The sequence below is a fragment of the Mercurialis annua genome, linkage group LG8, assembly GCF_937616625.2.
Source record: "Mercurialis annua linkage group LG8, ddMerAnnu1.2, whole genome shotgun sequence".
Lineage (NCBI taxonomy): Eukaryota > Viridiplantae > Streptophyta > Magnoliopsida > Malpighiales > Euphorbiaceae > Mercurialis > Mercurialis annua.
This window is the reverse complement of record NC_065577.1, coordinates 7,340,113-7,482,922: the sequence shown is the minus strand read 5'-3', so window position 1 is coordinate 7,482,922 and position 142,810 is coordinate 7,340,113. Positions and strand designations below refer to the sequence as shown.

The window sequence follows — 142,810 nt, the reverse complement described above, 5'->3', positions numbered from 1 at the left end:
TGGCTGGCAGAAAAACCCATAGAAGAAATGGCTTTCACTCACTCTCCGTTCTGGGTACATGCACTGGGTTTGCCACCTATTCAGATTAACGACAAGAATGCACTCTTGATTGGGAGCTTGTTCAAGGAGCTTTCGTCTGTTGCCGATAGAAGGGGTGCAAACCATTCCTTCCGGGGAACGCTGCGTCTGCAAGTCCTTGTTGATGTCACCAAACCTCTCGAACGAGGGTTTTACAAACCTTTGGGTGATGGTCAGGTGAAATGGATTGAGTTCCACTATGAAAGGATGACTGATATCTGTTATAACTGTGGTTTATGGGACACTGGGCATCCTCTTGCAAGACCACTGTGGCTTTGGTCGATACAGAGGGAGGGGACCAGGGTTTTGGTCCATGGATGCGTGTGGGTTTTGTTCGTCGGCCAAGTATGTCTAGTGCACAACCAGCAGGGGAATTCGCCATTAATATGGGATCCAGTGTAATGGGAACTTCAAAATCTACAGGCAGTAGGATGAGGGAGGTGTCAAGTGCAATGATGCAGCGGCCAGACAGAATTAGGACGGACCAACCTCCGGTGTGTATTGGTGCTTTGACTGGTGCTAGGGTTCCGGGGGCGAGTTCATTGGATAAAGGGAAAGGAAAATTGGTTTTGAACCAATGGGTTGATAGAGACAACTTCAAGCTGTGTCAGAAGATAAACAGAAAGTAAGTTCAACAGGCTTGTCATAGGATAAGGGAAAATAGGCTTTGGTGGAGTACGAGGTTAGGGGTCAACATAGGAGAGGAAGTACCACTTTACAGGGGACTAGAGCCGTCCTAGGTTCAAGGAGCAGCCTTTCTGATGAGAGAATCAAGGGGAGAGAACACACACCTCTAGTTGGGGACCCGAATGCCTCTGGGCCTCTCTTATCTAGGCCCATTAATTTGCAACACCACCCAGGTATCTTGAAGGCCTGTGCTTGGTAGGAACTGAGCAAGATAACAGACCTAACCTTCTTAAACCCCCTCACTTATAAAAAGATTCAGCTGGACCCATTCATTATGGGCTCAGATCAACAACTTCAGTTAGGACCATCTCTAGGGGGCTTACTTTGTAGTACACAGATATTGGAAGAGCTTGGTATGCTGCATATGTTTATCTCTCTACCTAAACCTGACTTACCCCAAACCTCTCTCATCAAACCTCTTGGAACAACTGACTCTCCCTCCATCTTTGATGTGTCCACTATTCCTCAGGCCCCGACTCTGGCCAACTCGGTGTGGAATTGTAGACATAATTTACTTCTGGAAGCAAATCAGGATGACAGCCTTGCTAATCTTCCTGACCCCAACACCCTCTCACTAATGAGCTCGATATTGAGGGATTGTTTGCTACTGAACCGACTGAATTTCCCATCAGCTCCAATCAAGTTCTCGGGGACCTCACTGCTGTTATCGACATCCCTCCCACTCAGACCACTGTTGAGCAACATGTCCCTGCTAACCCAGCGCCTCCTCGAAGGAAGTGGAAACATCAGGCCAGAAGGGGGCAACCCAGCATTGTAATAGCCAATCCAGAAATGCCTACCCATGGGACAATGAAAAGTGAAGGATGCACCTTTGCCCAAGAAAATGTGTGTTATCCCTACATCCAAAATGGTGGTGGGTGCCAGCCTCACTAGACCCCAAATTGATAAATGAGGGATATCTTTTGGAACTGTCAGGGTGTGGGGAACCCCCTGACAGCCCACAATCTAAAGGGTATTCTTAACTCCCATTCCCCGGATGTGGTGTTTTTGTCGGATACCAAGAACAAATCAACTTTAGTCTAGAAATTCCTTCGCAAGTGTGGACTCCGTAATTTTGAAGTTGTTGAACCCCGGAGTACCTCGGATGGGTTAGCTTTAGCTTGGCCCCTGATTGTAATGTTAGTATTGTTAGTTGTGATGATTTCTTATTTCATTATAATATCGTCAATAGGGATGACAATGTTATCTGCATTTTATTGGAGTTTATGTTAGTTTTTCGTATATGGAGCGTGCATCTCAATTATGTTTTCTTAAGGCGTATGTTAATAATTTATCAGGGTGTGTTATCATAGGAGGGGATTATAATTGTGTGCATAACAGTAGTGAAAAACAGGGAGGCTCCATTTTTAATGCGTCAAGAGGTGATGAACTTGCCAGTTTCATGGCTGAGACGAACTTACAGGACGCTGGTTTTGTAGGACACCCTTACACCTGGAATAATATGAGGCTGGGCAACAATAACATTCTGATGCACTTGGATCGTATCTTAACTTCGACAGACTGGTGGACGCGCTATCCTACGGGTGTAGTCACTCACCTCCAGGAGTTAGGCTCAGGCCATCGGCCGATACTCTTAGATTCCAGCCCTCAGATGATTAAAGGACGGTCTAAGTTCGTTTATGATAGAAGATGGGTTGGCAATGAAGTAAGCAAAAAAGATTATAGATACTTCTTGGGGCAGGAATGAGGGGGAAGCTGAGACCTCTACCAGACGAGAACCGGCTAGCTTATGGGCTGTTCACAACAAACTTAAAATGTGTCGCAAAGAGCTGTCTACTTGGTCCAGATCGAAGAAGATGAATGCTAGATGTGACATCACTGAACTGAACCAGGATCTTGCCACACTTCACCAACAAGGTTTATGAGGCTGAGATTAAAGCTGTTGAAGCCAATTTAGCAAGGGAGGTTGATACAGAGGAGCTCTTTTGGCAACAGAATGCGAGGGTCAACTGGTTGAAGTGGGGCGACAGAAAGACAGCTTATTTCCACGCTACTGTGATTCAGAGACGACGTAAAAACAATATCAAGCAGCTCCTAGACAAAAATGGAGTATCTTGTAGCGACCAAGCCCGGATCGCGGGTATCGCCGTGAAGCACTTCACTGGCATCTACTCTTCTTCCAGCCCGTCGGGCATAAGGGAAGCCTTTTCTAATATCCACAAGAGAGTGGATCGGAACATGAATCTCAGCCTGACTAGGCCGGTCTCTGATGAAGAAATTAGAAGGGCAATTTTTGATTTGCAACCCAACAAGGCCCCAGGCCAGGATGGTATCACAACTCTATTTTTCAATCAAATTGGCAGACGGTTAACTCGAATGTGTGCTCGCCGGTGAAGAGTTTTTTTGCTGGTGAGAGGCTTCCAACGAACTTAAATCATACCACAATAACTCTTATCCCAAAAATAACAAATCCGAGAACGATGTCGGATCTCCGACCAATTAGTCTATGCCCGATGTTTTACAAGGTTATAGCTAAGATATTAACTGCTTGTCTCTAGATATTCATGCCAGTGAACATCAAAGTGCCTTCGTGAAGGGGCGAAATATTTCCGACAATATCCTCCTAGCCCATGAACTCACCCATCATCTCAAGACTCGGAAAGGAGATACTAAGTTCGAATTAGCTCTCAAACTCGACATGAGTAAAGCCAATGAGCGGATTGAGAGGGTTTTTTTTAAACGAATTCTGACGAAGATGGGTTTTCATCATATTTGGATCAAATGGATTATGCGGTGTATTACTTCGGCTACGTACTCCCTCAATCTTAATGGTTCATCTTACGGATTTATCAAACCTTCGCGAGGATTACGACAAGGTGATCCCCTCTCACCTTTTCTATTCCTGCTTGTTTCCGAAAGTTTCTCGTCCTTACTGTCTCAAGCGGAAGCTAATCATGATATTAAGGGGGTTCGTACTTCACGAAGAAGCCCGAGCATCTCCCATCTCCTATTTGCGGACGACGCCCTTCTCTCATTCAAGCTTCGGAAAGACAAGCTGACTGCATCTCGGCAGTTATGAGAGCGTACTGCAAAGCGTCAGGCCAGGAAGTGAACCTTTCAAAATCCAAGATCATGTTTAGTCGCAATACTCCTCCAGAATTGCGTGTTCACTTGGCCATAATTTTCCATGTCAGCAACACGGGGATTCAAGACAGATACTTAGGCTTACCATCGCTTGTTTCTAAGTCTAAAATGGATACCTTCAAGGAAATCATTTGGAAGGTTAAAGAAAAAGTAGCCGGTTGGAAAGGGAACCTGTTATCACATGGAGGTCGCGAGGTGCTTATCAAGAGCATAGCCACGGCAGTGCTGGTATACACGATGTCTTGCTTTCTTCTACCGAGTGGGCTGCATAAAGAAATAAATAAAATCATCTCCAATTTTTGGTGGGGGAAGAAAAATGGGGAGAGGCATATGCATTGGGTTTTTTGGAAGCGGATGTGTCAAGCTAAGGAGGCCGGGGGATTGGGATTTCGTGATTTGGAGCATTTCAACCGAGCGCTTTTAGCAAAACAAGGATGGCAGTTAATCGACAAACCAGAAGCGTTAATTTCAAGAGTCCTCAAAGGAAAATATTTTCCACATACAACATTCTTAGAAGCTAAGCCTCACTCTAATGGTTCTTGAGCATGGAAAAGCATTCTTAAAAGGAAGCTACTTTTGGAGGAAGTTGTACGTTGGCAGCTTCGTTCTGGGAACAACATTCTGATTCAAAGAGATCCATGGCTACCGACGGCACACCCCTTTGCCATTTCCCCTCTAACAACACTACCTCATCATATTCACATGCCCTGTGACTTAATGGAAGGCAGTCGACAAGAGTGGAATGTTCCTTTGGTTCGATCCATCTTCCAACCCACGGATGCAGCGGTAATCCTTAGTTTGCCCATAAGTGTTACTGGTTAAGTGGACAAGCAAATTTGGCATCACTCTAGGAATGGCGTCTTCTCTGTGAAATCAGCATATCATGCTTCTTTCGACACCAACGTTTCTAGTGTTTCGAGAGATAGGAATTCGCAAAACTTCGACTGGAAACGTTTCTGGAAAATCCGGGTGAATATTAAATGCTTCCTTTGGAAAGCTTTGAACAATAGGTTAGCTTCTAATGCTAATATTCATACAAGAATTCAAACCAACTCAGGCTTGTGTCCTAGATGCAACTGTCCAGAGACAACAACCCATTTGTTTTTTCACTGCCCTTTTGTTGAGGTCGTTTGGCTGGACTGGTCGTTAGGCGCTTCTCTTGAGAATATGAAAGAGCTGAACTTCAAGGGTTCCTGGGTTGAATTGCTTCGAAGTATCTCTGCTAAGATGGATGCCACAACTGCAACAGATAGGGCTGTCTGGACTTTACGGAGTATTTGGTTGGCCAGGAATGCTTTAGTTTTCAGACAAGAAGACTCTGATCCACCAATAATTATTGCTGCAGCCTTGGCTCTGCATGAAGAATTCACAGCTTCATCTGGAGACGGTCGCAGGCCTGATGGTTCTAACCGGAACCGAGTAGTGCCAACAGCTCCATCTCAATGGACTGCTCCACCGGCAGATGCTTCAAAAATCAACTTTGATGGGGCCTTCATGGCAAACAACAAAATAGGGGCAGGGGCATGTGTTGCACGAAATCACAGTGGCAGTGTCATTAGCTCAATAGCTCGAAGAGTGGACAATGTAGCCTCTCCGTTGGTTGTGGAAGCTGTAGCGTTGCGGGAATCTATAACTCTTGCTCTTAGATTGCAATTACCGAACCCAATTTTTGAAGGCGATGCGAAAGTGCTTATTGATGCTATGATCAATGGCTCTAGAGTGGATGTTAACTGTGATGTCATTCTATAGGATTGTCGTATTTTGTTTTCGAGGCTCCCGTCTTTTTCTTTTGCTTTTGTTAAGTGTGATTGTAATTGGGTGGAACATAAAGTTGCCAAAAAAAACCCTTAAAAATAGACAATTTTGTAATAACCTGCTAGCGTAAATGGTGTGGTTAGAGTCGAGACTTTTGTAAGTCGTTTCCTTTATTAATGAAGGTTACATGTCTTCCGGCAGAAAAAAAAATTCAAATAGCTGATGTGTTTATGAAACCTCTTTCTCCAGCGTATCATCATTTTATGGTTGACAAATTTATGGCAATAATTTGTGTGACTAATTTAGAAATTACTTACAACTTTGTGTTTCCAAGTAAGTTATTCTTTTTAATATGTAATTATATATTTTATTTAAAATAGTTAGCCAATAGTCAATGGCGTTAGCTGTAAATATTTGTTGCGTGAATTGGGATTCCCACAAATTCATTTTCAACTTGAGGGGGTCATGTTCATAATTTACACCGCTCATTATAAAATGAACGGTGTAGATTAAAAAAGTACAATTTTAATCAAATTAATCTACACCGTTCATTTAATAATGAACAGTGTAGATCGTGAACATGACCCTTCAAGTTCATTTTGAACTTGAGAGAATCCCAATCCCGCTTGCGTAAGTACACTATTTTATTATTTAAGGTAAAAGATCTTCAGAGAAAATGCATTCAACCATTTTACTCAGAAATTGTTAATAGACAGACTTCTAATTCATATGCTATCTATATATCCAATAAGGATAAAAATAGAAAAATTAATATAACAAAATTCACTATTTTATTAATTTTTGTGTTTGTACAAACGATCTATTATTTAACGGGGAATAATAAATAAAAAAATCGGCAACTATTTCATAAAAATACATATAATTCAATTGTCATTAAAATATTTAACTTAAATTTTTTTTTGAGAGAAACTTTAGATATTTAAATAACATAACAATTGAGAAAATTTCTTTTGAAACAAAAATAAAAAAATCAGATACAAATTAAGATTTAGATATTAATTTGAAACATCTAACTAATTTTAAGTACCTTCTAAATATTTGACCTTTTGGTGCATTTGAAAAAAAAAACCATCGATAAGTTTTTATAGAAGATCAAGGCCGAAATATATAAATCTTTTAATCAACGTTGACTAATTTTTAAAATAATAAAAATTAAAATGGTTTAAAGATACAATATTACCTTAGCTTCAAAGTTATCATCAAGAAGAATATTGTCTGACTTGATGTCACGGTGTATAATTCTTGGCTTACCTGAATATGCATATACATGTAACAAAAATTAAATTAAATTCTTAGAAAATGATATATAAAAATTGATTTTTTTTATTCTGGTTCGATTTTGAATATAAAAAAATTTAGTTAAGTTTTAATATAAACCAACCGAAATAACTAAACCAAAATCAACAAACTAACTGATTTAATTTGGTTCGATATTTTCTTTTAATTTGTTTGATTCAATTCAGTTTAAAAAAAAAATTGCTTCGATTCAGTACAGTTTTTATAATAAAAATTTAGTTCCACTCAGTTTTAGACATAAAAAAGTTAGTTAAGTTCTAATGTAAACTGAACTAAAAATAACCGAAGCAAAAACTAACTGAACTGGCCAGTTCGATTTGATTTAAAAAATGATTTTAAAAATTTCAGTCCAATTCAATGTTGAGAAAATGAAAAGTTCTGGTTGATTTTGGTTTTAGAAAAAAAAAAGAGTCCAGTTATGTTCAGTTTAATAACATAAAAGTTTCGGTATTTTGGTTCGGTTTGATTTTAAAAATTAAATTATTTATATAGTTACTTTCAATGTAAATCAAACCAAAAAAACTGACCAAACCGACCAGTGTGCTTTGATTTGGTTTGGTTTTGAAAAAAATGAATTTTTATATTAAGTTTGCTTTGATATTATAAATTGGTTTTTGATACAGTTCAATTTTGAACGTTAAAATTTTAGTCAAGTTCAAATCTAAAGCGAACTAAAAAATCGACCAAACCGACTTGTTTAGTTTGGTTTGAGAAATTTATTTATCTAAAATTTTGATTCATTTCGATTTTGTCACAATAAAAAAAAATGGTTCAACAAGGTTCAATTTTTAATATTATTAGGTTCATTTTGATTATTTTCAAACTTACTTTTTAAATATACCTTTACAAAAAAATTAATTTTTATTTAAATATTATTAAGATTTCAGTTTCTTTTAATTATCCAAACAAAAGATCTAAACTTCATGAATTTAAAATTTTAATTCAGGTATCAAAAAGGATTCCAAAATGACCTTAAATGTTAATATAATATACTCACAGTGTTCATGTAAATATTCTAATCCTTTGCCAGAGCCTATGGCAATTCTCATTCTTTTTGCCCATTTCATGGTTGATCTCCCCTGTCCTGAATCAGTAGCTTCTCATTCAGTAAACCACAGTTCATTATAAAAAATCTGAATGGTTTTAAAACTTTATCAGACATTTCAATTTGGTATAAAAATTTGATTTGTATTAAATACTATCAAAATTTATATATTTCTTCAAGACAATGGTATCTCATTATTAAAATATATTGTCATATTATTAAAATTTATATATTTATTTAAGACATGACGATGAAATGATTTATTAAAATACATTGTCATATTTTCGATCATACGGCGTCACGTGGCGATGCATTTTATACACCAGCATATGAATATATGCTGTTACCATGCCCAGTCCCCCTTCCCCCTCCCTCCCCTTTTAAATTTATTAAAATTAGCATAAAAAATCAAATTGTATTACAATTTGGTCCCTAACTTTTAAAAATTGTCTCTCCATATTTAACGTATATTGCAATTTTCCTTCTAGTGTAGAATTTCTAACTCCGTCACTGCCGATTGCTACATGAAAGTATAATACGTACCGTGCAAATGAACCCTTAACGAGTTATTTTTAATGAACTCGTAAACAAGCAACCGTTGTTCTCCATCAATGCAGTATCCGATGAGCTCGACGAGATGCCTGTGGTGGACACGGCTTATGAACTCAACCTCCGCCGCAAACTCTTCGTCCCCTTGTCCACTCCCAGCTTTAAGTTTCTTCACTGCGACCACTTCATCGTGTAAGATTCCTTTATAAACTTTTCCAAATCCGCCTTCGCCTAGTAAGTTATTCTCGGAGAAACCATTTGTTGCTCTCTCTAGTTCTTCATAAGAAATATCCCTCGGCCGATAGCTTTTAAGCTTCTTTATGACTGTGGGTGGAGGTACATGGAGCTCAGCCGGAATAGTCTCCGGTAACTTCTTTACGTTTTGACATGCATGTTCAGGTTGACCAGATTCAGGATCAGTTTCTGTTAAGGAATAGAAATGAAACAATAAGACATGGTAAAACAATAACTATTATATCAATTACTTTATAAAGAACAAGTAGTATAATATAATTTGAAGAAGTTGATAGTTATTAAATTTTAATTATCCTAACGTAAAATATTTAAGAAATATTAATTATCAAACTAATAGTAATATTCATAACATATATACTCCATATACATGAAAGATTTTTTAATTATAACACCAATTCAATCAACATATTTATTCATCCAACTATTGTTTTTCAAATGTACACCATAGAATAAGGGTGGAGATTTTTGCACTCCACCAATTCATAATTGCACTCCATTTTCATATTTATTAATTATATATGAGTTTCTTGTCCTTTGTCAAAAATCATTTAAATTTTCATCATATCATGCTCTATAACTTTCATCTGTTTATGCTCTATAATTTATCAGTATTAACAATTCCTAGTTTTACTATCATTATATTTCTTAGGGTTGAGTTATCGTAAAAGTGTTTGGTGACTAAATTTTAATTGCAGACAATTATTTCTTTCATTTTTTAATTTATTTTTTGATATTATTTAATTATTTATTCTAAAATAGGTTATTCCAATTTTTTAAAAATGTCAATTTATAAAAATTTTGATTTTTTCTTCTATCCCAATAACTTAAAATATCAAAACATCTATCATTTTAATTTTATCAATTTTAACTAGATTTTTTAATTTTTTTTAGTTACAATCTGATTAGAAAATTTAATTTAGTTATAACAAACTTTTCTCATTGGAAAATTAAATAAAATTTTGCTCACTTTACACTTATTGAATGGTGACTAATTGAATACAAATCCACTCAATTGAATAAAAAAAATTAAACACGAGAAAATATAATCATTTGATAGTTATTATATGAATTAAATTAAAATTTATCGATTCAATTGAGCGGATTTGACTAATTGAAATAAATTTTTCAAATCATTACATTATTAGAAAAATGAAAGATTTGGTCTAGAATTAATAAAAGTGGCGAAGTTTGTATTTTCTTAGTTTTTAGCCTATAAATTTCTAAAATATGATTTTTAAAAAGATGAGTCCTTTTTTTTTATCCAATGATGAAAATATATAGCTGTAATTTTTTATTTTGAAACAAATTTATCAAGCAACTAAAGAGTATACTTGGTTCAAAAGAGTATAATTTTCGAGAAGTATACTTTCCGGGAAGTTAATTACTGAGGAACTTAGTGTGGATGAAATCAATATTTTTATTGCTTGGTTCACTTAGTAACTTTCCGGGAAGTTGCATTCTATTTTCAATTAATTAAAATGTAAAGGCAATATTACTCTCAATAACTATATTGACTAATTAAATATACGGTTATAATCGTATTTTAATTAACTTAACTAGGGAAGTAGAACCTACCTATATTTTGCTAGGGAAGTCATTTCCCTAATTAAAGGGAAGTCAACTTTTCAATTTTCTGGGAAGTAGATTGATAAAAATGAACCAAGTAAGAAAAATATGCTATTTTCCGGAAAGTTAAATTTTCTTAGTGAACTTACCCCCCAACCAAGTGAGGCCTAAGCATTCTATAGACTTGAGAAATGGCAGTAAAATCAGAATAATTGTTAAGTAGATAATTTTGAGATCTGAAGTAATACACAAGGGAGTATATTGTCTTTAATATGAAATTGGAGTGTAATTATAAAGGGTTGGAGTGCAAAAATCACCACCCATAGAATAATATCATCACCATATATTATTTGTAAACTCATAACATTTTCTTTTCCATCTAAAGGAAAGATCTACACTTTAACATCAGAATATATAACTTCAAAAATATCTAAACCATAGAATAAAAAGTAATAAAAATATAATAAACAATATAACGAAAATCAAGTTAGAGTTGAACTCATTTCAAAAAGAGTTAATGGCAAATAAATTCATGACATTTATATGAAATTATAATTCTATCACGTTCTTTTAAAGTTGGCAATTTCAGTCATCATCAATTTATTTTTACAATTCTATCATTGTTTCAAAGTCCGTGATATAATTGCAATTTCATGTGAAGAACGTGATGGAATTGCTGTTTCATTTAAAGGTCATAAATTTATTTAGGGATAATGCTATACAAATTCATTAATTATACTTGTTTTCTCATTTTAATCACAAACTTTAAAACGTCTCAACTGTATGCATAAAGTTTCATATTTTCTCAGTTTGATACACAAGATCATAATATGATGACGTGGTTGCCAAAAATGATGTCCACCTCAACAAAATCACACCAATGAATAAGTGTCACGTCAACATATGCATCAGATTAAGAAAAAAATGAAACTTCCTGCATACAATTGAGACGTTTTAAAATTCGTGATTAAATTGATAAAACAAGTATAATTTATGAATTTATTTAACATAACCCCATTTATTTATCTGTAAATAGATGATGACTTGTCTTACCAAATGAAACTCGCATGGTTATATCACTTGAAAAATCACGAGATTTTAAATGAAACTTACCCGTTGGCACCGTCCGATCAGCAGTAAAGCAATAGACGCACAAGGTAAATATAAGAGGGGCCGCGATCAAGAACAGAACAGCAAATACTACCGCTACCACCAACATATCGATCTACTTTGATATTGATTGAGAGAGAAAATGCAATAGTAGAGATATGGTGATTGAGAGAAAAAAATGCTACAATATTTTGTAGCTATGCATATATTTATAAAGATAAAAAAGAAAGACCATGGAGTCTTTGTGATACATATTGATGATTTAAAAATGCATATGTTTTGTTTGACAAGCAATTTATAAAGTAATTTAATAGAGACATCTCTGAAATGTGGTATTTGTTTCCACAGAGGTCTGTATTTACTATTTTATTTCATTGTATTAAATTGCAGTGGTATTGCAAATGAAATTGCCATTTTTTTGGTTTGCAGGCCAAACTAAAAAAACTTATAAGTAAAATTATGTTGGCGTGGGAAATTTGTTGATGATCTCATGTTAAATAATAATCTTTTATCCCCAGATGTTTCCATAACATTACGCTTCTTTTTCCACTCTTAGTTTCATATACACTTACAATTAACCATTTAATTTTTGATGAATGAAGTAACCATTGATTAAGTCTGCCTTGACATTATAAACGTGTACCATTGGTTAAGTCTGCTAGCCAAGGTATGAATATTAATGACTTTTATAGGGTAATTGCAAATTAAATGTCAATCTTTATCCTAATTTGCAATTATAACATAAATTTTAAAATTTAATAATGTCAGTAATCAATTTTTATTTTTTGGCAAATTGGTGTTGGACAGTACAGCGGAATTTCTTTGTCGAAATAAAATTAAGGACGGCAGAAACAAAATAATAAATGACACCGAAAATTTTAACGTGATTCATCCTTAATGTTGGGATAAAATCCGAATAAGTCTTCCACTATTAACATAGCAGACATACAAAGAAAATATTTTTATAGAGAGATCTTACTAAAATGATGACATTCAAGTGTTTTCCATACACTCAAAATATCCTCATTATTTTTATCTATCACCTCTCTCACCCCTCACCCTTTAGAAAAAACATTTTCCTAACTCGTCTATTAGCCCAAAGCTAATAACTCTCACAAAACACTTTTTGGAAATCTTGGTGGTTATCTTCATTCATTTACCTCCTTGCTATTTATAGGCAAGCAGGTGAGTCCTTCAAGCAACTTGCTTGGAGGCCACAGTTATTTGCTTGGAGTATTTTTTATATGTGGGACCCAACAATAGATCTCTCCCTCTCGACTATATGGGAGGCACCATCCAAATTATACCCATCCTTTGAAAAATATCATACGATATTTTTCTTGCGAAAGTGCAGTGTAAGAAAATATAGTCTTGTGTCTCAGTATCATCACATATCCCACAATTTATTACCATTCAAAATAATTCTTCGAGAAGACAAAAAGGGTAAGGTTGGAATACTATTATATAAAGTTGTCCACATGAAAAAATTCATCCTTGGAGGAGCTTCCGACTTCCAAACACGTTGAAAGGTTGTTGCGGAAACAGAGTCTATCAAACTACCACATGCTTTGATAAGAGCTGCCATATCTGCTGTTATAAAGCATCTGTTACCAAAATTCCATACCAATTCATCTTCACCAATCTGCTCCTCCCCGACTTTCTCATCATTCTCAGACCTATGAGCATTTTACACCTCCTCGGCCTACTCTTCATTCCTAGACCTATGAGCATTCTGCTCATCATTCTCAAAACTGTGAGCAGTCTGCTCATCATTCCCAGGCAGGTAAGCATCTGCAATTACCATAACAGACTTGTTAAGCCCAACTCTCTGAAGCTTCCTTTCTAGCAATAAACGGAGCTCAGCAAACTAACCACTTTCCGCAAGATGCTATCTTCCACACCAATGCCAATCTGAAGCTAAAACCATACTCACTGTTGCCTCTTTCATGTTTGATAGCTGAAATAAACGGGAAAATAGAGTTCTTGGCGTACCAATGCACGACCAGTTATCATATCAAAGTGAAATCGACTTCCCATTTCCAATAATAAAGCCGACATTAGAAACAAAAATCTACCACACAATTGGATCCAAACAAGAAGAACGTATAATTCCCTTCCAAATAAACGATAACTGATTTGAATCTCTATATATGAGATTATTTAGAGTGGTTATTGATGAGAAAGAAGAAACAACCATAAGGAGTCCCTATAAGATGAACACAATTTCTAAAGCCATTTAAACAACAAACTTTGGGTTCTAATTTTCAAATTACAATCACCCAAACCAACAATATTAAAATCACTACAAATAACATTCCATGAAATACGACAAAAGACTCTAGAATGAGTGTCCCCTTTCTAAAGAAAATCCCTCATATAACGACTCAATCTCAGATTGAACACTAGCTGGCATGGCAAGAATAGACATAAAATAAATGGGTAAACTATAAATAATCGATTTCAAAAGGACTAACCTCCCTGCCGGAGAGAGTAGAGTACCTTCCCAAAGCGATAATTTTAATTTGAATCTCTGAATAACATGATCCCACGTAGAAACAAGAAACTGACGCACAACTAGAGGTAAACCTATATATTTTATCAAAAATGTTAAATATGACAGCCAACTATATCCGCAACCAAAGCCATATTTGAGTCAGAAACATGAATGCGAAGCAAAGAGCTTTTATGAAAATTAATTTTCAGACCTGAAATTAATTTAAAACAGCGAATTATACGAGTTAGATTACCCAACTGGTCCAAATCAAAAGGAAAAAAAGAATAGTGTCATCAGCAAATTGAAGAAGTAAAATCGAGTCACGAGTAATTGAGTAGGAAAAACTGCTGATAATACCAATCTCTATCGAATCACCTTGACGCACTCTCTTTTTAAGCTGAAAGGGTTATATGGACTACCATTCACAAGAAGAGATTGCCGACGATAAACAATTAGACATCCAATCTATCAATTTACCAAGAAAAAATATAGAACTCAAAACACTCAGCAAATAATTACAATCTAAACTGTCGAAAGCTTTATGAAAAACTAATTTCAAAACAATAAGCTTTTCATTCTTTCTCTTTGCAAAATGAATTAATTCATTAACAATCATAGCACAGTCCATAATCCTTCTACCTTTAATAAAAGCATGCTATTTATCTGAAATCTCTAAAGGTGGCAAAGGAGATAATATGATGAAGAGGCATTTTGAGAGCAGCTTGTAAATACCATTGACAAGGCTAACGGGACGATAATCACGAATATTTAAAGATCCAAACACCTTTGGAATTAAAATTATGAAAGATGAATTAATTCCGCCAAGTAAAGAGTTGGATCTATGAAAAGAGTTAAAAAAACTCTAAAATGTCCTCTTTAATAATCGGCCAAGCTCGCTTGTAGAAATAAAAATTGAACCCGTCTGCTCGTGGAGCGTTATTTTCACTGCAAGAACAAAGAGTTGCAAAGATTTCAGATTCATTAAAAGGCCGAATTAAACAAGAAGCTTGATTCGGTGATAAAGAAGTGAAAGCAAGTCATGAGATATCAATAGGAACATCATGAGTTATTTCATACAGAGATGAAAAGAAGGACCGATCTGAAGTTTAATGTCCCCAGGCTTTGTAAAAATATCATCTCTAACTGTAATAGACAAAATAAGGTTGTATCTAAAATGCCTCGAAACAATACTATGAAAGAACTTCAAGTTCTTATCGCCCTTAATACACCAATTCAGCCTAGACTTTTGAATCCATAAACTCTCCACATGTTTTTCAGCCTGACATAAATCAGCTTTTACAATAGCTAAACGATCTTTTTCACCTTCAAGAGCTCGCGTGTCTGCAACAATGTCCAGCCTAGAAACTTCCTTAGAGAGCTCCTTAATCTTCTTATTATGATCTCCAAACACATCAATATTCCAAAATTTTACCTTTTTCCAAAGTTCCTTCAGCTTTCGGACAAGAGGTAGAGACCTCTCAGAAGTGTTAATAACAAGCCAAGAACATGAGATGAAATTACAAAAATCAGAGTGATCTCACCAAGCATCACTGGGACAAAACGGCTTTGGTCCCCAGTCAACGTTCACGTCAGATTGAAACAAGATCAGAACATCATCAGAAAGACCTCCGGGAACAGCTGATAAAAAAAGAGATCTCCATGTGTTGGCAGTTGAAACTGAATATAGACATTTGTCTATTCTTGATTTTGAATTAGAATTTCTCCAACTAAAAGAACGATCTTGCAATGGAAGATCAACTAATTCTGAATCATTAAAAATATCACAAAGAGCAATCATAGAAGCAGAGTACCCAAAACAGTTAAGACGTTCTTCAAGAACCATAATGTTACTAAAGTCACCACTCACAAAAACAATCCTTGAATAACATGTAAGAGGAAGAAGCTCCGTTCATAAAGTTAATCTTTCAGAAGAAAGATTACTAGCAGAAATGAGGATATGAAAGGATAGAGTAAGCATTAAAAAAGAAATCCACAAAAATCCAACGAAGGCCTTTAACAACAGAGACATTACGCAATAACACAATATTTCAAATTAATGAAAGACCACCCGAGGCACCACCCGAGGGAACCCAAGCAAAATCAAAGTCTAAATTTGGCCAAAGCTTTATAACAAGAAAATCATCGATAACTTCTTTTTTTATTCTACCAAACCAATAATAGAAAGTTTATATTTACTCACCACGTTCCCAATGAAACATTTCTTTCGATGATTTAATAAACCACATCTACAATTACAAGAAATAAAGTTAAAGGGCATCGATATAACAAGAATAAAAAAACCTAAACAAAAAATATTCAAGATTTCTGATTCTCCAAATCTTCCTCTAAATTTTTTATTAAATGTTTCACATCTGCAGCCTTTGAATCACTGTATAAAACCCCTAGAGAATTCTCCACATCTCAAATTTTCAACGCTTCCTCAAAAGAACCCGCTGCCGCCTTTTTCTTTAGCCGAAATAATCAATTTGTTCATGTTCATAAAATCGTTTTCTGATGGTTGTTTACCCGATGAAACTGACTGGTATGGGCATGATCTTAAGTTTCCAGTAGGTGAAATCCGTTTGTGGGATATTTTCTTTCTGATAGTAATGTTGGAAATATTCACAAGAGGACTGATAACTGAATGAGTCGCACTTCCAGAACTCACAGGTTCTGCCCGAGAATGAGTAGAATTAACATCCAATTTGGTCACAGCAAACAAAATATCATGAACCTCTGAATCTGTCGACGTAAAAGATATAACTGACAAGATCTGATTCTACTTATCATCAGAGTTGAGAGGTTCGAAGTGATTCCGCTCCTCATCACAAAGATCCTCATTTTCCTCTTCGGTGTGGTAAACATCATATTCTAAGTCAATTTCTCAATCCTTATTAAAATAAACCGGTTGATCCACCTCAAAAACATGTAATGTGAATTTGAAATCTCTTAAAGCCACTGGGAAGGATTTATTAACCCGACCATTCTTTGTTGTGATCAAAACAGACCCCGTAAAAACATAATTGAACTAAAAAGAACTAAATTTGCGACATAAGAGCACTAGCCAAAAAACCCTAGCTATGACAGCCTCTTCAACGCCGATTTCAACACCACCACCGCCATCCTTGCCGACCTCCAATCACTATGGTTCAGTCTCATCAATCCCCAGAGATCACACAGCCGTAATTTACTTTGAGAACTATCCGGAAAACTGGTTTTATGATGATATAGAAAAGCTTTTTGCCAAGTTTGAAATTCATGGAAGAGTAACCCTAGCACGAAGGAGAAACAAATTATCAAGGAAGTTTGGCTTCCTCAGAATAGCTGATGACGGTAACACAGAGAGGGTTTTGAGGAAATTGAATCAGCTGTTTATAGGACCGTGTAGAGTACGGGTTTTTCGTGCTAAATTCCCAACACCTAAACCTAACTCCATGCAACGTAAACCTTCAGAAGCTCCTATCAAAACAACACCAGCAAATCCTACGTCTCCGAGATTGATTCACTCGTCATCACCTCGTGATTCCAGATCATATGCAGAAGTGGTTACTAACAAGCCACTGATTTATGAAGCAATAAGGAAGGTACCGGAATATAAAAATAATGCATTGATTGTAACAATTTCTAGCATAGCCAAACTGTTGATCATTAAAGAAGCGATGTTAGACCTGGAAATTGTGTTTGAGTCAATTTCATTCCTGGGAGGTCTTTTTGTTCTGATTCGGTTTCATTATGATGGGTACTAGACAAAATTCAGGAATGAATTCAAGAGGTATGAAGATCTATTTTCAGCAATTATTCCATGGGAGAATTATATTCATGCAAATGAGAGATTTGTTTGGGTTTCTATATCGAGAGTTCTTATTTCGGCATGGTCAGAAGATATTTTTCTGTTTATTGGCAACAACCTGGGAAAGGCAATTGCAGTTCACCCCTCAGTTATTTCCATGGATCGCATGGATACTGGTTCGGTCCTTGTTTCAGCAGGTTACTCTCGCATTGATGGCGTTATTCCTATTATGATTGGGAATGTGCTCTACAATGTTCAGGCTCACGAAACTGAATTTCCAGTACTCACGAACAGCTCTACTGATTCCACCTCCGAATATGAAGATGAGTCCAAATTGGTTTCTTCTTCATCGGCAGGTGGTATGGGCAGGAACTCGATTATTTCAGCTTCTAAGCAATCACTTTCAGCAGCCCATACAAGTCCAGCTTTTAAATACATCACGCAAAGGAACCAGAAGAATATTCTTTCGTCAGCTATTGTTGATTCCCGCTCCAACTATACAACAGAACAGAACAGCACCAAAGACACCTCTTAAGAAGCAAAAACATTTGATGTTGGAGTTAAATTGGGTTTATTCAAAGAGAAAGATGAGACAGACATAATCAAACCTCTTTCAGAAATCATTGCCAAGGAATCATGCGATCACTCTTGAAGTGTTTAATCCATGTCTGCTATTTTTTTATGTCAAGCTCTATTCATATTATTACTTGGAATTGTCGTGGTGGCAGTGGCCATTTTCGCAAACAGCGGTCTATTCGTTCTTTTGTTATTCAGAATAAATTGGCTATTATTGGATTGATTGAAACCAAAAAAGAAATCATGGATGACTTTTTAGTTAGGAAACTTTTGCCTAACCTCGATTACGATTTTTGTTTTTCGTGTTCTACGGGTTCGTCTGGGGGTAAAGTCTGTATTTGGAATTCCAGTTTGATTTCGCCGTCTAGAATTGAGGTCATGAGCAGACAGATTGTTTTAGAATTTGAGTGGAACTTGTTGCCGATCAGATATATCATCGTTTACGCCCCGAACTGTCCATTTGAGAGATCTATTTTATGGCACAGTATTCTTCCGGAGTTGAATTGTGACAGAATGTGTATTGTTTCAGGAGATTTCAATGATATTCTTCATCCTTCTGAAAGGCTGAATTGCAATGGGTGGTCTAGCTCAATGCTAGCTTTTTCTCAGTTTATTAATGACGCTAATTTACTGGAGCTACCTTTACAGGGGCGTTTTTTTACTTGGCAAAATAGACTCTCTAAGTCTAAGATTGACAAATGTTTTGTCTCTCATTCGGTTCTTGAGCATTGGCCGAACATTGAACTTCAGGCACTACCGAGATCCTTCTCTGATCATGTCCCTATTTTCCTTACTTCAGCTGGCTGTATTGATTTGGGTCCGAGACCCTTTCAATCATTGAATATTTGGTGGGAGCATCCGGATTTTGCTTCCTTCTTTGTGGATTGTTGGAATTCGCTTCAAAGTCATAATAATTTAGTGGTTAAAATGAGGGAGCTTCGAAGGCTTATTTCAGCTTGGAACAAAAACACTTTTGGAGACTTAAACAACAAAATCGCGGATGTTAAAAACAATATTTTGGATATTGAAAAACAAGCTGATGATAGATCTTGTTAGAGGATGATTTCGCTCCTTTATCATCTCTTCAAAGTGAGCTGATTGGGTATTCAAAACAGCTTGAAACTGTTTGGCTGCAGAAATCGCGGCTGAATTGGAATCTTCTTGGCGATAGAAAAATACAGCTTTCTTTCACTTGGCGGCTTCAATTCATGCAAGAAATAATCAAATTTCAGAGATTTGTATTGAGGGGGTTTGTCACATTAACCCGTCTGATATAAAATCAAAGGTTAATTCTTATTATCGTGGCATTTATAAGAGAGGATTGCTTGTTCCGTTTTCTCTTAATTCGCTTCATTTCAAGAAATTAACGGCAGCTCACAATGATTTTTTAGCATCAGTTTTTTATTTCGAGGAATTAACACTTGTGGTTATGCATTATGATGAGAACAAAGCTCCGGGACCAGATGGCTTTAACTCTTTCTTTTATAAGCGGTTTTGGGAGGTAATCAAAGGGGATGTTATTCGGATTATTGAGGAATTTTATACTTCGGCTTGTTTTCCCAAAGGATTGAATACAACGTTTTTAATTCTCATTCCGAAATTGAAGGGGGCTTCTAATATAAAGGATTTTTGACCGATAAGTCTCATCAATGGAATTTTCAAGTTTCTTTCAAAGATTCTTGCGAATAGATTGGCTCCTATGCTGCCCTACATCATCTCAAACAATCAATTTGGTTTTATCAAAGGTCGGAATTGTAATACCCCGTAAGTTCAGGTGCCGTTTAGTACAACGTGTCCGGTAGAGAAGGACCGGAGTTACAGAACTAAGTATATTGGATATTAAAGAAAAGGATAATATGGAGTAGGACGTAATTGTTTATGGATTGGAATAAGAAAATAAGGAAAAATATCAAGAAAAGTTACAAACTAGAGTTCAGGGACTAAAGTGGTAATTTAACCAGTTAAGTCCGAAAATAGAATTATTTCGCCAAGGTCCGCGAAATATTTTATAGTATTGGTGGTAAAAGTTTCAGGTCAATCGGAGACCTTTTAAAATTTGGACGCGGATTCATTTTGGGCTAAATTGTCAATTTTGAAGAATTCAAGAACCAAAGTGCAAATTAGCCAATTTAGCCTCGAGAATAGAAATTGGAAGATTATCGACGGAAATAAGTATTTTTGGAGTAGTATTATTTATTGGGATATAAATAATACGTAGATAATCGAGTTAAATGAATAAATAACCGTTTAGTTAAAATTGAAAGTTTAAAAGAGAAATGGTTTAAGTTAAAGAAATGAAGGATTAAAAGAGTACATTAACCAAGATATATATAAGAATTCCTTAAGCATAAGGAAATGAGGAAAGGATCAGAAGGAATGATCCAGAGAAGAGAGAAAATGACGATCACCGTCGTTTCGCCGCCGTTTCGCCGTTTCTCGCCCAAATCGCGAGTTCTTTATATCGATTCGTTCAGAATTCGATTCTCTATCATCGCTAAGTTTCAAATCAAGGTAAGTTTGACGTTTTTATTATGAGAATTGATAAATAAGGGTTAATTCGTTTTAACGAATTAAACGAATCGTAATCGCGTTTCTATTGGCGTTTTTGATGATATTTGAGATGGTTATTAATGGAAATCGTGCTAGAATCGACTTTGGACGTTTAAGCACGTCGGAATTGGCCCGGGGAATGAACCCCGGGGCTGCACATCGGCAGTCGTTTGCTGCACGAACGTGCAGTACACGTTCGTGTAGCATACTGCACGAACGTGCAGTACACGTTCGTGTAGCAGACTGCACGAACGTGTAGCACACGTTCGTGTAGTACACTACACGAACGTGCAGCGTACTGCACGAACGTGCAGTACACTGCTGCACGAACGTGCAGTCCCTCGTTAGTAGGAATCGATGATTTTGGCTTCCAGAGCCCTGACGCGACGCGGAAACTTGATTACAGACAGTTTCAAGTCGCATAATCAATCACGATTCGATTGAATATCAAAACATAAACTAGGACGTTTAAAAGAGAAGTGTGAATGAGAGATTATCAAAGTTAAGAATCGTATTAGAGATACGATTGTGTTAACCTAAGTTTATAACTTAGGAGTTTGAATACTAAGCCCACGTTTATGGATTAAACGTATAGGTAACTCGATTAAGTAGCTGACGTACCGACAAGCTACCAAGCCATTTAGCTGGAGAGGGCACGTGATTGGACAACGCATGGAGCTTACGCTTGCGGGATTATAATAATGCAGTTTTGGATAGCGATCGCTGTGAGTTAAACTTTACTTTGAGTATTATTACGCAATAGATAGTTTTTATATTATAAATATAATATTAAACTACATCGCATGCTATAGTATTTTATCGATAGAAATGAATTTGTACATCATATTATCGAATATATATAGATTGTGAAAACTAGTATATGATCCGGGGGAAACAAGCTACCTATTGGGTGTCAATAGGCTGTGTGATCACCAGCGTCCGGGTAAGTCATAGATAGAGATTTCATGGGTCGTATATCATACTTGTTTGTGCATGCGATACAGAGCCTATCTGGTTGAACTATCCCGGGGCCTGTATCTGCGAGTCGGCTGGTTGAACTATCCCGGACTCATATCGATCGATCGTTAGATGTTGTGATAATGTTCATTATGTATACTAAGGTATTAGGGTTTCGATCGGATCAAATGCTTGAAGTATAATATGTTTGTATATATGTGTTTTGTTTTAAATGCGATGTTATTTTCTATAATACCTTAGTAATGTGTTTTCTCACTCAGTATTTCCCCAAATACTGACCCCTCACATTGATGTTTTCAGGTGTTAGAGTCGGATCAGACAGACCGTCTTTGGTGTGCTGGGTACAAGTCCCCTTGGTGCTGCAGTAGTATACGTGTGACGAGTCTTAGCCTAGTATAGTTAGGTCTTATAGGTTGTGTACGTGTATAATGTTTGTTTGATGTGACATCTTTTGGTTGTCAGTTTTTGTATTGATCGATAGATGGGCTAGTACGTACCAGTTACGGAAGTGAAATGCCCACTATGATTGTATCGATGATGTGTTTATATATGATGTTATGTTATGATTGTAAACGTGTCTTTCTTATTATATGTCTATAGGATAGTTGTGTTTGCGTTTCCGCGAAAAAGTTAGAGTGGTTTTAGGCTTGCTACGGGTTTCGGAGCTACCACTCCCATTCCCTAGCGCCGGTCTCGGCTCAATAATTTGGGTCGTGATAGGAATATTCATGAGTACCATTCAATTGCTTCGGAAGTTATCCACCTGATATCGAGGCGTAAGAATTCAGCTTTTATTATTAAGCTGGATTTTCAAAAGGCTTTTGATAGTGTTTCTTGGACTTTTTTGATTGAAACTATGCGTAACATGAACTTCAACACCAGATGGATTCGGTGGATTACAGATCTGCTGAAGTCTTCTCAGATGTCGGTATTGATTAATGGTTCTCCGTCAGAGAATTTCTTTATGGAGAAGGGTGTACGTCAGGGGGACCCTTTATCTCCTATGTTGTTTGTCATCGCAGCAGAAGGTTTTAAAGCAATCATTAATAAGGCTAAGGATTTGAGTCTTCTTGGGGGTATCTATATTGACGGATGTTGTGATTCTTTGTCTCTGCTGCAATTTGCAGATGATACGCTCATGTTTCTACCTAATGACTTGAATATGGTAAGTAACCTTCTCCGAATTCTGCGTTGCTTTGAATTGGTGTCTGGTTTACGTATCAATTATCAAAAAAGCTCAATCATTGGCTTGAATGCTTCGGATCAAGACATATCGAATGCGGCCTCAATTCTTAACTGTAGGATTGATAAGTTGCCTTTAATTATCTTGGTCTTCCTTTAGTTAGGAAAAAAGTGTTAGTGATATGCACTAGGTCAATCATGTTTAACCATGTTTTGACTTTATCATTTTGTTATTTATTGATTGGCAGTTTTTATCATTTTATATTTATGATTAAAATACTTGAATGGTTAATTATTTCTAAGGTCATCAAGTATGTGACTTGATAGTAGAACCCTTAGGTTTAATAAAAAGAATTATATACCATCTATCCCTAGTCTTAATAGAACACTGAGACTAGTATAATGTTGACTGATGATTATGTTTTACTAATCATGTATATGAGATATTAAGTCAAATCATAGGTGCTATTTGAGAAATAAGGCACTGGATGACCCACTGTGAGAATACTACATAGATCACTGTCATAAGTAATTCTCATTACAGTTCTATTAGTATAATCCTTTGACCTTGAAATCATCATGGATTTCTACATAGCTATTTCATATTTTGATACAGTCTTACATTATCTTTAACAGGATAATGGAATAGATTGTCATTGAATATGAAAGTAACTATGTGAGAAATGTGAGTGACTGAGAAGGAATTTGTCCCTCATTTATTTGAGTAAGATATCTATGGGCCCCTTGAAGAAGATAAACTGAAGGAAATGCATGGCCATGCTAAATGAATTGATAAAGAGTTATCATTTTCAGTCTACTTAGAGTCAAGAAACTAATGATTGAATATTATAAGGATGACAGGACTATGCCTTATATTCAATCTGGATATCGAGAGACAAAGGGATTAAAATATTATTGTAAATGGTTAAATCGGATTGTCGATATTCGTATAACTTGGGTAGTCATAATGTCTTGCTAGAGGCCACTTATGACTTGTGGGCTGAAATAGGGATTTCGAGCCTACTGCCAACGTTATATGAACCTACAGGGTCGCGCACTAAAAATAGACCCAAAACAGTTATGGGTTGTACAAGCCCAATGTGATTAAGTGATTAATTAATTATATATATATATATATATATATATATATATATATATATATATATATATATATATATATATATATATATATTAATTCAAAATTTAAGGATAAGTGTTTTCTTTAATTTATTATTTTTGGAATATAATAAATATAGTAATTAATATATATGGATGATTATCAAAAAGGAATTTTTGATAAACATAAACTTGTAGAATTGCAATGAGATTGAAATTCGAATTTGTCTAAAACCCTAGTGTTGTTGTATCACTATAAATACGCATTAAGCAATTGGTTTGAGAATCACGAAATTCATTATTCACTAAATCACTAAAAATTCGAAATTGCTTGTGAAGCAATAGTGCTAGCACACAAGCACTAGTTTTGGCTAAGGTCTGTTCGTGTGGATACTCGTAGAGGACGCATTCTATTGGAGGCGTTTCTGATCCGAGGCCAGGTATCACCAAAGTGAACCACCTCCTTCCTTCCTACATTGCTGTTGGATTCGACATACAAGTAAGTATTAATTTTGTAGTTAATCTATTTATTCGAATTACATGGATCTTGGTTTGGGTGTTAGATAAAAAATTTGAAATTCCGCTGCGTTATGAACCCAGAAAACCCAACAAAAAGTTGATGTTTCTCAATATAATCCGATTTTGCAAAGCTTTTCTTCCCATTTGGCTCTCTGGAAAGGGAACTTGTTATCTCCAACAGGTCGGCTAGTTTTAATTAAATCGGTGCTTTGCAGTTTGCCAGTTTATTCAGTGTGCTATTTCGCTATTCCTTCTAGTGTTCTATCAGTCATGGAAAGCTACATGAGAAACTTTTTATGGTCCGGATCAGGTTCGAATCGAGGTATTTGTAAGGTTGCGTGGAAAGACGTTTGTATTCCGTTTTGCTTTGGGGGTCTTAATATCCCTTCTCTTCGGAATAGAAACCAAAGCTTACTTCTTAAATGGGTTTTGGAAGCTTTTATCGTGCGATCGATACTCATTGTGGTTTCGTGTAAGTCGAGCTGGCTCTAATTTAAACTCTTGGAACGATTTAACTGACCCGTCTAATCGCTGCCTTTCTCCTTTTTGGAAGAGCATCAGGAAGCTTTGCATTTCAAATGAAGAAACTTGGAACATCTTCTCAAATCACATCAGTTTTAAGGTGGGGAATGTAACAGATATTAAATTTTGGAGAGACAATTGGATCGAGAATCAGTCCTCTCCTCTTAGCTCGGTTTACAGTACTCTTTTTCAGCTGGATATGCAACCTGCTGCTTCTGCTTCTGAGCGGGCTGTCTCCTCCTCAAACATCCCTTGAAATTGGAGCTTTAACTGGAGAAGAAGGCTTCGGTTGGGGGAAGAAGAATCCTTCCGTCTTCTTCAAACTCAGCTGCAGTCTATTAATCTCTCTAACCAGTGTGATATTGCTCTCTGGTGCGGCAAAAATGTGTTCTCTGCAGCAAGTTTTGTTAAGCTATGTAACAGATCCGACGTGCAATGTGACAGATTTCTTACGTCTGTTTGGAATCATAAGCTTCCCCCGAGGCTTCAATTTTCACATGGCTTTTACATAGGGGCAGGATTACGTCGAAAGAGTTTCTTGTTCAACGAAGGATTTTAGAAAGGGAGCAGCGTTTCTTTTTTTACTGCAATGAAATAGAAACCTGCAATCATATTGTTATATTCTGTCAAAAGTCTTGGAGGGTTTGGACAGAGCTTCTCAACATGATTGGTTTATCAACTTGGACAATTCCGGGAGACATTTCAAGCCTTTATTTTTAGTGGATGGACCTGGCTAATCCGTGTTACAAGAACATTTGGGCAACGATTTGGTTTTTCAGCATTTGGGAGATATGGAAGGCTCGAAACAAGGTTGTTTTTCTCCATGAGGACACTAGCGTCAAGAATTTGATTTTTAGTTGTATTAATAAGGGAGTGATTCATTTTCGATATCACAATCCCCATTTTAGTTTTGGTGGTAATGATGTATTCCGTTGCTTGAGCTTCTTTTTTAGGTTCTAGCAACCGTTTTCTTTTTGCCTTTTCGCTTCTTACGATAGAGCTAATATAATCACCATTTAACAAAAAACAAAAACAGACCCTGTATCTAACCTTTCCTTCACATAAACGAATGGATGAACTTTAACTGCTTCATCAAAACAGTTTGCAATTTTTTCAAAAACCTCCAAACACCAAAGAGATAGCGGAATACCCGATATTGATAACCACGTCATACGAAGAGTAGGGGTATTAAAATCAATGGCCTTAATATTGTTTCGATATACCATCCAAGAAAATCATAGCATCTAGAATTGATTCAAAAGTAATGAGAAACAAACATCCCCCCAAAGTAGAAAGATTATCAAATATAACATCCTCAGATAGCAAATAATTTCTAGCATCCAAAATAGATTGAGCTGAAATAGCCCTAGCCACAAGTAATCATTACAACCAATCGGAGTGGTTCTCCATAACCTTTCTCTGATTCAAGTGTAGCCTCACTTCCTGAACTGAATTCTGAGAATCAGTTTTGCTAATCTTTTCTTGTGTGACCACATTGGCATAAGATCGTTTGTCACGAAGGGAAGGCTGCACTATTGGTTTCTATGCAATCTGCTTCTTACGGATAACCAATTCCTCTTGTTGCCTTCCATTAGAAAAACGGGAGCGATAGACACGCAACTTAAATTGCCCAATAATTACCATATTGAGTTGCTTAATTAAGAACCCAATCAATCTCAACACCATCGACTACTCTAAGGAATCCAAAACTACAATCCTCCTCGACAGCTTCTGCGCAAGAGTAACCTTTCCAAATACCTTGTATTTAGCAAATGTTTTTTGCAAATCAGAAAATCTCCATGAACGCGAAAATTTTCAAAATAGATTACACGAGTTTGATCCTCTGTTGCTGTTTGTTGAGAAGAAAATCATGTTCCAGATTGCTCTATGTTCTGCAATGAATCAAACTGGCCGGAGTTGGCGGCAACATGGTGGCTAGGATGAGGGTTTAGGTGGTGGCGATTTACGGACCTGCCTTATGACTAGAGGTGGCCATGGCCTCCTCAAAGAAAAAAGGTTAAATTTGTGTTCATTAATTATGCTTATTTATAAGTGACTAGTTTTGCATTACGTGCTATGCACGTGGCTCGTAACGTAACTCTTCAATGAACATATTAGTAAATTTATTATATTTTTATCAATTTTTTATTTATAATTAATAATAAAAGTAAATATAATCTTTTGGTTTTATAATAACCATAATTAAATAATTCACTTAATTTTATTAATAATATCTATAAAAATATAAGATAGAAATTTAAATAATAATATATTGACCAAATACAGTATTTTAATTTTGTAATGCAATCAAACTAAAAGATATGTATTCCTATTAATTTGGAGACAATTTAGTTATTTTTTACATACTAAAAATTAAATTGGAGATAATTTAGCTACCTATTCTAATTAGGACTTTAATTACAATAAAGATTAATTAAATAATTAATTAGTTAATGACTATAAAATCTTTATTTAGTAATAAACTGAAAAGGATTATTCAGTAAATTTGCCTGCCTCCATCCGTGCTTTTATATATAGTATAGATAACTATAATTTAATGCATTTATTTTTTCATATTGAGTTGGGTTCAGCAACTTTTCATAGTAGATATATACACAAAATTAGATAATCATCTTCTTTCTAATAATATATACAATAATTATAGTTGTAAATGTATTAAATAGTTATTTTTAAGTTTATTTTAAAAATGTATATTTATTGCCAGCCAAATTTTGATAAATTATAATTTAAATTATGTTTTTTTACAACTAAACCAAACTAATTTATAAAAAATAGTATATTTTAAACCGAAGTGTACAAAATTTAAAATTTAATTGGAAATTTAATTCATAAGATATTATCGATTCAAACTGTTTTTTTTTCTTCTAATTTTTAAAACCAGACTGAATAACAAATATATTAAAATTGCATATAACAATTTAATAAACGAGCTCAATTGCATATATTTTTAAAATTATACTGTGCTATTTTAAATTTTGAATTGGTCCACTCAATATTATATGTCTATGTTCGTCGCTGGGTGGCGCTTGGGGGTTTAGGGTTTAGATTTGCATTTTTATTTTTTCAAAAGAGTTCTTTGATATTATATGACAAAATTTGATATGATTTGTTCCCTACTGTCAAACATGTTTAATTAGAAATCAGTAACTTGTTTAGTTTTATTATTGGCCTAATTATTCAAAACCCCTCCACTTTTAATTTTTTTTGCAATTGCATCCTAATATAGAAATTTTTTTAATTTAATTTCAATTTGCCTTTTTGTATTTCAATTGTATTCCAAATTATTAAATTGACATCTTCTCACTTAGAAAAAAATTTAAAATAATTTTTATTTTTAGCCTATATTTCATTTAGACCCTAATATTATTAATAATATAAAAAATAAAAAATTATTTTAAAAAAAAATTCTAAATGAAAAAATGTCAATTTAATGATTTGAAATACAATTAAAATATAAAAATCTAAATTAGAGTAAAATTGAAAACAATTCCTACGTTAGGGTGCAATTGCAAAAGAGATTAAAGGGGGGAGGGGTAGTTTGCGTAATTAAGCTTTTATTATTTACATATATTCTTTCCATATTTAAAATAATTTTTTTTTCTTCTTTATATTTTTGCTTACTTTAAAGTATCAATTTTTTAATTTTTGAAATGTGTTGTTGAAAAGTAATCTATATATCTATATTATAAAGTTGAATTCAGAAAAATACTGTTTATTGAACAATGTTTTCGAATTATTTTATTACCCTTAATATGCAAGCACTTGACATAATAATTGTCTATTTTTAATCTCTCTGACTGAAACTTTTAAAACAGTTCAATGACACATGGCTCTATTCTCTTATTTACCTTTTATATTTCATGTAAGGCCTTCATGCTAAATGCCAATTGCTGAAAAAGAAATGTTTGTATCCTATATATATTTATTTAGGGGGTAATATCGTAAAAATTCACCAATTTTACACGTTTTCTCATTTTAATCACGACGTTTGGAAATCATCATTTTCATATTTCAACTACCAATTTTTCACAAATTTATACACTGTTCAAAAATCTGGCATGAATTGATGACGTGTCATTATCTATTCGTTATAGCATACCATTATCTGGTTTTCAACTCAGCAATTTGCACCCGATTTTTGAATGGTGTATGGGTTTAAAAACAATTGATAGTTTGTGTATGAAAATGACGATTTTAAACGGTGATTAAAATGAAAAGGTGTATAAAATTAGTGAATTTTTATAACCTTAATCCATTTGTTATTTTTTTTTATATCCTTCATAATAGTTCGTGCTACATAAAACTTAAATTGTCTTTTTTCTACAAAGATGGAATCTCATTAATAATAAAATCGACTATTTATGCTCAAATCCAACCACGACATTAAGTTAGATAATTACAGTTAAGAAGAACATTTTGTCTAGCTAAGGTGTCATCCAAAAACAATCTATTACATCAACCTGAAAAGAACTGAATTTATATATGGATCTAGCCAAATGAATATCCAACTTTATTAATTTAAAAAAAACAATAAAAAATTATAGATCTACAACAAATCTATAAAAAAAATCAAATTGTAAACATTTTAAATTAATAAAACAATAATCTACACATTAATGCAAAAAGTGACATTTATTATTTGAAAAAATACAAGAATTTAGAGGTGGGGAGCCGGAGGCCATTTCCAACCCACTCTAAAATTGAATCTCTATTTTATTAGAGATAGAGTGAGTTTTTCTCCGATCACAAACTCTATCTCCAACTCTAAAAAGAATATTTTAAAACAACACTATTTTATTATTTTAATAACGTAACTCAAATTGAAACTTTTTTACATACTCATCCTAAAAATAAAAACATATAATTTTTATCAATAGTAAAATAATAAAATTTAAATAAATATTTTTACCATATAATAATATATATTTATTAAATAAAATTAAATAAATATTAGTATTTTTAATATGTAAAACAGAAGATAGAATCTTAATGCGTGCTTGAACGTTATTAATAATCCTAAAATTTGTGCTCATATTGAAAGTGAACAAGCACGAATTTAAAAAAAAGTTCAATAATATCGATAATAATTTTCTGTTCCTCATTTTTTGATGAATATTATGCTAATGTTATCGGAGGTGGAAGTGGTTTACACAAAAATTACATTAAATATCATAAATTATCTTATTTTTTATAAAATAAAAAAATGGCTGTTTTTTCTATTTTTACATAACGGAAGGCTCAATACGACCTTCCTTAATCTAAAAGTGTAGGTAGGACACTTAAAGACGGTAGCTGCAATGAGAAATAATTTCTCGCATGCTCTTCTTTAATCTGATAGAAAGTGGTTCCAAATACTTTTATGATAACAATGATCAATAGAATAGAACTATGAGTAGTTTATTGTAGTAACAAATCTTGGGTACTTTAACAACATTATCACTTTTTAGTTTATACTAATTAATCATGAAAGCATGTTTAAATAAATAAGTGAATTAAAAATTGAATCTTCGGGCATAAAAAATGTCAACCCTTTCGTTATGCAGCCGGCTTCAGAAAAATCTTACTAGTATTTTATTTTTATGGTCTTGCTTGTTCCCTTCATGGAAAATATGGATGCCAGCTTATTTAAAGAAAATAAGTTATACATAAGTCATAAGTTATTTGAATATATTTTGAGTTCTTATACTTTAGAATTTCTCTAAGCATCAAATCAATATGACACTTTTTTTTGTGACAAATCACTTTCTGAATTTAGATGCATCCTTGATCAAAATATGTGAGAGACTTGAACCCTCATATTTGGTTCAATTTTGATTTTGAACTCTAATAATTTTTTTTAATGGAAATACTTAACATTATAATTTTTTTTACATTGGACCCTCCGAACCTAAAATATCATATGTCCGTTAGTGATTAGACAATATAAATCATCAAACCTAATACGTCACCGCTGAGTTGGCCTGGCACTAACGGTCATGTGCATTTTAGATTCGGAGGACCTGATGTGAATTTTTTTATAACGTTAAGTACCTCCATCGAAAAAAAAGTTCATTATGGTCCAAACTCAAAATCGAACCAAATGTGAGGGTCCAATCCGTACATTTGGCCTATATGAGAGGACTGATTTTTCAGATATTTTATATAGGTATTATTTATTTATTTCATTATTAATAATTAATTTTGTAAATATTTAAAACTTAAAATAATTTTTATAATTATATTCATTTCATAATAAAAGATACTATTATAATACAGACTACAGAGTGTTATTTATTTGACATATTATTAATTAATTATTTACAATTAATTACTATGTTCATGATGGTTCTCCATTTTCGGATTCAAGTTTCTATCGCACTGTTGTTGGTAGTTTGTTTGTTTTTTTTTTACTATTTGTCACTTCGATATTGTATATAATGTTCATGTGGTAATTAATCAGTAGATTGATCACATCTCTTACCCATATTTCATTGGTCAGATGTTATTCGTATTTTTAGATATCTTCAAGGAATTCGATTTCAAATTATTTTATTTTCACCTTCTTCATCCATGATGTTATGTGTTTATTCTGATGCTGGTTTTAGATGATCCCGCGAATTCTAAATCAACTACTGAATTTTGCATACTTTTAAGTGATTTTTTTATTTTTGAAAGAACAAAAAATGTAATATTATTTCTCGATCCTCCTTAGAGCTTATAGTTTCCACTACTTGTGAGATAATTTAGTTGTGATAGTTGCTTACAAATATGGGTATTCCCCCGAACCAACCTACTCATTTGCATTGTGATATGGTAGGAGTGGAAATACTCCTATATTTTATGTGTCTTTTAGTTAACATACGTGTATTTGATGTTCAGAATTGAGCATTTTGAGTCTTATTATTGTGTACGAGCGTCCAAGTACAATGCACGTATATTGAAGATATTCAAGCTTAAATGAAGTAATCGGGGAGAATCGTAAAGCATCAGATGTGCATTGGTGAAGAAATTCAACTTTTAGAGCAAGTTTGTACGTTGTGCAAACATACGGGGTAGCGTGCGAACGCATACATAAATATAGAACCTTGAGCGAGTTGTGTCTGAATGCACAGGATAATTCCAAGAGAAGCATTGATTTTGGTGGAGAGTTGTGCGACATCTAGTACAACAAGGTGTGCGAACGCACGTATATTAATCGTAGACTTGGGATTACGAGTTTGTTGTGCTTGATTCGACCGGACACTTGAAGATAGTAGGGGAAACTTTAGAAATACACAAGGGATGAGTTAGAACCCTGTTCTGAGGAGGAAACATGTAATTATGATTAGCCATTGGCTTAGTTTTTTTATCAGATTTCTACACCTGGCATTTGGCAAGAAGATTAAGTCCGAGGGACTCTTGCTGTAGAATTTCTTAATAGCATTCAAGGTTAAAGATGACTCCTAGAGAATTACCAAAATACGAAGTTCTCTTCTCCTTTCGTTCTCTTCTTTCTTTTTTCTTTTTACTTGGTTGGCAGGGTCAGGGCCTTTCTCGCTGGGCGAGCGCATCCGATTCTAAAGTCCTTTCCTAAACCACTTCCCGTTCAGTTGCTGAAAGATAGAGAGAAGCTTTCTAAATGAGATTGAGTTCCACGAATATGCAGGCTAGAAAGATGTTATTTGCTGCTATTCTATTTATTTGTGCATTAAGTTCGAAGAAGATCTCAATCTATAATGAAGAAATGATAGTAGCTCGTTGTTTTATAGGCTTTATCATATTCAGTCGGAAGAGTTTAGGTAATACTTTCAAAGTGACTCTCGACGGGAGAATCCAGGCTATTCAGGAAGAATCGCAGCAATTCCCCAATCCTAACGAAGTAGTTCCTCCGGAATCCAATGAACAACAACGATTACTTAGGATCAGCTTGCGAATTTGTGGCACCGTAGTGGAATCATTACCAATGGCACGCTGTGCGCCTAAGTGCGAAAAGACAGTGCAAGCTTTGTTATGCCGAAACCTAAATGTTAAGTCAGCAACACTTTCAAATGCCACTTCTTCCCGTCGCATCCGTCTTCAGGACGATCTAGTCACAGGGTTTCACTTCTCAGTGAGTGAAAGATTTTTCCCCGGGTGTACGTTGAAAGCTTCTATAGTAGAACTCATTCGAGAGGGCTTGGTGGTCTTAAGAATGGTTCGGGTGGGGGGTTCTCTTAAGAATAAAGAAGATTAATAGAATCTAATTCATTTCATGCTAACAGAAGAGCGGATCCAATACCAAGACGACTTCTTTCTCAGGAAGTGCAGCAAGTACTTGATAAATTAAAGGTTGGGGAGCCCCCGTTTTCTTCCAGAAGAAGCAGGAGCCTTGTGCATTGATTATCGGGCGCTCAACAAGGTAACCTAGCCATCAAGAACAAGTATCCACTTTGATTGCAGACTTCTTCGCCCAGAAGCACGAGATACTTCTCGAAGTTGGATCTACAGTCGGGCTACTACCAGCTGCGTATCGCGGAAGGAGAGCCAAAGACGACCCGTGTGACAAGCAAGCAACCAACCGGGCCTTTGATCTGGTTATGCCTTTTGGACTCACCAATGCCCCTGCCACGTTCTGCACCCTCCACAATGAGCTATTCCACCCATACTTAGACAACTGGTGGTATACTTTAATCGTGGGCTATAGCTATTCGTTAAACGACCACGTTAGCCACCTCCGGACCGTTTTTAAGGTATTAAGGAAGAATCACCTCTATGTAAATAAAGAAAGAGAAATGCTCCTTTGAACAGACGGAGATCCTAGGAATAGGGATTGGATGGGCATCAGAGCCATCGAGGAGTGGCAAGCACCCACCAAGGTGAGTGAGCTAAGATCATTTTTAGGGCTCGTGAACTATTACCGAAGATTCATTGTAAGTTACTCGAAGAGGGCTGCTCAACTCAAAAATCTCCTAAAGAAGGACGTACGACCGATCATGGCACTGCACTGATCGGAAGAGTGTCAAAGAGCTTTTGAGGACCTAAAGCAGGCAGTGATTGATGACCCCGTATTGCAGTTGCCAGATCACACTAAGCCATTTGAAATACACACGTCAGACTATGCCATAGGCGGTGTGCTAGTACAATAAGGTAACCCAATATGAGAGCCGAAAGTTCAATGAGACCGGGAGGCGTGGTCCAAGAGAAGGAGATGAAAGCAAGAGTGCTTGAAGAGAAAGCTACCCGAGCGGAGCATCCACTTATGATAAAGATTTTCTCTCTCCTGCTTTTCTCTGGGCGCACGATAGTCTACTATCTTACGCCTTCTCCAATGGCGAAGAAACAGGGGAAGAAAACGATCCAAAGGAAGGAAGATTTAGCTAGCAAAGATGTTATCGAAAGTAATGAAGAGGAAAAGGTTGAGGAAACGATTACAGAGGAAGTTCAGGAAACTGAAAATAGGAAAACTGAATTACTAGAGGAGAAGGAAGATACTGAAGAAAAGAAGAAATGGGTGGATCTGGTTAAATCTAACAGAAGTAAGGATGATTCCAGCTCGAATGCCTTGAAATACGTCCCTCCAATGGTGAGTAATGGAGTGCGGATTGCAAAAGTTGATAATATGGACACCCTTGTTGAAGAGGAACGATGGAAATTTGCTGTAATTGGAAGTGTTTTTGGGTTAACACCCAGATTTTATAAGCTTCAGAACTTCATCAAGAATAGATGGGAGAAGATTGGGATGGTTGATTTTCATCAAGTCAAACCTAATTTGTTTGCGTTTGTTTTTGATTCTGAAGAAGGCAAAATGAAAGCTATGGCAGATGGGCCTATCACCTTTGATAAGCATCCCTTAATTTTACAAGAATGGACTAAGAATATGTCATTTGATGTGGTTGAAGCTGCTTCTGTTCCTGTTTGGGTAAAATTCCCGATGCTGTTATGGGAGTTTTGGAACCCTAACTCCTTAAGCTCCATAGCTAGCACACTGGGTAGACCTCTGTTTGCAGACAAATGTACTAGAGATAGATCTAGATTGGCCTATGCTAGAGTTCTCATAGATATGAAGTTAAATGGTGTTTTCCCAGATATAGTGGTTATTGAAGACGGGGAAGGAATGCAACATACCCAGATGGTTGAATACGAGTGGAAACCTATAGTCTGTGAAGTTTGCAAGAAACTAGGGCATAGGAACTGTGAAACGAAGCAAGTATGGGTTGCTAAGAAGGATAATGAAGCTGCTGTAAACATCACCCAAGAGGAAGTAGTGGAAGTTGTGGAGGAAGATAATGTGCTAGAAAAGGAAGGAAAGGAAGATGATATTACAGAGGTGGCAAGTGAGCAAACTCCAGTAGTTCAGGAAGAAGAATTCCAGCTTGTAACTAATAAGAAGAAGAACAGGAATATAAACAAAGAGAAACCTGGAGGAAATTTTCAGGCAGCTAGCAGAGGTAACCCTGTTAATATGAATTTGAACTTTAATGATAAACTTCCAAACAAGAGGATAATCAAGCCTCTTGATAGAGGAAAATGAATATTATCAGTTGGAATATCAGGGGTCTTAATGAGCCCCTGAAACAAGCAGAAGTTAATCACCTGCTTGTAAAAAACAAAGTGGTTATAGCTGGTATCTTGGAGACTAGGGTGAGAGCTGTCAACAAGGACAAAGTTTGGAAAAATTTAAAGTTACATAACTGGAATTTGATAGATAATTATGATTTCAGTAGCAATGGTAGAATGTGGTTACTCTATGATAATAATAAAGTGAAAGTGACTCCTATTAGCTTTACTGAACAGCTGATTCACTGTGACATTAGCTTTGGTGATCTGAGTTTTAATTGGTCCTTATTATATGGGGCTAGCTGCATCAATGAGAGGAGGAAGATGTGGAATGACATTATTGATTTCTCTAGAAGTGTTAAAGGTAACTGGATTCTGCAGGGGGATTGTAATGCTGTCATGAATGATAGGGACAGACTTGGGGGTGTAGAGCTTGATAATGACCATGCTATGGAGTTGGTTAATTGTATGACTGCTTCTGGTCTTACTGAAATGAGAGGAACTGGTTGTCACTTTACATGGAATAATAATCAGTTGGATGATAAAAGAGTGTGGAGAAGAATTGACAAGGCTATTTCTAATGGCCTTAGTGAAGAGTTGCAAAATTCTTTTTATGAAGCTTTGCCTTGTGGTATCTCTGATCATAGCCCAATCATGGTGAATCTAAAAGAGAGAGGAAACATGAGTATTAAGAGAAACTTTAAATTCTTTAATTATTGGACCTCTAATCCTGATTTCAGGGAGATTGTGTTGAATGAGTGGGAAAAGGAGGTTAATGGATTCACTATGTTCAAAATAGTGACTAAATTAAGAGCTATCAGCTACAGATTAAAGGGTCTTAACAAGAAGTACTTTTCTGATATATCCCAAAGAACCTTGAAGCAGAGAGAAAGACTGGAGAAGGTCCAAAAAGATTTACAATTGGATCCAATGAATGAGTTCTTTATCAGTGAGGAAAAAGCTATGGTTATTCATCTGAGATATCTGCTTAGATGTGAGGAGAGTTTCTTGAAGCAGAAGTCTAGAATTACATGGCTTAAGCTTGGGGATGCCAACACCAAATACTTTCACAATTCTATCAAGCAGAGAAATAACAGGAACAACATTCCTGTCCTCAATCTTGGTGATGGGAACAGTGTCAATACACCTGAAGACATTCACAGAGAAATGACTATGTTTTACAAGAAATTGTTTAATGAAAATGATAACACCAGAAGACATATTGATTATAATAACTTCAAGAATGAGAATAGATTATCTTCTGAGGATTGTGACTCTCTTACCAGAGAAGTTTTGGTAGAGGAAGTGAAGCAGGCTGTGTTTTCAATAGGCTCTGATAAGGCAGCTGGCCCTGATGGGTATAATAGTTTTTTCTACAAATCAACATGGGATATCTTAAGTGCTGATCTAACTAAAGCTGTGAAGGAGGCCTTTATTAATGGTAAGATCCTGAAATCTATCAATAGTACTACCCTTACTGTTATTCCTAAGAGTCTGAATGCTGATAGCCTTAATGATTTTAGGCCTATAGCTTGTTGCAATGTCATTTATAAAGTCATTACCAAAGTTATCTCTTCTAGACTTAGCCCTTTATTAGTCAATCTGATTTCTCAGAATCAGTCTGCCTTTGTGCCTAAAAGATGTATTGCCCATAATATTATGTTGGCTCATGAGTTAGTTAAAAACTATCATAGGAATAATGGTACTCCTAGGTGTCTTCTTAAAATTGACCTTAGGAAGGCTTATGATTCAATTTCTTGGGATTTTGTGGAGGAAATGCTCATAGGCCTTAACTTCCCTAATAGTTTCATTACTCTTGTGATGAATTGTATCAGAACCCCTACTTTCAGTGTTTCTTGGAATGGTAACCTAGGTGAGAAATTCAGTTCTTCTAAAGGCTCTAGACAAGGGGACCCTATGTCTCCCCTTATTTTTGTTATGTGCATGGATTACCTCTCTAAGATGCTGTCCAATGTCAACAATGATTTTCAGTACCATTCAGGGTGTAAGAAGCTTAATTTGAATCATTTAATATTTGCTGATGATTTACTCCTCTTTTGTCATGGTGATAAAAACTCTATAGCTGTTCTTAATGATAAGCTGAAGTGTTTTAAAGAAACTTCAGGTCTGAGTGTCAATGTTAACAAAAGTCAACTGTTTTGTTGCAATGTTGATAATACTGTGAAGGATGATATGTTGAGGATTTTGGGGTTTAAAGAGGGTATTCTGCCTATGCGTTACCTAGGGATTCCTCTGATTTCAACTAGATTAACTAAGGAGGATTGCAAGGGTATTGTGAAGAAGATTACAGGGAGGATTCATAGCTGGACCAGCAAGTCCTTGTCCTATGCAGGTAGGATTCAGCTCATCAACTCTGTGCTCATGAGTATGCACATCTTTTGGGCATGCATTCTGCTCCTTCCCAAGAGTGTGTGTAAAGATATACAAAGAATATGTGCTAGATTCTTGTGGTCTGGTAAGAATGAAGGCAACTACAATGCTATGGTCTCATGGGAGGATATCTCAAAGCAGAAGTCAGAAGGAGGGCTAGGTGTGAAGAATATCCATGTTTGGAATAAAGCTGCCATTACTAAGCATATTTGGCAGATTTATAACTCTCCCGACTCTCTATGGGTGAAATGGATTAAGATTAACAAGATAAAAGATAGAAGCTTTTGGAAGGTTAACTGCAATGACAAAGCCAGCTGGATTTGGAGAGGGATTCTCAAAATTAGACCTGATGCCAGGAAAGTGATTGATTACAGAATGGGGGATGGGTCTAGAACTGAATTCTGGAATGACCCTTGGATTCAGGGCTGCACCTTGATGGAAAAATTTCCTAGGGTTAAGATGAAAGACACAGACATTCAAAGGAATACTAAAGTTGCTGCTCTTTGGAGAAATAACAGATGGGACTTACCTGACCCTAGTGATGAAGCTACTGATGAAGCTTGGGAATACATTAAGCTGAATTACAGTCTCAACTGCAATGCTGAAGATAAAATTGAATGGAAAGTTGTAGATCACAACAATTTTTCCATTAGCAAGACTTGGAAAGAGTATAAAAACAGTTTTGATGGGGTGCCCTGGTTTAAAATTGTCTGGGGGAAGAACTCTATCCCCAGACACAATTTCATCTTATGGTTGGCTTTAAAGTGCAGGCTCAAGACTAAAGATAAGCTTAAAGCTTGGGGGGTAACTACAGATGACCATTGTGAGCTGTGTGGGAATGGGAGAGAAACCATTGATCACTGTTTTTTTGATTGTACCTTTGCTGCTGAAGTGTGGAGGAATATGAGACCCATTTGCAGAATGTATCAGCAGATTAACTCATGGAGAAGGCTCATAAGTTGGTTTACCAGGAAAGCTACTGGAAAAAGCACTCTTGCCAATATTAGAAGAGTTACCCTTGCTGCAGTGGTATATACATTATGGAACACCAGGAACAGGAAAATATTTCTGAAGGAAGACAGTGTGCCCAGCATTGTTGTGAAGAGAATCAGAAGTATTCTTTTGGACAAATTCAATGGTTACAGTAATAGTAACACTCTCACTAGTATCCTAACAACTATTCAACAGATTTAATTGCTTTGCTTATTTCCTGAGGCTTTTGTATCAGGGGTTAAGGTTAGCTGGGTTGTTTCTTTCTGGTGCAAGGCTGAGGCTTCTGTAACAGTCTTTCTGCAGAAAAGGATCTTGGTTTTTTTAGATGCTGTTGCTGCTGTTTTGCTTTCTGCCTTGAGGCTTTTGTATGAAGACAGGGAGTTTATCTATTGTTTCTCTTTTGTTCTTGCTTAGTGCTTGCCCTGAGGCTTTTGTATTAGGGTAGGGCCTAGGCTTTTTTTTTTCCCTCTAAGACCTGTTTAGGGGATTGGTTGTAATCTCTTTTGGTGTCTATCAATAAGAGCTTTTTGGTTGTTTTCTACCAAAAAAAAAAAAAAAAAAAAAAAAAAGAAGATTACTATCAGATTCAAAAAAACGAAGACAGTATTCAAGAGATTAAATTTTGTTTGTAATCTTTTCACCAAGGACTCCACTTTAATCTTTGTTATTGATTCTATTTTTAGGAGTAACTAAATTCCTAATTGGAGATTAAATTTTTAAATTATGTTTATTTAATTTAATTTGATTATGGGTTTGCTATAATTATGTGTTAATTGTTGTTCTTAATGTTTAATTATTTTGATCCCTTAAATTATTGTCATTTTGAATTTTTTGACTTGAAAAAGCTGATTCAAAATAGACATTAATAATTAACAACCTGGAATTTAATCGCACGAGAATGAATTAATACATAGCTGTTCTTAGAGTTTGCTTTACCAATTTAATTTGATTGATTGTTTATATTTATAATTACGCGAGAGTAAGTTATATGCTTAAAGATTAATTGAATTACAAATCTACTCAAAATACATATCAGCTTATGAGTATTTAATATTAAATATCACCAAATAATTAAGCTCAATAAAATAGTGAGAAAATAATAAGATAATTTATGATTTATTTTCTCTCACTAGAAAAAGTTTTCTATCCGAAACTATCGTTTAAAATAATAAGGAAGAAAAAAGGATATATTTAGAGTTGATTGCAAGTTAATACACTAATACATGAATTTTGTTGTAATTTGCAATTATAACTTGAACTTTAAAACTTGACAATTAACACACCAACTTTTTTTTTGGCAACATTGTAATATACAGCCGCATGTTGTTGCATGATTGATCGGTGTACCAATTTGCCAAAAATAAAAGTCGGTGTGGTAATTGTTAAATTTTAAAGTTCGTGTTATAATTGCAAATTAGGATAAAGTTCGTAAATTAATTTATAATTAACTCATATATTTATAACTCCGTTTAGAGCATTTTCAAATTATTTCTTATTTGATTTTTTCTTCAAGTTCGGGTTATTAAACAAAATGATAAAACTCACTCTAGAAGAACATATTAAAACGTTTAGGTGTGTATTATGAGCACAAATCTTTATTTAATTTTGACGTTAACCAACTTGTCCTTTTCTACACATGGACAAACTTAAAAAAACAACTTGATTTTTATCCATATTCACAAAATTATCACTCTTACCTAATATGCATGTGAATTTTTCTAGAATATGTATGTAAATTTTTTAGAATGTGCATGTAATTCTTGTATGAGCTTCAGTCTATAATGGTCATTAAGCTCAAACACCTAAAACATACTAAACAATACGCCAAACTTAGTTTAATTCTAACTTGAAGCTCGAATACTCTTGATCTAATGTGGTATCCAGTCATTCGATCACCATAATTCATTCATGCTTTGTCTCAACATAGATTTAAAAGCAAAAATTATAATCTACTTAACCAACATTGTGAATCATTAAAATTAAAAGTAACATTTAGTCAACACATTATACATACACATTTTTAAAAAAATTACAAAGTATGAGTTTTTGAGTTGTAATAAGATTGTAGGTTGTTGAGTTATATGCATGTATTAGAAGTTTTACTTCTTATTTTATTAAAGGCAGAAAGTACCAAAAAACTCTCGACTTTTTTTCAAAAGTACATAACGGCTTTTTTATTTTTTTGGGCACAATTAAGTCCATGTGTTTTAAAAATTTAATAATTAAACCCTCGTTATTTTAAAATCGACCAAATAAACCCTTTTAGTTTATTTTTGGGACTCTTACCCTCTCAAAATTTCGGTAAATATTTTATATATTAAAATTATTTTTGAACTTTTTTCCTAAATGATTATGAGATACATGTCAGCCATTAGCGAGTGTTTTTAATGGTGTTGGACGAAAGGGGTTATTTGTTCTATTTGAAAATAAAGAGGGCTTAATTATATTCAAAAAAAGTAAAAGAGTTGATCTATACTTTTGTGAAAACTACGAGGATTTTTTTGTACCTTTTGTCTTTATTAAAAGAAATTATAAAGTTGATTAGCGTCAGTTAAAACCGTTAAACACAGTTTTAATTGTACTAAAATTTAGCGTCAGATAAAACCGCCTCAACATTTCTCCCTAAAAGTAGTACTATTCCAACGTCTACTAAAGCCGCCCCTACGTTACAGCATGCTGTAATTACTAACGTTTGAGGGGCAGTCTTGACAACCGCATTAAATATTTGTCATGGATAAACCGCCCCAAGACACCAAATAAACTTCCCCAGTTGATAAATTTTGTTGTAGTGCTTGTTGTTTTTTGATATGTTTGCATGTTCTAGGTTTAAAAATTTAAATGCTATAGTATTGTAGTTTCTCATGTGAGTAGTTGAAATTATATGCAACGAAAGAGAGAGCGAAAGAGAAGTACCTCCATGTTGGATCCGTTAATCTTATTTTACTACATCAGTTAAACAAAATGTCTGTTTAAAAAGTTTTTGTTATTTTAAGACCATTTTTTAGACTAAAAAATCACAAAGTGCTTAGAGCATCCTAGAGCTGTTTATGGGTCGAGTTTCGGCTGGATTTTATTAAGAGAAAAATTAATAAGTACCCAACATAAGAAAACTTAATTAGAAATATACTGTGGTCAAAAAAAAAGTTAACAACATTAATTAATATATTATAAATTGCAGAAATAGGTTTAGTTAATATAAGAAATACGGTGATGATGTGGAAAGGAAAGATGCTGAATCTTTTTGAATGCTTAATTATAGCAACCATTGTGGAAGATTTCTGTTATGGAAAGATACTGCAAATCTTTTAGAATCCTTAAATGCTAATAAAATACCATAAAAACGGAGATTAAAGGATGCTTCAAATACATGAACTGATTTGAAAATATAAAATCATCAAACAGTGGACAATATTTCAAATTTCCAGCAAAAATAGACATTAAAAAATCGAACTGCTTGACAGAAAATTTTGTTTTGCAGCAATAAAAGACATTCATAAAATCAGCATTTCAATCGGGTAAGTGGTTTCTGTAATTAAAACACAAATTTGCATGTACAAATAGGCTGAATTATGTATTATAATTGGTTAATTATGTGTTTACTAATGATTCGAATCAGTGATGATTCGAAAGCATTAGTGATTCAAACAATCAAAAATTAATAAAACATCTTAAAAATTGTGTTATATGGAGTGAATTACAGGATTATTTCATAGTAATTAAAGAGTTAATTTTTCATGCAATTGAATGCATAGTTAACTGTCAGTTAACCAGTAATCACTTATTAGTTAACTTTAACTAATAAAAAAAGAAAATTAACATTATGATAAGTACATGTTTTAGATAACCAACACAAGTATAGTTAACTAATAGTTAACCGTTAGAAAACATATAAAAATTATTCAAATATAACAAAAAAACAACTGAACATCAAATTTCAATTATTTTAAGATCATACGTATAAAAATAACTGTTAGTTAACTATTAGTCACATATTAGTTAACTGTAATTAAAAAAATATCAATATATATTCATATTTTATATAAAAAATTATATAAAATTAGTTAACTATTAATCAACCATTAGAAAACATATAGTTAGCCTTACAATAATTAACCATTATTTTTACATCCTTGCTAATATCCAAATTATTGATGTACCATTAGTACACCATTGGTTAACCAACAAAAAAATCAAGTCATAAAATTACAAATCAAAAACTATTGTTGCGTCGCGGATCTGATCCCCGATTCCGATTTGTTCATCATGGCGACAAGAGATCCTCCATCTACGATTTTGTGAAAACGGAAAAACCAAAGCAAAAAAAAAAACGAAGATGGCCGGTACGAACAAGGCGGTGCCGGATCTGAATCTAAAGAAGAATATGTTGCTGTCAGAGAAGAATAGAGGGATAAATTGCGGGTCACCGGATCTGAAGAAGGAGACGCTGCTATGAACGGGCTGTGACGATGGTGGGCAATTGCAGAGGGTTTATGGCGGCGGAGGGCTTACTACGGCGGCGACGGTCTTGAGACAAATAGTGGTTGACGGCTGCGGCAGAACATAAACTCGATGGTGGCTGCATTGGCGGAGGATTTGCCATTTTAATTTTTTTGTCAACCTAAATTCAAAATGAAAAGGTAAGATTCAGATCATGGTAATAAGGCGAGAAATAAGGCAAGAATCTATAAATCATATTTGGAAATGGGTACAAGAGAATTAATTGTGATTCTTTTCCTTAACTGTAACCCGTATTTTTTTTATTTTGAAAGTTTATTTGTTAAAAAGAAAAGTTGAAAAATCAAATTAATAAAGTGCAAAACGTAAAAGTCAATTTGAGTTTTTGCTCCCGTACTTTTCTAATTAAAAAGACCTTAGCCAGTATATGGACTAATTTTCTCTTTTATTAATTTTTATGTAAGTTCAAGCCCGACGTACATGAGGCCAGTTCAGATTTTATATTTTCTATCCAAACTCAGTCCTTACGCTCTAAAAATACGGGCCGAGCTTTTTTGGACTTACATATAAAAATAGGGTTTTTTAGACAAATACCTATAAAACACATAAATATTCTCAAGAATACCAATTGACTAAGATTAGTTGATTTTTACGACTTGACCAAGATTTATTGCAAAATTAAGATGTTTTGAATTGAAAAATACAGTCAAAGATAACAGATACCTCCCAAATTTAAAAGGCAAATCAAAACCACTGCTGTGAAATCTTCCTTTTACTTCCTCACTATAATTAGCCTTCCGTCACTTTCACTTCTTCAATCGGAACCGAGTGGAGTCTGGTGGAGCCATGGCAGAGGGTTTGAGAGAGCGACGAATGGAGTGGAGAATGAAGAGGAATGATATCGGAGTGAAGAAAGTGAAAATGAGAGAATTTGGTTAAAAAACTTGCAGTACGACAATCGGAAACTGTGCCGTTGTTGAAGGCAGAAGCGACGGCGGCGAAATGTTTTCTTCTGCTCTCGGCGAAAAGTATTCTACTCATAACCTGCTCATAACTAGCAAATAATTGATTCTCTTCCGCTTAAAAATCGCCGGAACCGTCGACCATGTCTAACTTCTAAAAGAATTGTCTTCGATCCAAACAAAAAGTTGACATGCCCAGTCGGCACAACCGTCGCCTTATTCTCATAGATTTTTGATGGAGAAGAAGCAATAGGTATGAGGACAATTCAAGTCTTAGAAATTAGGATGACGTGTGCCGTTTGTTCTAATTCTTTTGAATCAGCTCTCAGTTGCTTTAATAAAAAATTTAAAGCTTTGGCTGCTTTGTGCAAAATAAAGCTTTTGTTATCTTTGACCATTATTTAGTTAAGATTGGTTTATATTAGTTCTTAATCTGATGTTTATTTCAATTTGTTCGTTTATTTTGTTTGGGTGTGCTTAGCTGTTGAAAAATTGAGCTTTTGTTATTTATTTTGTAAAGTTTAATTTTAGAAAGGTAATTAATAGGTAGTTAACTAGTGGTCGTAATTAATACGATTACGACTTTACTGACTATTTTTCTTAAAAGATGGAAATAATATTTTGATAAAAAAATACAATTTATTAAAATATAAATTTACTATTAATTGATTGACTATCAGTATTAAAAATATATAGAAACTTAGGTTATCTTTTGATTTATTAAACAAGTAGTTAACTTACGGTATACTATCAGTTAACTAATAGGTAGTTAACTATTGGTCTACTATCAATTTACTAACGGTCAACTATTAGTTAACTATCAGTTTACTAAAAAAATTACTAACAGTCAACTGTTAGTATCGATATACAAAAAAAAATCATTATTAGTTTATAATCGGTTTAATAATAGTAAACTTCGGTCTAGTATCAGTTAACTAATAAGTAATTAACTATTGTTATACTATCAATGTACTAACGGTCTACTATCAGTTAACTGATAGGTAGTTAACTATTGATCTACTATCAATTTACTATATTTATTTGTCCTTTACGATAACGACTTTGCTGACTATTTTTCTTAAAAGATGGAAATAATATTTTGGTAAAAAGATACAATTTTTACTATTAATTTATTAAATGATAAATCTACTATTGATTTACTAGCAATATTATAAATATATACAAAATTACTTTATCTTTTGGTTTACTAAACGAGTAGTTAACTTACGGTCTACTATCAGTTAACTAATATGTAGTTAACTATTGGTTTACTATCAATTTACTAACGGTCTACTATCAGTTAACTAATATGTAGTTAACTATTGGTCTACTATCAATTTACTAACGGTCTACTATCAGTTAACTAATATGTAGTTAACTATTGATCTACTATCAATTTACTAACGGTCTACTATCAGTTAACTAATATGTAGTTAACTATTGGTCTACTATCAATTTACTATATTTGTTTGTCCTTTACGATTGCAACTTTGTTGACTTTTTTTCTTAAAAGATGGAAAATAATACATTGAAAATTAACTATAAATTTATCAACGGTTTACTCACGGAAAACTAATGGCACTATTATAAAATTTATATTAATTTCTTAAAAGATGAATATTAACTATAAATTTATCGACGGTTTACTTGTGGTTAACTAACGGTGTACTAGAAATATATTTAATAATTTTTCTAAAAGTACATTATGTTTAAAATACACAATTCAAGTTTACCAACAATTTATTAACCATATATTCATAATAAAAATTATTACAAGTTTCCAACGGTTAACCTAATGTTTACAAATAGTGTATTACAAACAAAATTATTGGTGTACCATTAGTAAACCATTGCTTTACCAACAAAAAAAATAATTACAAAATTTTATTATAAACCCCTCCGTTTTCACCACCGCAACAACAACTATCAAACAAAACCTAAATCATCTTTTTTGAAATCTAAAATTATTGGTTAATCATTAGTTAACCATTAGTTAACCATTGGTTAACCAAAGGCAAACCTACTTATAAAAATTACAAATAAAAAACCTCCTTCATCACCAAAATACTTGGCTCAACCGTCAAACAACAACATCCAATTTGTGGCTCACTAACTACAGTTGCAGCAATAAACAAACACATGCACCTTGGGCTTCAGTCAAAGAGCAGGAACAAACACATGCACCATTCATCAAAAGGCACAAAATTGCAACATGATTGTTGACTCATATCATTCCTAGATGCAAGTCGTAAGAAATGCATTATACAACTTTGCATCACACTCTTACCTCTGATTTATAAAAAAACACCATTAGAAAACGTATAGCAAACCATTATTTAATACAAAAAAATATAAAGTACAAACAAAATAATAGACAATCATTAGCAAAAATTAGGTAAAAACTAATTAAGAGTTTTAAATTAATGTAGTCATCCTGGTCCTTGATGAGTTTGGTAAGTAAAGTTCTCAATATTATTATTGTTCCATGGCACAATTAATTAAGCTTAAACATCTAATTATTGTGGCATGAAGCACACTTGTAGATAAAATCTAAATGAAATTGGTGAAGAATAATAGCAAATATAAAGTGTAGCATGATAAAGTTGTCGTAGGACTTTGTCTTGGTAACATGATAATCTAAATTTGGTCATTATTTCATGAATTTGATCGTTTCTAAAAGGAAAGAAACATAACAAGCAATTCGGCAACTTATTTAACACTAATACTTCAAAAAAAAAACATATAATCCTTTGATTAATCTAAGAAGCATATATATAAACCATTCCCTGTAGAAAAGTAAAGCAATAAAAAAAATTCAACACCATTAGTTGATGGCTTTTGGAAGCAAATTAGGAGAATTTCAGCAAACAAATGTCATAAAAAAGAACTTAATAATAGCCTATTTCTGTGTATCAGCAAGAGTTAAACCTGAAAAGAGCTCATGATTAAACTTGAGGAAGAAAATAAGAAACTAAAACTGAATTTTTCGAACCAAAAAGCAAAAACATAATCTAAAATTTGTTTAACCAAAACCCAGAGTGTTAATATCAAAGATCAAGGCACAACATAAGAGTCCAATTTAATTAACTAAGTGCCACAAATATGATTCTCAACCACCGATCGAAAAACTCATCGCTGCTGTAGCCGAGGTAGCCGCTGTAGCCGCCTCTATCACCGATCGACAAATCCATCGGAAATGGGTTTTGGTCCGTTAGTGAAATAGATCAGTCTGTTGAGAGAGAAAATCGACCGATGATTATTGACGGAGAAAGCAAAACTCAGCTAGTGACCGTTGACAGATAGAAAAACTATGCCGCAATTTTCAATATTTTTAACAGTAAAAACATCAAGTTAAAAGATAAAAAAGAGATTGAGAAAAGAGAGTGATGTATTATTGAAGGAAGACACGCGCGATCGTATTATTGAGATTATTTAGGTGTTGTGCGGTGGTCAGCCTAATTTCCTCATAAAAATATGAAAGTCCGAGCTCGCCCGTGAAATAGCGGACGTTTTTTCGGTTCAGGCTCGGGTCGGGCTTGAAAAACAAAATTAACATCTAAGTCTGGCCCTAAAGGGATGGGCCTAGACAGAAAGGCTGGGTATCCAGACCCATGAATAGGTCTAGGGCATCCATAATGCATTCTCAATAGGAGTCTAATAGACTTTGCATTAACCCACATGTATTGTGGAATGTCTAATATATTAAACCACCTAATCTGCACTGGACGGTATAATGTAGGTTAATTTTTAAAAAATGTTGAAACTTTTTTTTTATATGTGGATCCTAGTATAATTTAGAACTGGGAATTTCGGTCTATAATATTACTAAACGTTACGAATTACTTTTAAAATACTTCTTACACACAAAATAAAGAGATTGTGTAAGGCTTGAGAACCCACTACTTCTAACGATTAAATAAGGGAAAAGGAGCAAAAATGACATTAATGTGTAGCATGCGTCTCATGTTGACACATTATATATTTTGGATCTTAAAAATGAGCCTAACATCTTGAAAAGTATCAAAAATGACACTTCCGTTAACATTTCCGTTTAATGACGTACGCATTTATATTTAACGCCGTCAATTTTTTTGTTTTTTTAGTACTTTTTTATAATGTTAGCTTTGTTTTAGTTCAACCGATTTGGAAATCAATATATATTTAATAATTATTGATGTAATTTTATGAGAGAGAAAAATTTACTTTATATACTAAAATATATTGAAAAACATAATTATAAATTGCTTAAATTATAACATCTTTTTAAAGCAATAAATAAATAATACATATATATTTTATTAAAAGAGTTAAGTGCAAGACTTTAAATAATTTCTAAATAGAATTAAATTTGTATTATAAAGATTAAGAATTTAAAATTTAATCGGATTTTAACCGGAATTAAACTTGTTGTATAACATATAATATATAAAAATAAGTTTGAACAAACAATTCAAGCTAGTTTGGTGATTCAATGGGCAGGAAAAGGTTGTTAGGAGGCTGAATTCGAATCCCCTTATTTTAATTTTTTTTTGTCCATTTAATAAGGATTTATGTACAGTTTTATATTCTCCGACCGAACCGATTTTGGGTCAACTGGTTTGATTGTTTTAAATCAACGGTTTCTCAAGCGGTTTGATAATAAAAAGGCGGGTCTTCAATATAATGGTTATTAGTTTATTCTGAACTGACGATGAGGCCAGTTCGCGGGTTTTCAGTCGAACCGAACGGTGCACTCTTCACTTTTCATCATCGAAGGATTTTTTTAAAAAAATTCATCAAATTTCATTAATCGAATATGAAATAGTTACATTTGTAAGAAATTCGGGAAATTCGAAAACTAAACCTGATGACCTGACATGGAACAGACAACATACTGCCTGATTCGTGGATCTACTTACGAAAATAAAAAATAAATTATCTAACTGTTTCCCCAATAAAGTGCCGTCTTCGCTCAATTTTCACCATCACCCGCAAACTAATTTATAAAATCAAAAACTATAGCCGTGACATCTGATACAACCAACACATGAAAACCCTTCATAAAAAACGGACAACAACTTTTCATATAGAAAGGACAACAATCTTTCAAATAGAAAGGACAACAAACCTAACATATAGAAATGATAAAACAAAATTCTCAACAAAGAAACAAAATACAATATTAAAAAAACAAAAAAAATTACTATAGTTCGTGAACGATTTCATCTTTGTTGTTGAAAGGTCTTCAATCTATCTTCGATTCTTGATTTATAAAAATTTAAATTGGATTTGAGTTTCGTCGATAAATGTTAATCCATCAAGAAAAAAAAATGAAAAAGATTTGGCTATTTATTATACTACTAGTGTCGCTTTACGTGTTTCACACGTGACTCGTAATGTGACTCGTCAAATAATTATAATTATATTTATTATAAATTAAAATAATTATATTTATATTTAATTAATAATTATTTCTATAATTATAAATTATATTAAATATCAAATATCAAATAATAATTGAAATGGTAGTTAACTAAGAATAGTTTATCTTATTTATAGAAAATATAAATAAAAAATTAACAAATAATTAAAATAATAATTTATTAAAAATAGTTTACCTTATTTAAAATTTTAGATGATTAAATGATAATTAAAATAGTAGTAATTAAATATTTAAAATAGTCTTTTTTTAGCTTTGTACTTTAACTCTAATGGTTTTTTTAATAATTTTTTAATTAGTAATTATATTTTATGAAATATAAAGAATACTAATATAAATGTGTTTGTCCATGTGACCCCCACATTATGATACATCAATTGTAAAAATGTGTTTTATAATTAATAGGTTAGATTAAAATAAAAACATTTTAATTAATTATATTCTCGTAAGTATTATGTTGCAGTGTGTAGATATTTTTATTATTAGATAATTAGTAGCCTAATAATTTTTAGTTAATAGTTAATTTGAAAAGAGCATCAAATGGTGGTATAGCTCCTTAATAGAATGAAGAGTAACCAAAAAGATAGAATTCTAACGTCAATTGGACATTTATCTAACTTTAAGCCTATGATAGAAGAGTTATACTAAAAGCCTCTAAAACAGCCAATTAGTTAGCAAATTAATTAAAATGTTAGTTAATTATTATTTGTTTTTATTCAAATTAAATTCTTTAAATCCATATCCAAATCAAATTCTTTAATTTTTTTATCCACATCAAATTCTAATTCTAATTCTAATTCTAATTAATTAATTAATTACTATAAAATCTTTAATTACATAATAAATCCGAAAGGGTTATTTGGTAAATTTGATTGCCCACCCCCCCCTCTCATCCGTGCTTTTATATATAGTATCTTTATGAAATTAAAATAATATAAAAGAAAAAAATGGCTTCCGTTAACGGCAATATCTAAACCATTGACGGCAGCCGAAAAAAATTGAAAAAAGAGTTATGGACGGCTAGGATTTTTTTAAAAAAAAAAAAGAGAAGAGGGGTTAACTTTTCACTTGCTCGTATTTAACCCATCCATCGAAGAACTTGTTATTGCCATATTTCAAAATATAATAATAAAAAAAGAAAGTAGACCAATGACGAAGTAAATAACACTCAACAAACTGAAGAAGGAGAGGGTGGATTCAACTAATGATATTTATTAAAGTTATTATTTTTTGATTATAACTATAGATAATTTAAATTGAATATTTATAACAATAAATTAAGTTTACTCCAATATCTTATAAGAATCAATGTGTTTATAAGAATAGTTTAGTTTGACTTATATATAACTTATATTAATGAGCATAAAATGAATGTAGAGTTTATGATTGTAGTTTACTTTTTATTTTATAATTGATGTAAATGAACAAAGTATGAATTATAGGATTATATAGTTTTTTTTTGATGGAATGTCTGTGATACTGGATATTAGCAGTTATTGTTAAAATATTATCATGAAAATTCTGTTGTCATTTGACAAAAATATGATAGGTAATTAGTCTATTTGATTCATAATATTTATCATATTTATATAAAAATAATAATTCGTAATATTTCTAACTTCAAATATTAAGAGAATATTTATTGCTATTTTTTTAAATTTATCCTCATCAATAAATAATTTTATGAGACTAAAAAGATTAATCTAATATAAAAATAAAAATAATCAATATGACTAACCTAGTAAAAATGTGTACAAATCAAGATGTATTTATTATTTTTATAATCTATATAAAATAGACATATGTAACAAATATTATGGATTGAATGAAGTAATTGATAGTACTTACCTTTAATTAATTCAAATTTGAGGCCTAATTTAGTTGGTGTTTGATCAAATTGAAAATTAAGTATTAAAATAATAATTGCCGAATTTTTAAATATTAAATTAAACATATATAATTATAATTACTTAATATTATTAAATTTATATATCAAACTTTTAAACATTTAATTATTTGTCTATCTACCACATCATTCATAAATTTAAAAAACCACACCTCATTACAAAGATGAGAAAATTATAATATAATTATTAAAATATGGACATATTTACTGTAATTTTACCATCATTATTATAATGAGAGGTTACAATTTAATCTGCGAATAACTAATGCGGTAGTAAAAAAAGGGCTTTTTACACAAACAACCTAAATTCATATTTAATTTATTTTATACTGATTCATGTTTGACATTTCAAAACTACCATGTAAGTAAGAATTTATTACTTTTATACCATTCATATAAATAGAACCCTAATAACACAAACCTTGATAATTATAATTATTTTATCTCTCCTCAGATTTCTCTTTCCTTTCTCTCTCTCAACTCACTTTTTGTTATTCGCACCAATCCGCCTCCGTCATTCCTATCGTTTCGCTTTCACCGTTCTACCTTCGCCGTTCCGCCTCCGTCGTTCCGTCTTCGTCTTGCCGTCATCTTTCTTTTGTCGTTTTGATTTCAAATCTGAATTTTTTTATTTATTTTTATTTTCAGATCTGTAATTTGTTAATTTTTTTATTGTTTTTTCACCATTAAACATGTATAAAGAGTATCTTTAAAGAATCTAATACTCATTTCATGTTATGTAGAATAATTTTGTGATTTTATGGAATAAAATTCTGTTATTTCTGCATTTTTCTTGTATTTTTGCGTTTTTTTATATTCTGCAGAACAATTTGTTGATGATGATTGATTGCTGAATTATTGTAATGTCACAGTGTTGTTGATTTTATGTTGATTTGTGTTGATATTATGTTGATATCAACTGATTTTTTTTTATTTTAACATTGGCAAATAAGATAATATTGTCTGTGAAATAAACTAAAAAATTAAATTAAATTGAGACTAGATAATGATATGATAGTATCGGGGAAGAAGACAAATAATGAAGTTGAATTATTGTAATGTTACAGTGTTGATATTGTGTTGATTTTCGGTTGATATTTTGTTGATTTTAACATTGGTGAAAAAGAAAATAATGATATTAAAGTATTGCAATGTTACAATGTTAATCTTATGTTGATATTGTGTTGATATTTAGTTGATTTTATCATTAACAAAAAAAGAACACATTATATGTAAAATAAAATAAAAAAATTGAAATTAAATTGAAAAAATGTTGAAAAAATAAAAATTAGTGTAAAAAAAGATTGAAAAATTTGAATTAGTTAGTTTATTACATATGTTGATTTTATGTTAATTTCGTGTTGATATTAAAACTGACGAAAAACATCAACAGTAAAAAAAGTCAAAATCCAAAAAAATTCAAAAAAATCAAAAAAATAAAAAAAAAATTAAAATTAAAATATGTGATAAATATTAAGTGCATGAATATAATGGTGAAAAAAAATCAAAAATGATGAAAAAAAATGTTGAAAAATAGGAGTTAATATAAAAAGTAAAGTTTTTCCAAAAAGTAGTATAAAAGAAAAGAAAGTTGGTATGAAATGTAAAGATTTAAAAGGGGTAGTAAAAAGTAAATGTTGGAAAAAAAACAGTATTTCATATAAAAAGCCCTAAAAAAAATTCAAAAATCTAACTACACTCCCCGTTTGTCTACGAGTGACTGACAAAACAACTGCTTTTCTTCTCTAGCTCCATCATTTAGCTTTAACTTCACATTAGTTTCGACTCAGTTTTTTCATGAAAGTTATAAGTCTATCTCTTATCTTCTCATGAGATGTTTAATCACGTGATTTTGATTTTTCTAATTCTAGATATGATCCTAATATGCTACATCTGAATTTTCAACTTTTTGATTCAAACTTTCAAACGGATTTAGCGGCAAATTTGCTTGCACTTAAACTATATTCTCCATAATTTTTCTCTTTAGTCTAGATAGAATCAATCTAATTTGACTTTCACTTCATTTAACCTTTTTTTTAATTATACAACAGAAATGCTAAGTATTTATATTTTATATTTAAAACTATAAAAAGATAAAAATAATTATAATTTCTTTTGTTTTACGCAATAAGACACTAAAAACATTATACAAATGACATAAATTTAACGTAAAATATTTTGTGTCATAAACGGGTTGATATGTTTTCGACACGAACCCGTTAAATTTCCATCCACATTTGCCAAATTTACATTTTAGGCGACTCGTTTTACCGTGTTATGATCGATTTGATCTAATAGGTGGTAAGTATCCTTGAGAAAAAGAGCTACAAATTTTTAAAGAAGAAGAAGAGCCAAAATCGAAAAGGGTTAATTCCATAAAAAATCACGACCTTTGCACGAAGTTTCATTTTAATCACGACCTTTAAAAGTTGACATTTAAAGACACGACCTTTCATTTTGTTTCAAATCTATCACCAAACTAAAATTTAGTGTATTTTTTCCGACTAAAAATTACTAATCCTATATATTTTAACTGAAAGATAATAATATTTGGTGTCGATTTATAATTTGGGTCTTTAATTAATAGTTTAATGAAGAATTTAGTCGAAAAAAATACACTAAAATGATAGATTTAAAAAAAAATGAAAGGTCATGATTTTATATGGCAATTTTTAAAGATCGTGATTAAAATGAAACTTCGTGCAAAGGTCGTGATTTTTTTATGGAATTAACCCAATCGAAAATACATGCAATCTGATTTTAAAGAACCTAATAACGTTTTAGAGGACAAACCATGGACACCGGACTGAGTAACAAGCTAACAACTCCAGTGACGAAACATTCAGGGGAAAAGTTGAAAAATACTTGATTTTGTTAAAATAATCTCAAAAATACTTATGTTCGTTTTTATTTACGGACAATACTTACAAAAGAAAATAAATTGCACCTAGCACTTGATTTAATAAAAATATTAAACCTAACACTTAAAATTTTATTTCTCTAAACCCTAAATCCTAAATTATACTAAACCCTAAACCCTAAATCATGCTAAAGCCTAAACCGTAAACCCCAAACTCCAAACTCTAAACCCGAAAACATACTAAACCCTAAACCCTAAATCATGCTAAAGCCTAAACCGTAAACCATAAACTCCAAACTCTAAACCCTAAAACATACTAAACCCTAAACCCTAAATTCTAAATCTTAAACCCTAAAACCTAAATCATGCTAAACCCTAAACACTAAATTATGCTAAACCTTATATCCTAAATCTTAAACCCTAAACCCTAAATCTTGTTAAACCCTAACCTTAAAATCATAAATCCTAAACCCTTAAAATTCTAAAATCTAAATTCTAAATCTTAAAAAAATGGAGTTAAATGTTGGATGAATAAAAAAATAAAATTAAATGTTAGACGAAATAAAAAGATTGGGTTAAGTGTTGGATAAAATAAAAAGGTGAAATCAAGTGCTGAATGAAATAAAAAGATGGAATCAAGTGCTAGATGAAATAAAAAGGTGGGATTAAGTGTTGACAGAAAAAGAAAAGATGCTCAAGTATTTTTGGAATTATTTTTGATAATGAAGTGCTGATTCTAATTTCCTCGACATTCAGCTTTAGCAATCACATTAATCTAGTCAATGGACACCTCGTACCCAGAACCCATCTCCCCCACAAAAACCCGCATAGGCTGGATCGGCATAGGCGTCATGGGCGCTGCCATGGCCTCTCGCCTTCTCTCCGCAGGCTACTCTCTCACAATCTACGCTCGCACTCCCTCCAAAGCCCTCGCATTACAATCCAAAGGCGCCACTGTCGCCGCCTCCCCGCTCGAACTCGCCAAGAACAGCGACGTCGTTTGTCTTATGGTGGGTCACCCGTCAGATGTTCGATCAATTGTCTCAGAGAACCAAAACAACAACATTCTTGCCGGATTAAACCCCGGCTCTGTTATAGTCGATTTTACTAGTAGCCACCCTGCTTTAGCACGTGAGATATTCACCTCTGCACGGGAGAAAGATTGCTGGGCTGTTGATTCACCGGTTTCGGGTGGTGATATTGGCGCTAGAGATGGGAAATTAGCCATCTTTGCTGGTGGTGATGAGCGTGTGATTAAGTGGCTATCACCTATTTTTCAGGTTTTAGGTAAAGTTGCTTATATGGGCCCTGCTGGTTCCGGTCATAGCTGTAAGATTGCTAATCAGATTGTTGTTGGTGCTAATTTGTTGGGTTTGAGTGAAGGGTTACTATTTGCTGAAAAAACAGGGCTTGATGTGAATAAATGGATGGAAGCAGTGAGAGGAGGGGCTGCAGGGTCAATGGTGATGGAGTTGTTTGGGGAGAGGATGATTCAGAGAGACTTCAGGCCAGGTGGATTTGCTGAGTATATGGTCAAAGATATGGGTATGGGTGTGGATGTTGTGGAGGGAAGTGAGGACGAGAGAGTGTCTGTTTTGCCTGGTGCTGCTTTGGGTAAGCAGTTGTTTGCCGGAATGGTGGCGAATGGCGACGGACATCTCGGTACTCAAGGTCTTATAACTGTCATTGAGAGGCTCAATGGGAAGTAAGATGCTTTATGTTTTGATCTCTCTGATTTGAATGGTAATTGAATTTTGTAGGTTCAGTGTTTATATGGGTTGATTAAAATGTTTGATTAAGAAATATTGATGATTGAACTATACATTGTGAATCAGGTGTACATTTGCCTTCTACAAGAATGAAACTTGTGTTGTAAAATAAACTTGTTCTGGAATAACATTAATGGTAATTGTTTTTTTGATTGTGATATACACCTGTAAATGACAATAAGGTAATTTGTTTCTGATTAACAGTAGGCATTTCCATTTTCTTTCTCATTTCCAAACTTGCAACAACATCGATATGATAATGAGTTTGCTTATGTAAACTGCGGGATTTTTTTTTTGGGCATCTCAAGACGAGCTTTTGCAAATTTTATCTATAGGTTGAACTTCAATATGCATTTGTGTTGATTAACTTAGAAAAAAATACAACTCATGGATATGTTTTTGAGTTTATTCAATCAAGGTAAAGAATGATTGCATGCTTGATTCTTATGCAAAATGTTGAATTTCGAATCTTCACTTTGGCACAACCATATATCACTCATAATCTTGTTCAGATAAATCTTTTTAATAAGATTCGAAAAATTCAACTGTACTGCTGGTATGAAAAGTTCAACTCTGTGTCCAATAATGTAATGATAAAATCTCTTTGTGCCAATCTCTGCGGCACTACAATAAAATTTTAAAGCAAGAGTGAAACTTTAGCGAGTTAAGTTCCGTTACTATTTGGGTCTTATCTCAATGCCTTCAATTACTAGCCCTCCTTTTAGTTGGCAACCCTTCACCTCTATCAAACTCATCTTCACCTCTTCGTCCCCTTCACCACTGAAGAACTCCCCTAGCTCAATTTCACTCCATGTGTCATCCCTTTCTCTTGGCATTTTTACTTGCATTTTCAGATTTGTTTCTGGCATTTGCATGTCTTCTATATTATCTAGGCATGATGGTGACTGTACCTTGTTTTGTTGGTTATGTAGATAAGTACTGCCGGATGATACTGTGTTCCCAACCTCAACTGTTATTTCTGAGGGAATTGAATCAAGCCCATACGCGTTATTGGAGATTTTCATTATAAGATAGGCTCCATATCTTGTGTTAGGTGATAGCTTTTGAGTTCTAATTTTCCCTCTGATTTCTAACCAACTTGTTGTTCTGAGTACAGCGACCTCTGAAAATCTGCATAGAGGATGAATAATAAATACAGATATTAATAATCGTTCTTTTGTGTACGGACCATAGAAATATAGCATCTTAGTACTATCTAGATTACAAGGGAATTGGAGCGCAAAAAAATATAGAAGGATAGAAAAACTAACCTTGATTCAGTCTTAGGTACCCAGCACCAGTACGTCGGAACATCACTCCACGTGATGGAAAGCTCTCTTGCAGACAGTATATAAGATTTCTTGCCAGATGATTTCTCCAATTTGAAGCCCTGTCTTACAAATAATAGACTACTTAGCAAAGCTGTCAATTATAAGTTAGTTGTCTTAGTAATAAAGTTAAACTTGTGATTATTACCAGAGTGCAAGGAAAGTGACTTAGAAATATTACTTGTTAAGTAGATTGCTCAGACATCGTTATAAAAATATTGTCTTGGTTAGTCGTTATGCCATTGCATGCATCAGAAACTTCAAATTTAAGGTTTACTGAATTGTAGATTGATAATTTTAAGTTTTCATTTTCAACTTGTCGATAAGAATCTATAGTTTGAGATTAGAGATTAAATATAAGACATTAAATATCAAGTAGAGTAACTTACTGTTTTACCACCATCAATGAGAACAGGGTCGGATAGATGCAGAAAAAGCTCTTTCCTTGAAGAGAAAATGAAGGGTGTGACCAATCTTGAGAGAATGTCAAGATAGTCTGATGGCAGAAATCTTTCCCAGACAATATCAGACTCCATAGCTGACCGAAAGGTGGATGATACTAATGATGATCTGCACACATCAACCGGAGAAGTGAAGGAAAGAATCGTAGATACACAATCTTCTGGTAACATGTTCTACTCGAAACGTGAAACTTCTATGTTTTCTCTTCAACTGTATCTGTTCTGATCTTGTATAAGTTGGTAGAACATGTGTTTTATGATGGTGTATTCTTGCCAACTAAAACTAAAGGTGTGGATTCGGTTCGAACCAAACCGAATCGAACATCAAAAGTTTAGTATTTCTCAAAAATCGAATCAAATATTAAAAAATTTAAACTCAATGAAATGAACCAGTTGGAACTTGAAACCTGCCATCTTTCTGTTGCCTATATATGTTCTGATATCATATAACTTGGCAGTGCATGTGTTTCTTGATGATTATCTTTTGCAGATTCAACCGACTGAGCTACGACTCGGTCAATTTCGATTCATGCGTAGGACTCTGAATTTTGAATTTGTCTCGGGGCCAATAGCTGAGGTATTCTGCCAATGCTAATAATGTAAGTTGTGACTGCTGCTTTTGTATAATAATAACCGAAAATTGTCAGTCAATTATCGCAGTTCACAGAAAAAAATGTTGTCATTGTTAAGTCATCTTACTAACATAATGTTGCCATTGTGGCAACATTTTTGACTATAGGACATAAACTTGAAGATAGCTCATTTCTTATGAGAATATCTATAATAGATTCAATCAAATCAATATTTTTATTTCAAAAACTTATCAGTAAATCACAATTCTAATAAAAAATTTATTATATTATTTTAATTCCAGAAGCAATCTCTACTTTACATTTTAATACATAATATTCTACTATAGGTTAAAATTATTGTGGGGTTCTGTTTTATAAATTAAAATTTCATGAAAAAAAAAAAGAAAATTTTAAAATTTATGTCAAATAGCAAATTTGATCTTATCTCGACGGATGATAATAGTTCTTTTAACTTTAATTTTCAAAATGAAGGTATTATTGAATTTTGATTAAAAAACCAAAAAAGGAACACCACAAAAATGAAAAACATTAAATTAAATTAAAAGGGTGGAGGAAAGTAAATCTGTTTTACTTATTATTTATCAAGAAAAACTAAAATAGACTTAAAGAAATTTATTTAATGTGAAATTATTTTCTTTATATATAAAATTATTTTAATTTTATAAAAACAACAATCTTTAGAAAGTATTACTAAAGATGGTCTAGTAGTATTCAGAGAAATTTAGGAAAAAACACTCTATTTTCAGAAATATTTGTAATTCCTACCTCAACACGGAAAAGTTAAAGTTTTTTGTGTTTTTAAATTTTTACTTTAAACCCTATTTTAATTACTCTTTAGCATCATTAATTCATATTAAATACTCTTTGTCCTTCTAAATTTCTAATAGTTATTTTCTTACTCTGTTTCTTTATTTCACGTCGTTCTTCTTCCGCTGCTCCTCTAAAACTCTGACTTTGCCTAATAATAGTTTGCATGATGATTTTCCGCCTCCAAGTCTAAAAAAAATTGCTCTAAACTTTATTTGTATATTTTTTATTTTTTCTTTCTCTTTCTAAAAATATTTCTTCTAAATTGTAATTCGAAGAAAAATCAATAAAATCAGTTTTGTTATTAATTGTTGATGTTCGTTTCAGTAATTATAAACGATTATTTCAGTTTCAAATCGAAAAATCTACATAAAAACGATTTTCTGCAGAAAAATAGTGTTTTGATAAGGAAAAAAATGTGTTTTTATTTCATTATCATAAACGGTATCATAATATTATCATAATGGATCGTAACATAATGATAAGGTCATACAATCATTATGATAAGGTTATGATAATATTATGATAAAATTAATGATAAAGTATATAAAATAATTTTGTATTATACGGTTATAATAAGGTTATGATAAAGTACGTAAAATCATTTTACATAGTACGATTATGATAATGTTATGATAAGATTATGATACTTTTATGAAAATGTTATCTAATTATGTAAAATAAATTATTTATGATAAGATTATGATAACATAGGATAATGTTATTGATAATATTATGATAAAGTTGTGATAAAATACATAATATAATTTTGCATAGTAAAATTATGATAATGTTATGATAACGGAGTAAAATCATTAACTTTGAAACATGAAGAGTAAAAACATATAGTTAGGAAAAACGTGATGTATTTTCTCTAAATTTTTCGTGTTGAGGTAAAAAATATAAATATTCTTATATTTTAGGTAAATACATAAGTTTCCCTAGTTTTTATGGTTATTTGCATATAGAATTTCCACTTTTTGCGTTTGTGGCGATTTACGTGCGTCATTTAAAATATAGCACCTCAGAGCATCCATAATGCAATGCTAAATTGCCATGCTAATACTATAATTTGGCATTGAGCTTTAAAATCAGTCTCCAATGCGATGCTATACTCAGTGCTAAATTTAGCATATGCTATATCATATATTAAATTTAGCATCCATTATAGCATATGCTAAACTTCAACAACCAATCAAAATTCATTGTTAATTATAATTTTTTACTATTACTTTTTTTGTATTATTTATTTTAATTTCATTATTTATTTTAAATTTTATAATCTTTTTTTATTTTTACAATTTTGATTAATTAGAAAAAAATAGATCACAAGCCAACATATTAGATGATTTATAAAATAATTTATTTTTATATAATCCATCGATTATCTTAATAATTTTTTTGAAAAGATTTTCATTATTATATCAATTGAATAAAATTTATGTTAAAATAATTTGTAAACATATAATTGAATCGTTTTTTTCTTTCAAAAAGTTGATATATATTTATTATAGGCTAATCACCTTAAAAACTACCGACCTTTCATTTTTTTTTCAATAACACCCTGACCTTGCAATTTCGTCAATTGCACCCTATTTCGTATTTTTACGTTTCAATAGCACCCTAATTTAAAAAAAATAGATAATTTTACTATTATAAGGATTACATTTTATAAAACAAACAAATTTAAAGGTCATTTTATACCTTTTTTTACTTGGACAAATTCTAATAAGTTCCTTAACTTAAAAAACTTTCAAATAAGTTTGTTCGTCTTCCAAATTCTATGGTTACGAGATTTGTTCGTCTTCCATGGGGAAGACGAGCTGGTCTTCCCCATGGAAGACCAGCGAATCTGTTGCTGGTCTTCCATGGGGAAGACCAGCCGTCTTCCCCATGGAAGACGAGATCTGCTCGTCTTCCATGGGGAAGACGAGCTGGTCTTCCCCATGGAAGACCTGCAGATCTGCTGGTCTTTCATGGGGAAGATCAGCAGATCTGGTCTTCCCCGGGAAGACCAGCAGATTTGGTCTTCCATGAAAGACCGGTGCTCGTCTGCCATGGAATACCGGTGACGGAGTTTAAACGGACGGGGTGACGGAAAGCGGCGACAGGTCCGAAGGGAGGCGGTGGTTTTTTATTTAATTTATTTATTTATATATTTTTTGTTATAGAGAAGAGGGTTTATATGTATAATTTAAAACATCATTTCACATTTAGAGTTTTTTCAAAATATGAAGAATTTGTTTTGAACTTTATCCAAACGAAAAGAGTTCAATTTAATACTTTAGGGTGCTATTGAAACATAAAAACACAAAATAGGGTGCAATTGACGAAATTGCAAGGTCAGGGTGTTATTGAAAAAAAAAATGAAAGGTCGGTAGTTTTTGAGGTGATTAGCCTTTATTATAATATTTTTTAGCATTTTGCATTGAAGATAAAATTAGAATTTTATACTAAATATAGCATTTTGTTACTTTTTCATGCTAAATTTAGCATAAAAAATGACACTGCATTGTGGATGCTCTCGTATGCTATGATTTTAAAGTTTGACACTACATAACCCAACTATGTTTTCATGTTGTTCGGAGCTTATGTAGCAAACTAAAGGATCATTTGCTAAAAAAAATGGTGTTGTTTTAGTCGAAAATCAATTAAAATAAAACAGCATGGTTGATGCAGTCTGGTCAAATGGTCCGTGGAAAGGAATTTGGATCCTCAAGCCTTTGAATTCCGGTCAGTAGGACAAAGAAAGGCGGCGTCCGCCGCCAGAGAGAAGCGCAACAATAAAAAAATTAGTGAACACAAATTGTCACGACTCTTCCTTCACAGTTGTCATCTTCATTATAGATGTATAGTGTGGAACGACAACTGTTCTGTAAATAAAAGAAGGATGAGGTTAGAAATTGAAAAAGAAAAGAAGTTTGAAAGAGTATTTTGTTTGTGTTTGAAGGAAACAAAATTATTTTGTAAAAACGACATTGTAATATTGTGATAGGTTTTCAACTAAAACAATATCGTTTTATGGTAATCCACGCTTAGAGTGACGTATTTTTCTTTGGTATGTCACATAAGCTCCAAACAGCCGGAAACGATATTTGACTATAGGGGCAGATCTAGGGGTGGTCAATACGACTGAGTATCGACCACCACCCCCATCCAAAAACATTGCCCCTCCATTAATGGAGGAGAGGCAAAAGCTGCCTAGAACAGCTTTTAAGATGTTTAAACGAAAAATAAATGAATTTGGATAAAAATGTTCATTTGAATCCTCTAAATATTATGAACTTTTTAATGAAAAAAAATTCATTTTAATTCTAAATATTAGGAGGTAATGGTAGAAGGTTTATTTCAACCCTCTAAAAGGATTATTAATATTCTTAAAGTAAATTCTTCTTTAATCAAATTTTTAAATTGAAAATATTTATCGTATGAATTATTAATTTAACGGAATTAGTCAAAAACATTAACATACAATTAGTTAAAAAAATAAAGCAAAACAATTGTTTTATTTAAAATTAAACCAAATAATTTATTGTTTAGCTAAAACAAAGTAAAAATTTAGCTGAATGACAATGTCATTTGACTTAAAAAAGAAGAAGAAGACCACTCTCAAATCATACTGCAAAGAAATTTCTACCCCCCATGATAATTTTTCTGGTTTTTCCACTGTCAGACTGTACAATGCCAAACTTTAAAATTATAAAATGTAAAATGTTATATTGTAAATGTTGCTTTTAAATTATTATAAACGCAAAAGGGGAGGATTTTTGTAAATAAGTCTATTTTTATATGAGAAAAAAAATAAAATATTCCAGAATAAATCAAGTATTACTCAAATAGCCAAAACTCAAATTTTTTACATTCAACAAAATAAATTTTCTAGTCAAACACTAAATAATAGACACATGACACATTTAAATTAAACAAGAAGTCAGAAAAACATGTCAAACAGCTGTAAAAACGCGTCATTAACTCGTCTGACATGCGTGTCAGAATAGCGCGCTAGTCACGCGTCAGCGCGTGTCAGTGTGTCAGAATTATTTAAGCAGGTATCATTTATGTATTTTTTTATGTATCAAAACATATTTGCAACTTAATTTCAGTTTTTATGATTTTATTTGGTTAATTAATCAACCAATTTCACTACTTAGGCCATTATACTAAATTTTTATTATTTGATGAATCTATTTCAGGTCTTCAAGAACCAAGAAACTTGGATTAGTTGAGTATGTTTTTCCCCTTAAAGATTAGTTGAGAATGTGGTTTTGGCATAATGGGTTCTTTAAATAGGGATATTTGAATTACTTTTGTTCATTAAAAATAATGTATCGGCGATGTATCTACAATGTATCAGCTTCTTCAAAATTTATTCATTGAAAATAATTATTATGAGTTGGAGACTGATTTTAGAAATTATAATAAATGTTGTATCTATGATGTATTGGCGATGTATTAATGTCCCGTACATAATATATCATTGATGTATCTAATATGTATACATAATAACGTATACATAAAAATTGAACCAACTTAATTTTTAGTTAGAGATAGCTAAAAGTTTAAGACAAATCAGGAAATATATTGTTAATAAGAGAATATGATTTTAAAAATTATAATATATGGTGTATCAATAAAATATATTTCGTTATAATAATCAATAAAAAAAATAAAATATGTATTTACGATGTATCAATTGTGTATCTATGATGTATCAGCGATTTATCTACAATATAGCATTGGTGTATATGCGATGTATTATTGATGTATCCAATATATATATACGTATTAAACTGAACAAATAACTATATAATGCATTCATTAAATTTATCATCAGTTGAAGTTAATCTTACACATACAAGTTTATATCAAAAATTTAAATATTTACATAACAAATTAAATCTCAGAAATAATTCAGATACATCTCAGAAACAAATCATGTATATTTTAAAAACATTTCAGATACATCTCAAGAACAACGGAGATACGTCTCAGAACTAGCTCAGCTACATTCTTCGAAAGCTACATTTTTCGAAATAAAGAAGGTAGACTAAACTTTTTGCAAAAAATATTGATGAAACCATCAAACTACAAAATATTAAAAAAAAATCATTAAACAAAAACAGATTAATGAACACCATATAATACATATAAAGACATACAAATAATATATTTCGGATACATCTATTAAACATATAAGTACATTTAAAAAACAGTGTACATGCGTCTTATAATATCTAAAACTCATAACATTCTACAACTCCATTTGAATCATCACATGTCACAAACGATATATTTTTATAGGGTTAATTACATATAAAATCACCACCTTTACACGAATTCTCAAAAATAACACGACCTTTAAAACGTGTCAATTCATGGCATCACCTTTCATGTCTTTTCAAAAACAACATGGGCACATTTTAAATTAAAATTTTGCTGACTTGGACACTCAATAGGAGTGTCAGGTGTCATGTCACGTCAGCAAAAATGCCACTAAAAATGTGCCCTTATTGTTTTTGAAAAGAAATGAAAGGTGGTGCCCTGAATTGCCATGTTTCAAAGGTCATGTTATTTTTGCAATTTCATGTAAAGATGGTGATTTTAGACTTAAGTAGCAATTTGCCCCCTCAACTTGTAAGCAATGGGCAATTAACACATAAATTAACTTTGTGGGCAAATTAGTCATGAACTTGCATATTATGGGCAATTAGCTCATTTTGGCAATTTACCCCCTAAACTTGTAAGTTATTTGTCCCTCAATTGGCAATTTGTCCCATCAAATTTTAAGCTAATTTTTCAAAATGGGGCTAATTTCTCATAATCAGCAAGTTCATGACTAATTTGTCCACAAAATTAATTTATATGTTACTTGCATATTGCTTACATGTTGAGGGGGCAAATTGCTACTTAAGTCGGTAATTTTATATATAATTAACTCTTTTTTATATATTTTAGATACATTATTAATACATAATATATTTCAAATACATAAATAATACATATTATAAACAACTTTATAAATCATATATCGGTACAAGTATCACTCTTTTATGCATTGTAAACTGAATTACACTATGGAGTTGAACTGACACATCTGAATCCAACTAAATATGTAAAACAACCATTAGAAAATGACAATAGACACGTTGGAAATTAATCCATGATTAGAAAATGACAATCAGACAGACTAATTAGTAATTGGAAATAATAAGAAGCTTAAGTTTTAGGGAAAAATTATTCTATTGATTGAGAAAAAGAAAAGGAAAAATGACTGATCACTTGCGTTATTTACAGTTTATAAACAAATAAAATAAAAAACATTTTTTAAAATAAGATCAAATGATATCTGCATATACAGACTAATAATCACTGACGGTCCTCGACTTTTGCCCTAAATTTCCGTAAACCTCCTATACTTTCAAAAGCTTCCCTAAACCCCCCAACTTTTATGGCGGCGCTCATTCACGGTCCTTATGGAAAAATACCCCTAAGCGCCGTCTTTTTTTAGCGGCTACAATTCTAAAAAAAAAAAAAACGGCGCCACGTGTCATCTGACATGTGGCAAAATATCTAAAAAAATTGAAAAACCCAAAACACCCTTATAACTATTAAAATTTAATTAAAATACAAATAAAAAATCAAAGCAAATCAACCCATTCAAACCACTGAATTATCGAAACCGGACCGCCACAACCGAACCCGCCTCCGGTCATCTTCTCAGGTGAGAAAACGACCAACCTCGTCGTCTTCTCACCTGAGAAGACGACCGTCTTCTCAGCTCGTCTTCTCCATTTTTCAGAAGACGAGCAGCAGCTCGTCTTCTCTGAGAAGACGAGCTGCTGCTCGTCTTCTGCACATCTGTTCTTGGAGAACAGATGTGCATCTGTTCTCCAAGAACAAATTCCGATGGGTGTTGGTGAAAATACGCAAGCGTACGTATGCCAACTTGTAATACAGACTGCGAAGTCCGGATATCGTACCCACAGAGAAAGCTCTAAAGACAACTAGTCAGAATACTCGATTCGAATAGCCGAAAAGATAATTTTTGTTGGTTTTGTAAATTAAAAGACAAATATTGATAAATGTAGATTAAAGTAAAGTAAAGCTGTAATTCAAATGGTGTTTTAACAATAATGGGAAAAGCAGGGATTATTAATCTTAATTATGTTGTTTACTTGATTCGGATTATGGATTATATGGTTCTGATGACGTTCGAACTAATCTAGAGCACCTAAAATTCTCTCTCGAGCAATTACAGGCAAAAGCATTAAACTAACTAATACTAGGTTAATTATTCACTCTCGCACAATGATTAACCTAAGAATAAATCAATTTAATGATTATTAAGCAAATTCGAAGAACCCGCACTCGTTAATTCACTCTCGCACAATCAACTCCTACGTTCTTAATTATATTGTTCTATTCCAATTTTACTCTCTCGAGCTAAAATCAAAACATATGGCAAAGACTAAGTGATCAGTTTAGGCTAAGCATTAAGCACAATAATTAAAACCCATCAAGAACACAAAACCCATAAGTCCAATTCAATTAAACAGACATAATTTCGATTAATAATCCCCTACGAAGGGTTTAGCTAGACATAATAATGAAATAACCCAAAGCAATAATTAAAGAAATCATTCTAAGATTAAATTGAATACTGAATATAGAATTGAAAATAATCGTACCTTGTTCGAAAGTAAACTAATGATAATCGACAAGAAAATTAATGAAGAACTGAATGAATCGATAATCCAACAATAAGAAAACTCTAATCTATGGTTTTTGTGATTACAAAAACTACGCGAACCTTTGTTCGATGTTAAACTCCCTATTTATACGGCTCCCAACTTCATAATCTGATACTAGGTCAAGATAGATGAAAACCCAGAAGTGCCCTTTGAGTTTCTCGGAGTTTGGAGTTAAAACGGACAATTTTGTCTTTTTCCAGTCGCAACTTTCGACACTTACACGACCGTGTAAGGTAGTACACGTTCGTGTTCTTTATGCCTTAGCCAAATCTTCAGACTTCACAAAATAATGTCCTTCGGCGAAAGTACACGATCGTGAACTTTTGTTCTTCGAGGTAGTACACGTTCGTGTACCCTAGGACTTGGCTAAATTTTCATTCCTTTTGGCTTCACAAAACTCACCCTTCGGCGAAAGTACACGATCGTGTACTTTAACACTGCAGGGAAGTACACGTTCGTGTACTACATTACTTAGCCAATTTTCTGCTTTCTTTCTCATCTCCTCAAATACCACCCTTCGGCGATATTACACGTTCGTGTATTCTTGTACTATGAAGGAGTGCACGTCCGTGTACTTGGTCACTTGGCCAAAATCACCTATTTCTACTCCTCGATTCTCCCATGATCCACTTCGACCTCTTGCAATCTCTGAATATCATCAAAATCACTCCAAATTACGCCATACTTGCACATTTTCCTGAAATACTCAACATAGCAATAAGTACCCAAATAACGCTCAAAAACACATATCAACATGCAAATACCGTATCAAAAGTATACCTAAATATAGGGGTATTTCTACCCCTATCAAACATCCTCACACTTACCTTTTGCTTGTCCTCAAGCAAACACAAAATACTGCTACACACTAGTCAGACAACCTTGCTACAATGCGTGAAACTAACACATTTTTAGACTCCCCTAAATAATGAATTGATCAACACATAGCCGTTTAAGCCAAACAACATGAAGTGAATAACATTAAATAACGATGCCAAATGCTCACACATGAGCTAATAACACCGAGACTACTTAAAAGTACATACTCCTGCATAAAGTTCCGATTCACTTCGATCAATAGGGCAGTCCAAACAATCTCAAAACAATAGCGAAAACAATTGCTGAGCGGAAAAACAAAGTATATAGCAAAAATATGGTGAAAATCATGAAGCATGCATCTCACAGGATATTCTCTCACACACAAGTGTTTAAGGGTATAGAAATCTGAAATTCTCACATCAATACATGCAATTCTACCATAAGTTTGCCAATAGTCCACAATTCCACTGCTGATTACATCAAATAAAAAGAATCAAAATGGGCTTTTCACAGGTTGTAACGGGGTTTAGGTAAAGGTGTGGTACGGGTAAACAAATATGGGTAGTGTGACTTGACAATTTAAATAAATATCAAAACGAACTACAATTAAACGCTTAGCTCGAAGACCAACTTTCAATCTCTTTTTCTTTACTTGTAATGCCTCAAGCTTTACACTATATTATTATATATTTTTTTTTTTTTTTTTAGAATTTTTTTTTAGAATTTTTTTATCTTTTAAGCTCAATTTTCTAATTCACTTTTTTTTTCTTTTTTTTTTTTCTTTTTCTTAACTTCACGAGGCATACTAATCATATAGCACAAGAGATCATCAACTAACAACACGAGCTTTGGATGTTTACCATCCTCACACTAGTTCCTTTAATATTTATTCAATTTGACAAGTCAATGGGTAGAAAGAGGTAAATGAGAAAAGGAAAATGTGTAAACATAGGTGTAGCAAAACAAATAAGGCTCAGGCTCGACTTGGGTTATCTAGGGGACATTGGGTAGGCTATTTCAAGTGGTTTAAAGAAATGGGTAATCCTAGGTGCCATTTATCATTTTTCAATCTATTCAACCAATCAATGCAATTTTACTACGGACCCATGGCAAATTCTAGAGAATTAACATGCATTGACTCACACCACAACAAATGAGACATAAAAATAATATGCTCGATATGGCTCAAAACCTCTCACAAATTTGGTTATGCTTCATGACTTGCTAGTACTTTGTTTAATGCTCAGAAATTCAATTTTTCTCAATGTTCTTTTCAAGTTTTTATGCCTAAATTACGACTTTCACAGACGTCATGCAATTGCAAAATACAAATTTTCACCTCAGTCCTATTAAGTCATGTCAGCAAGAAGGTACATTATTTAAGAGTTATTCACCATATGTTGCTCAGACATAAAAAACCATGATTAAACAATTCATTAAATAGGGGAGACAAAAACAAGAAGGTTCCAAACATTCTAACGCAGTATCTTCACAGTATGAGCACAATTATAATCACAAAAAATAAGAGAGAAAATGTCTGACCATCACATCCACTAGAAGCCAAATGATATCAGAGTCATAACATCACAACGTCACGTTTCCTACAAAAAGAAAATGACATAACAGAAAAAAAAAATAACAGACTGACACTGACATAGCAGAAAGAAAACAGACAATAACAGAAAATAAAACACTAGTTTTTCTATCCACCCCCACACTAACCTATGCATTGTCCCCAATGCATCAAAAAGACAGAAAGGAAAGAACAATAAAATAAGGATAAGTCTAAAAACAAAAAATAAATGTGAAAGGGTGAAAAGAAAATAAAACTCAGAAATCCTCCGGTTGTGGTGGCGATGGATAATCGCCCTCTGGATGAGTAGCTCGCATGTAGGCCCTCTGCATATGGAAATGAGCTCGCTGCTCCCTCAGCATCTGTCTCTGAATATCTAACATGCTTCTCTGATAAGCATCCTGAGCCTGCGGCTGTAACGGTACACCCCCATCGAGGGGTACCTCAGTAGCCTCTGCGTCCTCTGCTGCTTCTTCTACCTGCTCAACCAAGCCAAACTTCTTTTTGGTCCCTTTACCACGCTCTGCCACGGACTGAATCTTTCCCTTGGAATCCAGAAACAAAGTCGCCTTGAGATGCTGAATATCGAAACGAGTTGGCGCGCGCATCTCCATCTCAGCAACCTCCTCAGGAGTGTAAGCACCTAACTCTAAAGCAATCTCGCGGACCAAATGACCCATACCCAAACACCTGGCTACTCCGGTCCTGCTAGGAAGATCCCGCAGCATCACAAAAATACGAAATCCCATGTCGATACCCACACACTCAGGGTGCAGCAAGCTGTCCATAATCAGCAAATCTTCTTTGTGAACCTTGTTGGCCTCAGATCGCCCACAGATGGTCTCCACATACCACTTATGCATGATATACAGCGCCGGGTCCTTGATTGATCGGGTCTTGTTAGAAACCCTTGTGCTAAATTTTTGTTCACCTGTCAGCGCATTCCAGATGGCATCCTTGTTGAACTGAGTCGGTAATTCTCCCATGCCCTCCTCGCCTGTCTCAAAAAGTGTGCGCATCCACTGTAAACTAATAGAGTATTCCTTTCCTTTCAACCGAAAGGTCAGAGTCATCACCCCAGGCTCTGGCTGACACACAGTTGTGAAGAACTCGAGTGAGATAAGCTTCACAGTATCATGGTTCACATCCTCGAGTGCAGTCAAATTCCACTGTTTCAGGTGGTTTCGCACATCCTTTTCGATTTTTAGCTTCTTCAGGACCTTAAAATCAAGCTCTCTGGCAACCACAATCTTCCTATCCTTCAGACTCTGATACAAAACCCCCTCTTCCTCTGTCCAGATATCAAACGGAGCAGCATACTGCTCTCTGAGATTCACACGCGGCTGTTCCGCATCATCAGTCCTACTACTCTGTCCTATTTCCCTATTGGCATCATCATCCTCAACATAGCTAGCAATCTTAACCCTAGGCATTGTCCTAACACTGCTGAGATTGAAATTTAATGGAATGGAGCAAGGTGATGAAACTTACTGAACTGTGTATGCCCTTAACTGACCGGAATTACAATTGACAGTGGTGGTGGTGCGTGTTCACTGGTCTGCCGGAGGAGGAGAGGTGATGAGCGACGGCGGTGGTGGTGACGATCAGTGCGAGGTGTGGTTGTGGAGGCTGTGTGGTGAACTGTCAGATGGTGTTGACGGCGGAGATGGTGTTGACGGCGGTGGTTAGCAGGTAGGGTTTGGTGGATTGTGTTTATGGCAGTGGGGAGCAGTGATGTGTGGCGGCTGGGGAACGGTGGTGCGTGGGGAGCGGTTAGGGTTTGATGATGGAAGGTGTTGTAGTTTTGTGAGGGAACGGTGGTGGCTTTTAGAGAATTAGGAAATTTTTCTGAAAATAAACCCTTTCGTCTCGCAGAAAACTTGGGGCATTAATTGCTCAAACCACACGAACGTGTACAGGAATTGGCGTTCGTGTAAGTCAGGAGTACACGTTCGTGTTGCTTCACTACACGTTCGTGTATTCCCTATGAAGACCCGTTCGTGTTTGTGAATACACGTTCGTGTATTACCGTAGGGCACGTTCGTGTGCTTCACTACACGTTCGTGCATTAATCTGGAATTGCTAACTGACAGCAAATTCATACCTGTTACCTGCACAATCAAAAACTCCACTACCGGATCATTCTGAACTAGCAAAACTTGAAAAACAACATAGAAAATAAAATAAACAAAAATAAGAAGGAGCTAAAATAATGAAAATTCACCCTAACTAAAATATAACATAGAACCAAAATGTATTAAAGCATAACAAATTTGGACTTTCGTCCAAATATAGCTTGTTTAAGGTCGCTAGTTTTGACCGTATAATACCTGACTCAGTTTGGAGTGTCGAGAGTGTAGCACTCTCTTCCTTCGTCTGTCAACGGACCTAAGTACGGCTTGCACCTCTGACCATTGACTTTAAAAGTCTCTCCATTTGCGTTTTCAAGCTCAATTGCGCCATGTTCAGCTACATGTCGCACCTTAAAAGGTCCACTCCATCTTGACTTCAGCTTGCCAGGAAATAGACGCAAACGAGAGTTATACAGTAGCACATGACTGCCTTCTGTAAACGTCTTAGGCACGATATGAGCATCGTGCCATTTTTTGGTCTTTTCCTTGTACAGCTTTGCATTCTCATATGCTGACAAGCGAAACTCATCAAGTTCATTTAGCTGAAGAAGTCGTTTTTGCTTAGATAGCCTTGAGTCGAAATTAAGCTCTTTAATAGCCCAGTATGCGCGATGCTCAAGCTCCACAGGTAAATGACATGCTTTTCCGTAGACCAGCCTGTAAGGGGACATACCGGTTGGCGTTTTAAATGCCGTTCGATATGCCCATAACGCATCACCTAGCTTCTGAGACCAGTCTTTACGAGAACCATTGACTGTCTTTTCAAGGATGCGCTTCAACTCTCTGTTGGACACCTCGACCTGTCCACTTGTCTGGGGGTGATATGGGGTTGCCACTCTATGATAAACGTTGTATTTCTTCATCAGTGCGGTAAAGTGCCGATTGCAGAAATGTGAACCCCCATCACTGATGATCGCCCGTGGTACACCAAATCGATTTATCAACTTCTTCAAGAACGCTATGACCACCTTTCCATCATTAGTAGGTAAAGCAGCTGCTTCCACCCATTTCGACACATAGTCGACACAAACCAGGATGTAAAGGTTGCCACAAGACATAGGGAATGGTCCCATGAAGTCGATACCCCAGACGTCAAAAATCTCCACCTCCTGAATGGAAGAGAGAGGCATCTCATCGCGCCTAGAAATATTGCCTGTCCGCTGGCATCTGTCACAGTGCTGCACAAAGTCTCTCACATCTCTATACAATGTAGGCCAGTAAAAGCCACTTTCCAGTACCCGTGCTGCTGTCCTTCCCGAAGCATAGTGACCCCCATAATCTGAAGAATGGCACTGAGTCAGAATAGCCAACATTTCTTCCTCTGCGACACATCTCCGGATCATCTCATCTGCACAAACTCGGAATAGGTATGGCTCATCCCACAGATAGCGCTTAACATCAGAGAGGAATTTCTTGCGCTGGTGACTGCTCATGTCCGGAGGCATAATGTCAGCTGAGAGATAGTTGGCGAAGTCTGCATACCATGGACTCATCGTCTCCATAATGAGCATAAGTGCCTCATCAGGAAACCGTTCATTGATGACTTCACCTTCTATCACTGGCTCGGGCACCTCTAACCGTGACAAGTGATCTGCTACCACATTCTCTGTCCCTTTCTTGTCTCTGATCTCCAAGTCAAACTCTTGTAAGAGCAATACCCACTGAATCAATCTAGGCTTGGCATCTTGCTTGGCAAAAAGGTATCGCAGCGAAGCATGATCCGTATAAATGATAACCTTTGAGCCAAGTAGATACTGCCTAAATTTGTCCAGTGAAAACACTACAGCTAGCATCTCCTTCTCCGTGGTAGTGTAGTTCAGCTGAGCGCCTGTTAGAGTACGACTCGCATAATAGACGACATGAAGCTTCTTGTCCTTCCTCTGCCCCAGAATGCTTCCCAACGCCTGATCGCTTGCATCGCACATGATCTCAAAAGGTAGATCCCAATCCGGACTAGAGATGACTGGGGCAGTGACCAATGCTTCCTTTAACCTGAGAAAAGAAGCTAAACAGGCATCAGTAAACAAAAAAGGCGCGTCCTTGACAAGTAAGGTAGTCAAAGGACGCGCTATGGATGAAAAATCTTTGATGAACCTGCGATAAAAACCTGCGTGCCCGAGAAAAGCACGGACTCCTTTCACTGTGACTGGAGGTGGCAGTTTCTCAATTACCTCTGTCTTTGCCCTGTCAACCTCGATACCTTCTCTAGATATCTTGTGCCCCAAAACAATGCCTTCTTCCACCATGAAGTGGCATTTTTCCCAGTTCAGCACCAGATTCGTCTCTTCGCATCTCTGCAGGACTCGGTCTAAATTTCGAAGACAACGCTCAAAGGAGTCCCCAAAGACTGAAAAGTCGTCCATGAACACTTCCATGATGTCTTCGATCATGTCATTGAAGATCGAAGTCATGCACCTCTGAAATGTAGCAGGCGCATTGCAGAGACCGAATGGCATGCGGCAGTAAGCAAAAGTGCCATATGGGCAAGTAAATGTGGTCTTCTCTTGGTCCTCTGGAAAAATGATGATCTGGTTATAACCAGAATACCCGTCGAGAAAGCAGTAAAAAGCATGCCCGGCCACTCGCTCTAGCATTTGATCAATGAAAGGAAGCGGGAAGTGATCCTTCCGAGTTTCTGCGTTCAGCTTCCTGTAGTCAATGCACACTCGCCACCCAGTAACTGTGCGAGTAGAAATCTGTTCTCCCTTGTCGTTCTCTACGACTGTCATCCCGCCTTTCTTAGGCACACATTGAATTGGGCTCACCCATGAACTATCTGAAATGGGATAGATGATGCCCGCATCAAGTAGCTTCACAATCTCCTTGTGAACCACTTCCTTCATGTTAGGGTTCAGCCGTCTCTGTCTCTGCGCAGATGCCTTAGACTCATCCTCTAAATGAATCCGATGCATCACTACTGAAGGGCTGATCCCTCTGATATCTGAAATCTGCCACCCAATAGCCAAGATCCGTCCCTTGACTACATCGATGACCCTCTGCTCTTGCTTCTTGGTGAGCTTGTTGCTGATGATAATAGGCAAAGTGCCATCAGCTCCCAAGAAGGCATATCGCAAGTGTGCAGGCAAAGTCTTGAGCTCCACTTTTGGTGGCTTTTCTGAAGAGGGAGGAGTGATATGCTTGCTCTTCAACAGTGGTTCGAGGACTGGTTCCTCTGAGTACTCCCCCCTTTCAGCATCTTCCTCTTCCTTCGGCATAGACTGCATGATGGCATTGTTTTCTGCTAGTTGTTCTTCTACTAACTCATCCACCATGTCTACCCGCATACATTCACCTCCAGAATTGGGATGGCGTGTGATCTTTCTCATGTCAAACTCAACGCTCTCATCCCCAATCCTCAGAGTCAGCTTGCCATCATGAACATCGATAAGAGCTCTGCCAGTGTTCATGAATGGTCGCCCCAATATCATCGGGCACTCCTTGTCCGCTGCGTAGTCAAGGACAACAAAATCCACAGGGAATATGAATTTGTTGACCTTCACTAGGACATCCTCCACAATCCCATGTGGCTTTTTCAGAGAGTGATCCGCTAGCTGCAGCATCATCGGCGTAGCCTGTACCTGTTGATCACCAAACATACTACGAAAAAGGGATAAGGGCATCAAATTAATACTGGCACCTAAATCGCAAAGGCAATTAACAGATTGCATGTTACCGATAGTACAAGGGATAGTGAAACTTCCTGGATCCTTAAGCTTGGTCGGTAGACTGCTCAATATGATTGAGCTGCAGTTTTCTGTCATCGGTACCGGTCCCTCTGCATCCCAACTCCGCTTGTTGGTGATGATCTCCTTGAGAAACTTTGCATAGTGCGGCATCTCTCTCAATGCGTCTGCCAGACTGATGTTAATCTGTAGCTTCTTGAAAGTTTCAAGAAATTTGTGAAACTTCCAAGTGTCCTGCGGCTTCTTTACTCTGTGTGGGAATGGCACCTTTGGCACAAAAGGAGGTGGTGGAGGTGGTTTAGCAACTACCTTTTCAGGCTCGCCACCCTCACACTGTTCCTTTTCCGCCTCAACTGTAGCACGTCCTGCATATGGATCATCCAGTGCTTTCCCACTTCGCAACTCAATAGCCTTGAGATGCTCTCTGGGGTTTTCCTCAGTAGTGGATGGTAAACCCCCCTGACTTCTGCTTTGCAGTGCTTTAGCCATCTGCTGATTCTGCACCTCACGGTTATGAATTGTAGCAGCATGATTTTTAAATGTTTGCTGCGTCTCGGCATCCTTCTTCATCATCATCTCCATCAATTTATCAAACTTGCTGTGGAGAGACTCGCCTTGCTCTCTTTGTTGGAAGCCAGGAGGATGCTGCGGTCGGTTGTTCTGATGTTGGAAATTCCCTTGATTCTGAAAGTTCCCTTGATTCTGGTAGTTGCCCTGATTGTGTTGTGGCCTCTGTCCGCCCTGAAAGCTCGGACCTGCCTGATTATTGGCATTACCCCCATTGTCCTTCCATGAGAAATTTGGGTGATTCCTCCATCCTGGGTTGTAAGTGGAAGCGTATGGATCATTGCCCTGTCTTTGCCCTCCCACAAAATTAACTTGTTCATTGTTAGGCTGACCCCATACAGAACATTCATTCGACATATGACCATGCTCCCCACATACCTCGCAGTTACTCTGAATGGCAGCTACACTGTTAATATTAACTCCTGCAGCCTGCCGTGTAAGAAAATCCACTTGATTTTGCAATGCTGCAGTCTTCGATTTTAAAGCCTCCATTGCAGAATCAGTAGTAACTGCCATAACTCCTCTCTGTGCAGGTGCCTTCGCCCTTTCAGATGGCCAAAAACAGCCATTTACTGCCATCTCATCTAACAGATCAAATGCTTCATCCGCCGTTTTTCTCATCAGAGACCCTCCTGCGCCTGCGTCAATCGTGCTTCTCCCCAATTCAGTTGCTCCATTATAAAAGGTTTGAATCAGATTCTCCCGAGTGATGTTATGATGCGGCACTTGCCTCTGCATCTCCTTATATCGCTCCCACGCTTCATGAACTGATTCCCCATCAAGTTGCTGATAGAGCATAATATCCCTGGTCAGCTTTGCAGTCTTTGCCATGGAGAAATACTTGTGCAAGAATGCTTTCGCCAAATCAGACCAAGTATTAATGCCTGCGCTAGGTAGAGCGTGAAGCCATTGTTTCGCCTTATCCCTCAGAGAAAATGGGAACAGGCGAAGCCATACCTCGTCGTCAGTCATGTTGTTCATCTTGAATGTGCTACATACTTCCAAAAAGTTTGCAAGATGTGCGTTAGGATCTTCCCTAGGCAACCCATAGAACTGGCAGTTATCCTTCAACAGCTGAATGACACTCGTTTTGATCTCATAATGGGTAGTCGGCACAGGATGTGCAAAATATCCATGGGTGTTGTTTCCCACATTCGGCTGAAATATCTCCATCAGTGTTTTCACTCGAGGCCCTTCATTGTTCTGTCCTTGAGCATTCTGCGGATTCTGCTGATTTTGATTCTGCGGGATCACTCGATTATCACCCGCATTGTTGAATCCAGGAGGAGCATCATGTTCGTTCTCCATGTCGAGATTCCTTTGAGTTGAGTGTTTTGCTTTTCTGACACTGCGCTCAAAGGTGGTGAGGTCTTGTTGAAACGGTTCTAACGGTAGTCCTTTGCGTCGTGTATTATGCATACACTAAGAGAAGGATACCTGAAACAACAAAATCAACAAACCACACGCGTAAAACAAGAAAAATAAAGACTAAAACAAGCCAAGCAATCTCAACTTAGTTGTTAAAGAAAAACTTTCCCCGGCAACGGCGCCAAAAACTTGTTGGTGAAAATACGCAAGCGTACGTATGCCAACTTGTAATACAGACTGCGAAGTCCGGATATCGTACCCACAGAGAAAGCTCTAAAGACAACTAGTCAGAATACTCGATTCGAATAGCCGAAAAGATAATTTTTGTTGGTTTTGTAAATTAAAAGACAAATATTGATAAATGTAGATTAAAGTAAAGTAAAGCTGTAATTCAAATGGTGTTTTAACAATAATGGGAAAAGCAGGGATTATTAATCTTAATTATGTTGTTTACTTGATTCGGATTATGGATTATATGGTTCTGATGACGTTCGAACTAATCTAGAGCACCTAAAATTCTCTCTCGAGCAATTACAGGCAAAAGCATTAAACTAACTAATACTAGGTTAATTATTCACTCTCGCACAATGATTAACCTAAGAATAAATCAATTTAATGATTATTAAGCAAATTCCAAGAACCCGCACTCGTTAATTCACTCTCGCACAATCAACTCCTACGTTCTTAATTATATTGTTCTATTCCAATTTTACTCTCTCGAGCTAAAATCAAAACATATGGCAAAGACTAAGTGATCAGTTTAGGCTAAGCATTAAGCACAATAATTAAAACCCATCAAGAACACAAAACCCATAAGTCCAATTCAATTAAACAGACATAATTTCGATTAATAATCCCCTACGAAGGGTTTAGCTAGACATAATAATGAAATAACCCAAAGCAATAATTAAAGAAATCATTCTAAGATTAAATTGAATACTGAATATAGAATTGAAAATAATCGTACCTTGTTCGAAAGTAAACTAATGATAATCGACAAGAAAATTAATGAAGAACTGAATGAATCGATAATCCAACAATAAGAAAACTCTAATCTATGGTTTTTGTGATTACAAAAACTACGCGAACCTTTGTTCGATGTTAAACTCCCTATTTATACGGCTCCCAACTTCATAATCTGATACTAGGTCAAGATAGATGAAAACCCAGAAGTGCCCTTTGAGTTTCTCGGAGTTTGGAGTTAAAACGGACAATTTTGTCTTTTTCCAGTCGCAACTTTCGACACTTACACGACCGTGTAAGGTAGTACACGTTCGTGTTCTTTATGCCTTAGCCAAATCTTCAGACTTCACAAAATAATGTCCTTCGGCGAAAGTACACGATCGTGAACTTTTGTTCTTCGAGGTAGTACACGTTCGTGTACCCTAGGACTTGGCTAAATTTTCATTCCTTTTGGCTTCACAAAACTCACCCTTCGGCGAAAGTACACGATCGTGTACTTTAACACTGCAGGGAAGTACACGTTCGTGTACTACATTACTTAGCCAATTTTCTGCTTTCTTTCTCATCTCCTCAAATACCACCCTTCGGCGATATTACACGTTCGTGTATTCTTGTACTATGAAGGAGTGCACGTCCGTGTACTTGGTCACTTGGCCAAAATCACCTATTTCTACTCCTCGATTCTCCCATGATCCACTTCGACCTCTTGCAATCTCTGAATATCATCAAAATCACTCCAAATTACGCCATACTTGCACATTTTCCTGAAATACTCAACATAGCAATAAGTACCCAAATAACGCTCAAAAACACATATCAACATGCAAATACCGTATCAAAAGTATACCTAAATATAGGGGTATTTCTACCCCTATCAATGGGTCGGCGGCGGGCGGCGGGTGGTGGTCGGCGGCGGGTGCGGTGAGTGGTTCGGATTGGCGGGCGGTTGTAAATAGATTGACCGTGGGTTGGGTTTTATTAAATAAATTTCATTTGGTTTAATTTTTTAGGGGGTATTTTAGGTGTTTCAATTTTATTTTGACATTAAATGACGTGTCAATTAACATGTGGTGCCACTATTTGTTTTTTTCCAAAAAAAAGGACAGCCGCCAAAACCAAAAGGGTAGTTTCGTTTATAAGGGCCGTGAATGGCGCCGCCACAAAGGTTGGAGGGTTTAGGGAAGCTTTTGAAAGTATAGGGGGTTTACGGAATTTTAGAGCAAAAGTCGAGGACCGTCACTTAGCAATGCTCTGAGAGCAAATATATTAGCCGCATATACACCCAAAAAAGTCTAAATCCTAATTCTTAATAAGAATACTAAGATTTAGGCTAATAATCACCCATGGCCCCTGTACTTTAGGGGTACGGGCGCTAAACCCCCTGATGTTTAAAAACGGGCGCTAAACCCCCTGATCTTTGTGGCGGCGCTCACAAAACCCCCTGAGACCAAAAAATCGGCGATTTTTATAAAAAATGGTGATGTGGCAGCGATTTTCAAATGTCAGACCCAACAAATTCTGACTCCATGTCAACCCATGTCAGGTGTCATGTGACACCTCACCAAAAACACAAAAAAACCTAAAATACCCCCAATAATTCAATTAAAAAAATTAAAAATTATGACAACCCAACCATTCAAATCAAACCCAAGTAAACTAAACCAAACCACTTCACCTCTACCCCTATCCGTCGGCCACCTGCCTCCAGCCACCGCCGCCACCGGTCTCCGGCCACCACCGCCTCTATTTCCGGCTATCCCATCTGTTAATCATCAAGAACAGATCCAAAGATGATAATTCGAGAATCAAAAACTACGTATCATATAGTCTATTGCTTCTGCTACTTTATAAAATAAAAACAAAAGAATGAAAAGTAATTAAGTTCCAGATCAAATAATGCCTTCCATACACTTTTTTTTTTATTCTTGGTCTGCTACGGCAACTCATTGGATAACAAAGCTACACATGACAAGCAATTATGTAATTTGCAAAAAGAATTGAGAATTTGAATTTGTGCTTTGTTGAACCAAATTGGTGATCCTCGTCATGCATAAATAAAAGAATGGTGCTAGTTAAATCCCGTTGTCGTATTTTTTTTGCCGGAACCTGCTATCATTTTATACATATAGATTCGGTAAGTGGAAGGAAATTAAGTGGATGGTGGGTTTTAAATCATTCATTTGGTGGACACAGTTTACATTATTGATTATCAGTTGGTGGTCAGATCTGTTCTTCATTCAAGAACAGATCTGGTGGTCTGTTCTTGAGTGAAGAACAGATCCGGTGTTCTTGAGTGAAGAACAAATTCTGATCTGTTCTTCACTCAAGAACAGACCACCGAGTGTGTTCTTTGATGAAGAACAGATCTGAATCTGTTCTTCATCAAAGAACATACCCACTAGAAATGTTTTTTGATAAGGAAATGACCGGCCGAAAAAAAAGTTCCGGCCATGGGGGCGGCGGCGGGAGGGTGGTGGTTACCGGAGAGAGGTGGCCGGCTGTTAGGGGTAGGGGTGAAGTGGTTTGGTTTAGTTTACTTGGGTTTGATTTGAATGGTTGGGTTGTCATAATTTTTAATTTTTTTAATTGAATTATTGGGGGTATTTTAGGTTTTTTTGTGTTTTTGGTGAGGTGTCACATGACACCTGACATGGGTTGACATGGAGTCAGAATTTGTTGGGTCTGACATTTGAAAATTGCTGACACGTCACCATTTTTTACAAAAATCGCCGATTTTTTTGGCCTTAGGGGGTTTTGTGAGCGCCGCCATAAAAATCAGGGGGTTTAGCGCCCGTTTTTAAACATCAGGGGGTTTAGCGCTCGTACCCCTAAAGTTCAGGGGCCATGGGTGATTATTAGCCTAAGATTTATGTATTACTAGAATGTTCCCTTCCCATGAAAAGGGACTACCTATCACTTAGCAATGCTCTGACAGCAAATATATAATGCTACATTTAGTTATAGTACAATTTTCAAATTTCATTTACCTTAAATTTCTATTTTGCTTGAATTTCCTATCTTATTGACAACTTATCTCTTAGCTTCCAAAGGAGCAATAATGAACCTTTTCTTTTTATGCTCTAATAAAATAAATAAACAAGATGTGTCATTAATTGTAAACTATAAAATGACAAAAAATATAAAGAATTTATCAAGTTGACATTTGAGAAAACAAAGACCGCTTTTGTAATTATTATGTAATTTTCTCTTTTTACATTCAATCTATTATATTAACTTTCAATAGTTTTTTTTGGTTTTTGTGATCCTCGGAAGAATTATGTATTTGTAAAAACATAAGTTGAGTCCATGCTTAAAATTTATATTTGTTTATGTGATTGACGTATCATTTTCATCGAAATTCAGTTATAATATTACTAAACGTTACGAAATATTTTAATAATACTTCTTACACACAAAATAAAGAGATTATATGAGGCGTGAGAACCCAAACGAATCTTTTATACATAAAATAATAATATATTTTGGAGTAAGTATATAAAATATTTAAATTTTTGTTCTAACTTTTTCAAAGTTTATCAGATGGATATTTTTAGACATTTTCGATCACCCCACTACTAATAAAGATAAAAACAATTTTTAAATTAATTTTATACTTTGTAATTTTTATTCCACATGGACAAGTATCACTTCCATATATTACGGTCAATTGTTTTTGCTAATAGGTAAATTAAGCAAATATACGACTTATGTGACCGAAAAAATGACTAAAAATACTTGTTTGATCTATTTTTAAAAATTGAAATATTGATCTAAAAGAAACAAAGGTCTAACACTTAAATAGTAGATTCGGAAAATTTCATATCCCATTGATATAATTTCTTATTTATTTTTTATATTGGCTTTTTATATATCTAAATTTTATAAATATATTTATCATCTTAATGGTTGAATTTCATATATTAAAGTGAAAATAAATTTATATCACATACGATAATTATTTTTTTAATAATTTTATTTTGTTCTTTTATTGTAACTAGTGTTGTTTTACGTGTTTCACACGTGGCTCGTAGTGTGACTCGTCAAATAATGATAATTATATTGTTATAAATTAAAGGAATTATAACTATATTTAATTAATAAATATTTTATAAATATTTTTATTAAATAATAATTAAAATGGTAGTTAATTAAAAATATTTTATCTACTCTAATATTTGACCCGTTGATGTATATTTATAAAAATTAAAAAGTCGCTATATATGATATTTTTGTTTTGTATGGATAAAAATTACTCTATTTGTATTTTCTTATATTAGTATTATATATTATTTTATTTTAACCCAACTTCTTTTATTTTAAAATCTTATTTTTGAATTAGTTTGCTTGCTAGTGAAATAAATAAAAAAATAATCACAATTATAATGATCTTGATCGGCTTACAAATATTTCAAATTGATTGAAGAGATGGATAATTATTTATTCAACGATTGATCAAATTTCTCTGATAGTTAAAGTCCTAGTTCCTCGACATATCTACAACAATCGCAATGCTCCAGAATATTAATACAATGTAAATTATAAATAGTTAGCTATTATATGGAAAATTAATTCAATTTTGATGAGGACTCTAATAATACTATCAAATTAGGACTCTAATTATAATATACCTTTAGTAATAAATTAAATAAATAATTATTCAATTACCATAAAACCTTTATTTTGTAATAAATTAGAAAGGATTATTCGGTAAATTTGCCTGTCCCCCTCCCCCCCATCCGTGCTTTTATATATAATAACTAGTTTCGCATTACATGCTATGCACGTGGCTCGTAACGTAACACGTCAATGAATATATTAGTAAATTTATTATAATTATATCAATTTTTTATTTATAATTAATATTAAATTAGTTAAGAATTTTTGTAAAAGTAAATATAATATATTCGGTTATTAAATTTGTTCCATAAATTAATTATAATTTTAGAGTAAATAAAAATAATAATAAGATAGAAATTTAAATATTAATATATTGACCAAATACAGTATTTTAATTTTGTAGTTCAATCAAACTAAAAGATAGGTATTCCTACTAATTTGGAGACAATTTAGTTATTTTTTACATATTAAAACTAAATTGGAGATAAGTTAGCTACCTATTCTAATTAGGACTTTAATTACAATAGTGATTAATTAAATAACTAATTAGGTAATGACTATAAAACCTTTATTTAATACTAAACTAAAAAGGATTATTTGGTAAATTTGTCTGTCCCCCCTACCCCTCATCCGTACTTTTATATATAGTATAGATAAAGCTTACTCGAATCAAAATATTCTTAAAAATAGATAAACTAAATAATAGATAAATTATGAATGCATACACCTTTAAAGTATGCTCTATGCAAATGGACACTATATTAAAGTATCAAAATCAAATTCTTAATCGGACCGTAGTTGATTTTAGAAAAGAAGTGTGAACAAGATTGCATGATTTAGCTACATTTTAGAAATAGATTTAATGATGATTTTTTATCATTGTTAAATTTGGCGCCATATTTTCATTGCATGCGCAATATGTGCACAACAATTTTGTATGATTTAACTAGAATATAACTAAGACAATTGCCTTCAGCATCTTTATCTTTTCCCAAGTCCTCATGAAAAGGGTGGATGTTGCTCTCACAGCTAAACAAAAATAATGCAGCTGTTCTACATAGAAAATTAAGTCATGCTGTTGGCAATTGCTTATAAAACAAACATAATCAAAATTCTTTGGTTTCTTTTCAGGAAAAAAGAGAGTTATCTAGCTCACTAAAAAACTCAACTGGCATTTAACTGAGATCTGTTTGCTTAATTATTTTGTTCACCACTCTTCTCCCTTTCTCCACTACAACAGTAGAAGTGTGGCAGCTTAACTCTACCGCAACTCCTGCAACCCAAAAATTCACCACATCATGAAAAAAAAACAAGGTATTAGCATTATAGAACATTAAGCGGAAAAATTCGATGATAGAAAATTCCTTGATTTGGAAAACACTAGTTGACAAGAAGTTGCAATGACATTCGATGTTTAACGATGAAAACAAACACTTGAGTTGCTAAAAAATTGGATAAGCAGTTAACGTTTACTTCCGAGATTCATATATCTCCAGCCTTTCATTTGTTACTTTCAACGTTTCCTTACTTGTTACTTCCTTATTTTCAAGGTGCATTCTCCGAAGAAAAAATAGAAAATTACTAACTTGAAGAAAAACATATGAAGCAAATGACAGTTTTTCTGAAAGTATAGCATTTCTACAAAACTAAGATTTACTATATTACAGAAGTGACTCAGGCATTTTCTAACAACCTGGAGTTAGAAATAACCATGAAAAGGTACAGCATTTCTCAACACATTTCTTTTCTTAGTATAATAGAAGACAATTAGAAAACAGTCTTACCTGCAACGAACTATCACCGGAGTTGGTTTCAAAGCCTTTGGCCCGTTTCTTATGCCTCTCTTATGAGGAGAAACCTGCACGATTTACAACGCATGAAGAATCACTTTAGATGTATCATCATAGTGAAAATAAATGCTCCACAACTTCTACAACTTGCATGGTATAAAAAGAATTAGCATTTGTAGACGTAACAGTAAATGAAAAATAAGTTTTTCGATTTGTGAAAACTAGTTCTCTAAATTATTTGTGCCACCGCAATTATTTCAATTGTATTCTAGCTTTCTACACCCTAATCTTGCTAACCATTGCTTGCCAAGTAGCCTTAAAACATATATGAAAAGCAACTAGTTTGCTTAATACTAGAAAATTCATTTAAAATCCCTAATAATTCAAAAACCTAAGAGAGTTGCACAGCCACAAAATCAAAAGAAAGCTCATAACAAATGCAGTAATACATAAGCAGCAATAATGAAAAGTTTAAGCAATCAGCATCAATTGTCAAAGTTGTCCAATAGCAGTAAATTAACAATTAAAACATATACATCAATCACATTAAAATTTAATAACCTAAAAACATCAATCTTAGTAATTACATTAAAATCAAGAAACTGGGTAGATAAGTAAAGCAAATTTACCTTCCTTTTAGGAACGGCCATTAGTTCCATGGAGCCACCAGAGAAGAAGCTAGAGAACCCAAACCCTAAATCATTGCTATTGGGATTGAACTCCGGCAAAACCATCTGTGGAGGTGCAATCATACTGTGGATGGAACCATCCAACGGTGAAGGGACGGCTGCCACGTGGGCCCACCTTACAAACCCTAACTTCGTGCAATTGTTCGCGGCTTTCAGCATCCCTAATCTCAGCATAGCCATTGATACGACAACTCCGTTTTTTTCCTCTCGTCCTTTTAGGCCTGGTAATCAGAGTTGGAGAGGCGCAGCAGCAGACAGAAAACGACGTCGTCTAAAATATAACAAAATTTGTTTACAAAGACTAAACTGCAAGTCGTTTTACTTATGTTTCTCCTTTCGCATCTAACAAAAACACTGCAAACAGAAGTGAAATCCAAAAATGGTAATGAATTGAATTGAATTGAAGAGAGAAGAAAGAATTGAATAGATTTGAAATCTTTTACAAGAACAAGATTACAGTTGTCAGCATCTTAAGTATTGAATGAATTGAATGAATTGAATGAATATTGATTATATTTAATTTCCTCCATTATCTTAAGTATTGTATTTTAATTTAAGATCAGTTTATAGCCATTTGTTATTTTTGTAGGAAATTATTTTTCTTGTTAAGTAAATAAGAAAATTACAAATTGCGTTGTGTTTATTCACCCAAAACTCGTGAATATACTCGGCAAGCAATAAATTTGTTTAGTCAAAAATGTAGGATATTAAACACTCCAAATCAACTGAACTTGCTTGTTATTACAGAAAGGGTACCAAATTTCATTTTGTTACAAAAATGTCGGCTAATAATCATGGACGGTCCTCGACCTTTGCACTAAGCTTCCCTAAACCCCCTCACCTTTCAAAAGCTTCACTAAACCCCCTGACCTTTATGGCGGCGCCATTCACGGCCCTTCTGAAAAAAAAAACACAAAATCGCGGCGCCGCCAACGATTTAATCGTTTGCATGCGTTTTCCTCGCCACCTGTCGACCCACGTGACCTGTCCTCTGTCAGTTGCAACAGTCCCTCTCTCTGACATGCCGGTTGACTTTTCAAATTTTAAAATCAAAAAAAAAATTAACCGCTCGGTAACTTTTATCTCTCTTTCATCTTCTTTCTGACATACTCTTTCATCCTTCTCTTCTCTTCCCTTTTTTCTTCTGAAACTCATTCTCTTCCCTTTTTTCTTCTGAAACTCTCATTTTCACACCGCCATTGTCTCGTCGATTGCCTGTTCATCTTCCGTGCTTTCTGTGTTTTTGCATTGTGAAGAAGAAAAAATAACGAAGGAACAAAACATAAATTTAGAGTGAGAAAGATTGATTTTTACTCTTGTTATCTGGTTCATGTGGTTTAGGGTTTGATTAACGTGGTGTATTTACGCTCTCTGTGTCACAGGTTTTTATAGTGAAAGAATTACAAAAATGAGAAAGAAAGGAAAAGGAAAATCAAAGGAAAGAGAACGAACGGGACCACCTGGAACTGCTGGATGGGGTTTAATGGATGAGAGCGATAGTGACGAAGTGGTGGAAGGTATGTAGGACCACATAGTACTTTGGTTTCTGTAAATGTTTGTTATTCTATGCTTTGATTTATTAGCCGCTTTTGGACATAGGACTACAAGTTGCTTTATGTTTGTTTACTGCTGTAGGACCACTAGTTGGTTTGATTTGTTTAATCTTTGTACGAGTTGTTTATTGTTTTCACGTTTCTGTTGGTTGGCATTTACTATTATTTTTGTGTTGCTTGATGGTTGTTGGTGTGTTTAAATATTTGTCTGTTTGCAGTGTCACCAGGTTTTGAATTTTTTCAAATCAACCTTCACATTAATGGGGCATTGGGGGAATGGGGTTACCATGATGGGGAAGTGTCCACCGGCGTTTATTCTGTGTCTGGTATGACTATGAAGAAATTAGATAGATGGATGAAAAGAGAAAAAGTTGAGGGCTTAGTTGATTATTACTGGAAAGAAAAAGACAAGGAATTTCATGATTGGATTAGACCGATAAATCACGACGATGATGCTATGGAAATGGCAAGTGCTGGGAAGAGGGACGGAGAAGTGGATGTCTATGTTAGGAAACTGACCGTTAAAGACATTGAGGCTTTAGTCCCTCCGCCCCCCTCGCCCCCACATGTTGTAATTGAGGAGATACCAAATCCCAAAGATTTAGCTTATGTGTATCCCACTCCCGTGAAAAAAGTAAGGGGTAAACCATTGGCTACCAAGGCTGGTGGGAGTAAACCACTGGGTACCAAGGCTGTTGGTGAAGGTCCTTCAGAAAGTGGGTGGTCATGGATGAGTCCATATGTAAGTGAATATGTAAGTGAAGGGGCTTCTATGGTCCAGGGAAATACGCAGGCTCAGGGGAATGAAGGGGCAGATTTTTTGGGACAAACTGACACTGGGAATGATGAGGTTGCTGGTGAGCGGGCAAATGAAGAGGCAAGCGTTCAGATGGCTGATGAAGATTGCCATGATAAGGGGGATGGGGCTGCTGAAGATTGCCAACTTAATGGGGCTGAGGCTGGGGCTGTGGATGGGGCTGAAGCTGAGGCTGGGGCTATGGATGGGGCTGAGGCTGAGGCTATGGATGGGGCTGAGGCTGAGGCTATGGATGTGGCTATGGATTTGGCTGAGGCTGAGGCTGGGGCTGCTGAAGATTGACAAGTGAATGGGGTTGAGGCTGGGGCTAGTGAACAGCATGGGCCACAAGAGGAAGAAGTTCCAATTCAGGGGCCACATGAGGAAGCTCAGGATTTAGGGGCTGACGATGGGCCGCACATGGATGAGGTAGAGGGGCTGCATGATAAGGGTCCTACTCAACAAACTCAAGATGTGGACTTCGACAATTTCTTCCAGACCCAACATCAGCCCCCTTTTGAGGGTTTATTTGAGGACCAGAACAGGGAACTACCGCAAAGGCAAAGTGAAGACCAGCCACCGATGCCCACTGAAGAAGAGCTTCATCATTCACATGAATGGGTTGAAGTTGAAGATTGGGATGATGATCTAGATGAGTACATTGTGGATCCTGATTATGACATCTTGGATGGTGATGAAGATTTGACTACCGAGTTGAGGTCAAACGGTCAGTTGCCTGAAGAGAATGAAGAGAATGAAGAGAATGAACAGGATGAAGAGAACGAAGAGAATATTGGTGCTTCGCAGAACAGGGCTGGTGGGAGACCCAAAGGTAAAGCCCAATTTGAGTCTGGTGGTGTTGACAGAACAATTCACCAGGACACTGTGGGTGGTGATTCAGAGTACGTAGAGTCTGATGGTAATAGATCTATTTCAGATTCAGAAGAAGAGGGGGAGGATTTTAATGTGTTTGATGAAGACCACGACCATGAGGGTCCAACTTTCTCTATTGGGATGTTGTTCACTGACAGGGAGCAGTTTAAGAAGGCCTGCCGTGAGTGGGGGATACACCACAGGTACCAACTGCACTTCCCTGTAAATGAGATAACAAGGGTGAGGGCAAAGTGCTACTCAAAGAGCAAATGTAAGTTCTACGTGTTTGCCTCAAAGCTGCACCTCAAAGATCCCAATGACAACACATTCCGAGTGAAGACCCTTGATCTGCGCCATACATGTCCTAAAGTGAGCAAAAACTTCCACCTGACTAGTGCAGTCCTCGCCGACAAGTACTTAGAAGAATTTAGAAACGATCCTGAATATAAGTCTGAAGTGTTTGTGAAGAAGATTCAGACGGACCTAAAACAATCAATAAGCATTCAGCAGGCAAGAAGAGCAAGAAGGGCAGCATTGGACAAATTGGAGGGTGATGAAGACCGGCAATATGAGAAGCTGTATGACTATAAGAGGGAGGTTTTGAGAACCAACCCAGGCAGCACGGTGGAGTTTAAAGAAGCAAGGGGGAAGTTCCAGGGAATGTATGTATGTTTTGATGGGTTGAAGCAGGCCTTCGTGAATGGGATGAGACAGATTGTCTGTCTGGATGGGTGCTGGTTGAAGGGTAAATACGGGGGTCAACTTCTTTCTGCAACAGGGATTGATCCAAACGACTGTATGTACCCCTTAGCATATGCCTGGGTTAAAACGGAGAACACGGAGACCTGGATGTGGTTTATTGGGCTACTATCAGTTGATCTGCACCTTACGAATGCCGCTGTTTTCATGTCCGATAAACAAAAGGTACAATCCTATCTTGATTAATGTGCTGTATTAGATTTTTTACATTAAGATCAGGGTCCTTTGGTGAATAATGTACAAACTATAGGGTGTGTTATTGATTGCATGGGTGATTATATTTCGTGCGCTTGTGCAGGGTTTGTTGAATGCTGTGAAGGAGTTGTTCCCATATTCAGAGCATCGATTTTGCTGGAGGCATTTGTGGGCCAATTTCAGGAGCACATTTCACACGCAACACATGAAGCCCTTCATCTGGAACATTGGAACAGCAACATACAAAGCAGCCATGGATAGAGCAATGAAAGCTCTGGAAGACAAACATGACGCTGGCTACAAATGGATCAAAGAGAGGGACAGGAAACACTGGTGTAGAGCGCTGTTCAAAGAGGAAGTTAAGTGTGATATCCTCCTAAACAACCTGGCTGAAGCATTCAACAAGTACATACTTGCTGCAAGAGAGAAGCCAGTGTTGACAATGTTCGAAATGATAAGGACGCAGCTTATGAAGAGGATTAATGACAAGCAGAAGTTTGGGGGAAACATGGAGGGTGAGCTGTGCCCAAAGATCAGAAAGAAGCTTGCTAAAATCATTGATTATGGTTGGAAGTTCACCGCAGATCCTGGTGGTAGCCCTCAGTGGCAGGTAGAGGGCCCAGGGGGCCAGTTCGTGGTTGATTTGGCTAACAGAACATGCACATGTCGAAGGTGGCAGCTTAGTGGAATCCCATGTTCGCACGCTACACCATGCATATATGGAAATAATCAACGGCCTGAAGAGTTTGTGGATGATTGCTACAGTGTAGCTACGTATCAGAGGGTATACAGCTATGTAATCAACCCTATGAATGGGCCAGACATGTGGGAAACAGACCCTGAGCCGGCTAATATCATACTCCCACCATCCCCAGTACATAAGAAGAAGAGGGGCAGAATACCAACGGCCAGGAAAAAAGAGGCGGAGGAACTAGAGAAACAAAGGGTTGAAAAAGCCAAGGAAGCCGCTGGAGGTAGGGAAAAGTTGCCAAGGAAAGGAAATATGAGAATGACGTGCAGTTTATGTGGTCAATATGGACACAATAAGAGGGGTTGCCTAAAGAGGAGTGGGGGTCAGTCAACTCATGAGGTTGGTGGTCCGTCAGCTGAAAGAGTGCCTGGTGGTCAGTCTGTTGAAAGAGAGCCTGGTGGTCAGTCTGCTGAACGAGAACCTGTGCTTCATGACTCTCCAGTCACCCTCCGCTGGATGATGGATGTAAGTGAATGTGTGGTTTTGTTGTTTTTAGTTTTTTGGTTTATTATTCCTTTAATTTTATTTTGGGTCTGTGTCTTTCCATGGCAGGGTACAAGTCAAGTCGTTCATAGGTCACCGAGTAGACGTGACACCTTTCCATTTGTGGATCAAGCAGTTCCGGCGGAACCTCCGCTTGCTGACCAAGGCCAACCAGACCAGAACCACCCAGGTGATGCAGAAGAGAATGCCTTCAACAGCCAACGGAGCAGTGTTGACGATGGAGCTCCGTCCCAACCTATCCCGACGCAAGCTGAAAAAGGAAAAGGGAAGCGGAGAGCTAAAGATGTTCCCTCTAGATACATGAACATCCTGAGGAAGAGATCCAAAAAAACGTAGTGCTGGAACATGGATTAGTGGTAGTTATTTTGCTAATTATTATTGTGGTGCACATAGGCAGAATTTTGAACCATGCTTTTGATTGTTTTGAGCCACAATGTTGTGGTTGTTTTAGGAATGGAATGTTATGAAACTTAGGAATGTTATGTAATTAATTCTTGAATCAGTGTACAGATATGAAAATTCTTAATATAAAAGTACTCTACTAAAGACTTCAGAATCGAAATTAACACCAGAAAAGTTGAGTTACATAATAAAACGATCAATAAGACAAGTTTCACAAATGATTTATAAGCCTTCAGTTCCCCTATTATTTTCTCTAATCCGAGCAGCTGTGAGTTCATTCTTCAATTCTCTAATCTCCATCTGCAGTCCCCTATTTGCAGCATACAAGTCTGTTAGCTCCAGCTCCATCCCCTCAATTTTGTTAGCAGCTTTAAGAAGCTCGTCCTCCACTTCAATTGCATCAATTATACTTGCTCTGTCAATCAAATGCTTCAGCTCGAATACATCTCCTCTGAGCTTTTCCCCTTCTTTCTGTAGCTCTCCATTTGATCTCTTCATAGTATACAACATGTGCTTCAGGTGAGGAGCATATTCCTCGTCATACCACATGAAGAAGGGGCATCGATTCACCCGCATCTATACACAACAGTTGGCTTTAGAAAATGCCATATAAAAAATACAAACACATTGAATAAAACCCTAATATCCAAATGACTCAAATCAGAAACCCCAAAATTACCGTTTTACAAACCCTAATATCCAAATGACCCAAATCAGAAACCCAAAAAATTGTCGTTTTACACAAGAAGAAGAATTTCATACAACTAACCTTAGCATTTGGACATCGAAAGAATCGCCTCCCAGGATGCTTTTCAGTCCAACACACCATGACCTTCGCCTCCAATCCGCATTTGCATTTAGGAACATTGCACACAGGGAATCCATCTACATAATCCTCTTCTGAAAATCCTTCGGCCATAATTAGGAGATCGACACAAGAAAGAACCCTAAAATCGACACAAATGGAAAGGTGTCACGTCTATAACAGTTTATAACAGTTTATGTTTGTCTATTGTTTTTTAGCAACGATAAGGTCAACATTTTACATAATCACCTAAGGTACTTATCCTATGTTTTAAATATCGTCCACGGTACTCATTCTTTTATTTCAGGATCAACCATGGTACTTCAACTTTTAATGAACTATCACTTAAAGTACTTAATCTTGATAATTAAAACAATAAAGGTTCGTTGGTAATTAAAAAAGGGACATCTGTCACACCTGACAACGAAAAGCAAATCTGAACCCTGCATAAATGAAGGTGCAACACATTATTCAACTGAACACTCAACCCCTTTCTGAAAACCCTCGTCTCATTTTTTTTCTTACCAGCCTTCCCATAGATCTCCACTCCCAAGACACAACGACAATGGAAGGACAAGCTAAACAAGTTGTGTGCGACTTTGGAATTCCATGCCGTATGCAGATTTCCTCCACCGAACGAAATCCAGGACGGAGATTTTACGGCTGTTCGAAGAGAAATGTAAGTATTTTAGATTTTACGGCATTTCGAAGAAAAATGTAAGTATTTTTTTAAAACTTAATCTTCATTTGTTGCCATTTAACTGTCGTTTGACCTACACTACACAGAATCAATGCGATTTTTTTGCGTGGGTGGATAACGACATGGCCTATCAGATGACGATGGTCAGGAATTTGAAAAGTGAGGTTAATGGCATGACTGAAGAACGCAACAAAGCTCTACTGGAACTAGTTCATGCCCATACTCAGGTGGCGGCTAAAACTGACGAACTGGAGCAACTTAATGAGGCCTTCGAGGGATTGAAGGAGTCCATTGAGATGTACCACGAAGAAAATGTGCTTATGATCCAGGATAGTGGTCTGCAACTTATGGAGATAAACACTCTGAAGAAACACGTCAAGCTGATGGAAGTCAAGTGCTCAGACATGGAGAGGAAAAACAAGATCATGAGGCTTGGTTTTTTTGTGGCATTTACAATTGCCGGTTGCAGTTTATCCGTTGCTTGTTTGAAGAAAAAATGATGCATTTTCTATTAAGTGACAATGGCTTGTGTTTGTGCAGTGTTGTTAGTAAACTGCGTTCCAATAATTTTTTGTATTATCTTAAACTCATTTAATTTGCTTGTTGGGAAAACTTTGTGTGATTCAAAAATTTAAATTACAGTACTGTCGTTGATTACATAATTTAAGTGCAGGTGCTGTCTTTCATAATTAAATATAAGTTCAGGTGCTGTCTTTCATAATTGGTCGAAATGTCAAGGGCTATATTAGACTTCACAGAGAAATAAACCGCCAAAAAAATGAAAACTTAATGGCAAAGATTAGCAATGGGTTTTCCAAGAAACCCTTTCATTACACCCGTTCCATCAGTTGTATTGTTCCAATGCAGCCTCTTCGTTAACCACAACCACTAACACAAAGGGCATGTAAAGAAATTGAAGAGTCATGATGGTAACTTATTTAAATAGGCAACCACAGCAACTGATTCAACCATTTCAGATTACACAAATTGTTCTTATTCTCAAAAAAACCAGAAGATGTCCGATAATATTGTTGTGTCTTCACTTAATATGGAACTCATGGATTGCCCAATATGCTGTGAACCCTTAACAACTCCAATTATTCAGGTTTTTACCCATTTATTTATCTTTACCGTTTACTGTTATTTATTTCTGTAATTGTATTGTTTAATAATTGTATTTTTTTCTGTAACTAAATTTAGTGTGAAAATGGGCATGCAACATGCAACTCATGCTCGGAGAAGACTCAGAAGTGCCATTCTTGCACCCTGCCTATCAGAAGAATGAGGAACCGGATTCTTGAAGATGTTGCTGACTCTTTGAGAGTTTGTTGCTCGTTCAAGAATTATGGATGCCCAGCAACTGTGAGGTACCCCGAAAAGAGCAACCACGAAAAGTTCTGTTCTTTCATAGAGTGCTCATGCCCCATTGAAGTTTGCAATGTTAAGGGAACCTCTGAAATGATTTATGCTCACTGTAAAGTGATGCATAAAGATTTTGTGAAGCCGTTTGTTTTTGGTCGTAAATTCCCTGTTTCTGTTCGGCTGAATGATAATTTCTTTATTCTCCAAGAGGAAAACACAGACATTGTGTTTGTTCTGAACAACACAACGTGTTCTTATGGGAATATTCTTACAATCTGTTGTCTTGCACCGTCACAAGCTGGATGCTGCCCCTATGAAATTGAAGTGAATGCCAACTCAAGTCACAAGTTTCACAGTACTACCCAGAACATTCAAGGCACCGGCAATTACTATCGTTCTTTTTCAGGGTTCCTTCTTGATAGTGACCACGAATTTTTTGCTGACGGTATGATCAAGATGGAGTTTTGTGTTTATCGCGCACCGGAGCTTGCTTAAGAGGATGACCTGTTTATGTAGTCTTGTTTATGTATTTTTTGGTTAATTTTGGTGAAGATGGATATTTTTGTTCTTGTTTTTGTTCTTGTTCAGGGTTAATTTTGGTGAAGATGGATGTTAATGTAATTTTTTTCTAAACGTTCTGAAATGTTTGAATATTTAATGAAGTCAATTATTAATCTTACTTTTATGCTTGTTTATATGTCTTTACGAATTATATTTTACATGTTCTGTAAGTAGTGTAAGTAATGTATGTTCTATATGTTTTATGTATATTTTTTTGTCCAGCGTAACAAATATCAGGGTCCACTACTCAATCCATTTTAAAAAGTCAGGGACCTTATGTGAACAAAAGTATAAGAATGAAAGACAGTGGTCATGCATGAACCATACGTATTTCATTTCTCTAAAAATAAATTTATAAAATTTCCAACATATAAGTGTCTTTGAATAAAATAACAACATATCAGGAAATAATAAACAATGCTAAATTATGAAATAGCACATATAAAAAACATATAAGTGTTTTAAAATAAAATAACAACAATATCCGGAAATACAAAACAACGCTACATTTATTTGTTCTTTCGTTTTTATTTGTTCTTCTGTTTTTTGCTGCACCCTTCTTCTGGACCTTCAGCCACATCAGATGGGCCTTCAGCAGCAGCAATCTCCACTTCCAAGGCTTCTACTTGGCCCTCATCTTCAGTGCCGTACCACTCTAGCAACAATAATTCATCACCTGGACCTTCTTCAACTCCCGCGGCATCTTCAACTGCCTCCACTGGACCATCTTCAACTGGCTCAAATGGACCATCTTCTTCAATTTCTTTCAATTCTAACTTGGGTCCACTCTCAGGCACCAAATTATGCACATCATCAGAGGTTAAATATCGAACGTAGACATCAACCACACCTTCTTTTAGTGCAGCCCTTGCCATCTCCTCAACATCTCTATCATGTTCAAGAGGTTTTATCCCTCGATGATAGTCCAACTCTGGCTGCCTCCAATAATACATAACCAGCCCCTTCACTCCAATTTTTTTGGCCCACAAATCAAGCCTATTCAGTGACAGTTGGGAAATGTCAAAACATCTTGCACACACGTCGCCCCACAAATAACCACCTTCTCCAAATTCTCCATCATAGTGCAGAACAATTTCCAGGATCTGAGAATCCACTTCCACAGTACGGGCTGTTCAAACAAACAATATGGAGACATTCATTCACAGACATTATGCAAAACAAATCAACAAATTTTACAACCAACTTGAGAATAACTCCCCCCAAAAAACATACCCATAAACCTAAAAATTTACAATAAACCTAAAATCACAATTTCAAGTACCCAAAAACACATACCCAAAAACCAACAAAATTACCCTAAACACTAAAATTAAAATTCGAACCTGGCCGTTTCTTCCCTTTCGTCTCATCACTGCCGAAGAAGATCTTTTCTTTTCCCATTATCTTCTTAGCCTGTTTTACCATATAAAGATATCAATACCAAAAAAGTGTGCACATGACAGTAACTTTACAAAAATTGATCAACCATTTTTTTTCATACCCGGATTTGTTCTTCCTCGAAATGCAACGCAGGCGAACTACAGAACGAGAGAAAATGAAGAGCAACCAAACGACGATGACAAACGTCTAGGTCAGAGGAGATGGGAAATAGAAAAAGACTGATTTCAAAAACAAATATAATGAAGAAGAAAGAGTATGTCAGAAAGAAGATGAAAGAGAGAGAAAATTTACCGAGCGGTTAATTTTTTTTTTGATTTTAAAATTTGAAAAGTCAACCGACATGTCAGAGGGAGGGACTGTTGCAACTGACAGTGGACAGGTCACGTGGGTCGACAGGTGGCGAGGAAAACGCATGCAAACGATTAAATCGTTGGCGGCGCCGCGATTTTGTGTTTTTTTTTTCAGAAGGGCCGTGAATGGCGCCGCCATAAAGGTCAGGGGGTTTAGTGAAGCTTTTGAAAGGTGAGGGGGTTTAGGGAAGCTTAGTGCAAAGGTCGAGGACCGTCCATGATTATTAGCCCAAAAATGTCACTAAACTATACCTTTTGTTACGACGAGATGCCACTCATATAAAACACACCGTTTTGACACTAAAACGCACCGTTTTTGCTTATGTGGCAATCCGGAATTACAAATAGGAATATAACTCAGTGACCTTTTTGTAACTCGCGATAAGTTTAGTGACTTTTTTGTAACAAAATTTGACCGAATCTGCCGTAGTGACCTCCCGTTGTAATAAAAGGTATAACTCAGTGACCTTTTTGTAACAAAATGAAGTTTAGTACCCTTTCTGTAATAACAGATAAGTTCAGTGATCTAGGGTGTTTAATATCCCAAAAATGTAAAACAAGTGAAGTGAGGAATATAATACTACTCCATTTTGTTTGTCAAGTATACATAGCATCTCCATTGCATGTTCTATTCTTTTATATTATTTTTAGTACAAAATAAGATAAAATATTATATATAGTATATATTATTAAATTTCACTTCATTACAAAATGCTAAATGAATAATTTTATAGGTTATTATCATTAATGATGGCAAATCTGTAAATAATTTGAATATAATAAAATTTGGCAATGCTAAATTTTCTAATAAATTTGGTAAAATTTTTAGCATATGCCAAGTTTAGCATATGAAATAAAAGTGCAATGGTGTATTTTTTATGCTAAATGTTAAATTATAGCATTATGAGGCATTTTTGACAGTAGAGTGAAGATGCTCTTACATGGCTTAATTGAATATAATTAAGATTCATTACGTAAAGGTCTAAAAAAATTCAAATTTTTACTGCTTGTGACAATTTTAAATAGAATTTTTAATTTTTAGAATAATGTCCTAATTTTAATATTCTGTTGTAATTTTTATTTTTATTTTTCAATCAACTTAATTTTTTCAATTTTTCAATACTTCAAAACAATATTTTTTTAGCTTTATTTGGCCTTTCTAATCATTTTTAGTTTAAAACTCTTTTTTTGCTTGAACAAATAAAAAATTAGAGAATTTAAAATTAAATTTTAATATTATTTTTGATTTTTTAATATTAGAAATTAAATTTTGAAATTTTGAAAATTATTTTTTGCTAATTACGGAGTTATTTTATAAAATCAACTAAAAATTAAAATAATTATATTGATTAGAAGAAATTGGTTAGAACTGTAACGAAATAATGAAATCGGAATATTATTATAAAAATTAAGTGTTTTGGTTAAAATTATAACAAAGTGCAAAATTTTGAATTTGTTTTGCTATTAATATTTACGGGAAAATCTAACCTAGACCTGAAAAATTTAATATAAATTCCTTTTACTTTTTATAATTTTCTCTCTTTTGTCATGTTTTTTTGTTTAGAAATGAGAAAAATGATAATGTGTTTCGTTTATCTCTATGTTATTAATTTGTAATAACCAAATACAGTCTTAATTAGTAGAGGATGTTGGTGCCGAGTTAACAAAACGAGGTTCAAAGTTGGGATCCAGAACCTATATCTAGCCGCTATACGCCCCCCCCCCCCCCCCCCCCCCCCCCCCCCTCATTTTAGACCCTCTACTAGTTTCGTTCATTGTTCATTTCTATGCTTTCCATTTTATTTCAAGTTAGTCCCTCCATGAGCTCAATGACTAAGATAAAAATACCAATATTTAAAAACACTGTAATTATTATTGCTCGTTGTTCGCTGGCCTGAGCATTAGCTGATGAAAAGTAACAACATACAATCGCATCAGATAGTTATTCGAACAACATAGAAAGTTATTGCATAAATTGATACTGGAGCGTGTTTTAATTAACTAGATCCTATTAATTATAATGCATCTTCGCTTGTCCGAGTCTTTGTACATACCAATTTTTGTCAAAGATGTCATTTTTAACGGTCCGTCAATAGGACTGTACAACAATCAAGCTGCTCATGAACAACTCAACGGTTCGTAGTTTATTTTCATATAAACTATTCTTTTAATGTGTTAATACTACTTAGTGTTGATAAAAAAAACACCTATGTTCGTTTATTTCGCGGTTCATGTCCGTTCATTTAACTGTTGCACGAGTCAAAGTCATGTTTTTTCATTGAGCTGCTAAACTAACAAGCTCCTTTGTTTCGCATCTGAACAAACAAATACGAGCTAAACACAAACTAAATATGAACACTATAAATTTTAAATGAACTGAACATGAACACTTTGTTCAAATAAAGATCCGAACATAAACACCTCAAAACTCGGCTCAGCTTAATTGATTTACAGTCTTACCTGTTAAGCATGTGCTTATCAAAATTAAGATATAAATTACGAAATTAGTATTTAAATTACGAAATGGTCATAATTGAAAAAAGAACTATAATGTACGAGGATTCACATTTAATTCTTTTTTCCATCTAAAAATGAGAAAAATACTTATTAAAATCAAGATATAAATTATGAAATGGTTATAATTGAAATAAATCAAAAGAAATTGTTTTTTTTTAAATAACGAATAATTGATTAAAATTGAAATGTACTTATCGAAAATTAACTAAAATTGGTGCTTTTGAAAATTGTAATTAGAATTGACCTTATCCAAATTGTTTTTGAGATTTTTAATATGCTTAAATGCACCAAAAATCACCAACTTTCGCGTGTTTTTGGTATTTAACATAATCCTTTAATTTTGACATATTTAACATGAACTTTCCAATTTTTTGCAATTAAGACCACATGTGTTTTCCTTTGAGAAATGGTGTCATTTTACATCCAAAATAGTGTCGTTTTACATTCAAAACGGTGTCGATGTCTTAAATTATAAAATTTTGAAAGTTTGTGTACTTTTTCGCCAAAATTAAAAGATTATGTTAAATACCAAAAACACGCGAAAGTTGATAATTTTTGGTGCATTTAAGCCTTTTTAATACATTAAGCCTAAATTATAAGAATGCAAAAATTTAAGAATTCATTATTATTAAAAATTTATTATTTTAGATCTCATATTTTAGATGTAAATTTTAAGATTCACTATTTTATATATTTGTTCAAACCGAACCAAAGTACTAGATTCAATATAAATTGATCTTACAATTATTTTCAAAATGCCTTAGTTAGTTACATTAAATTTATTTTTAGTACTATAATCAATTAGTAAATTCGATTTACTTTAAATTTATTATATGTTTATTTTTAATGTTTGAATCATTACTTTGTTAAAAAAAAACAGCTAATTTTTTTCTCATAAGAATAGTTCAAGTCGATGATTTTGATACGATGACTCCAAATTTTGATTCTTAATATCATCAATCCAAAGTGGAGTATGAGAAGATTGAAATTGACTTGTTTATTTTCGAGTCGATTTTTATGTTTTTATATCGAGTATTTCTCGAGTTTATCAAAAGCTCACGAGCTCAACGAGTTTAATCGAGTCTCTTACGATTTTCATTTATAAAAATATGGTTTTACCAAAACATGCACAACTTAAATTTACCAGCGGTTTATTAATGGTATATTAAAAATGAATCTATTGTAAGTTTTTTTACTAATAATTTACTACCAGTTTACTTAACAGTTTATTAATGGATTACTAAAAGTTTAATGAAAATAAATTTATTGGTAAATCATTGGTAAACCTCCAATATGATGAATTTGTCTCTTTTGGATCAAATGATCAACAAACGATTAGTAACCATTAGTTTACACATAATCCATTCATAATCAAATGAAAAATAGAAATAAAGGTCTACAACAACAACTAAAATTTATAACTATTACTAATATTAAACCGAAAAACAAATAAATTGAACAATTCACCATAGCTATAAACAAAAAACTGTTAATTAATATTTCATAAACTATTAAAATACCATAAGTAAACCATTCGTAAATCCAAGGGAGCGGCTACCCGGAATGTTTGAGAAAGTGGAGAATACCGCCGGATATAAGCCTTGTCTTTAACAATTAAAAAACATAAGAAGTATGAGCAAATAATGTATTTAGTTTTGTTTTCAAACACTCCACTAGCAAAACAACGGCCATTGTTTCACGCCCACACATCACTACCGACCGTTCCATCTCCACCACCCATAACCAGAAAACCACCAGCTTCCATCGGTTTCAATTCTCCGTTGATGCTGGTGTTAAGAACAAGACTCCGCCAAATCGAGATTGTTGAGCCCAACAACTGTTCTACCACCGATAGTGTATCCCCCGCCAACAGCACCGCCAATCCCAAGAAAAGCCTCAGCTCATGCTCTTTTGGTGTGTCGCGAAGCCATCAATGCCAGACCCAATAATTCTAGAAGTCGAAGAAGAAGAAAAGAGTTTGGTTGTGGGTGTTTGATTTGTATTTGTGAAAAATTAAAGCATAAAAATTAAAGAAAACTAAATTGTACCGTATTTTCGCAAATACGAAAGTAGCACCGTATAAGTGAGAATAAATTGGGTTTTTATCGTATTCTGTCTAATTTTCTCAAAACTTAATGACAAATCGGCTCTAGAGGGATGGGCCTGGATGGTCCATTAACTTCAATTTAAAATTGTAATTTAAAATTACAATTTTAAATTTGTAATTTTAAATTTTTGGAAGAAGTCTTTGAAGAAAAGAACTTGCTTATTGAAGTATGTTTTACAAAGAAGTTAGCATTTTGGAGTGTTTTCATAAATTTCTCTTAACTTTTTTTATGAGAAGATAGTATTTTCTAATTATTTTTCAAAAGATAAATACGGTATAATTTGTTCTAGGAAAAATTAAGAGAATACCTAATTAGAAAAAATATTAGCATTTTATAACCTTTATTTGTTGACTTTATTTTTGTATCCTTGCGTGTCATTGAATTACTTTTTTACTTTGTCTATTTTGTTTTTATACCTAAACTTTACTCTACATGTTTTCTTTTATAACAAATATCTACTTCTCCAAAAAACCTCCAGCTCATTATTTCCTTTCAAGATCTTAATTCATAAACAATTCCAAAAAATTGTTTTTTAAAATATTTTTTCAGATCAATAAATTATTGTATTTTTATCAAATTGTAAACAAGTTATTCAAATTTAGATTCAAACTTCTTTAAAAACTGCAAAATTTACAAAGAATCGATAAGGAATTGTTAAATCGAATTAGTTTACAACTTTATTATGTTTATTATTTTTTAATGATCATAACTTTTTCCAAAACGAAAGAACACTATAAACTATTAATTTATTTTCTCTACTTAAAAATTTATTAAAAAAAGTTTCAAAAGTTTTTGTAAAAAACAGTTTCAAGCCGTTTACAAAGTTTTCGAACAATATAAAATGGTTTCAAACCGTTTACAAAGGTCTCAAACAGTAAACAGTTTCTAAAAAACACTTTCAAACAGTCTAAAAAATAACAGTTTCAAACAGTATAAAACAATTTTAAACCGTTTACAAAGGTCTCAAACAGTCTAAAACAGAATCTAAAAAACACTTTCAAAAAGTCTAAAAAATAACAGTTTCAAACAGTTTTAAACAGTTAAAAAAACAACAGTTTCAAACAGTTTTAAACAGTTAAAAAAACAGTTTCAAACCGTTTACAAAGGTTTCGAACATTATAAAACAGTTTCAAACCGTTTACAAATATCTCAAACAGTCTAGAACAGTTTCTAAAAAACACTTTCAAACAGTCTAAAAATAACAGTTTCAAATAGCATAAAACAGTTTCAAACCGTTTACAAAGGTTTCGAACAGTATAAAACAGTTTCGAAAAAACAGTTTCAAATGATTTTTAAAATTAATTAAAAACGTTTGAAAACCAGGTCAAAACATCATTAATGAAGAAAATGACAATTTTTTCAAAAAAATTAAAAATAATTCCAAAAAACGATACTATAATAATTTAAAACAACATAGAAATAAAGAAAAAGAAGTTTCTCATCTAGCACCCATTATATTATCTCTTAAACTCATCCACAGTTAGCAAAAAGAAAAAGACGAAGAAAAAAAAAGAAAAAAGTTGCAGAAAAAAGGCATAGAAGAAGAAGAAGGAGGAGGAGGAGGAAAGAGAAAAAGAAGAGAGAAAAAGTTGCAGAGATAAAGAGAAGAGAAAGATGAAAAAGAAGAAGAAGGAGGAGGAGGAAGAGAGAGAAAAAAAGAGGTGAGAGAAAAAAAGGAAAAATGAAATATGCATTTGCTTAAAAGAAGGAGAGTAAAAATGTATATAAGTTATTTTGCTAATGAGGGTACAACTAAAAATAATAGAAATATAAAGTAAAAAAGTAAATTTTTAAAATTGAGGTATTGAGAACAAATTTATAATCTATAACAAATATGAAAGTGTATTCGCGGGAGGAATACTTCCATTCACGGACAAAAATACACTCCACATATTTTATACAAGTTGATATTCCTAATTTTTACATATAAGAATATTTTTGGTTAACAAATAAAAACATGACATTCCTAATCCATAAAGGAAACATATTAAAAATAATTATCGTAATAGCTACCATTATGTATTAAATTCCTAATCCTAAAAGGAATTGTGCAATAACTATCATTATGTGTTAAATTCCTAATCCTAAAAGGAATTGCACAGATATATCACTATATATAAAAGAATATGACAAATTTCATTAACATTAAATAATCATATTATAATATTTGAGTTAAAGCTTTGGTATTTTTGATATTTATTAGTTATTTACTATGAAAATAATATTAATTTGCTTCAATCATATTATCATTTTTTGATAACAGCAATATCAAAAATTAAATTTATTGCTTAATTCTAACTTTTTAACATTTCCAATAAAAAAATTAAAATTTTATAAAATAATTAAACAAAAACAAATAAAAAACAAAAGTTTAATAAAATTTAAATAATAATATATTATTGAAAAAAAATACAATTATATTTTAAATAACGGGTCATATAGATATCGTTAACGTGCGTAGCACGTGGCCAAAAAAACTAGGGAAATTGCAGAAAATACTCTGTTTTCTAAAAATATTTGTAAAAATACTCCGTTTTTGAAAATTTATTTTTTTATCTTTTTTCCGAAATTTTATTTTTTTACTCTGAAATTTTGTAAAAATACTCTGTAAATTGTTTGAAACTGTATTTAAATCTGTTTTTTAGAAACCGTTTGAAACTCTATTTGAAACTGTTTTTAAGAACGGTTTCAAATTATTTTTTTAATAAACCGTTATAAACCGTTTGAAACCCTATTATAAACTGTTATGGAAACGGTTTATAAAACAGTTTCAAATTGTATTTTTTTTAAACCGTTTGAAACTCTATTTGAAACTGTATGCGAAAAGTTTTATAAAACGGTTTCAAATTGTGTTTTTTGAAACTGTTTGCAACTGTTTGAAACTGCGGAGTAAAAAAATAAATATTTAAATTTTTTAGGTACGTTTGCAAACTTTCAGTTTATGAGTTAAATTTTGCAAATATTTTTAGTTTTTTAGGTATTTTGCTAAACTACCCAAAAAAACTAGTAAGTTTAAAAAGGGAGTCTTTTGTGCAAATTACTCTTTGTTCTATTTATTTGAGTTTGGACTGAGATCAGGTAAAATGGGCCTAAGCCCCACCCACAAGAACCCTCTAAATTTTGAGCGGGAAAAACATTTGATAAGTTTATTCGTTTTCTTTCATTTTAAAATTTAATATTTTCTGTTTGGTAGCCGAGAAAGAGCAGTAGCAAATTGATCCTGTTTGTAGCCTAGTAAGATGTCAAAATTCGACTACCCTAGACTATCCAAACCACAAATAATCTCAATTTTAGCAGAATCAGAAATTGCAGCTGTCACTGAGAATGATCTCAAAAACCCTAAGATGGAAATTGTATCGGATCTTTATACCCGACTTCTTATCCACCTCGATCTTCTCAATGAGTAGCCAAATTTCAATTTTTTAGATTTTCATTTTGTTGTCAAACAGCAATTTCAAACTTCATTTTTCTTTATTTTTGTGGTTTTTGTTGTTTGATTGAAATTTTGGTGTTGTGTTTTGTTTTTATGCAGAGACGATCAAGGGCAAGTGGAATTTGCTGCATTAGAGCAGCTAGAGAATCCGGATCATCATACGGATTCCGTTCGGGTAATGACATTGTTTGTTAGGATAAAAGAGATGACTAGTTTGGTGCGTTGCCCTCTAAAGTTTACTCTTAAAGATCTTTTGAGGCCTGAAGGAGATAGGCTTGAATTGTATCTTAGTGCAATTCTCAATTTTTGTCTTCACAAGTATGTCCTTTTTCTGCTTTATGCCTTGTTTTAATCAATTATGTATTAGAGTCGAATTTGTAGTAGCAGCTACAGGATTTCCGAACACAAGAAATGTTTATTTAACATCGTAAACATCATCATTGATTAAATAGAGTTGGATTGGATTGACTTCGTGCATGTTTAGAATTTCAAATGAGAATTAATTAGAGAACTGATTTAATAATTTGGGATATTTTTCGGAGCTTTTACAGGATAAAAGGTTGCAGTTTTTGCTTTTAAATGGATGTCATTTATCTGCTTTGGTTGAGTAGTCGTCTCTTTTTGTTCTATATGTGTTTGAGGACAAGAGAGATTTGATTTTAATGAGACTTCAGATTTTTAATTAAATGATTGTCGAACTAAGAAGAGTACTAAATTACTGAATGAAATTTTGCAGGTATAGAGGTTTACGTTTGCATTTAAGTATTGTCTTTTGAAGTTGATTTGATTACTTTCTTATTGATGATTTATAATCCATCTGTTTAATTTCCATGTTAGAGACACAAAGATGAATGTACTGAGACCATTAGGGGAGGAACTGACACTTCTTGATGAGCAGAGAAAAGAATGGGAGGATAAGATTTCACAGGTAAGTAAAATAAGAAGAAATTTCTGATATCATGAAGTGGATTGAGTATTGGTCCCTGATGAGTGTTTCCTTTTGTAGTTGAATGTGGAAATTGCTGAACATAATGCAGCGAGAGAGATAGACTTGCCACAGGTTCAAGAATTGGATGCCAAAGTTAAAGAGTTGCGTCAGACTGTCTCGGAACTCAACAATCATCAGAGCTCACTGAGAGCTGTTTCCCGGAAGTTGAAAGAGAAAGCTGCAGAATTGGATAGAGAGGTAAAGACTTTGATTTTTGACAGTTAGCTCACTAATATCGGTTCAAATAAATTATAAAAGGACTATGAAAATAGTGCTCTGTCTTTCCCAATGAAACTGCTTTTGGTGTCTGTTATTCAATATTCCATTTACATTTTTTATTGTCTTTAGACTTCAATGAAGTGAGAAGTTGTAGAAGTAAGTTTCCTGTGGGCTTGATCTTAAATACACATCCTTATACTCTTGGAAGCTGTTAATTACAAATGAAAATAGTATGTGATATTTTTCTAGTATCAGTTATATTCTACAATTTCCTAATGTAGTGGATAGCTCTTAAAAATGCTTTTCATTTCTTAACATTATGGATCTCTCTGAACTCTGAAATTCATCCTTTCTTATATTTTACTCATGTGGCACTTTTGCTCATTCAATTTGGTTATAATTTGCTTCTGGACTTGTTATCAATTGGGTTCTTCATGTTTGGTGGTCTATAATTTCATATTTGGAGGTTTTATTGCAACATCCTTGTGTTAGTTTTATTGTTGCTTCTTTAATATCTTGTTTTAATGTTGTGTTGTCCGTAGCTTCTTTAACATGCAAATTTGAGGCTTCTTCCTGGCACCTACTATTAGTTTTCCTTATGTTTTCCCTTTTATCTCCCGTGTAGCTGGACTTTTTTTGGCCCTCTTTAGAATAATGAGGCCCAAGTGATAATGCTATAATTTATTTTTCCAATCTCAAGAAAACCATGTTTAGATTCATCTTCCAATTAGATATTCAAAAATGTTTAAGCGACAAACAATTCAAGTATTTCAATATTTATTTTATCTTTATTAACTCATCACTGCTGCTATTGTTGAAATAATTCTATTTTGCTTTTGCAGATTTCAAAAGCTGAATTTGATCTGGTCCAAAGTGTTCAAGAAAATGCAAACTTGCGATCCAAAATTGTTCAGTCGCCTGATAAATTGCAGGTACCTTTCTTCATCCTATGGTCTATTTAGGAAATATTGATATAGCAATGACACTATGCCATTTAAATACACATGCTAACTAAATTTTTACTGACATGGATGGTATAAATCACATTGTACCTTGGTGATTTTGTTGTGATGTTATAGTTATGCATGATCCAAATAATATTTATGGATTTGGGTACACGGTACACTTAAGACATCAGGGGGAGTTTAGCATTGAGTTCTAGAAAAGCTCTTTAAAAAAATCCACATTTTTTAGTTTTAAAATATTCTGTTTAAGAAAATAAGGTAAATAGACACTTGTTTGAAAATCTGGTTTGGAGAAACAATTTTTATTTTTTTTTAAAATATTAAATGATTAACTGAAAATAAAATATAAAAGCAGTGGTCTGACTCCTTGCAATGGTACATTCTTTGTGTTGGCAATTCTCTTTCACCGTAATTGGAGATTATTGTCAAGTAGTTTATCCCTTAGACCACTTGAATTTCCGGATAATGTGACTTGAGGGTGTTGAGACGAATGAAGTATTGAGCATGTTCAGTAGTGCAAAAAGAATATTCTTGTAGTTGCGATCATGAGAGGAAGTATAACAAAAATACTTCAATGGGAAACCTTTTTTTTTTTCCTTTTCTTTTTTCATGCTTAAGAAGGCTGAAGATCAATTAGGCTGAAACAGTATGTGTGTTTCCTTGCCTTGAAACACTCTAATTACTGGCAATTCTTCTGGTTATCCAATAACCAAGTAAACACTTAGGCGTAAACTGGTGAGCTCTATGTTGGTGAAATATCTTTAGCTGTTCAGCTTGATTTTAGCATTCTTGTTCTGTAGATTTCTCGTGTGAGATTTAAGTCAATTTTACAAATTTTTCGCTGTTATATAGTTCTCACACTTCAGTTTTTCCTTCTGCTTTCTTTTCTTGCTTGCAAATAATTTTTCCTTTCTGTACCGAAAGAGGGCTCTGGAAGAGAAGAAATTAGTTCGTGAAGAGGTGAAGAATGCTGAAAGATTAGCAATGCAGTCGTTTCAGGAGAAGTCCGCCATTCTTGAAGTTTATACCAAGGTACGTTGTTATAACATGTTTTCTTCACCTTTCACAGTCATCTATTTGCTGGCTGGCTGGTTTAACAAAAAATGTGGGATGCCATATTTCTAAATTTTTCATTAGGCGTGGAAGTTCCATATATTGACAAATAGAATGTTGGTCTTGAACTGCTATCAATATTTTGAGATTCTCATCATAAACTAGTCTTACTTTTTAATACATATTGGCGTTGTATTGACCCAATTTATTTTGGATAGTATGGTGCATTTATATATCTTGCAAGCTATTTGTTGTACTACAAGCTCATTTGTTAGGTGATGTTGCATTGTGGTCTGTGATGTATTTTAAGATTGGACATACTAAAGACTCATGCACATGTTTCTCAAGGTCTTATGAAATTGAAATTAATTTTGCCATTTTCAATCAGGTCGGAGCTTATAGAATTGAAAGGTTAACCAAATTTTAGTTCTCCGTGAACTTCTCATAATCATAAGAGTTGAAGTATGACCTGAGACTGAAATGTACAGTTAATTGGAGTTTAGTTGGGAAGATAAATAAGCTGAATGTTTCTTTTATGTCCTATTTCTCAGACTCTCACAAAAATGACAAAGCACTTCAATCAGATGCAGGAAATACAGGAACAGGTCAGACAAGTTCTCTCTCAAATGCATAAACATTTTCTTTGATTGCCTATGATTTCTCTATGGTTTAGTAAAGGTTACCATGGTGATCAAAATATACTATCCTCCTGCACATTGATGTAGTTCTTTTGTTGAACTGGCTTTTGATTTGCTCTATCTCTATGTAATGTTTTTGCCAAATCTACGTAATTCATAATGCTTCCGACAATAGGTAAACTCTGCAAAATCCATTGAAAAAGATCACAAGGAGCTAAAAGCAAAGCTGAGTAATGACAGCATGTTGGACAAGAAACTGGATGCCGTATTGGCTGACCGACAAGCAAAAGGTAGTCTGTCATGCAACTTACTTGGGCTGTTGCAGTTTTTATCTGGATGAACACCTAGGAGCATTGATCATGTCTCTCCTTTTCTCAGCTCGACAGTTAGATGAGTCAAGAATGGCGTTAGAGAAAGAAAGAGATTCAAAGTGTGAGGATGCTACCAAGGAATTTAATAACGTTAAGTCAGAAGTGGAATCTAGGAGGGGTGATCTGGAGGCAAGGCAAAGGAAGGTTGAAGCTGTATTATCTGAGGTAATATACCATTTCTTTTCAGTTTTATGCTAATTGATCCATACAGTTATGAAGTTGTTTAACATTTAATCTGATCTTGTTCAATTTTAAAAGGTTGATGCCATTACTCAAAAAACAAACTCGGTAAAAGAATCTGGAGCTGCTAAAGTGCAAGAATTAGTTGGTAAAGGCGAAGAGATTGTGGAACAGGTGTATATCTAAGTTTAGATCATTTATAGTTCTGGACATACATTTATAACTTAATATGGATCCCCTGCTTTAATTGATTCGAAAAACTATGGTAGACAGTTGCATTTTCTCCCCAACTAAGTATATACATGAATTAGTATTTATCTTTGTAAAAGGAAAGTCATTAAGCAGGATTAGTTTTTCTTGTCTGACTTGTTTAATTTGTGTTTGATTGGTTGCAGTTTGAAAAGTACAGGAACTCTATGGGGCTGGCGCTGCAAAGTGGTGGCAGTCAGGATTCAGGAAGTATTTAGTAAAGTTATGTGAGTTTCCTTCATAATAAGTCTAGTTAGGTTGATTCAATAGTTGTCGAGACTTGAGAATTTAACTTGTTAACTAAGTCTAGCTGCTGAGACCTGAGAATTTACCATTTGTGTAGAAGCTCATATTTAGGTTAATTTAATAGTTTCATGTATAAAAAATACCCCAACATGATAGGTTGCTTCAACAGCCTATCGTAATTTACAGTGAAGAGCAATTACATGGTGATTGTTGAGATTCATATAGAAGAATGATTTGAATTCTGGCTTATGCTTGGTCAATTCCACTTGTGGGTTAGCTTAAGGCAAATTTGTGCAGAGTTCTATGAGAATGTATTTCTTACTTTCTTGTGTTATAAGAAACCATAGGGGTAAACTCCCTTAAGTTTGAAGTTTCTTCCTTATTTAATCAATCTCAACTAGCTCAATTTATTGACATAAAATTATATCTAGTCTATTTATTAGTAGGCAAAAATAAATTATAAATCTAATTTGTTACTACTATTATTTGATAAATTTGATTAATTACTTCTTTAAAATAATATTGTTTACGCTAAACTATTTTTTCAATCCAAATTTTTACTTCTTTTTTTTATCAATTATAATCAAACTTTTTAATTTTTACAATTATATTCCAAACCAAAAGGTCTTTTACAATAATGTCCATTTAGAATTTTGAAATTTCTTGTAATAACATTTAAAATTATTGAACTTTTTTTTTCTATAACATGAATCAAATTTATCACTTTCTTAAATAGAAAAATTGACCCCTAAATATTTTGAACTTTTTTCCCCATAACCTGAATCAAATTTGAAGTCTCCAGTTCAAATCTCCAATTAAAGTCTACAAAGAAAAAAATGATAAATTATTTCTTATTCTTGTTTATCTTATTGAAAAAGCTCTCCCCATATTATTATATTGTTTGGGAAGTTGTTAGATCTTAAAGTTTATATTTTCACAACCTGTCGTTTCATGTAAATTCTGCATTCATAACTTGATACGTATAGGAATGCATCATATATGCACATTCATATGTTGTGACTATCTAAAAAAAACAAATATTCACATAACAATTTAAACGATACACCTTATAAACACCATAAATACAAATGCATTTGCATTTGCATAATAACAATTTCAAAATCATCAAACTCGATCTTTTCGACAATGGTGATTGACATATTTGCCAATTTGTCGCTGCCCAACTCGTCGATTTTGGCAGATTTCTCGTTTTCACTCGCACATTTTATGATCGGAGCCATTTTCATCATTGCGGTTTTCTACTTTGCTCTAAGATCAAACAGTGTCTATCTTATAGACTTCAGCTGTTATTTTCCAGCAGATCATTTGCGAGTCTCGAGCGCGGAGTTTGTCGAACATGTCAGCATAACTGGTTCCTTTGATAAAGAAAGTCTCGATTTCCAAGAGAAGATTTTGGAAAGATCGGGAATTGGAGAGGAGTCGTGCATGCCTGCGTCAGTTCATGAGATACCGAATTTTAAGACTCTCAAAGGAGCAAAAGAAGAAGTTGAAGAAGTTCTATTCAAAGTTGTCGGGGATCTTCTTGACAAACACGAAATAAACCCGAAAAGTATTGATATTCTTATATCAAACTGCAGCTTATTCTGTCCCACACCATCGATTACCGCAATGATAATCGACAAATTCGGATTCAGAAGCAACATAAAGAGCGTAAGTCTAAGCGGAATGGGTTGCAGCGCAGGAATTTTATCAATAAGTCTCGCGAAAGAACTACTCAAAGTTCATAAAAACTCGTTAGCTTTAGTTCTCAGTATGGAAGCAGTATCTCCAAATGGTTACAAAGGCCGAGACAAGTCGATGCTAGTCGCGAACGCCATCTTTCGGATGGGCGGAGTTGCGATTCTGCTGTCTAACAAGAAGCAAGACAAGCTGACAGCCAATTACAAGCTCCAACACCTTGTCCGAACCCACATGGGATCGGACGATCAAGCATACAACTCTGTCTATCAAAAAGCAGACCCCGAGGGCCGTGTAGGAATATCCCTTTCGAGGACACTTCTAAACTCTGCTGCCAAAGCTTTAAAGACTAACATATCAGAGTTAGGCCCTCGAGTGTTACCTTACTCCGAGCAGCTCCAATTCGCATGGTCCGTACTTCGCCAAAAGACCACGAAACAGAACGAAATATACGTACCGAAATTCAAGAAAGCTTTTAAACATTTCTGCATACACGCAGGAGGAAGGGCGATAATCGACGCTGTCGAGAGTAATCTCAAGCTACAAAAAGAAGACGGAGAAGCTTCGAGGATGACATTATATAGATTCGGTAACACTTCATCTTCTTCGGTTTGGTACGAAATGTGTTACCTTGAAGCAAAAGGAAAAGTCAAGAAAGGAGATCAAATTTGGCAAATTGCATTCGGTAGTGGATTTAAGTGTAACAGTGCAGTTTGGAAATCGATTTCGGATATCAAACCGGACGAAACAAACGCTTGGTTCGACAGAATCGATCAGTATCCTGTAGAGATATGAAGCTGAAAAATACTTATCTTGTTATGTATTGTTTTAGAATTGAGAGGAATTTCTGAATATGAAGCTGAAAAATACTTATTTTGTTACCATTATAGTTAATACTTTTATTCTGTATCTAGAACTGTGGACATCTATGTTTGAGCTTCATGAAACCTGAAATAAGCTAAGGTTGACAAAAGATAGCTGCGATGAATTTGAACTGAAGCGATCGACAAAGATCCATTTCACCCCTCCAACTTTGCACAAATGATCAAAAGCTAAGTCCTTCAATGTGCGGGAGGTCGGAGGTTCAACTTACTTGTTTAAAAAATGGATTATATTACCAATTAATTCCCGCTAACAATTAACATAAAATAGATTTCTCTTCTAAATTTGTCGTCTTTACAAAAAATCAACAAAGATTTTATATTAGTCCGATTTATGAAGTGTAGGTTCATTGTTATATAATACTCCCTCCGTCCCAATAGAGTTGTCCACTTTGAGAAATTTTTTTGTCCCAAAATACTTGTCCACTTTCAAAAAGTAACTAACTTTTACACTCAATTTTCCTATATCACCCCTATTTAAAATTCACTAATAAGTAAATTGAAAGTGAACCCTATATTAAATAGGGGTATGACAAGAAAAATAAGGAAAATTTTACAAAACCCATGAACAATAATTGTTTTTCTTAAACTGTGTGATAAAGGCAAAGTGGACAACTCTATTGGGACGGAGGGAGTATATTTTTTATGCAGATGTGAAAAAATTTCACTTGGTTAGATAAATATGTGAATCAAACTTGAATAGTAAATATAATATATAAGCCTGATTCAAACCGAGCTCGGATTTGCATTAAAAAAAATAGAAGAAGTTACAACCTGTACATTTTTTTCTTTGAATTTTGTATAAAAATATGATCTGATTTTACTATAAAAATATCTTTTTTTAATTTTTTCTTTTTTTAAAAATACGCTCTTTTTTCAATATATCAACAACCAACAAATAATCTACCAATAATCTATCAAATTCAAGAACGTATATTTGCAATAAAAAGTATTAAAGCATATCTTCACAAATACTTAACAAAAAATAAATATTTTTATAAAAAAAAGGTAACTTACATAAATATTCAAAAAGGTAAAACACTTTTCACGCGGTACATTTTTATAAAGAAATAACATGCGGCATAAAATTTTTTTAAAAAAATTTCATTTTTATGTACTTGATGACGTCAGCTAGGGCTGTGCGTTCGGTTAGTTCGGTCGGTCACTGAACCGAACAAACCAACCACCGAAGTTTGGTAAAAATTTCAAACCGAACCGGACCGAATTTTAATTTTGACTTACACCAAACCGAATCGAAAAGTTCGGTTTGGTTCGGTAAAAAACCGAAATTTTTTACTTTTTCCATTTTTTAATTTTTTTATCATAAAATAAATTCTAATATTAAATAATAAGTGTCTAATAAATAATTTTTTTATATTTATTAGCATAATTATATGTTGTATGAAACTTATTAACTTATATATCAACTATAATTAAAAATATTAAAAGAAAAAAAAATATAAATTTACATATATTTATATATACATTTTATTTTTTATTAATTGTTCGGTTGTTCGGTTTTTTCGGTTTTTAAAATGCTCAAACCGAACCAAAAACCAAACACCAAACTTTTACCTAATTACAAACCGAACCAAACCATAATCATTAAAAAACCGAACTGTAATTGTAATTTCGGTTCGGTTCAGTGAAACGGTTCAGTTTTTGCACAGCCCTAACATCAACAGGCCTGACGCGTTAACGCATGAATATGTACGCCAGCTGTGTTGGTGCACATACTTCACTGACCCGCGGGTGAAACACAGTGCGACTTACCTTGCCTCATTTCAATTTGAGTGCTGAATGTTTGTCTTTATGCTGGTCTTCAATTTAATTAACATTAAAAAATCATTTATAATTTTTTTACTTTAAAATTGCACGTCTAAAATATTTTTGAGTTTTTTTACCTTATCTTTCTGCACTGAATTCTTTTAGCTTAGCTACTTTTTTTTAAATAAACAAACACTTTATTTATTTATTTAATATAAATTTTACCTTATGTTTAAAACAAATAGTTCATCTAATCTTTTTTTTAGTTAACCTATTTATTTACTTATTTAATATTTAAATTTTAAAATACTAATATTTTAATAAATCAAACATAATTAATGAGTTTTTTTAGTTCTTAGAAAAACAATATTTTTTCTATTTTTATGGGGTATGGGGAGTATAATATAATTTTATAAATTATTTATCGAATAAATTATTTTTACACACCAAAACACAGGTTTGATGCATAAAAAATATTTTTTATGTATAAATTATGTATCTATTTAATATATATTTAATATATATATATATATCATGTATAAAAGATGTATATATATATATATCATGTATAAATAATGTATTAACGATTTATCTATTTAATACATTTTAAAAATATATCTATCATATATAAATAATGTATCAAGGATACATTAAATATGTATACAAAATATATATGTAATACATGTATTAAAATTTTCGATAAGTCTTGGAGATGTTTAAAAAATATTAGTAATAAAACTTCAAAAAAGACAAGAAATAAGAAAAAGGTTTCGAACAACGAATATGTATCAAATATGTATATAAAATATATATGTAAAACACGTAGACAAGTCTCTGAGATGTATAAAAATATTAGTAATAAAACTTAAAAATGACATAAAAATAAGGAAAAAATTTCGAACAACGAATACGTATTGGAAATGTATTAAATATGTATCGGATAAGTATCAAATATGTATCAAAAATGCATCAAATATATTTTTCAAATGCCTTTTGTATGTATCAAATATACATCGGTTTATCCAATTAAATCAATAAAAAAAATTCAAATAATTAATTAAAGCAATTAAACTTCAATTTACTACATCTAATTAACTTCTTAATTCAAGATTTAAGAAAAATTAGTATTTTTTATTTAATTCAAGATTTAAGAAAAATTAGTATTTTTTATTTAATTCAATTATTTATATTTTTAAATTAAAATAAAAATTAAAATTAAAATTTTTGAAAATTTATTTAGAACGGATTATTTTTTGACATAATTTAAATAAATAAATATATAAATAATTTTTATTAGAAGAAATACATAAGTAATTTTTTTATATTTAAATAATAAATTATTTTTTGTTGTGTTCACTCTGTCATGCGCGTGTCAGTGTCTAGTACACCAGCTCTAGACAAGGCGTCAGCATAATGTACTGATGTAATTGTTTTTGGTAAAATAGTACAAATATAAATTTTTAGGGTAAACAAGTAATCATAATATTTGGGCCAAAAAAGGCCTAACTTGATAATTATTCCAAAAAAATATAGTTAAAAATAGTCAAATATAATCAAGTACAACTCAGAATCTGCTAAGCCTGACCCATAAACATGTCTACGACAAAACTTCGATTATTACAAACAGTTAACCATTGATGTCTCTACATTTAGTATATTATCTCATAATATACTCTTAATCTTCTTGTTCCTGAAAACCAATTCAGGTTTGCTTTTAACTTTAATCTCTTCCTTTACTTCCTGTTTTTTTTGTTAGATTATGTCTGTTCTGTCTTGAAATTATGTTATGAATTAAAAAGTTTGATTTTTGGAGTAGTTAAGGATAAAGCGAGTGAGTTAAAGCAACAAATTTCCCATCTTTGAATTATGTAGGCAAATATTAGAATAGGCCATGTAGAGAATAAAATAGATTCAAGAATTTTGATATACAAAACTTAACTCTTAGGTTAAATTTCTTATTATTTTAATTAGTTTTTGTAGGTTTGTTTTTTTCTCAGCCCTTTTTAATATATTGTATGGTTGCATCAAATACCATAGAATTATTGTAGTTGTAAAATAGAGCAACTGTGTGCATTTGACTGTGAGCAATTTGTATGATAAACGTTCATGTCGTTGTGTTTGCTTAAGCACGGTTGTGTATCCATTATGATTTATGTTTTTTTTTCCTTTGAATATTTGGTGTAGTTTTTCGTTTGATTTGGTTTTTAATTGTCTATATCTTTCGCCTTTTCCGTTTGGTTCTTTTTGAACTTCTATGTCGCATTGAAGATGGCAGTGAAGATGACAGAACAATCACACCTATCCGACGACAAAGACAGTTTAGAGCTTCTAAAGACATTAGACGCTGATGATATTTTGGAGATTTTGTCGTCAATTGTTTTTTGCGGGCAATGTCATGATCTTTTGTGCAGTCAAATTCAAGATGTTGTTAATAGTAATATACCATTCATCTTTTTTTTTTTTTTTAATTATGCATGATTGTTACCTTGATTCCATGTTTTCTTGAGTGAAGTGAAATTTGAGGTTTTTGTTTCTCTTTTGTTGAAGAAAAGAGAAGCATCAGTTTAGTTTTTGATTTTATTTTTATTCAAAAATTGTGTTTTTCTTATAATTTATTTATGTTTTCTTTCAAAACTGCATATGGGAGCTGATATCTAATTTATGTTTCCAGGAGAAAAACTTATGAAGTGATTATTAAAATTGATAGAGCTTTTTGAACGGTTGCTTTCCTTTGTGAATAACGTTTTACTTGTCTAGCTTATTCGTTGCACAAGTGCCTATATAATCTCAATTTTTGTTGTTAATGTTGTCGGTGTTTCTAGGGAAATTTGAGTTTGTTTTATCTTTGATTAAGATTTATTTATTTCTTGATTGATTGTGTTGTTATGCTGAAGATAATTTTTTTGAATCGTGCATTCTGATAACATTTTTTCCTTTTGTTTTACCCTTCTTGGCAGGAAAAGTTAGTAAAAAGTCGTCATCTATTGATGCCGTCTTAATTGAGAAAGAATTTCAGCCTGCAGATGCTACAAACATCTCTTTAATTAAAGAAAACGAGGAATCTGTGTCTACCGAGCAAGAGAGCCATCTAGCGACCTCTAACCAATCCGTCTCTACCAAGCAAGAGAGCCATCTATCGACCTCTAGCCAATCTGTCTCTACCGAGCAAGAGAGCCATCAATCGACCTCTAACCAGTCTATGTCTACCGAGCAAGAGAGCCATATGCCTGAATCTGTTTACTCAAGGCAGAATGTGCAGACAAAGGATTCTTCTCCTGCATCATTAAATCTCAGCCCCCAGAATTCGGCTAATCGTCCCGGTGGATCTGAAATATTATTAAATGATGGGCTTTCGCATGTGACCGCTACGGAAAGGAATGGTTTATCGGAGGATCAGAAAGAGCAAATTAGATTGTCGAATGTTGTAAGGAAGAAAAATTTTGTTTATATTGAGAAGATAGATGGGAAAAGAACCAATATTCTTGAAGGGCTTCAGCTTCATAATAAGGTTTTTAATCCAGAAGAGCAGAAAGAGATAGTCGAATTTGTTTACGATCTACAGCGCATGGGCCAGAAGGGGCAACTTAAAGGTTTTTATCACATTCAATTCTCTTTACTCCTTTATTTCGTAAAATGCTGAGAAACTAGTAATACAGTATTTGTTTGTTTGTTAAACTTCCAGCTTTACTCATGATACTTTTCTAGCTGCTTTAATACGGAAGATAATTTATTGTTTAATCCACAAATGATCTTACCATCAGTCTCTAGAACTTGCATATGTACACCTTCCCTGAGCCTTTGCATGTTATTCTGTCAGAAGCCCAAAGAAACTCGTTTATATATAAGTGAGATTTTGGAAGTAGTTTTTGTTCAGGATAAATGTTTCAGTAGTTTACTGGACCTGCTGTGTCATTGTACTTAATAGCCGAGAAAAGAACAATGTGCGCCCAAAAAATTGCTAGAACAAAGCCAATAACACGTTCTATACTTGTTCTTTGCTGCAGTTCCACATGTATTACAGTTTAGTGATAATAAACAAAAATCAGCAATTGTGAAACCGGGATGTCTATAGCTTATCTTAGTATGACTAAAGATATAGAAGGAAACATAAGATGCTGCTTGAAATAACGAGAAAAAGTAGAAACAAAAGTTAGAAGCAATAGTAAATTGTTGCCTAAATTGCAAACTTCTGTTTGTTTTCCTTATTAAATTGGCTAATTACAATTTACAAATGTTGTATTCTAAATTTTGTTCTGTTTATATCGTGCTCTATATTCCTAATTAGCTTGCCAAACTTATAGAAATTAAACTTTACCAAACCTATATGGAAGGTGACAGTATACAAGTGCCATATCTGATAGAGAAATTTAATTTGAATATTTCAATTCTTTTTCTTTGACGTTTAGAAAACTATTATGTTCCTATGTGCTATACTAAGTTTAACTTGATTGAGTTATAATTCCGTCCTTCCATAATCTTTTTTGTTGTTTTGTCTCACCATTGTTTCAACATTCAGACAATTTTTGATACAACTAATTTACATTTATTTTGTAAATATGAACATGGAAATATTTTAGTAGTTCTTTTGACGTGTGCCTAATGGAATTTTAAAGAAATTGTCATGCTAATAAGTAGTTTTTTTATGCCTGTACTTGCCAGACTTTGCAAAGTTGTTCTTTGTCTGTAGTTTTAAGTTTACTTACATTCTTCATGTGCATTTTTTCTCATCTGTATATTACAGAACGCACATATACGGAGCCTCAAAAATGGATGCGTGGCAAAGGACGCGTAACGATGCAATTTGGATGTTGTTATAATTATACATTGGTAAATTTTTGCACTGAAGTCGCTGACTCTCATCTTTTTTACTTTGTCTCTACTCATATTTGAAAATGAAAGAAATGTAACTGTATTTACGTTTTATGACTTTGCAGGATAAAGTTGGGAACCCTCCGGGTATAATTAGAGATGAAGAAGTTGATCCTCTACCGTCTGTTTTCAAACAAATGATCAAGAGAATGGTTAGGTGGCAGGTGTTGCCATCAACATGCATCCCCAATAGCTGCATCGTGAACATATATGATGAAGGGGATTGTATTCCTCCCCATATTGATCATCATGATTTTCTTCGACCGTTTTGCACGGTGTCATTCTTGTCCGAATGCAATATACTTTTCGGTTCAAAATTGAAGATTATTAGTCCAGGAGAGTTCTCAGGACCTGTTTCCATACCTTTGCCTGTTGGGTATGTTCTTTTATCAAATTTCTTCCCTTGATTTTTGTTTGTCACTTTGTTTTTCTTTTTTGTCCACACTTAATTGATCAAGTAATAATAGTTTGTAGCTATATTGCGTGGAATCTTGTTGAGTTCTAGATTACCGCATTTAGTTTCTGTTTCTGAAAACATTCCAAAATTCTGAACTTTACATTTTATTACAATGTTCGTTTTCGTCTTGACATTTTCCATTTCAGCATATATGCTTCAGTACAATATAGCTTTGTAGTTATCATAGATTGTTCTCTCATAAGTTGTACTTAACTCTTAACTTGTTGATACGTTTTTGGCAGGTCGGTCCTTATTCTGAATGGTAATGGAGCTGATGTTGCCAAGCATTGTATTCCTGGAGTCCCGGCCAAAAGGTACGATATCTTAGCCACTTTTAGCTAATTGCAGTATTTTATGTTGCAAATAAACTGACTGTATTTGGAATCTGTTTCAGGATTTCCATAACTTTCAGGAAAATGGATGATAGCAAACTACCTTATGACTTTTTGCCTGAACCTGAGCTCGTCGGGATTAAGCCTTTTATATATTCTCGTTGGACAAAGACATCAAACCAGCAAAGCCAGCCTCAAGAGCATCTTAGTTATCATTCTGCTGCTGTGTCATTGATGCAACAAAATAATCATCAGAAGAACGAACCTATAGTGAAAAAATCTGAAGAAGTTGCTGCTAGTAAACCCTCCTTTTCCATTATTGATAGTGAAGATTTTCCTGCACTGGGCAGCTCAAGTTATTCGAGTCGACGTCGAGCCAACAGGACTTGATGAAATACTATATTTCTGTTAGTTGGTAGTAGTAATTAATAATAATATAATTATTATTACTAATAATTGCTATCATCTTAGTTCAAAATTACTAAATTTTTCTGTATTTTAGATTTTTTCTTTTGTATTTTAAAAATTGTATTTAAATTTTCATTTAAATAAATCCTCTAACATTAGCTTTTTCTACAAGGGAATAAATTACCTGTCGTTGATGCAAACATGTTAATACTTTAGGATATAATCTTTGCATCTTATGCAGCTACATGAAACTGAGTAGCATCACTTCTGATTATTTTGCTCATTTCCCCTAATCAATTCTAATTAAATAAAATTATCACGAACCCTTACACTAAACTCCATGAAAGCGGTTGCGATGATCTCTGACCGCTTCCGCTGCTACTCTTCCCCTTTTCCTTCTTTAACGGAGCAACTGCTTGAGGAGTGTCTTCCCCATTACTTGATCTTCTTTGTATTTTGCTTGCTCTTTCGCTGTAAATGCTGATCATTCTCTTTCGCCGCTGGTGCCGCTGCTCTTCCCTCCGCCGCCGTCGATTAACAACAGAGAATGCAGAATCATCAAAGCCGGACGTTTCAACAATTCACAATCTCTAATTTCTGAGTCATAAATAGCACAGAGATAAGTATTACTTTTATCCTTTTTTTAATTATGAATTATATCATGAAGAGTTTATGCATTTTGAAGACTGTTATTGAATTTTTGTCCCTGAAAAAAAACTGACCAAAGCAACAAAGCTAACTGTTCCATTAAGCATCTCCACCGTTGCCAAGTAAGTTTCTCTTTTTCACCTTTTCCAAATTATGGGATAATGGAGGATCTCAAGTGAGTAGGAGCTTGGAAAGTTTTAATTTCAATTGCGTTCCTGTAATTTTCCTTAAACAAAATATAGGGCTTTCACTTTGTTCAGTGTAATTGATCTTTAATCAACGTGCAATTAATCTATGAACTATAACATTACGGATAATTCATGACGGAGGAAGCGGTTGAATCTATGAAAGCGGTTATTAACGGTTACATCCGGCCATTGTGATTTATCCAAGGGCTTAAAAAGTGGTTTCAAAATTCATTTTGAGGCGACAACCGCATTTCCGGCGCAGGCGACAGTTATACTATTGAAAGGAATTTCCCTGATAATGGGTGCACTGCTTGCATGAGTCACAACACAATACTGATGCATTATATTGGTAAGTTATTCTGAACTAATTATATGAGTCATAAAAATAGGTGCTTCAAGGAGAATTATTTAAAATCTCTTAAACAAACACTTTTTTTCTGTTCGAATAAAGTGAATAACGTTTTTATTTTTATTAATTTTTTCTTTAAAAAATAATTTTCATGATGTTTCCCTTTTTGTGTGTTTTACGGTTTTCCTTTTTCATTGTTAGTTTTTGGCATATATGTGAATATCATAGGGTTGATAAAGATATTAAAAATAATTTTTGAAATTGCATATTTAAATTTTTTAATTAATCAAGATTTTGAGTTTTGATTGAGGAAGGTATAGAAATTGGGTACTCTTAAAGTTGAAAAGTTTCAAAATTTAAGTCAGATAATTTGAGACGGTTATTTCCTTTGTTTGTAAATCTTGTATTTTGCAAATGGAATAATCGGCCATCCCGTCAGATTATGCATTTTCTAAAAGAAATGGAATTCCTCTTTCAAATGCATTTCCTCTTTCTTTTCTTAATTTAAGGCTATGATCAAGTTTGGTTACTTAGTGTTCATTTAAAAAATGATCCAATATATCTTGCAACACATAAAATCTCATATATATGCCAAAATAGTTTGTTTTTTATTTATTATTTTATTAAAAAATTATTTGATATTGTTCTATCTTCAATATTAGATACATCTTTTGAAGCAAAGCCTTGATGTTGAAAGTATTAGCGTGTTTTTAGATGTTTTTTTGTTGTTTAATTTAATCTTTAAAATGAACTGGCTAAGTTAATAATGCGAATTTTGTCTTGTCGTATTAAATCTCTATCCCCAATTGGGTGTTTATTGCCCTTTATGGGTGTTTATATCACATATGGCGAGTTTTCTTTATCACGTTTACTTATGTAAGAGGGGCTTCTCAAATAGCCCCTCTAGCTCACATCCTTCCTCGGTTATCTCATTGGACACCGCTACTGGCAGGTAAGATCGAATTAATTTTATTATTGTTCATAATTTAAATAATCAGGTATTCTATTATGATGATTGTTGCTCTGGATGATCTCGACATTTCAATTTTTGCTTTCCTACAAAATCAAGCTAATATTTATAGCACATTAGCCGCTACCAACTGTAAGTAATTTCTTTATTTTTTATTATTTTATGTTTATTATTTATAATTGCTACCGTTTGTTTAACAAATTATCCATATATTGGTATTTAATTTGTTAAATGAATGTGTAATTGGATGGCTCAAATAGTAGCCGCGAAGTCCACTTTTAGTTCTTTTATTTCAAGAGGGTTTCATCATCTTCATGAGATGGCCTTTCTTACTATATATTTATATATTGTTATCTTTGGCAAAAAAAAAAAAAAAAATTCATAGTAGAGAAACATAACTTGAGATACTGTTTTAATCTGTCACTCTAATATTAATTTTAGAATCTGTTTACACCGGCCCAAATAATTACCGGATAGAACTTCATATGGGCTTATCAGGGATTAAGGCCCAACGGAAAGCCTGTTTATTATTGTTTTTTTTATTTTATAGGAATTTGTAGCTCATTAGGAGTGATTCTCTATTAGAGTTTTAGTCTTAGTTGGATTAGGAGTCTCGATTGTGAGGAGCTATAAATAGCTCAGAGCTTCATTATTTTTGTATCAACAAATCAATCAATCAAAAACCAAGCCCAGTGCTTTTTATCTCGCAATCTCCGGATTGTTTTAATTTAGGAGTAGTTTTCGGTATTAATCTCGCCTGAGTTCTTAACTCCCAGATTATTACTTCTTAGATCACGTGGTTAAGTGTTTTTAACCAAACAAGCCCTGTGAATATCTACGTAGGTTCGTTAAAGTATCAGACCTCAAACCGATCCCAATTATAAATTCAAAGATTCGAGTCCGGAATATTTCCAGGCGAACATCTTTTGGCGACTCCACTGGGGACCAGTTTATGGTTAGCACAAAAACGGACTTTAAGGACGATTCCAGGCACGCTCGGTCCATACGCCGACAACAACGGAAGGAAGGTGACATAGTAGACGAATCGGATTCGGATAGATCGGAAACCATGGCCAAGGACGAACAGGTGAACCAATCAAACAAGGTGCCGAATACAACGGACACCGAGGGGAACCTGCCTAAGGACAAGAATGACGACGCGACCGATGATATGATAGACTACTCACGTCAGCTTCCTCCCTCTCGCCCTTCTTTATCACAGGCCGATTTCTCGGCCATGACGGGCGAGATAGCACAGGAGAACAAGCAGATGTTCGACGGTGCTATGCATCAGATGTCCGAAGTGATGAGGAACATCATGGCCGACCAAACGTCGGTCCAGAGGCAGATCCAAGGGAACTTGGACGGCCTCAACAAGGCAATGGAAAACCTGTGGCGATTATTTTCTGGGCAACCCACCGCCGATCAGGGGTACAGAAGGGCCGAACAGAACCAAACACCGAGCCGTTTTGGTCAACCAGGTGGTTCGGCCGAACAACAACCCAACAAGATGGGGTATACATATGGTTCCGTTAAGCTCTTAACGAGGAACGAGGCCGAGTTCTCAGGAAGGGCCGATCACCCAGGGGCAAGCTCGTCCAACCCACAAGGCGAAGCTAGACCACAAGGGGGAGCTACTGGAGCCAACACCCAGGAGCCCAACGTGGGCGAACGATCGTTCTCGGATGGAGGCGATCCGAATATATACAATCAAGGGCAACTCGTTGACATGCTAGAGAGGCTCGGGGTGGACTTGCGACCTATGCCTCGCCCATCGTACATGAAACCATATCCAGACTGGATCGACAAATTATACCCTTTCCCAAGGGGTTACAAAGTGCCAGAGTTCAGTTTATTTTCAGGCGAGGAGAAGGGGCAATCGACGGTTGAACATGTCGCCCGATTCTCAGCCCAATGTGGCGAAGCAGCTGCTCATGATTTCTGGAAGCTCCGGCTTTTCGCCAGCTCCTTGACAAAAATGGCATTTACGTGGTATTCTAGATTGTCGCCCAATACGGTGGACACATGGAAAGATCTTGAAATCCTCTTCCATGAGGAGTTTTATAGGGCACCACCTGATGTCACCCTGGCTGACCTCGCCCGAATCTCACAGCTACCGAGTGAGTCGGCAGAAAAGTATATCGGCCGATTTAGAAACCTCAGGACTAGGTGCTCCACCAAAATGTCAGAGGCCGATTGCGTACCGATGGTGGTAAGAGGAATGAGTTTCGCCATGAGGGAGCATTTCGAGGGCCACAGGTTTCGCGACTTGTTCGAGCTGACAAACAGGGTGACGAGCTACGAAAGACTCCTCAAGGAGAAAGAACAGAGGAGGGGCGCATCTAAAGGCACCTATTACAAAGACCAGCTTGACGTGGCCGTGGTGTCCGACAGTGAGGACAGCGGTTCCGAAGATGAAGTCAACATGGCCGAATTTTTAGGAACGAAACCCCTGGAATGTTCGGCCTTGCGAAAGCCTGGCTTCGTTAAGAGAAATAAAACTGCGGTGGTACAAAAGGAGTATTCGTTAGACCTGACCAAAGCGGACGACATATTTGATGCCTTGTTAAAAGATGGACAGATCGCCTTAAGCGAAGGTCATACAATTCCACCGTCGGAGGAGCTGGTCGGAAAAGATTATTGCAAGTACCACAATTCCTGGAGGCACAGCACGAACAATTGCGTAAATTTCAGAAACGTGATCCAGAAGGCGATTAACGAAGGAAAACTGCTCTTCCCAACGAAGAAAGAGGCCGATGCTAAATACGTGTCTATTAACACCGTTCGGCCCCACTTTGATAGCTACCTAGAGCAAGGGCAGATACAAAGCAAGTGGAACCCTAGAAGGCCCAAGCCGAGAGTAGAAACCGATGGTTCAAAGTGGCGGGGAGACAAAGGACGACCGCAGTTACAGAAGAGGAAGCGATACAGCTCGCCCGTTGCAGATATGACTTGCCCATCATGCAGTACGTGTTTTAAGGTCAAGGAAGGCGAGAACACGAGGAAGCATCCCAAGACCTTTAAACCAAAATCGCCCACAGAACAGTGGCAGAGGCATGAGCCACAGCGGAGGCCTACCACTAACGTATTCAAGAGGATATTTCGGCCAACGGAGAAGACCCCTCGTATGACGAAAACCCAGAAGAGGCGAATGCAAAGGCTGCAACAAGAGTCACGGGCGATTCACGGGGCAGAATTGGCTCACAGAGAGCAGTGCGGAAATAGGCCAATTGTCGAGAGATTAGGGTTAAGGAACCAGGCCGATATGGATACCAAGTCACCTGATAGGCGAAATGCCAAAGTAAGGAAGGTATGGATGCCAAAAGGCGAAAAACAAGTGGCCGATGTGGCCGTCACGACAGTAGTCAACGAGGATGACGTAGATTCTGGCGGCCGATCGTCCTATAAGGACGTAATCGTATCGCATCAGGACGGCCAGCTTAAGGCAAGATTACCCAAAGACCGCGAGGTCATCGTCTCGCACAAAAAGGGAGTGTTGAAAGCTTGGGTCCCGGTGGTGAGGGACGAATACGGAGTGAAGGTGGTCACGCTCCCCAACTCATACAGAAGTAAGACAGGGCAGAAGGCGACATTGGAAGGCGACGTAATCGTGCCGGAAGGAGATAGCGCCGACAGTACCGCGGTAGTATCTCTTAGCAAGCCTCCAACGAGGATGACTAGGCACATTCGGCCACTGTACATCAAGGCCGATTTGAACGGGGTATCGGTTAACAGGGTCCTTATTGATAACGGGGCTGGCGTTAACATACTACCGGCGAAAATGCTCAAAAAACTGGGCATAACGCGGGATCAGCTCGACCCGACTGATGTTTACATGACTGACTTCGCGGGAGGCGAGACACCGGCTGAAGGGTACATCACCCTCCGAATCAAGGTAGGGCGAGTAGAAACCGAAGAAGGGTTTTTCGTGGTCAACGCCCGGAGCAACTACAACATTTTGCTCGGCCGCGATTGGATACACTCTAACATGTGTATACCGTCGACCATGCATCAAATGCTCTTCATATGGCGAGACGACGGCGAGGCCGAAGTTGTTCCGGGCGACCCCAACCCCTTCGGCGAAGACCACAATGTGCTTGAAGCACGTTTATATGATGAGGAAGTGCGCAACATACAATCCCTCAGCTCAAAAGGAGAGACGAGCGTCCCTCGCCTTCTTGTTAACTCAGATCGGCCTGTATCAGTGACCCTCGGGGGCAAAGGCCGATCCACCATCCTCGGAGATTCAAAATGATAACACGACATGAAGAATTGAGGGAGAAAATTAGACAGTTAACCTCGCTGTATGATATTACGTCGGCCGAATGCATCTACGAGGACCAAGATCAAGACCCAACAGGATCGTTGCGGATTGGGGACATACGATTGGCAACCGGGAAGTTAGAAGATGATCTCGCCCAAGTACAGGACGACCTCCTCGAAATCAATCTGGGGACAGATGAGTCGCCTAAGCCTATAAATATTAATGTGGGACTGGACGAGGGATTCAGAGAGCAACTGGTCGCTCTACTCATTGAGTTCCGCGACTGTTTTGCCTGGTCGTATGATGAAATGCCGGGCCTTGATCCTGATATCGCCGAGCATAAGCTCCCATTAAAGAGTGGGTTTCGGCCATTTCGGCAACCTCCCCGGCGGATGTCCAAGGAAGTGGATACTCTCATCCAGGATGAGATTAAGCGGCTGGAAGATGCCAAGTTTATTCGGGAAGCCCAATACACCGAATGGCTCTCTAACATCGTACCAGTGATGAAGAAAAACGGGAAGCTACGAGTATGCGTTGATTTTCGGAACCTCAACCTGGCCACACCCAAGGACGAATACCCGATGCCGGTGGCTGATATGCTGATCGACAGGGCAGCTGGACACACGATACTCAGTTTCCTCGATGCGCACTCTGGGTACAACCAAGTTCCAATCAGCAAGGAAGACATCTCCAAAACGGCTTTTAGATGCCCCGGGCCGATCGGAGCGTACGAATGGGTCGTGATGCCCTTTGGCTTGAAAAACGCGGGGGTAACATATCAGAGGGCGATGAACAAGATGTTCAGAGGCCTTGACTGCCTTGAGGTCTACATTGACGATGTCGTAATCAAGTCAAATACCGGCGAAATTCATCTGGCCGACCTCCGGAAAGGTTTCGAGCGTATACGACGCAATGGGTTAAAGATGAATCCTTTGAAATGCGCATTCGGCGTTTCGGCTGGAAACTTCTTGGGTTTCTTGGTTCACCAGCGGGGAGTAGAAATAGACGAGAACAAAGCCAAGGCGATTATCAATGCTGAACCACCCAAAACCAAGAAGCAGCTCCAGAGGCTCATCGGTCAAATCAATTTTTTAAGAAGATTCATAGCGAACACAGCGGGCCGACTTCGCAGCTGGAGTGTTTTGCTGAGAGGAAAAGAGACCGATGAGTGGATATGGACGGACGAGCAACAGAGGGTGTTCGACGATTTGAAAGGTTACTTAGCAAAACCTCCGGTTATGACCCCTCCAAAGCCGAATAAGCCGTTGTTGCTATACCTATCGGCTGCACACGAATCCCTAGGATGTATGCTCGCCCAAGAGGACGATGGGGTAGAGAGGGCAGTATACTATTTGAGCCGAGGACTGACGGACACAGAGATTCGCTATACCGACATAGAAAAGATGTGTCTATGCCTGTACTTCACATGCTGCAAGCTGCGATACTATATGCTGCCGGTCGTAGTGTATGTATTATCCCAGACCGATATCATTAAGTATATCTTATCGAAGCCATACCTGAGGAATCGGATTGGAAAATGGGCGATTGCTATGTCCGAATTTACGTTGGTGTATGTTCCCCAAAGAGCAGTAAAAGGACAAGTATTGGCAGATTTCTTAGCCGATCACCCGGGTATTACCCTCAAGGAAGAAGCAGTCACGTTTTGTGACATCGCCATATGGGAGATGTGGTTCGACGGATCTAGAACAAGCCAGGGGGCAGGCGCCGGAGTTCACATCATCACACCCTTGGGGGCATCCTACCGGTTGTCATTCAAACTCCAGTTCGAATGCACCAACAATCAGGCAGAATATGAGGCCATGATATTCGGTTTCGAGATTTTAGCCGAGCTGGGGGCAAAGGCGATCAACGTCAAAGGAGATTCTTTACTAGTCATCAAGCAAGTGACAGGAGAATTCAAATGCGAGTCCGAGCTATTAGTGAGATATTGCAACAAGGCGAAACACTTGGTTGAAGGCTTTCAGGATACGAGGATAGAATACACAGAGAGGGCCGCTAACAGCGTTGCAAACGACCTAGCTCAGCACGGTAGCGGTTACAAGGTGAACCATCAGTTCGATGCTATAGAGAGGGAAACGCCGAATCTCCATACCGGGGGCATCACGGTCGACGAAAAACAATTCTCGGTATACCAGCTGGACTTCACTCAAGATTGGAGGGTCGAGCTCCTAAAATGGTTTGAAAAACCAGATCTCACGGATAGGAGGTTAAGAACGTTGGCCCTGAATTACGTTGTGTTAGCCGGCGAACTCTATAAGAAGGGCTGCTATTCAGGTGCATCGGTCCAAAAGAAGCCATGCTTGCAATGGCCGAGGTACACGAAGGAATAGCAGGTGCTCACCAGGCGGGTCCTAGAATGAGGTGGTTGATCCACAAATACGGTTTTTACTGGCCGAAAATGGAACAGGACTGCATAAGATATGCCAAAGGTTGTGAAGCGTGTCAAAAGTTCGGCCCATTACAGCACGCCCCGGCCGAAGACCTGCATTCTATTATCAAGTCGTGGCCATTCAGAGGATGGGCAGTCGACCTGATAGGAAAAATATACCCTGGCTCATCAGACGGTCATACTTTTGTAATTATCACCACGTGCTATTTTACCAAATGGGTCGAAGCTAAACCTTTAAAGTCGACGACATAAGAAGCAGTGATCAAGTTCTTCAAAGAATACATCGTCCACCGACACGGGTTGCCCGAGTCTATAACCACAGATCAAGGGACGATGTTTACAGGAAGCGACATGAGTTGGTGGGCCTCCCAAATGAAGATAAAAATGTTACACTCAACACCGTACTAGGCCCAGGCCAACGGACAAGCCGAAGCCACGAACAAAGCTATCAAGCTCATAGTTCAAAAGATGATTGAAGAAAACCCAAGACAATGGCATGTGTTTTTATCAGAAGTTGTGTGGGCGAATAGAACCAGTCAGAAGTCGGCTACTGGGACTTCGCCTTTCAGACTGGTTTATGGCTACGATGTGATGTTGCCAATGGAGCTGACCGTCACGTCTACTCGCCGCAGATACCAGAGCGAATTGTCCAAAGGAGATTACTTTGACAAAATGGTGATAGATTCTCTTGACCTTGACGAAGAACGTTTGACGGCGTTAGATCACTTAGAAGCTCAGAAAAGAAGGGTCGAGAGAGCTTACAACAAACGGGTAAAACGGAAAGTTTTTACGGTGGGCGATATGGTATGGAAAGCAGTCTTGCCGATCGGCCATAAGGACACTCGGCTTGGTAAATGGAGCCCGAACTGGGAAGGCCCCTTTATGGTGGTCAACAAGCTAACAGGCGGAGCATACTTGTTGGCAGATATTGATAGGGAAGAACACGACAGGGCGATCAACGGTCAGTTCCTGAAAAAGTACGTTCCTAGCTGTTGGGAGGGCGTAGACCGTAGGTTATTTGGAGCCGACGAAGAGTAGTGCTGTTGGTAATTTTCTGCCGAACATTCTGGAATGTTACGATTCACGGAGTGTGCGGCGAATATAGGTAAACGCCGATCATTTGGTAGTACCATTTACGTTTTCGGCGTTTCACATTAGTTGAGTTTTTTCAACGGGTTCTCCGTTTTTCTCAACATCTTGTAATTATTTTTTAAAATAAATAACATTATTTCATATCGGACCAATTACGGACCGATAATATGAAAATAATTAGACATGAAAGTAATGCAAGTTGTGAATAATGGTGAAATTTTCGGCTCTCTGGCCGAATAAACATTGAAAAATAACGAAAAACATATAAGATACGGCCCCCTGGCCGATCAAAGGGTACCAAAAATTCGGTGTATTTAATGAGTGAACAAAATGACTAAATTGTTCTAGACTTGCAAAAATTTAAAATTGTTCTGGACTACTTTAAAAATGGCGGAAACAAGCGCCCAGTTCGCTGCGAACTTGATTGAACTCAGTCATCGCCGTGTCATACTTCGGCTTCATCTTTGAAAGGTCCCCCTTGAGAAGGTTCCGACGCTTCTTCACCTCTATCCCCTCTGCCATCTCTTTGTCCATTGAGACCTCAAGATCGCCGATGCTTTTCTGTTCAGAACTCAACTCACGTTGCATCGAAGCGATCTTCTCTTCCAGCTCCTTGACACGTGATCGGCGGCCCTGAAGGGTGGTGACAGCAGTCTTAACACTGGCCTTCAAGGAGTCCAGTTTCTCCCTTGACTCGAGCTCCTGCCGAACCAGATTATCATGCTCGGATTGAATCGAGACCGACTCATTGTACATCCTCTGAAAAGCCTCCAGGGAAGCCGAGAGCCTCGCCACAGCAGAGCAAGCCTCTTTCGTTAAAATTTCAGCAGGAGCCTCGGCCAGAGCAGTCGTCGCCTTCCTCAACTTTGCGACGTCCTCAGAAGATTTGAAAAGCTGGATGCCCTCGTTTTTCATGCGAGCCATCACGTCGAGGTAGTCTTCCCAGTTCGGGGCTTGACCGATCACCTCAGTCACCTTCTCGGTTTCAAGGACAGGAAGAGGCTCTTCGGTGTCACTGTCCGAGTCCAGGAAAGCTGCTGCCTTGGCCGCCACATCAGTGACAGAAGGTGGAGAGGCTGGAATCTGCCAAGTTCGCCCACAGTAAAAGATAAGCTGCTAGGCGATATGTTCTGAAGTACAAAATGCAAAGGACTTACCTTAGAAGTAGGAGATTGAGTTTTGTCAGCCCCAAGGTTGAGGAATTCGGAGGCCAGGGGCGACAGTAGAGCAGGTGTCTCCATTTTTCTGAAAATCTCTGAGACGTTGGGGGTCTGAGAGCTGGTCGCCTTTGAGCTTTGATTGACCCCCTCGGCGCCTTGGGAATCGCCCACATTCTGTTGATCGCCGTCAGTATGGGTATCTCCCTTTGATGAAGACTGGCAGCTTTGAGACGGCGCAGGGGATGGATTGAACATGGCCGAACCTTGCAGCTCGGTAGGCTTTTTACTGGACTTCTTTGAAGACTCGGCTCTTCCCTTCTTGGCCTTCGGCTCTTTGACAGAAGTCTTGGCCGATCTTTTCTTTTTGCCCTTCTTGGCCGCAGGGTTCTCTTCCTCGTCGTCGTGCTCCCAGTTGTCCTCCTTTTCGAAATGAGGAATGCCGACTGAAGAAAAACCAAAGTTAGAATATAAACAAAATCAGTAAACTATAATGACGGATGATCGCCCATACCTGGGATTCTCTGATAACCGATGCGCACCAGTTCATTTATAGCTTCTTCATCAGGTGGACATCGGATGCCAGTATAAGTTACACCCAGATCAGTTAGATCTACCTTAGCTTTTTTAGACTTCCTTTTCTTAGGTTTTTTAATTGGGGCGATGGTAGTCATATTACACTTAGGGACGATTGGGGACTTATACTTAAACTTCGGCCGAACTTTTTCTAAGAAGAGTTGATAGGGTAGGTGTTTATATTTTTCCTCCCAAATTTTATCCCATTTTTTGTGGAAGTTTTGCCGAGCTATTCTCCTATGATTTTGCATTTTTAGATTCATGCCTGGGCGATCTAGAGGGTCAAATTTGAATTTATAAAAACGTTCAAAACGAGCAATTTCATAGTGATAGCCAATAATACCTGTGAAAGTTTGGCGTTTCGGAGCCTGCAAAAGAAATAAATCGGCATGAGTAGGTTTTCTGTTTAACGGAGGTAAATCAAAATTATGAAGAGAAAGAATTTCTTTAGGCGACAGGTCGAAAGAATTTTGGACGATGGAAGTCCACCAGTTGGTGAATTCCGGAGTACAGGAAGGGGTGATGATAGGGCGAGACAGTTCGGACAGAGGAGGAATGTAGGCTTTATTAAGGCGAATTATTGGAGTTCGGGGTAGTTTTCTATAGAGGCTCGATGGGTCCCGCGATTATTGAAGGCGATCAATAAAGGACAGGGAAGGCCTTGGCAGAAGCCAAATTGGCGAGAAACGAAGTTCGGACAATATGGCTCGATCCCACTCCGATCATAATCAAGCCCAGCTATTAAGTTTCTGCATTTAAGGGCGATTCCCCAATATGGACCGCCAAGTTTTAGTCTTGGATCGGCTTGTGCTGCTTCTTCCAGGTCTTCTACATCCCAACCGGCGAGCAACCAAGACGGTGGGTAAGTAAGCTGAAGAGCAGGGCACATCAGTTCAGGTGACCTTATAGCATGGTTGTTAAAGACTTGTAAAACGTCGAGTACATGAGGAAGGCGAGTCCTAGTCGATATTAGTTGAAAGCCACATAATTCGGCCTTGATAGGTGGACCGACTTCAAATAGCTCGGGAAAGTATAGTGCGAGCCACAATTGGACGATCCAAAGCGGTCCTCCTGGGCATTTGAAAGTTCTTGGATCTTTCAGGGGTGCTATATCGCCCAGAGATCGGTATAGGTGTGCCAGGATGAATTCGCCCAAGTTACACCTTCGTCCATCGGCAAGTGCTGTTGCTAGGAGGAAACAGTCTTCGGTTACCCTGAAGGATGAGGTGCACAGAATGTACTTGGCGATGAAAAAAGCCAGGAAGGCGATATGTTCGTTGCGGTCAGGCTTGTAAGGTTCCTCGCCTATGAAAAGCTTCACAAAGGCATCATAGCTCTTCTGCGCCTTAGATAGGTTAAACTTTGGAGTATCGGCGCGAAGGTTGGGGTTGATTCGTTCGCCGTTGAGAGGAACGTTGAGCATAAGAGCTAAGTCGAGCAGGGTGACAGTCATAGGCCCAGATTTGAAGCAGAAACAGTTAACGGCGCTTGACCAGAATAGAGAGGCCCCCATGATGTAGTGTTTTGCTATCGGCCTGCTCGCCTTGCATAGTTCGATTAGATCATGGATGCCGGTGTTGATCCAGGATTGGCGGAAGTGTGGTGAAAGCCTTACTACCCATTGAGAGAAACCAGCATGTTCGATCGGCCAATTTCGGAACGTAGTGCCGACCCAAACCGACGATTGATGAGGTAGGGAGAATCTGGGAGGAGCAGCATCGTGAAAGGGAGAGGCTAGGTCGCATAAATGGCTCGGAGAGGTGACAATGGGACCGACGCATATTTGGCCGTAACCCGCATCAGTAATTACCTTAAATTCTGTGTTCGGCGCGTTGGTTCGGACTTCGTCAATCTTTGCAGATACTTGCTCGGCGAGGTTGTTAGGAGCAGCCATGATTCCTGAAACAGATCGCTCACATCAGGCAAATGAACATGAAAAGAGGTCGCTTAAGGTAGGCGAGGAAATAAGGGCGAAAACTTACCAGAAGAGACTTGGTGAATTACTCGAGGTTGCTGAGGAGAGAGAAATCTTGATAAATGCAGAGAGAGTAGGTAAGTGATGAAATGAGATGGTGTTTTTCTTAAAAGACAAAATCAGAGGAAGCCGAGAGGTCGTGGGGCCAAAACGTGGCATCATAGAGGACAGCTGGAGATGACGTGGCCTAAATGGGGTACCGAAAGGTTTATAGATGCGCACCCCTTTAAATTTTTTCGAATGATTTGGGCCTCAGTAGTGGGCTTGGAAGGGCTGAGAAGGAAGAACAAGCCCAAAAGATAAACGTTTCAGACTTGTTGGGGGCATTGTTTACACCGGCCCAAATAATTACCGGATAGAACTTCATGTGGGCTTATCAGGGATTAAGGCCCAACGGAAAGCCTGTTTATTATTGTTTTTTTTTTATTTTATAGAAATTTGTAGCTCATTAGGAGTGATTCTCTATTAGAGTTTTAGTCTTAGTTGGATTAGGAGTCTCGATTGTGAGGAGCTATAAATAGCTCAGAGCTTCATTATTTTTGTATCAACAAATCAATCAATCAAAAACCAAGTCCAGTGCTTTTTATCTCGCAATCTCCGGATTGTTTTAATTTAGGAGTAGTTTTCGGTATTAATCTCGCCTGAGTTCTTAACTCCCAAATTATTACTTCTTAGATCACGTGGTTAAGTGTTTTTAACCAAACAAGCCCTGTGAATATCTACGTAGGTTCGTTAAAGTATCAGACCTCAAACCGATCCCAATTATAAATTCAAAGATTCGAGTCCGGAATATTTCCAGGCGAACAGAATCTGACAAATACCTAACTAAATATGATTAATTGTTTATATGCAAGGCATAAATATTTTAACCATTTCCCTTTAAGAATGTATTATTCAAGTTCTTAGAATCAATTTGATTTGAACTGATTTTATGGGAGATAAAAATATTTTAAAAATTATGCTCCTTAAATAATTAATCCAAAGCCTTAAAAATCAATTTTTTTTTGGTTTAAAATACTACATTTCTTGAAAAACAAATTATATTTTAGGTTATAATAATTAGTTTGATATTAAACTTTTTAGAATTTCAGAGTTTAATTTATTAAGTATTAATTATAACAATATCCTCATTGAGTTATTAAAATAATAAAATTTAATAATATTATTATTTTTTATTATTCATTTAACTGGAGAGATAGAATTTGCTTAAGGGAAATAATTTTTTAGTTAAAAAAACAATTAACTCGTAACTTTTTAAAAAATAAATAAAATGAATCAAGCAAAAAATAAGTTTAGTACTTTTGTGAATTTATATTTCTTTAATCTAATTATCTTTAGGATGTTAAAAGGGGTTGGCAGGCAGATCATGACTATGTTGTGTAGATTCATTATAATGATACAATTTGAATCAACAAAACTATAATCTATTAATTTATTTAGGAGTATTGGCAAAACAAATTTCAACGTGAGTGTTTTTTAAATATTTAGGCTTTGCAAAAATAAAAGAGGTTGGGATTTGTATTGTAACGCTTTAAACGTTGAGATTAAATCGCAATAAAAATAAAATGTTGGAATTTTGCAAATACCTCGTTTATTTATTGTGTCAATACAAACATAACACAAAATTTAATATGAGTCAAATATCTTTAACTTATTTAAGCTAGTGGGTTGATTATAAGTCATAGAAATATAATTTTTTGACCCATGTATTTTAATTTTTAAAGGGATGTTTATAAAAATATATAAAAAGTAAAAATATTTATAAAAAATAATCCTCATCTTATAATTCGAAAATCTAATCCCAACGCGTCAGAGTTTATTTTTACTCCCATTTCAAATATTGTATCGTCGTGCTTTTTTTAAAAGCGGTTCCAATGGTTCTAAAAAATATATTCTACAACAGTTTAAAAGGGGTTTCAAACGGTTTTTCAAAGTATTGTTTACAACCATTGATAAAACGAATTTCAACAGTTTCAAATAGTTTCCAAAAATAAAGATAAACATAGTATTTTATAAATTTGGAGAGTACAGACAGAAATATTAGAATAAGAGAGTAAAAATAAATTTTTAAAACCATAGTATTTTTATAAATAAAATTTGAAAAAGAGAATTTTTTTTATAACTTTTCATCATATATATATATATATATATATATATATATATATATATATATATATATATATATATATATATAAATAACATAAATTAATAACATGTTGAAACGGATTGACATGGCATGCCATAAAATAGTAAATAGACGGCTTGAATAAGTTTCATTATAAACCGTAACATGACACGTTTTAAGTCGTATTATAAATAGATCAACTCTTTTATAACATTTAATATTAACCCTAACCAAGTATTTTTATGTGTTAAGCGAATCGTATTGCTAGAAAACAACGCATTACCGACGGACGTGATTTTAGCGACGGATTTCAACCTTTTACCGATAAAAAACGGATTTGGCGATGAATTTCAACCTTTTATGAACAGAAAAATCCGTTACTAACATGCTGTTTACTAGTGGATCATTTATCTTTACACCTCCAACTATCTCCAACCCAACAAATCCTAAGTTTTAGTGGAAGCACTTACAAACATGGCTACCACTTAGGAAGTCCTAAAAGAATAAGCCAGAAAAAAAGGAAAAAATAAAGTAAATTTCTCTTTACCAGATCATAGATTATGAAAGCTATGCTAGCACTTACAAAAATAATGGAACTCTTTCTTTCATGCAAAAGTTAATAAAACAAATTAATAAACTAATAAAATAGATAACAGAATAACCATAAGTATGTAATGTCCCCAAAACGAATCGTTTTCAAGAAAATGATGCATCATTCAGATATAAAGTCACTTGTTTAAGTTTTCAAAAAAGAACAAAACAAAATCTCCAACTTTCTTTTTATATAGCAAGATATAAATATTAAAATATTTAATGTCTTAGTTAATATTGCCTATACATTAAGGAATTCATCATTAAATTAATTTGACTAGTCTGATTTTCAATGCCGTACTGAAATTTATACTCTTGATTTGTCACATCTTGAATTAAAGAATTCATGAATATGCATGAAATAAATTTATATTACAAAGTAGCTTATTTTTTTGAGAACTAATAATTTTTTATAAAGAGTTATTTTAGTGATAAGAACGTATTGGTCAGATTATATTTTCTTGGATACTTTTGATCAATAGTGACTTTTAGACCATATTTGGTTCATGGAATGGAATAGTATGGAATAGAATAGCTATTCCATAAGGAATGGAATAGCCATTCTTTAGTTTTTGAGAGGAGTCATTATTCCACAAAATTATGGAATAGTAATTCTTTGGAATACTTATTCCATGAACCAAAGTAAAGAATTGTCATTCTATACGGAATGGCTATTTCATTCCGCACCTATTCCATGAACCAAACATGGCCTTAGATTAACTCCAGAAGAAAAACAGTCTTAAAATATCATTAACATATTATTTTTTGGTTTTGATGATATGACATTTTGGTTTTACATTTAATCAAGTATAGTTTGTGAGCAAAATAACTTTCATTAATTATTCATGAGCATATAGGTGGTAAATGGATACTATTTGTATATGCCCCTAGGTGGAGAAATTTAACAAATTTACATGTCATCTAAAGGCCTAAATTCTTAAAAAAAATCCGACCTTTTATCCCTTTTTCAATCCTAACTTGACATTGAAAATCAGTCAATTTTACCATATTTTATATTTTTTTCATTTCAATTGTACCCTAAAGTATAAAATTGACTTTTTTTTATTTGGGAAAAAAATCTCTAAATTTACCTTTTTTACATTAGATTAATTTTTTTATATTAAATTGACCATTTTTGAAGAATTTTTTAGAACTTTTATTAAATAAATAAAAGTCAATTTTATGTTTTAGGATACAACTGAAATAAAAAAAGATACAAAATAGGTCAAATTAACAAATTTTCAACATTAAAATAGAATTGAAAAAGGGATGAAAGGTCAGAGTTTTTTTTAAGACATTAAGCCTTGTCTAAATAAATCTTTTTTTTATATAACAAATGAATGTGTCTAAAGAGCTCTGAAATGCAAGTTTAATTTGCTATATAAGATACTCTGAAATTCAAAAAAATTGGTCCATAATTTAGTCTCTCTCTTTTGAACTTCTTAATCATTTAGTCCATTTCTTTAAAATATTCAATTATGTAGTCCCTCTATTTTAAAATTTCAAACAATTTAGTTTGTTTCATTTTAACCCTAATGTCTTAAAAAACTCGGACCTTTTAGCCCATTTTCAATCCTGCCCTGATATTAGTCTAAAGATAAAATTAGATTCATTTTCACTTATAAAAATACAAATAAATATTTTACTAGACATGGAGAATATTCTTGAATTTTTTTTTCAAATAAAAAAGACGTCAATTTAATGTTTTAAGGTACAACTGAAACTCAAAAATACAAAATAGATCTAAATGAATCAGAGGCAACTCATATATATTGAGTTATTTAATTTTTAATTTTTTAATTTAAATAATATCAAATATAAATGACGATAAAGGGAAAAAAAGAGAAAATCACATGTGAGAATTTCAAATATAAATCACGATACGTATATAATTGTAAAATAATATTCAATAATTTTAAATATAAATTATGATAAATAAAAAATATAAAAATTATGTGTAAAATACATACACAACAAATTAGTATAATTGTAAATCGTATAATATTGCTGTATTTGAATATGAGAGATCATATTATATTATTTGATTTTCTATGTAAGTGGAATAAAAGTATAAAACTTTAGATTATAGTAAATGTCATAATAAACTGGAGGGACCTTCAACTGACTTTGTCAGGTGAACAATTTAAGAATATGTTCTTTTACCCATTGACCAATCACTAACCTTGTAATTGGGTTAGTTAAATATTTTGTTTAATACTTTGCATTTGCATGGTGTAATAAAATATTACAATACAATATCTTTAATGAAAATTGCATCTATTCCCATATATATAAACTAATGTCGTAAATTCGTAATTATACTTTATTTTTTCTCAATGATCGCAATTTGAGGATCGAAGATTTCATGGAAACGAAAGGAATAACAAGTGTCTTTTATGTGAAAACTGAAAAGTGAAAGAATATGATTCTAATCCCAATTCTCACCACTTCAACTAACTAAAATTTTAATCAATTTCGACCCTCCAACGTAAAATAAAATCCAAAAATATTTAAGTTTGTAGTTCTCACGAAAAAATTTCAACTTGTTCATTTGAAATCAGTTAAACTTTAATATGACATCAGTTTTGATGGTCAAATAGTAATTAACTAAAAATTAATAAATTTACAATTTTATTTATTTTGCTCACAATTTTAAACTTTTTAGATTTTTTATTTAAGTTAAAGAATCGAAATGAACCTTTATGAAAATTATATTAACATGCTATGAATATAATGGTTTTATTTTTCTAAAAACGTACACAATGATTGATTATTAATCATTAACCATCAAATATGATTGTGTTACCACCAAAATCAGCTTGACATGTATAAAAATAAAACAGACAACCAGACATAAGTCCAAATTATTCTATATATTTCTTGTGCTATATTATTTAGACAATAAATCAATCAAATATTTGAAATTAGATTTTAATATATATATTATTAATGTCTTTACTGAAACAGTTTCGCACATCTTATTTATTTATTATACAAAATAACATGACACCAACAAAAATCTAGAATAATCACACTCAAATTGCGCATATGAAGAAAGGGAGACAATACAGTTTGTAATGAAGAAAAAGCATTATTTAAGAACTAATTGGAATCTTTTTAGGTTGGAAATTATAATGATAAATCTTTTTGGATTTCACTAATCAGTATATCAAAGTAAACAACTTAGAATAATATAATGTTTTAACTTCAAAAAATAATAATATAGTGTTATAAGGATAATCAATGTCTTTTTTTTATGAATAATGATCATTGTCTTTAATCTAATTATTTTATATATATTACATCTGATTTTAAAGATTTATTACAATTGTATGCTAAAGTTAAATTAAATATGGGCCTAACCTACTCGGCAAGACATGTAATTATACTTGAAATTATTTATATAATATCTTACGTTTGAAATTTAATTATAACATTTTAGGCCATTGATTTATATTTCTTTGAGTCACCTCATTTTAAAATACTAGTGTCGCTTTGCGTGCTACGCACGTGTCTCGTAACGTGACCCGTCAATTCATATATTATTATTTTAAAACAAAATTAAAAAAATCAAATTAATTTTTTTATAGTTTTACACATAACTAACAAAGATTTCGACAATATTAATTGCGTTGCTAGTGTAATCAAAACAAAAGATTGATATTTCTATTAATTTGGAAAAATTAACTATTTTTTCTACACTTAATTATTTTATTTTAACTAAAACTCTAATTATAATAATATTTTAGTGATTAATTAAATAACTAATTTGTTAATGACTATAAAACTGTTAGCTAATATAAATTAAAAAGGATTATTCTGTAAATTTGCATGTCCCCCACCCACCCATCCGTACTTTTATATATAGTATAGATAATTTTAAAAATACCTTTTTTCTTATTAGGATTTCAAACTCAAGTTTTTCACACAATTGTATATTTCCACTCTCTCTTTCTCTCTTTGTTTTTTTTCTTCTTCTCAGATCTACGAGCACAAAAAGACACCGCCTTTCAGATCTATAAATGCAACGTCATCGTTTTTCTTCCAATTATTTCATCGTCGTCATTTTTCTCCAGTGCTTTCATCGTCATCGAATCATCGTCGTCTTTTTTCCGGTGGTTTCTTCATCGCCTTCAATCTTCCGGTGGTTTCATTGTCGTCGTTCTTCCACCTTTTAAATTTTGAAATTGTTTAGATTTTTATGTGTTTTTTAGGTTTTGTTTACACATTTTATTAGATATATTGATCTCTTATTAATATAATCGTTATCTTGTTCATACAATTGTTATATTGTTCATATAATTGTTTTCTTGTTTTGATGCTACTGATTTTGTACACAACAAATTGATTTATTTATAGTCTTTTTGCTACTGATTTCATACACAATGAATTGCTTTAGTTTTTTTTTTTGAAACTCATAAAATTTCATTAATCAAAAAGCCATTTAATCGGCCAGAACATGATTTGAAACTTTTGGAGGATATAATCCTTCCAAACACTGCTCATAACAATGATTGCTAAAGCCTCTCTAGCTAAATAATGAACAAGCATATTCGTACTCCTATTACAATAAGAAATACTAATACATTTTTCACTACTAACTGGACTTAAGCTGTCTTTCGCTATTAGGCTCACATCAATACACAGCACATTGTAAGTAGTGGATGCCTCTATTGCAACTTTTGGGTTTGATATTACCTCAAAAGGAATTAAATTAGCTTCCTTTGCTATGATGATGTCTCCTTGGATGGCAATGTAAAATTTGAATCCAGCATTTTGAACCATTCCTGTGGAGTCTCTAAACGGCAGAGTATGCCAGAAAAGACCCCGGAGATGGTTGAAATCATCGGACAAAGCTGTGACCGTCGGAGCAGACACTGCGAACTGCCGGATTGCTGGAATCTGATTATCTCGAACCGCAAAAACTACTCCAAAAGGTGGAGACATACTAACCTTAAATTAGAGTAGAATAAATCTAACCTAATTAAGGAAAAACTAGAAAAACTTCTAAATCTAAACCAAAAGTGGTTGAGATAGCAAAAAAACTTGAAAAAAACTATAATAAACTGAAGAAATAAACAATACAAGCTAAATAATGAATTTAGGGAGGTGATTTTTAGCCTAAGAAGGCCTAAAAATCACCTCCCATGGCAAAAAGAGGAAGATGACTGCTGTTTGGTGAGGAGAGAGAGCAGAGAACACTTTAAGGTTGAATTGCTTTAGTTTTTATGGTGTTTCTTTTACTAATTTCATACACAATGAATTGATTTAGTTTTTATGGTGTATACACGCTAAAAATATCATACAAATACACTATAAAAACACTATAAATACATTATAGAAAAACACCACCAGAAAAAAACAAAAAAGTACAAAATTTATAAAAAAAAGACATAAAATTAAAAAATAAAAAACATATTTTCAAAATTAGAAAAACTAAAACAGATCATTTTAATAAATTAAAAATATATAACATATAAAGGAGTTAAAAAATCAAATATCGTTAATATTAATTTTTTTAAAATAATTCTAGAAAATTTCTCATTATACTTGCCTAATTGGACTATATCACAAATATATCAAATTATTTATTTGTTTTTATAATCCACTCCACGCCAAACAAATTTATTGTCTTTACAAATACAAAATTCATCAATTTGAAATATCAAGAGCCGCAAACTTATCAGTAGCTATATTAGCTTTTATATATATATATATATATATATATATATATATATATATGCATCAATACTCCTTTCCCTTTCTCGTTCTCAAGTCGTTATTTTTATTTACGTTTTTTTATTAATAATAAATATAAGAATTAAATTGAAATTGAAACTGAAATTGAAATTGAATTTTTTTAGTTAAAATCTTTTAGACTCAATTGATGAACATCAAAAGTAAAAGTAGCGATTAAATCATTAATAAAATTAAAATTAAAAATTATACAGTTTAATTTTTAAATAAAAATAAAAATAAAAATTATTATAATATAGTATATATTTGAGTAGTTTTAAAATAATTTACTCATAAAAACACCAACCAAGTGCTGTTTCCCTTCTGTCGTTTAGGACGTTACAACATCAGTCCCACGCTGTCCAATATTTATGCTTTTCTTTTCTTATCAAACGACATTGCACTTTATTTATTTATTGTTATTTCTAATTATTTACTATTAATAGCACATCATAATATAAATATGAAAAATGGAAAATCAGGTACAGCTCAGACACATTGTTCCATGTCGTATCGACCAATAGCCGTCAACATGTCACATGGGACCCATAAAATATTTGATCAACGACGAAATACGCAGGTTCATGTGAGTATTATAAACATTTTTTTTGTTATTAGTAGGATTATTTTATTTCTTAATTACACTCAATTAGCATGAACCTTATTAGAAATTTTGAAAAATGAGTTGAACCCTAAAATTTGACTAATAATCCCCCGCCCATAACTTTTGTCA

General features: G+C 34.6%; 16 protein-coding genes across 20 annotated transcripts in view; 10 read left to right on the top strand and 6 right to left on the bottom strand.

Annotated features, from left to right (window-relative positions):
• LOC126661192 (proline-rich receptor-like protein kinase PERK1) overlaps window positions 1-11,625 on the bottom strand; it is a 19,492-nt gene extending 7,867 nt beyond the window's left edge. Inside the window, exons 1-4 of the mRNA XM_050355008.1 lie at window positions 11,471-11,625; window positions 8,531-8,959; window positions 7,940-8,026; window positions 6,827-6,897 (exon numbers count right to left, since the gene is read on the bottom strand). Of these exons, the coding sequence (XP_050210965.1) occupies window positions 6,827-6,897; window positions 7,940-8,026; window positions 8,531-8,959; window positions 11,471-11,576 (693 nt within the window). The 5' untranslated portion in view covers window positions 11,577-11,625. The remainder of the gene's footprint in view (window positions 1-6,826; window positions 6,898-7,939; window positions 8,027-8,530; window positions 8,960-11,470) is intronic.
• A 20,960-nt stretch (window positions 11,626-32,585) lies between these two features.
• On the top strand, window positions 32,586-33,462 carry LOC126659805 (ATP synthase protein MI25-like). Its single transcript, XM_050353134.2, has one exon. The coding sequence runs from the start codon at window positions 32,813-32,815 to the stop codon at window positions 33,404-33,406; it is 594 nt and encodes a 197-aa protein (XP_050209091.1). The 5' UTR covers window positions 32,586-32,812; the 3' UTR covers window positions 33,407-33,462.
• Window positions 33,463-55,422: 21,960 nt separating this feature from the next.
• On the top strand, window positions 55,423-64,042 carry LOC126661185 (probable 3-hydroxyisobutyrate dehydrogenase-like 2, mitochondrial). Of its 2 annotated transcripts, XM_056104025.1 has the most exons (4): window positions 55,423-56,400; window positions 58,208-58,417; window positions 58,744-58,852; window positions 63,847-64,042. In XM_056104025.1, exons 1-2 carry the CDS (start codon window positions 55,478-55,480, stop codon window positions 58,215-58,217), a joined length of 933 nt encoding a protein of 310 aa, XP_055960000.1. In that variant the 5' UTR covers window positions 55,423-55,477; the 3' UTR covers window positions 58,218-58,417; window positions 58,744-58,852; window positions 63,847-64,042. The 2 variants fall into 2 exon arrangements, with proteins under 2 accessions (XP_055960000.1, XP_055960001.1); XM_056104026.1 differs by lacking the exons at window positions 58,744-58,852; window positions 63,847-64,042 and having other exon boundaries at window positions 55,423-56,438; window positions 58,208-58,297.
• Window positions 56,969-58,745, bottom strand: LOC126661186 (F-box protein PP2-B15-like). The gene is made up of 3 exons (XM_050355002.2): window positions 58,182-58,745; window positions 57,736-57,854; window positions 56,969-57,595 (listed from the first exon to the last, which is right to left on the bottom strand). Exons 1-3 carry the CDS (start codon window positions 58,422-58,424, stop codon window positions 57,142-57,144), a joined length of 816 nt encoding a protein of 271 aa, XP_050210959.1. The 5' UTR covers window positions 58,425-58,745; the 3' UTR covers window positions 56,969-57,141.
• Window positions 64,043-83,924: 19,882 nt separating the features above from the next.
• On the bottom strand, window positions 83,925-85,940 carry LOC126661228 (uncharacterized). Its single transcript, XM_050355045.2, has 3 exons — window positions 85,546-85,940; window positions 84,911-84,984; window positions 83,925-84,399 (listed from the first exon to the last, which is right to left on the bottom strand). The coding sequence occupies exons 1-3, from the start codon at window positions 85,783-85,785 to the stop codon at window positions 84,321-84,323; spliced, it is 393 nt and encodes a 130-aa protein (XP_050211002.1). The 5' UTR covers window positions 85,786-85,940; the 3' UTR covers window positions 83,925-84,320.
• A 454-nt stretch (window positions 85,941-86,394) lies between these two features.
• Window positions 86,395-88,257, top strand: LOC126661536 (uncharacterized). The gene is made up of 4 exons (XM_050355387.2): window positions 86,395-86,677; window positions 86,862-86,898; window positions 86,988-87,122; window positions 87,377-88,257. Exons 3-4 carry the CDS (start codon window positions 87,014-87,016, stop codon window positions 88,255-88,257), a joined length of 990 nt encoding a protein of 329 aa, XP_050211344.1. The 5' UTR covers window positions 86,395-86,677; window positions 86,862-86,898; window positions 86,988-87,013.
• A 116-nt stretch (window positions 88,258-88,373) lies between these two features.
• On the top strand, window positions 88,374-91,405 carry LOC126661535 (uncharacterized). Its single transcript, XM_056104079.1, has 3 exons — window positions 88,374-89,751; window positions 89,885-90,997; window positions 91,085-91,405. The coding sequence occupies exons 1-3, from the start codon at window positions 88,375-88,377 to the stop codon at window positions 91,370-91,372; spliced, it is 2,778 nt and encodes a 925-aa protein (XP_055960054.1). The 5' UTR covers window position 88,374; the 3' UTR covers window positions 91,373-91,405.
• Window positions 91,406-91,660: 255 nt separating this feature from the next.
• Window positions 91,661-92,509, bottom strand: LOC126661534 (uncharacterized protein At4g04775-like). The gene is made up of 2 exons (XM_050355385.1): window positions 92,208-92,509; window positions 91,661-92,014 (listed from the first exon to the last, which is right to left on the bottom strand). Exons 1-2 carry the CDS (start codon window positions 92,355-92,357, stop codon window positions 91,661-91,663), a joined length of 504 nt encoding a protein of 167 aa, XP_050211342.1. The 5' UTR covers window positions 92,358-92,509.
• Window positions 92,510-92,850: 341 nt separating this feature from the next.
• Window positions 92,851-93,926, top strand: LOC126659605 (uncharacterized). Of its 2 annotated transcripts, none has more exons than XM_050352908.2 (2): window positions 92,851-92,922; window positions 93,030-93,926. In XM_050352908.2, exons 1-2 carry the CDS (start codon window positions 92,860-92,862, stop codon window positions 93,441-93,443), a joined length of 477 nt encoding a protein of 158 aa, XP_050208865.1. In that variant the 5' UTR covers window positions 92,851-92,859; the 3' UTR covers window positions 93,444-93,926. The 2 variants fall into 2 exon arrangements, with proteins under 2 accessions (XP_050208865.1, XP_055960055.1); XM_056104080.1 differs by having other exon boundaries at window positions 92,854-92,922; window positions 93,078-93,926.
• Window positions 93,920-94,972, top strand: LOC126659603 (E3 ubiquitin-protein ligase SINA-like 10). Its single transcript, XM_050352906.2, has 2 exons — window positions 93,920-94,048; window positions 94,144-94,972. The coding sequence occupies exons 1-2, from the start codon at window positions 93,959-93,961 to the stop codon at window positions 94,798-94,800; spliced, it is 747 nt and encodes a 248-aa protein (XP_050208863.2). The 5' UTR covers window positions 93,920-93,958; the 3' UTR covers window positions 94,801-94,972.
• A 294-nt stretch (window positions 94,973-95,266) lies between these two features.
• On the bottom strand, window positions 95,267-96,843 carry LOC126661096 (uncharacterized). Its single transcript, XM_050354875.1, has 3 exons — window positions 96,368-96,843; window positions 96,210-96,279; window positions 95,267-95,995 (listed from the first exon to the last, which is right to left on the bottom strand). Exons 2-3 carry the CDS (start codon window positions 96,265-96,267, stop codon window positions 95,394-95,396), a joined length of 660 nt encoding a protein of 219 aa, XP_050210832.1. The 5' UTR covers window positions 96,268-96,279; window positions 96,368-96,843; the 3' UTR covers window positions 95,267-95,393.
• A 7,566-nt stretch (window positions 96,844-104,409) lies between these two features.
• Window positions 104,410-109,954, top strand: LOC126659522 (kinetochore protein NUF2 homolog). 2 transcript variants are annotated; one of them, XM_050352813.2, is made up of 11 exons: window positions 104,410-104,645; window positions 104,775-104,993; window positions 105,513-105,603; window positions 105,682-105,861; window positions 106,725-106,814; window positions 107,772-107,879; window positions 108,452-108,505; window positions 108,714-108,828; window positions 108,917-109,074; window positions 109,168-109,263; window positions 109,485-109,954. In XM_050352813.2, exons 1-11 carry the CDS (start codon window positions 104,482-104,484, stop codon window positions 109,554-109,556), a joined length of 1,347 nt encoding a protein of 448 aa, XP_050208770.1. In that variant the 5' UTR covers window positions 104,410-104,481; the 3' UTR covers window positions 109,557-109,954. The 2 variants fall into 2 exon arrangements, with proteins under 2 accessions (XP_050208770.1, XP_050208771.1); XM_050352814.1 differs by having other exon boundaries at window positions 104,458-104,476.
• Window positions 109,955-110,665: 711 nt separating this feature from the next.
• LOC126659807 (3-ketoacyl-CoA synthase 7-like) lies at window positions 110,666-112,191 on the top strand. The gene has a single exon (XM_050353135.2). The coding sequence runs from the start codon at window positions 110,731-110,733 to the stop codon at window positions 112,075-112,077; it is 1,347 nt and encodes a 448-aa protein (XP_050209092.1). The 5' UTR covers window positions 110,666-110,730; the 3' UTR covers window positions 112,078-112,191.
• Window positions 112,192-115,565: 3,374 nt separating this feature from the next.
• Window positions 115,566-122,287, top strand: LOC126661260 (uncharacterized). 2 transcript variants are annotated; one of them, XM_050355085.2, is made up of 7 exons: window positions 115,566-115,636; window positions 116,199-116,364; window positions 116,888-117,520; window positions 118,672-118,757; window positions 118,865-119,175; window positions 119,499-119,570; window positions 119,651-122,287. In XM_050355085.2, the coding sequence occupies exons 2-7, from the start codon at window positions 116,199-116,201 to the stop codon at window positions 119,976-119,978; spliced, it is 1,596 nt and encodes a 531-aa protein (XP_050211042.1). In that variant the 5' UTR covers window positions 115,566-115,636; the 3' UTR covers window positions 119,979-122,287. The 2 variants fall into 2 exon arrangements, with proteins under 2 accessions (XP_050211042.1, XP_055960003.1); XM_056104028.1 differs by lacking the exon at window positions 115,566-115,636 and having other exon boundaries at window positions 115,660-116,364.
• Window positions 122,288-126,402: 4,115 nt separating this feature from the next.
• LOC126661533 (uncharacterized) lies at window positions 126,403-129,863 on the top strand. The gene is made up of 5 exons (XM_050355384.1): window positions 126,403-127,387; window positions 127,532-127,758; window positions 127,897-128,642; window positions 128,711-129,011; window positions 129,234-129,863. The coding sequence occupies exons 1-5, from the start codon at window positions 126,403-126,405 to the stop codon at window positions 129,861-129,863; spliced, it is 2,889 nt and encodes a 962-aa protein (XP_050211341.1).
• Window positions 129,864-130,298: 435 nt separating this feature from the next.
• Window positions 130,299-131,748, bottom strand: LOC126661532 (uncharacterized). The gene is made up of 3 exons (XM_050355383.1): window positions 131,589-131,748; window positions 131,075-131,520; window positions 130,299-131,000 (listed from the first exon to the last, which is right to left on the bottom strand). The coding sequence occupies exons 1-3, from the start codon at window positions 131,746-131,748 to the stop codon at window positions 130,299-130,301; spliced, it is 1,308 nt and encodes a 435-aa protein (XP_050211340.1).
• Window positions 131,749-142,810: the final 11,062 nt, after the last annotated feature.

Bases quoted from the DNA above. Each gene is read 5' to 3' on its own strand.
- LOC126659805 (XM_050353134.2), top strand. From the start codon at position 32,813: ATGAGATTGAGTTCCACGAATATGCAGGCTAGAAAGATGTTATTTGCT.
- LOC126661185 (XM_056104025.1), top strand. From the start codon at position 55,478: ATGGACACCTCGTACCCAGAACCCATCTCCCCCACAAAAACCCGCATA.
- LOC126661186 (XM_050355002.2), bottom strand. From the start codon at position 58,424: ATGTTACCAGAAGATTGTGTATCTACGATTCTTTCCTTCACTTCTCCG. The intron at 57,855-58,181 runs GTAAGTTACTCT...TTTGTAAGACAG, and splicing joins TCATTGATGGTGGTAAAACA to GGCTTCAAATTGGAGAAATC. The intron at 57,596-57,735 runs GTTAGTTTTTCT...TCCTCTATGCAG, and splicing joins GTACCTAAGACTGAATCAAG to ATTTTCAGAGGTCGCTGTAC.
- LOC126661228 (XM_050355045.2), bottom strand. From the start codon at position 85,785: ATGGCTATGCTGAGATTAGGGATGCTGAAAGCCGCGAACAATTGCACG. The intron at 84,985-85,545 runs GTAAATTTGCTT...TAAATCGTGCAG, and splicing joins TGGCCGTTCCTAAAAGGAAG to GTTTCTCCTCATAAGAGAGG. The intron at 84,400-84,910 runs GTAAGACTGTTT...TTTGGGTTGCAG, and splicing joins CCGGTGATAGTTCGTTGCAG to GAGTTGCGGTAGAGTTAAGC.
- LOC126661536 (XM_050355387.2), top strand. From the start codon at position 87,014: ATGAGAAAGAAAGGAAAAGGAAAATCAAAGGAAAGAGAACGAACGGGA. The intron at 87,123-87,376 runs GTATGTAGGACC...GTCTGTTTGCAG, and splicing joins TAGTGACGAAGTGGTGGAAG to TGTCACCAGGTTTTGAATTT.
- LOC126661535 (XM_056104079.1), top strand. From the start codon at position 88,375: ATGGATGAGGTAGAGGGGCTGCATGATAAGGGTCCTACTCAACAAACT. The intron at 89,752-89,884 runs GTACAATCCTAT...GCGCTTGTGCAG, and splicing joins TCATGTCCGATAAACAAAAG to GGTTTGTTGAATGCTGTGAA. The intron at 90,998-91,084 runs GTAAGTGAATGT...TTTCCATGGCAG, and splicing joins CCCTCCGCTGGATGATGGAT to GGTACAAGTCAAGTCGTTCA.
- LOC126661534 (XM_050355385.1), bottom strand. From the start codon at position 92,357: ATGGCCGAAGGATTTTCAGAAGAGGATTATGTAGATGGATTCCCTGTG. The intron at 92,015-92,207 runs GTTAGTTGTATG...TGTTGTGTATAG, and splicing joins TTCGATGTCCAAATGCTAAG to ATGCGGGTGAATCGATGCCC.
- LOC126659605 (XM_050352908.2), top strand. From the start codon at position 92,860: ATGCAGATTTCCTCCACCGAACGAAATCCAGGACGGAGATTTTACGGC. The intron at 92,923-93,029 runs GTAAGTATTTTA...TACACTACACAG, and splicing joins ACGGCTGTTCGAAGAGAAAT to AATCAATGCGATTTTTTTGC.
- LOC126659603 (XM_050352906.2), top strand. From the start codon at position 93,959: ATGTCCGATAATATTGTTGTGTCTTCACTTAATATGGAACTCATGGAT. The intron at 94,049-94,143 runs GTTTTTACCCAT...AACTAAATTTAG, and splicing joins TAACAACTCCAATTATTCAG to TGTGAAAATGGGCATGCAAC.
- LOC126661096 (XM_050354875.1), bottom strand. From the start codon at position 96,267: ATGGGAAAAGAAAAGATCTTCTTCGGCAGTGATGAGACGAAAGGGAAG. The intron at 95,996-96,209 runs GTTCGAATTTTA...TTGTTTGAACAG, and splicing joins GAAAGGGAAGAAACGGCCAG to CCCGTACTGTGGAAGTGGAT.
- LOC126659522 (XM_050352813.2), top strand. From the start codon at position 104,482: ATGTCAAAATTCGACTACCCTAGACTATCCAAACCACAAATAATCTCA. The intron at 104,646-104,774 runs GTAGCCAAATTT...GTTTTTATGCAG, and splicing joins CACCTCGATCTTCTCAATGA to AGACGATCAAGGGCAAGTGG. The intron at 107,880-108,451 runs GTACGTTGTTAT...CCTATTTCTCAG, and splicing joins TTCTTGAAGTTTATACCAAG to ACTCTCACAAAAATGACAAA.
- LOC126659807 (XM_050353135.2), top strand. From the start codon at position 110,731: ATGGTGATTGACATATTTGCCAATTTGTCGCTGCCCAACTCGTCGATT.
- LOC126661260 (XM_050355085.2), top strand. From the start codon at position 116,199: ATGGCAGTGAAGATGACAGAACAATCACACCTATCCGACGACAAAGAC. The intron at 118,758-118,864 runs GTAAATTTTTGC...ATGACTTTGCAG, and splicing joins GTTGTTATAATTATACATTG to GATAAAGTTGGGAACCCTCC. The intron at 119,571-119,650 runs GTACGATATCTT...AATCTGTTTCAG, and splicing joins CCTGGAGTCCCGGCCAAAAG to GATTTCCATAACTTTCAGGA.
- LOC126661533 (XM_050355384.1), top strand. From the start codon at position 126,403: ATGATAACACGACATGAAGAATTGAGGGAGAAAATTAGACAGTTAACC. The intron at 127,759-127,896 runs GTATACTATTTG...GTATTATCCCAG, and splicing joins ACGATGGGGTAGAGAGGGCA to ACCGATATCATTAAGTATAT. The intron at 129,012-129,233 runs GTAATTATCACC...ACACCGTACTAG, and splicing joins CATCAGACGGTCATACTTTT to GCCCAGGCCAACGGACAAGC.
- LOC126661532 (XM_050355383.1), bottom strand. From the start codon at position 131,748: ATGACTACCATCGCCCCAATTAAAAAACCTAAGAAAAGGAAGTCTAAA. The intron at 131,521-131,588 runs GTATGGGCGATC...GTTTTTCTTCAG, and splicing joins CGGTTATCAGAGAATCCCAG to TCGGCATTCCTCATTTCGAA. The intron at 131,001-131,074 runs GTAAGTCCTTTG...CGAACTTGGCAG, and splicing joins CTCAATCTCCTACTTCTAAG to ATTCCAGCCTCTCCACCTTC.